The sequence below is a fragment of the Phyllobates terribilis genome, unplaced genomic scaffold (genome assembly GCF_046119375.1).
Source record: "Phyllobates terribilis strain yellow unplaced genomic scaffold, ASM4611937v1 Scaffold_13__5_contigs__length_258822181, whole genome shotgun sequence".
NCBI lineage: Eukaryota > Metazoa > Chordata > Amphibia > Anura > Dendrobatidae > Phyllobates > Phyllobates terribilis.
This window is the reverse complement of record NW_027362773.1, coordinates 115,221,789-115,339,356: the sequence shown is the minus strand read 5'-3', so window position 1 is coordinate 115,339,356 and position 117,568 is coordinate 115,221,789. Positions and strand designations below refer to the sequence as shown.

Here is a 117,568-nt window from a genome sequence, read left to right as displayed (position 1 = left end):
ACTTGCGGCTTTATTTTGCCCCTTCCGATGATGTAGCCCAAGTATTTCGCCTCTTCTTTTCCCATAGCGCATTTTTTCGGGTTTATGGTAAAGCTGGCCTTCCTCAGCGCATTCAGTACCACCTGGACCTTCTGTAGGTGACTTCCCCAATCCAGGCTGAAGATCACGATGTCGTCCAGGTAAGCGGCGGCGTACTTCTTGTGCGAGGCTAGGATCCGGTCCATGGCCCTCTGGAAGGTAGCTGGGGCACCCTGCAGACTGAACGGCATCCTGGTGTACTGAAAGCGCCCGTTGAGTGTAGAGAAAGCTGTCTTCTCCTTGGCACTTGGAGACAGGAGGATTTGCCAATATCCTTTTGTTAGGTCCAGGATAGTGATGTACCTGGCAGGCTCCAGCCTTTCAGCAAGTTCATCAACCCGGGGCATCGGATAGGCATCAAACTTAGACACTTCGTTTAGTTTTCTGTAATCGTTACAAAAGCGCCATTCTCTGTCCGGCTTCTGTACAAGAACAATGGGGCTGGACCAGTCGCTCTTAGACTCCTCGACGCCCAGGCTCAGCATTCTCCGCACCTCCTTGGAGATCACCTCTTGGCGGGCTTCGGGGATTCGATATGGCCTCTGGTTCATCCGTACATGCCGTTCCGTCAAGATCTCATGCTCCACAACCTGCGTACATCCGGGCAACTCTGAGAACAGGTCTCGGTTTTTCTGCAGCAGTTCTCAGCACTGCGGTTTTTGAACTGGTGATAGTGTCTCGGCCACTGTGACATCCTCGACCCAGGCTTCAGGATTGGCCCACAGACACATAGCTTCCACCGGTTCCCTGTCCCGCCAAGGCTTAAGCAAGTTGTGTGGTTGATCTGATACGGCTTTCTTCTTCCTGGCTGGTGGATTTTATAATTGACTTCACTCAACTTCTCGACCACCTCGTACGGCCCATGCCACTTGGCCAGAAATGTACTTTCGACCGTGAGTACTAATACTAATACCAGGTCTCCAGGGCTGAATTGTCTCAGCCTTGCGGCCCAATTGTAGACCATCGCCTGGGCTTCTTGTGCCTGTAGAAGGCTCGCCTTCACAATTGGCATCACCCTTGCGATCTGGTCCTGCATTTGGGTCACATGCTCGATGATGTTCCGGTGGAGTGTAACCTCTGCTTCCGAGGTCTCCTTTGCTATGTCCAGAAGTCCCCGAGGGTACCGTCCGTATAGCAGCTCAAATGATGAGAATCCCGTAGAGCTCTGGGGAACTTCCTTAAAGGAGAACAGCAAGTATCGCAATAGGCAATCCCAGTCTCGCCTATCCTTCTCCACAACCTTCTTCAGCATAGACTTCAAGGTCTTGTTGAATCTCTCCACCAGGCCATCCGTCTGCAGATGGTATACAGAGGTTCAGAGCTGTGTAATCTAGAGAGCCTTACACAACTCTCTCATCACCTTAGACATAAAAGGAGTTCCCTGGTCTGTCAGGATCTCTTTTGGCAGGCCTGTCCGGGAGAAAATATGCACAAGCTCTCTGGCGATACTCCTAGCGAAGGAGTTTCTCAATGGTACCGCCTCCGGATACCGAGTTGCATAGTCCAACACTATCAGGATGTATTGGTGCCCCCTGGCGTACTTGACCAGGTGCCCAACAAGGTCCATGGCAATCCAGTCAAATGTGACCTCTATAATAGGCAATGGCACTAGAGGGCTTCGGAAGTGGGACACGGGTACAGTTAGCTGACAGGTGGGGCAGGACCGGCAGTAATTAACAATCTCTCTGTGACATCCAGGCAAGTAGAACCTCTGTAGAACCCGCTCTTGGGTTTTTTATACTCCACTCTACGCCTATAGGGATCCGGCACCACCAACTGCTCTACCACTTCACCTCTTGGTTTCGTGACCCGATAAAGTAGTTCTTCATTTAGAGTGAAATATGGGAACCTGATGTCAGCCCCCGGCTCTTGAGCAACCCCATTTATCACAGACACATTATCAAATGCATTTTTCAATGTGGGATCCTGCATCTGAGCAGTACCAAAATTCCCCCCAGAAACCCCAACTCAGAAATCTCAGCCTCTTGGGTCACTGTCTCGTCCTCGTCAATGGCAAGGACACACAGGGGGGAATTTATCCGTCTCAGACTGTGGTGGGGATTCAACATAGTGGAACCGGCTCCTTCCTGAGTCACATGGTACCTCAGCTTTCTGCCATAACTCCCAGAACAGGCTAAAGTCCCGCCCTATTATTACTGGGTGTAGCAGGTTCTTAACTACTCCCACCGAATGGGACTCAGAGCCGCAGTTAGCTTTTACAGTCACTCCGGCTACAGAGTAGTCTTTGGTGTCCCCGTGAATACAGCGGACGCCCACGTTTTTCCCGGGGACCAATTGATGGGGGAGTGTGGCCCTTATCAGAGTCACCGAACTCCCTGAGTCTAAGAGTCCCGTCACCATTATTCCATTTATTGTTGCGGAACATGCCTGCGGCCCCTTACCGGGCTGACAGTCCACACTGCAGGCTGGATGAGCATAATACGAACAGCGCCTCCCCATGCTGCAGTCTATCTGTTTGGAGGACATAGGACAGCAGGCGGCTATGTGCCGGGACCGTGACATCTCCAACAGGTCAAGTCCTTACCAGCAACATTTGGCAACCCCCTCAGCGACCCCTTGGGACCTCAAACTCCCTCCAGCGTTGGCTCTACTACCCCTCTTTTGAGATTCGGGCTCCTTCTGGGTACCCCAGTACGGGGATGCAACAACGCCTGACTTCCTCAGGGACCTCTCAACCACTTGGTACCTTTCTACTAGGCCCACTAGGTCATCTGCATGTCGGGGGTCCCCCTGGGCAACCCAGGTCTGCACCGGTTTGGGGAGGAAGTGGATAAATCTGTCCATTACGACCCGCTCTACCATCTGGGCTGGGGTGGAGGACTCCGGCTGCATCCACTTCTGTACCAGATGCAGCAGGTCGAACATTTGGGAGCGAGGGCGTTTATCATTGCAATACACCCAGTGATGGACCCTTTGAGCTCGGACAGTCATAGTCACCGCTGAGCGTGGAAGTATCTCAGTTTTTAGTTTGGAATATTCCTGGGCATTCTGCAAGGCCAGGTCATAGTAAGCCTTCTGGGGCTCGCCAGTTAAATAAGGGGCCAACACCTCCGCCCACTGCTCCGGCGGCAGCTTCTCCCGCTCTGCTACCCTTTTAAACAGTCAAAAAGGCTTCCACATCATCTCCTGGGGTCATTTTTTGCATTGCTCATCTTACCGCTTTCCGGACGTATGTGTCGTCATCACCTGGACTTGGGAGAGAGGCTGCCGGCCTCCCACGAACCGCCTCTGTGAGCAACTCAATCTGTTGCTGTTGTTGTCTGTACTGATCTTGATGCTGCTGCTGCTGTCGGTACTGGTCTTGTAGCTGCTGCTGCTGTTGTTGGATCTGTTGCATCAGCAACTTACTCATCTGATGTGCCAGTTGTTGCTGCTGTTGGGCCTTCACAAGGTGCTTAATCAGGTCCTCCATGCTGTCTGACTCCGCCTCCTGGCTTACTGCTGCCTTCACCCAGGACATGCAGCTTCTCTTGTAGCAGTCGCACGTGTTCACTGGGAATGCTGCCCGCAATTCTAACACCACCTGTGATAGATCCACTCATTCGGCTGCACGTGGAAGTAGATACCGAACACTGTCTCTTTAAATTTTCAGTTGGTTTATTAAGAGGTATAAACCAATGAGTTCATGAAAATAAAAACTGCCCATTTGGTATAATAGCAAAACAAAATAAGAAAATGTCCAGCAAAGTCCTTGCACCGGCCGGGCTCCGGCCACTCAGGATTGGCAAAAACCCCACAGTTCAGGTTAGCAGAAACAAACACAAGCTCCTCTCTCTGGAGCTGGCCTCCAGATACTGACCCCCACCTGAGTGAAAAGGGTGGCTATTTAAAGCCCCCAGACCACACCATGGGGCGGAGATATGGTGAATGACCTCCCGCCCGCACTTCTGGTCATTCGCCTATAAAACATGCCCTTTTAAATTTAGCTGCTTAAACACTATCTGCATCTACTATGCAGGAGAAGACTTCCTTATTTATATATCTCCCCTCCAGTATTCTGCCAGTGACTTTGTCACAGTATATATACAGTACAGACCAAAAGTTTGGACACACCTTCTCATTTAAACATTTTTCTGTATTTTCATGACTATGAAAATTGTACATTCACACTGAAGGCATCAAAACTATGAATTAACACATGTGGAATTATATACTTAACAAAAAAGTGTGAAACAACTGAAAATATGTCTTATATTCTAGGTTCTTCAAAGTAGCCACCTTTTGCTTTGATGACTGCTTTGCGCATTCTTGGCATTCTCGTAGTCACCGGAAATGGTTTTCACTTCACAGGTGCGCCCTGACAGGTTTAATAACTGGGATTTCTTGCGTTATAAAAGGTTATGAAGGGGCAGATTTATCAAAAAAATCCAGTAATTTTAGATAACATTATGTGGAGTGATGAAGTTTCTTTCAAATTCTCCGGCCATATTAACAGACATAATTGTATTTACTGGTATAATGAGAGCATGCATTTAACATTAGAGCAACAACTAAATGAGCCTGGTGTCAATGTTTGGGGTGGTATTTCAAGTTTTGGTGTTTTAGGACCAATATTTTTTGATGGAACAGTCACAGGAGATAAGTATCTCCAAATTCTAATGAATCAAGTTGTTCCCTAGTTACAGCAACAGCCTAATTCACATGACCTTTATTTCCAACAAGATGGGGCCCCTCCACATTATTCAAGAGTGGTCCGTGAGTATCTTGATGAAACATTTCCTAATAAATGGATTGGGCGAAGAGGCCCACTTGATTGGCCGACACGTTCACCAGACTTGACCCCAATGGATTTTTTCTTTTGGGGAGTACTCAAGGACAAAGTTTATAGTCGAAAACCAAAAAGTGTCAGTGATTTGAAAAATTACATAAGAGATGCATTTCAAGAAATTAATACCCAAAGAGACTCATGCAAAAAAGTTTGTCGAATGGTAAGAGGCGACTTCAAAGCTGTGCAAATTGTAATGGAAAACAGTTTGAGCACCTGCGCTGATAAAATTTAAGGGCTTTTGCATTATTGTTCAGAATAACATTTAATTGTCAATGTTATGCTTGTGTTAGTAAATATAATTTTATATATAAATCAAAATAAATGTTATTATTTTCTGCCCACCTATATATATATACAGTACAGACCAAAAGTTTGGACACACCTTCTGATTTAAAGATTTTTCTGTATTTTCATGACTATGAAAATTGTACATTCACACTGAAGGCATCAAAACTATGAATTAACACATGTGGAATTATATACTTAACAAAAAAGTGTGAAACAACTGAAAATATGTCTTATATTCTAGGCCCTTCAAAGTAGCCACCTTTTGCTTTGATGACTGCTTTGCACACTCTTGGTATTTTCTTGATGAGCTTCAAGAGGTAGTCACCGGAAATGGTTTTCACTTCACAGGTGTGCCCTGTCAGGTTTAATAAGTGGGATTTCTTGCCTTATAAATGGGGTGGGGACCATCAGTTGTGTTGTGCAGAAGTCTGGTGGATACACAGCTGAATAGACTGTTAGAATTTGTATTATGGCAAGAAAAAAGCAGCTAAGTAAAGAAAAACGAGTGGCCATCATTACTTTAAGAAATGAAGGTCAGTCAGTGCGAAAAATTGGGAAGACTTTGAAAATGTCCTCAAGTGCAGTTGCAAAAATCATCAAGCGCTACAAAGAAACTGGCTCACATGAGGACCGCCCAGGAAAGGAAGACCAAGAGTCACCTCTGCTTCTGAGGATAAGTTTATCCGAGTCACCAGCCTCAGAAATCGCAGGTTAACAGCAGCTCAGATTAGAGACCAGGTCAATGCCACACAGAGTTCTAGCAGCAGACACATCTCTTCAACAACTGTTAAGAGGAGACTTTGTGCAGCAGGCCTTCATGGTAAAATAGCTGCTAGGAAACCACTGCTAAGGACAGGCAACAAGCAGAAGAGACTTGTTTGGGCTAAAGAACACAAGGAATGGACATTAGACCAGTGGAAATCTGTGCTTTGGTCTGATGAGTCCAAATTTGAGATCTTTGGTTGCAACCACCGTGTCTTTGTGCGACGCAGAAAAGGTGAACGGATGGACTCTACATGCCTGGTTACCACCGTGAAGCATGGAGGAGGAGGTGTGATGGTGTGGGGGTGCTTTGCTGGTGACACTGCTGGGGATTTATTCAAAATTGAAGGCATACTGGACCAGCATGGCTACCACAGCATCTTGCAGCGGCATGCTATTCCATCCAGTTTGCGTTTAGTTGGACCATCATTTATTTTTCAACAGGACAATGACCCCAAACACACCTCCAGGCTGTGTAAGGGCTATTTGACCAAGAAGGAGAGTGATGGGGTGCTACGCCAGATGACCTGACCTCCACAGTCACCAGACCTGAACCCAATCGAGATGGTTTGGGGTGAGCTGGACCGCAGAGTGAAGGCAAAAGGGCCAACAAGTGCTAAGCATCTCTGGGAACTCCTTCAAGATTGTTGGAAGACCATTTCCGGTGACTACCTCTTGAAGCTCATCAAGAGAATGCCAAGAGTGTGCAAAGCAGTCATCAAAGCAAAAGGTGGCTACTTTGAAGAACCTAGAATATAAGACATATTTTCAGTTGTTTCACACTTTTTTGTTAAGTATATAATTCCACATGTGTTAATTCATAGTTTTGATGCCTTCAGTGTGAATGTACAATTTTCATAGTCATGAAAATACAGAAAAATCTTTAAATGAGAAGGTGTGTCCAAACTTTTGGTCTGTACTGTATATATACATGTATATATATATATATATATATATACATATACATGTATATATATATATATATATATATATATATACATACACATATAGTGCTTGATCTACTGTTCATGTCACGATTATACAGTCATTTTGTTAGAAATTTTCAAAGTAAGTACACCAGCCTCACCAGGTCTGAGAAATCTATTTAGTAATGCATGCAGTTTGTATTGCAAATCCTATCAATAAATGCACTTTAAAATGAACTATATATGTGTATAACTTTCAGAGTTTGATGTTATGTTTGGAACTGATCCATTTATCAGCAGTGATAATCTGATAGTATAAGATGGCAACAACCGATCATTAGAAACTCTCTACGGGGAGTTTTTCTGCTGAAAATATGTCTGCGGATTCTGTCTTTACCAATTCCCTTGATTATTATTAGTAGTTTATCTGTGATACTGTAGGACACAGAAGATCTGATTTATTATTGCATTTGCTCCTATTTTTTGTCTAGTTTTTCCTGTTTCAAGGATGTTTTTTTTTTATTCTTATGTGCCAAATTCTATCTTTTACTAATGTTTGCTTGTTTAAAGGATCGTGCACCTGTAAGTTCTAAAAAGGCACACAAAAAAAGTTAAGAGACAAAAGTAAAGAGCATTTTTTATTTTGTGGAAAATTCATTAATTTGCATGCGCCATTTTGCAGAACTTGGAGAGAAAAAACTGCAACGAATACTGCAAGAAAAAAAAAAAGAAAAAGAAAAGTGACTTTAAAAAAAAAGCAAATGATGAATCGGACTCAGAAACTTTCTTCTCTGTCGGAAAACGGTTTCTCTGTGAAGGGAGGTTGACATACTTGCGTAAACCACTAGGTGGCGCTCTGCGTGCATAACTCCAACAACTAATGGACAAGTGTAAAAAATAAAAGTTAAAAAATAGGAGAAAACAATAAAAACGATGATTAATGCATTTTCATTTTTTGATGCCTAAATGGGTATTCCAGTTTCTGAAAACCCCTGTTCCCCAGCTGCAGTTTATTAAAAACAAAGTAAATTGTGCTTTACTCACCCTCCCTGGGTCCAGCACTGAGTCTCCACTGCTGCTCCCGGTATCTGATCTCACTGTCGAATCAGGTAGAGCCGCTGAGCTCACTTATTGGCTGCAGAGCTGTCGACATGACGTCAGCGCTGCAGACAATAATACAAATCAGGAGCAATGACTGAAACACTGCAACAAAAAAGAGAATTGTTTGATGTCACCATTTTCTGGCACCCATAACTTCTTTATAACTTTTCCATCTTTGGAGGAGGTCATGTGGGGGGGCTTTTTTTTTTGCACGCTGAGCTGTAGTTTTTATTGATATCGTTTTGGTGTAGATGAGGTTTTTCTGATCAATTTTCATAGTATTTTTTTTTTGAGGAGGCATTGAAAAATGACAATTTTTGATATTTGCGCGTTTACCTTATGGGTTAAATCACTTTATATTTAAATGGGTTGGACTTTTTTATTTTAATTTCTTTATTCTTAAAAGGAGAAAAGTGGGTTGAGTCACTTGTTTTTACTTTTTTTACATGAGTTTTTAGTCCCTATAGGGGACATTAATCTGCAAATGTTTGATTATTTGTACTATATATTGCAATGGTTAGTGAAAATCACTTTCTCCTGTGGAGCCATGTCAAACGGAAGGGTTAAAGGGGTTGCCCAAGACTTAATCATTGATCACTAGGATAGGTCATCAATGTTTGATCAGTGGGGGTGTGACACTCTGCACCCCACCGATCACCTGTTATCGGTGTTGGCGGCGGCCGGAACTACTCAGTTGCGGAGCTGCACAACTCCATTGACAGTATATTGGCCGCGGCCGGGTACTGCGCATCCGCCACATATTCAAATCAATAGGGCGTGTATGTGCAGTACACGGCCACGGCCACTATTCAGTCGATGGAGCTGTGCAGCTCCACAATTGAGCTATTTAATGCAGATACTGTATATCAGCATGTAGGCCCAAACTCATTTTTGGGGCAAATTAAACGGGGGTGAGAGAAACACTAATGAAATTTGAGTAAAATTTCCCAGTAAAGACACTTTTAAAGCAGATCTGTTACCAATTTTCGCAATACAAACTGAATACGTTATTGAATCAATGTATAGGACCTGATGAAGCAGGTGTGCTTACTTTGAAAATGCATGTCAAGATCTCAAATTAAAGTGAGTATTTCAGAAATGCTCATTTTAACTTTAGACTTTCACAAAAAAAAAAAAAAAAGATTATACAGCCACCTCCTCATGTTTTTACTTTGTATTGTGAAATTTGGTGACAGAGCCACATTTAATGCTTCCACAATAAGTTATTGAATAGAGTTCAACGGTTTCAATATTTAACGTTCATTGGAGAAAGTGAAGTAATGTGATTATTTATCAAAAATTGCACATTACATTAAAACATCGGATTTATTAATGGAAGTAAAACTATTTCAAAGTTTGCAGACTCCAATACAGATTTTTTTTAAAAGATTCAGTAAAACTTGTATTTTATTCATTGAATCCCTAGTATGTTTGTATGTATAGGAGTCCGGTGGGCGGTACTACTAGTGATTGACAGCTCTCTCTGCATGCACAGTATAGGGAAGACTGTCAATCACTAATAGCACCGCCCACCGGACTACTATACATACAAACACCAGGGATTCAATGAATAAAATGCAAGTTTTACTGAAACTTTTCCCACCAATATATATATACTAGCTATTGAGCCCGTTCTACGCCTGGGTGGCGAGCATTTTTATTGGTATATGGTCTCCCATGCTGGTATTTGTGCTGCCCCCATCCTGGTATTTGTGCTGCCCCCATCCTGGTGTTTGTGCTCTCCAATCCTGTTCCCCCATCCTGTTATGTGCTGCCCTCATCCCTATCCTGGTATGCATGGCGCCTCTCACCCCCAATCCTGGTATGCATGGCACCCTCATCCCCAATCCTGGTATGCATGGCACCCTCATCCCCAATCCTGGTATGCATGGCACCTCTCATCCCCTATCCTGGGATGCATGGCACCCTCATCCCCAATCCTGGGATGCATGGCACCCTCATCCCCAATCCTGGTATGCATGGCACCCTCATCCCCAATCCTGGTATGCATGGCACCCTCATCCCCAATCCTGGCATGCATGGGACCCTCATCCCCTATCCTGGTATGCATGGAACCCCTCACCCTCAATCCTGGTATGCATGGCACCCCTCTTCCCCAATCCTGGTATGCATGTCACCTCTCACCCCCAATCCTGGTATGCATGGCACCCCTCACCCTCAATCCTGGTATGCATGGAACCCCTCACCCTCAATCCTGGTATGCATGGCACCTCTTATATGGTCTCCCATGCTGGCATGTGCTGCCCCCCTCCTGGCATTTGTGCTGCCCCCATCCTGTCCCCACCATCCTATCCTGGTATGCATGGCACCCCTCATCCCTATCTTGGTATGCATGGCACCCCTCATCCCTGTCCTGGTATGCATGTCACCCTCATCCCCATCCTGGTATGTATGGCACCCCTCATCCCTATCCTGGTATGCATGTCACCCTCATCCCCATCCTGGTATGCATGGCACCCCTCATCCCCAATCCTGGTATGCATGGCACCCTTCACCCCAATCCTGGAATGCATGGCACCCCTCACCCCCAATCCTGGTATGCATGGCACCCCTCACCCCTAATCCTGGTATGCATGGCAACCCTCACCCCCATTCCTGATATGCATGGCACCCCTCACCCCAATCCTGGTATGCATGGCACCCCTCATCCTGGTATGCATGGCTCCCTCATACCCAATCCTGGTATACATGGGCTCCTCACCCCCACCCTGGTAATTATGCATGGCACTCCTCATCCCTATCCTGGTATGCATGGTACCCCATCCCTCATCTCTATCCTGGTATGTATGGTACCCCTCATCCTGGTATGGATGGTACCCCTCATCCCTATCCTGGTATGCATGGCACCCCATCCCTCATCCTGCTATACATGGTACCCCTCATCCCTATCCTCGTATGCATGGCCCCTCATCCGAATCCTGGTATGCATGGCACCCCCACATCTCTATCCTGGTATGCATGGCACCCCTCATCCCCAATCCTGGTATGCATGGCACCCCTCATCCCCAATCTTGGTATGCATGGCACCCCTCACCCGCAATCCTGGTATGCATGGTCCCCTCACCCCCCAATCCTGGTATGCATGTCACCCTCATCCCCATCCTGGTATGCATGGCACCCCTCATCCTGGTATGCATGGTCCCCTCACCCCCCAATCCTGGTATGCATGGTCCCCTCACCCCCCAATCCTGGTATGTGTGGTACCCCTCATCCTGGTATGCATGGTCCCCTCACCCCCCAATCCTGGTATGTGTGGTACCCCTCATCCTGGTATGCATGGTCCCCTCACCCCCTAATCCTGGTATGCATGGTCCCCTCACCACCAATCCTGGTATGTGTGGTACCCCTCATCCTGGTATGCATGGCATCCCATTCCTCATCCTGGTATGCATGGTCCCCTCACCCCACAATCCTGGTATGCATGGTACCCCTCATCCCCCAATCCTGGTATGCTTGGTACCCTTCATCCCCCAATCCTGGTATGTGTGGCCCCCTCATCTCCCAATCCTGGTATGTATGGCACCCCTCATCCCCAATCCTGGTATGCATTGTCCCCTCACCCCACAATCCTGGTAAGCATGGTACCCCTCATCCCCCAAACCTGGTATGTATGGCACCCCTCATCCTCAATCCTGGTATGCATGGTACCCCTCATCCCCCAATCCTGGTATGTGTGGCCCCCTCATCCCCCAATCCTGGTATGTATGGCACCCCTCATCCCTTTCACGCTGCACACATACAAAAAAATAAACACTTATACTCACCTTCCTTCCCTGTGCTCCAGCACTGCTGTGTCCTGTTCTCCCGGAGGCCGGGGGAGAAGTGTAGCGCCGGAGTATGCGCGTGCCCATATTGCGCTGTCCGGCGCCATTTTGCTGAAGACACACTGCAAATGTGTCTTCAGTAAAATGGCACCGGATAGCACTATGCGCATGCGCAGATTCTGACGCCTTCACTCCTGCCCCGGTGTCCGGTGAAGGGAGGCGCCGCGGCAACACTCCTCCCGGTCAGGTAAGTATGTAAGTATGGCGCCGGAGATTGCGGTATGCGTTCAGTGTCTACGCATACCGTGATCTCCGGCGCCATACACTCCTCTTATCTGTAACGGCTGGATGCGGTCTTCTGTCTGGAGCCAGACTGCGCGTCACGCATGCGCACTCTATAAAGGCTTCAGACAGAGATGCGCATCTCCCGTTATATTATAGATCAATCTGATCAGCTCCACCTGCAGGTCAGATACCATTTTCACATGACAGATTATCCTTAAAGGGATAATTAAAAATAAAAATAATTTAGTCCTGGATAATCCCTTTAAATGTCATATCAATCAGCTTTCTATTTTACCTACAAAAAAAGTAGAGGGGTCACAGCTCTTATTAGGATGTCGACAATCATTATTGATCCTCGAGGCAGATTTCTGATTTTATTGGGAACTTTAAATGATGAAATGATCGGATTAAATCTTATGTCATCTCATCCCCTCCTTTTTTCATTTGATAAAATTTAAAATTACTGAATTATGTGAAAGTTGCATCATTAGGGTTAGGGTTGCTTGCTTTTCTTTTAGATTCTACATCAGGGTCATCTCATGCACTGTCCAAATCACAAGCTCAAGCTGGCAATTATCCCTTACCTGTCACATGGAGAGAACACAATCCATTGTCTGATGTCATCACTATACAGTAGATTGGATTCTGGTTAACGCTACACATTCTCTGTGTGTGGTCGAACCTGCATGAAAGCTCAAAAAGATTGTGAAGGCAACGTGTCACCTGAAAATGACCATCTGTTTAAATCTTATTTCTTTATGTATTTTTAAACAATTTTTGGCAATGTTTTTTCCTCATATCATAATTTGTATTAAAAATATATTAAAAAATAAAGAAAATATATAAGGCTATGTGCCCACGATGCAGAAATGCTCAGGATTTTTTCCTGAGTGTTTCTGCATCTCCCTGGCAGAAAAAAACGCATGCGGATTGTACATGCGGATTGTACATGCGTTTTCCTGCCAGGGACATGCGGAAATGGAGCGTTATTCACTGACATTTCCGCATGCGGATTGACAAGCGCTTTCTAAGCGATTAGCATCACTTGGAAAGTGCTTGTGACAACTAGGTCACACTATATAAATCCATGCAAACAGCATGGATTTATATAGTGTGACCGAAAGAATGGTAAAAAATAAAAAAATATATATATACTTACCCTCCGATGGCCCGCGCTGGCTTGTTTCGCTCGGTGCCGGCAGCAGTGGATTGAAAGACCTGCCGACGTCAGCGTCGCGTGACCCGTCACATGACTCTGACGTCAGCGCAGGTCCTTCAATCCACTGCAAAGTGCCGGGAAGCAAGTAGGAGTGCAGCACGGGCCGCCAGAAGGTAAATATACATTTATTTTTTATTTTATTATTTTTTTAATGGTACCTGGGTGTGGATGAGACTCTCCTCTCCTCTACACCCGGGTACCATCCGCACATTAGAACGCGCCAATTACTCAAGTACAGATGCAGTCTTGCGGAATTGGCGCGTTCTAATGCAAGTCAATGGCGGCGAAAACGCAGCATTTCCGCAAAATAATTGGTAGTGCTGCGTTTTTTTCCGCAATGATAATCCGCAGCGGAAATTTCCGCAGCATGTGCACAGCACATGCGGATTATCATTGTGGAACATTGCTGCCCTTCTTCCATGCGTTTTTAATGCGTTTCCGCAGCTGCAAAAACGCTGCAGAAGCGCATTAAAAACGCATCGTGGGCACACAGCCTCAATGTTGCAGTTTTCACTTTGGCCACTAGGGCTTTTTTAAGCTCCAACTTTTTGCTATTTCAGGAAATCCACAATTGTGCTTGAAAGTTTGTGAACCATCCCTTTAAAAAATTCCATATTTCTGTATAAATTTGACCTAAAGCAACACCAAATTTTAACACAAGTCCTAAAAGTTGATAAAGAGAACTATATCAAACAAAGGAGTCAAGAATAGTAGACTTCGTCACCTTTTTAAACGAGGAAAATGATCCAATATCAGTGACAAAAGTATGTGAACCTTTGGGATCAGCATATAATTTGAAGGTGAAATTAGAGTCTGGTACTTTGAATCGATGGGATCACAATCAGGCAGGCCCGGACTGCTAATCTGCCATATCGGGCATATGCCTGGTGGGCTGGTCTGTTAGGTCATAAAATGGGCTGCCTGGCTACTGCTGTCAGTGTAACAATGTGCATCAAATGACTGGACAACTCAGACTTCTAAAGGCCCGGTCACACATACCGAGATCTCTAGCGAGATCGTTATTACGTCACGGTTTTGGGATCGCTGGAGAGTCATTTCGTGATCGCTGGGGAGCTGTCAAACATGCAGAACTTCCCAACGATTTCGGCTGCCCCAACGATCTAACTAACGATCTCGGCGGTCGTTGGGACGCTTTCACACAGCAGCTATTTCAACGATCCACACCTTGATAGGGACTGTACTGTGTCACAAAGGCATGCATAAAATTATTTTTCCGCGCCCCCTCATCTCTGCAAAATCAGGACTCAGTCGAATGAACGGATATCAACAGCCCGGAGAATTCTGCTAGGATGTGCAATCCAGCACGAGGTCAGAAACAAAGGATGGAATCGCTATTCTGTTGCCTTCTTTATGCACGGCGGAAAATGAGAACGCTGTAGCGACCACCAATCGGGGACGAGGGGCGCGGAAAAGTCCAATTCATGCACGCCTACGTGTCTCAGTTCTGAATCGCTAACGAGGTCGTTGATAAGGTGTCAAATACAGCGATGCACACTGCCCAGCGGGAGCGCAATGACCCAGGAATGGTCCAATGGTCCAGGAAGCTTTGTAATGATCAGCAATCTCACAGCAGGGGCCTGATCATTGCTACCTGTCAGACATAACGAGATCGCTAGCGAGATCGCTATTGCGTCACAAAAACCGTGACGTATCAACGATCTCGCTAGCGATCTCGTTATGTGTGACGGGGCCTTAAGAGTTTAGGATGGGCAATCCAGACACAGATTTGACTTTGAAAAGCTGGTCTTGAATATTGTTCACTAATTAATAGTTTCTAATGCCTCTAACTGCAGAGTTTGCTCTGAAGAGTTTGTCATTGTCAGAACAGTCATTCACACAGGTACCATTCCTCCAGTATTCACTGGGAAAATACTAATGTGGTTACAAAATGAGAGTGTTCATGAAGTAGAGCTGGGCTATGTTAAGGTGGCAAGGGTTCCAGAAGTGACAGGAGCCGGGCTGAGACCTTGCAAATCTAAGTATCTGTATATACACACACTGCACAGTACCACTCCTCCTGTCCTGTATATATACACTACACAGTACCACTTCTCCTGTCCTGTATCTATATACTGCACAGTACCACTTCTCCTGTCCTGTATATATACACTGCACATTACCACTCCTCCTGTCCTGTATATATATCCTGCACAGTACCATTCCTCCTGTCCTGTATATATACACTGCATAGCACCACTCCTCCTGTCCTGTATATATACACTACACAGTACCACTTCTCCTGTCCTGTATATATACAGTGCACAGTACCACTTCTCCTGTCCTGTATATATACACTGCATAGCACCACTCCTCCTGTCCTGTATAGATACACTACACAGTACCACTTCTCCTGTCCTGTATATATACAGTGCACAGTACCACTTCTCCTGTCCTGTATATATACACTGCACAGTACCACTTCTCCTGTCCTGTATATATACACTGCACAGTACCACTTCTCCTGTCCTGTATATATACACTGCACAGTACCATCCTCCTGTCCTGTATATATACACTGCATAGTACCACTCCTCCTGTCCTGTATATATACACTACACAGTACCACTTCTCCTGTCCTGTATATATACAGTGCACAGTACCACTTCTCCTGTCCTGTATATATACACTGCACAGTACCACTTCTCCTGTCCTGTATATATACACTGCACAGTACCACTTCTCCTGTCCTGTATATATACACTGCATAGTACCACTCCTCCTGTCCTGTATATATACGCTGCACAGTACCACTCATCCTGTCCTGTATATACGCTGCACAGTACCACTTCTCCTGTCCTGTATATGTACACTGCACAGTATCACTCCTCCTGTCCTGTATATACACTGCACAGTACCACTCCTCCTGTCCTGTATATATACACTGCACAGTACCACTTCTCCTGTCCTGTATATACGCTGCACAGTACCACTTCTCCTGTCCTGTATATACACTGCACAGTACCACTTCTCCTGTCCTGTATATATATTGCACAGTACCACTCCTCCTGTCCTGTATATACACTGCACAGTACCACTCCTCCTGTCCTCTGTATATACACTGCACAGTACCACTCCTCCTGTCCTGTATATATACACTGCACAGTACCACTTCTCCTGTCCTGTATATACGCTGCACAGTACCACTTCTCCTGTCCTGTATATACACTGCACAGTACCACTTCTCCTGTCCTGTATATACACTGCACAGTACCCCTTCTCCTGTCCTGTATATATATTGCACAGTACCACTCCTCCTGTCCTGTATATACACTGCACAGTACCACTGCTCCTGTCCTGTATATATACACTGCACAGTACCACTCCTCCTGTCCTCTATATACACTGCACAGTACCACTTTTCCTGTCCTGTATATATACACTGCACAGTACCACTTCTTCAGTCCTGTTGTCGGAGAGGCGTCAATATTGGTTTAGTATTTTCAATATTACTATGGCCAAATAAAAATAAATATTGGAAAACCTGTTTAAATTAATTATCCCCAGTAATCCCTTCTCCTCTGGATAGATGGTAACTGTCCAATCGCTGGAGATCTGACTGTTGGGACCCCCATGATCCTGAGAATCAGAGCTCTGTAGAGCACCATGTAAATGGAGCTGTAGCCGATCATACGCACTGTGGCGCCATTCACATGCGGCTCTTCAAATAACTCCTTTTAGGAGAGTGAGGGGCACGACAAAGTAAAGCAAAATTCACTGATCGGGGGTAATGAGTGTTAGGGTACGTGCACACGATCAGTAATTGCTGCGGATTGCACGCAGCGAACTTGCGCTGCGTGCAATCGGCAGCGGCCAGATGTTACAGCATAGTGGATGGGATTTGTAGAAATCCCATGTCCACTATGTGTCTCTGTGCACCTGTGGACACGGATATGTGGCGCATCTTTCCAGACCGCAGCATGTCAATTTCTCTTGCAGAGATGCTAGTCTCCACAAGAGAAATTATATCAGTGTTGTTACGGATCCAGGTGGTGGAACCTCTGTGCTTCGGTGCAAGGAGGGACCTGAGGGGCGTAACTAAGAGCCTACTCGGAACGACCCTGGTCGCACGCCGGCTCAGTCGATTCCGTGAACCAGGGAGGGACCGGGCAGGAGAACCAGGTGCCACTCTAGGACCGACCTTGTGTGAGAGCAGGCGACTCCCATGGGTCAGGTGGCTGAAGCTGACAGGTACAGCGGGAGAGCACGTTAGGTAGCCTGATGGGTGATCCGGGTTGGCAAGCAGGTGAGCACGGCAGGTAGCCTGGTGGGTGATCCGGGTAGGCAAGCAGGCAGACACGGCAGGTGGCCTGACAGGTGATCCGGGTAGACAGGCAGGCGGTCACGGCTGACAGACAGGCAGGCGGTCATGGCTGACAGACAGGCTGGCGGGCACGGCTGACAGACAGACTGACGGTCACGGCTGACAGACAGGCTGGCGGGCACAGTTGACAGACAGGCTGGTGGGCACGGCTGATAGGCTGGCGGGCACGGCTAACAGACAGACTGGCGGGCACTGGAACCTGAGGGCTGAGGAGAGTGTTGGCACACAAACAACAACCTTGCACAGGCACCTCCATTTTGGAGGAGGTGCTTTATATAGGAGTGGTCCTCTGGCCATTGGCCAGGGACTCTTTAGGATGGCGCGCGTGGCCCCTTCAAGAGGGAGGGAACGCGCGCACGCGTGCCCTAAGCACAGTGCCCGTGAAGCTGAACGCGATGCGTGCAACAGCAGTAGCGGGAGAGCTGGAGGACGCCGGACCGGGACTGCAGCGGTGAGGGGAACGGCGTCTCTGCCTGGCAGGAGGCAGAGACACCGACGCTACAAGTGTAATGTATAGGATGCAGTGAATGGTTCAATGAACATATGCGGATTCACCTGCGTGCAGAGCTTTGGACGCAGCATAAAGTATACTGCGTTCAAAGTGCTGCCAATACCGACCGTGTGCACATACCCCTATAGTATGTGGGTTGGTGGGGTTTGTGTGGGAGGGCAGCTTTTTTGACCCAGTCCGGCCCTGCAATCAGGTGTAAGTGGGTAACCTGTTTATATTTAAAATTCAGGAATCCATCAACATCTGATCTTCACAACTCATGTTTGTGGAAGTGTATCATGGCCAGTCGTGTACTGCCAATGGCGTCATGCCATGCGGCTGCTATAGGGCCCGTGAGCTGAGGGGGCCGATGCCAGCGCAAGTGTCGGGTCTCCCCGGCCTGTCATCGCACATTCAATTGTATCGGTATCCTAGACGGCAATACAGTTGAAAGCAATGATGGAAGAGGGAGAAGTCAGTTGACGATTCCTCCTTCATTATTCTCCCTCAGCGGCTGACTGTATGGAGGACTATGGGGAGTGCATTATACTGTATGGAGGACTATGGGGAATGCATTATGCTGTATGGAGGACTATGGGGGTGCATTATACTGTATGGAGGACTATAGGGGGTGCATTATACTGTATGGAGGACTATCAGCCATCTTGTTGTGGTTTGCTGGCTTCTAGTCTTTTCCTCTGGTGCTGGGTTTCTTGGTCATGTGATCTCTGCACTCTTTATTACTCAGCACCTGGCTCCCATTCCCCGCTGGACATCAGTGTTGTTACGCTTGTGCTCTGGCTAAGTAGCCTTGTTTAGTTCTTTGTGCTTTGGTCAATTGTAATCCTGGGACTTCCTGTTCCACCACTTTTGTTTCCTTTAATCTTCGTTTCTGCAACTTACTTTTCTGTTAGGAGGTCTCCAGATTTTTGCTCCCAGTCCTTAGATCTTTTAGGGAGGAGGTCTCCTGCTTTTTGCTCCCAGTCCTTAGATCTTTTAGGGACCCCTTTCCCCTTCCTACAGGTCTTCGTTTGAGTTCAGTGTAGGAGTTTCGGTGAGGCTATTCATAAGGAATAGGGCACCCACCCCAGCGTAGGGTTAAGCTGAGTCTCAGTGCAGGGACAGCCTTTCCCTCCTATTCCTTAGTTCTAAGTTGCAGAACATAACAATGGGGAGTGCATTATATTATATGGAGGACTATGGGGGTGCATTATACTGTATGGAGGACTATAGGGGGGCATTATACTGTATGGAGGACTATGGGGTGTGCATTATATTATATGGAGGACTATGGGGAGTGCATTATACTGTATGGAGGACTATGGGGGTGCATTATACTGTATGGAGGACTATAGGGGGTGCATTATACTGTATGGAGGACTATAGGGGGCATTATACTGTATGGAGGACTATGGGGAGTGCATTATATTAAATGGAGGACTATGGGGGTGCATTATACTGTATGGAGGACTATGGGGGGTGCACTATACTATATGGAGGGCTATAGGGTGCATTATACTGTATGGAGGACTATGGGGAGTGCATTATATTATATGGAGGACTATAGGGAGTGCATTATACTGTATGGAGGACTATGGGGGTGCATTATACTGTATGGAGGACTATGGGGGGTGCACTATACTATATGGAGGGCTATAGGGTGCATTATACTGTATGGAGGACTATGGGGGGCACATTATACTATATTGAGGACTATCCAAAGAACAAAAAATCCAGAGTGAAAAACTTCTAAAATTTAATTTTAATGTAAATCTTTTAAAATGGATATATATCCAGAGACTAAGATTGTAGTGACACAAGAGGATAATTTAGAAACAGAAACGTTTCGGAAAACCTTCCTTAATCATTGTCAGCAAGTATCCCAGGCCCTCCAACGTTTACATCATATCCTGAGGAGGTGCGTGGTTACCGACAGCCAATGAAAAAAAGAGCTCACAAATCGTGAGATGATTGATGTAAAAGTAGAAACAGAAATTAAAATTCACGCAGTGACAGTTCAGTGCAGACAGCTGTCAGTAACAACTGAGCAACGATTACAAAAATTGGCAAGCACACAGCTATAGGGTGAGGTGCAGGTGGAAGGGAGTTGCAGACTCCACAAACACTAGAGTATAGAAATTTTCACCGCACACTCAGGAGATTCAATGCAAAAGTTTTAACGATATATAGAAAAATTGCACGTTTTTCTATATATCATTAAAACTTTTACATTGAATCTCCTGAGTGTGCGGTGAAAATTTCTATACTCTAGTAACAACTGAGCAGCAGGGGAAGAGGAGCAGGGACCTTATCAACTTTACCGCACGCAGAACGGCATAAAAAAAAAAAAACAATTCCTGAATTGTTGGTTTTTGCTTATTCTGCATCCCAAAAATCGGATTACACAGGGATCAAAAAGTGTCACGTGCCTGAAAATGGTACCAATAAAAACGTCAACTTGTCCCGCGTAGATAAAAGCGCGGTCAGACACTGTTTTGTGAACCTCTGAAAAGGACAATGCTGAACAGAGGACAGACGGAGTCCAGAGTAACTCTGCTGTCTCATCTTATTATAGTGAATAGATCCCTCAGGGGTTTCATCTGAATCACATCATTCGGAGATTTAGATGGAAACCCCAAAGTAAGTGCTCAGCACAGGATAAATGTGATCCAAAATGTTATGTAAAATGTTCCCAATAAAAGCTTCACATAAAAAGCCCCCACTCAGGTCTGTCATGTGTTAATGGAAATATAGGGGACTTCCACGTTACTGGTAGTACAAAGGCTATGGAAAAGTGAAATGGCTCCTCGCCCCCCCCCCCAAAAAAGATATCCAGCAAATTCTGCGTTCCCCCCTCCCTTCTGAGACCCACAGTGTGCCTAAACCACATTTAGCATCCACATGTTAGGCAGGGGTATGATTTCCAAAATGGGGTCACTTGAGGGGGTATTCTGCTCTTCTAGCACTTAGGGGCTCTGTATATGGAGTCCGCAAACTATTTTAGGAAAATCTGCGCTCCAGCAGGCAAATAGTGCTCCGTCCCTCCCGAGTCTCGCCGTGTGGCTAAGCAGTACTTCACAGCCACATATGAGGTATTGCCACATTCAACAGAAATTGTGTGACACATTTTGGTGCCTTTTTTTTTTTTTTTTACCAATTTCCCTATGTGAAAATGTAAAATCTGGGGCTAAAACAAAATATTTGTGGTAAAAATGTAATATTTTTTCTTCACTGCCCGATGGTATAAAATTCTGTGACACACCTGTGGTGTCAATATGCTGACTGCACCCTTAGATGAATTCATTGAGAGGTGTAGTTTGTAAAATGGGGTCACTTATGGGGGATTCTGCTGTTTTGGCACCTCAGGGGCTCTGCCACTGTGACATGGCACACTCAAACCAGTCCAGCTAAATTCTTCTCTTCTGAGCTTTGCACTGTGCCTCAAAAGTAGTTTTCGACCACACATTGTGTATTGGCGTACTCAGGAGAAATTGCACAACAACTTTTGAGGTCCATTTTCTCCTGCTACCCTTGTAAAAATAAAAAAATTGGGACTAAAAGATAATTTTTGTGGGGAAAAAAAAGATTTTTATTTTCACATCTCTACGTTATACACTTCTGTGAAGCACCTGGGGGTTCAAGATGTTCACCACACATCTAAATATGTTCCTTGAGGGGTCTAGTTTCCAAAATGGGGTCACTTGTGGTAAGTTTCCACTGTTTAAGCACATCAGGGGCTCTCCAAATGCAACATGGCATCCGCTCTCGATTCCAGACGATTTTGCGCAAACAATGGTATTCCCCCACATATGGGGTATTGGCGTACTCAGGAGAAATTGCACAACAAATTTTGAGGTCCATTTTCTCCTGATACCCTTGTGAAACAAAGTTAAATGTTCATTTTTTCCTTCCATATTGCTTCAGTTCCTGTGAAGCACCTGAAGGGTTAATAAAGTTCTTGAATGTGGTTTTGAGCACCTTGAGGGTTGCAGTTTTTAGAATGGTGTCACTTTTGGGTATTTTCTGTATAAAGGCCCCTCAAAGTCACTTCAAATGTGATTTGGTCCCTAAAAAATTGTAACCAATTCCAGGGCCCCACTTTTCAACTAGAAGCAAATGTGACATTATCCACAATCTTAAGTATATAGAACAAGGAACTGGGTAGATTGTTAAATAAATAAGATGCTGCTTCTGTCTGTATATAGAGAGGGGGCTCCCCTGAGGAAGTGCCAACAAAATGCGTCGTTGTTGAAGGACACATGCGTACCCGGCTCAGAGATCCACCGCAAATCTTAGGTAATCGAACCTAGTGTCAATTGATATCTCCACATGTGATTTAGCGCTTTAACTTAATTACAGGCCTTTTTATCATGCACTATATTAATATCTTGATAATTTATTGAGTGCACTTTCATTCCAGATTTTGAAATCCCACATTACTGGGGGGCAGAGGCACTGTCACTTTACCTTAGATATACAGTTATATGAAAAAGTTTGGGCACCCCTATTAATCTTAAGCTTAATGTTTTATAAAAATTGGTGTTTTTGCAACAGCTATTTCAGTTTGATATATGTAATAACTGTTGGATACAGTAATGTTTCTGCCTTGAAATGAGGTTTATTGTACTAACAGAAAATGTGCAATCTGCATTCAAACAAAATTTGACAGGTGCATAAGTATGGGCACTTCACCAGAAAAGTGACATTAATATTTAGTAGATCCTCCTTTTGCAAAAATAACAGCCTCTAGTCGCTTCCTGTAGCTTTTAATGAGTTCCTGGATCCTGGATGAAGGTATTTTTGACCATTCCTCTTTACAAAACAATTCCAGTTCAGTTAAGTTTGATGGTCACCGAGCATGGACAGCCCTCTTCAAATGATCCCACAGATGTTCAATGATATTCAGGTCTGGGGACTAGGATGGCCATTCCAGAACATTGTAATTGTTCCTCTGCATGAATGCCTGAGTAGATTTGGAGCGGTATTTTGGATCATTGTCTTGCTGAAAGATCCATCCCCTGCGTAACTTCAACTTTATCACTGATTCTTGAACATTATTGTCAAGAATCTGCTGATACTGAGTGGAATCCATGCGTCCCTCAACTTTAACAAGATTCCCGGTGCCGGCATTGGCCACACAGCCCCAAAGCATGATGGAACCTCCACCAAATTTTACTGTGGGTAGCAAGTGTTTTTCTTGGAATGCTGTGTTTTTTTTGCCGCCATGCATAACGCCTTTTTGTATAACCAAACAACTCAATCTTGGTTTCATCAGTCCACAGGACCTTCTTCCAAAAAGAAATTGGCTTCTCCAAATGTGCTTTTGCATACCTCAGCCGACTCTGTTTGTGGCGTGCTTGCAGAAATGGCTTCTTTCGCATCACTCACCCATACAGCTTCTCCTTGTGCAAAGTGCGTTGTATAGTTGACCGATGCACAGTGACACCATCTGCAGCAAGTTGATGCTGCAGCTCTCTGGAGGTGGTCTGAGGATTGTCCTTGACTGATCTCACCATTCTTCTTCTCTGCCTTTCTGATGTTTTTCTTGGCCTGCCACTTCTGGCCTTAACAAGAACTGTCCCTGTGTTCTTCCATTTCCTTACTATGTTCCTCACAGTGGAAACTGACAGGTTAAATCTCTGAGACAGCTTTTTGTATCCTTCCCCTGAACAACTATGTTGAATAATCTTTGTTTTCAGATCATTTGACAGTTGTTTTGAGGAGCCCATGATGCCACTCTTCAGAGGAGATTCAAACAGGAGAACAACTTGCAAGTGGCCACTTTAAGTAGCTTTTCTCATGATTGCATACACCTGGCTATGAAGTTCAAAGCTCAATGAGGTTACAAAACCAAAAAAAGTGCTTTAGTAAGTCAGTAAAAAGTAGGTAGGAGTATTTAAAACAAGAAAATGATAAGGGTGCCCATACTTATGCACCTGTCAAATTTTGTTTGAATGCAGATTGCACATTTTCTGTTAGTACAATAAACCTCATTTCAAGGCAGAAACATTACTGTGTCCAACAGTTATTACATATATCAAACTGAAATAGCTGTTGCAAAAACACCAATTTTAAGAAAACATTAAGCTTAAGATTAATAGGGGTGCCCAAACTTTTTCATATAACTGTAGCTCATTACAAGTACATTGGAAATAGTTGTTGAATTTTTAGCATATGCAATTCCTTTCTTTTCATGATTGTGACATGAGCTGTTATTTATGATAGAATTCATTTGCTATGCATGTGTATACTTAGAATATGTACTTTTATTAGAGCTTCTATTGGTGCTCTGCAGTTAGCAGTGATATAGGGTATTGCCTTTTGTCGTCCCTCGCATCTGACGTGCCTTGTTTTTATTATTGTTATTTGTTAATAATTTTTACTATCTAATAAATTAAATTGATAATTATTATTTTGTGGTCATGCTTTTGATTACCCCACCATGGTTCTGGTTGAGGGTTATCATTTTTTGATTTGATGGTTCTTCTATGACACTGTATTTATTATGGATCTGTATTGATTGAGATAATATCACCCTGCAACAAGACAGACACTCGGTCTGGGCGGAACTACAAGTCCCACCCAGACTAATGTAGCACAGGACTGCACCTACATCCCCCAACACGGTATCTGACAATCACTAGGCTCAGTGGTGATGCCGAGTATAGACAGCAAGACACTGCTACAGTGTGTACGGAGAGTATTCAGACCCCTTTAAATTTTTCACTCCTTCTTTCATTGCAGCCATTTGGTAAATTCTAAAAAGTTCATTTTTTTCTCATTAATGTACTCTCTGCACCCCATCTTGACTGAAAAAAACCCCCAGAAATGTAGAAATGTTTGCAAATTTATTAAAAACAGAAAAACTGAAATATCACATGGTCATAAGTATTCAGACCCTTTGATCAGACACTCATATTTAAGTCACATGCTGTCCATTTCCTTGTGATCCTCCTGAGATGGTCCTACTCCTTCATTGGAGTCCAGCTGTGTTTAACTGATAGGACTTGATTTGGAAAGGCACACACCTGTCTATATAAGACCTCACAGCTCACAGTGCATGTCAGACCAAATGAGAATCATGAGCTCAAAGGAACTGCCCAAGGAGCTCAGAGACAGAATTGTGGCAAGGCACAGATCTGGCCAAGGTTACAAAATAATTTCTGCATTACTCTAGGTTCCTAAGAGCACAGAGGCCTCCATAATCCTTAAATGAAGGAAGTTTGGGATCACCAGAAGTCTTCCTTGACCTGCCCGTCCAGCCAAACTGAGCAATCGTGGGAGAAGAGCCTTGGTGAGAGAGGTAAAGAAGACCCCCAAGATCACTGTGGCTGAGCTCCAGAGATGCAGTAGGAAGATGGGAGAAAGTTACACAAAGTCAACTATCACTGCAGCCCTCCACCTGTCGGGCCTTTATGGCAGAGTGGCCTGACGGAAGCCTCTCCTCAGTGCAAGACATATGAAAGCCCACAAAGAGTTTGCTCAAAAACACATGAAGGACTCCCAGACTATGAGAAACAAGATTCTCTGGTCTGATGAGACAAAGATAGAACTTTTTGGTGATAATTCTAAGCGGTATGTGTGGAGAAAACCAGGCACTGCTCATCACCTGCCCAATACAATCCCAACAGTGAAACATGGTGGTGGCAGCATCATGCTATGGGGGTGTTTTTCAGCTGCAGGGACAGGACGACTGGTTACAATTGAAGGAAACATGAATGCGGCCAAGTACAGAGATATCCTGGATGAAAACCTTGTCTAGAGAGCTCTGGACCTCAGACTTGGCCGAAGGTTCACCTTCCAACAAGACAATGACCCTAAGCACACAGCTAAAATAACAAAGGAGTGGCTTCAGAACAACTCTGTGACCATTCTTGACTGGCCCAGCCAGAGCCCTGACCTAAACCCAATTGAGCATCTCTGGAGAGACCTGAAAATGGCTGTCCACCAACGTTCACCATCCAACCTGACGGAACTGGAGAGGATCTGCAAGGAAGAATGGCAGAGGATCCCCAAATCCAGGTGCGAAAAACCTGTTGCATCATTCCCAAGAAGACTCATGGCTGTACTAGCTCAAAAGGGTGCTTCTACTCAATGCTGAGCAAAGGGTCTGAATACTTATGACCATGTGATATTTCAGTTTTTCTTTTTTAATAAATTTGCAAAAATTTCCACATTTGTTTTTTTTCAGTCAAGATGGGGTTCAGAGTGTACTTTAATGAGAAAAAAATGAACTTTTTAGAATTTACCAAATGGCTGCAATGAAACAAAGAGTGAAAAATTTAAAGGGGTCTGAATACTTTCCGTACCCACTGTAAGTCTGGTGATCGGCTGCAGAGGTCACATGATGTAGATGGGATGTCACTGATGCGTTTTGACAACAAAGACTGCCAGGGAGCCGAGGAGCGGCAGGGGGTAAGAAATGCTGATTTATTTTCAATCCTTTGTGACATTTTTCTGTAAAACCGGAGTATTGTCTATAAAGGATGTATATAAATGGCATCGTCCATCTGTGAGAACGGGGGTCCCGTCTGTCCATGTCTCTGCACATCCATCCAATCTTGTGCCTGGTAGGGATCCCAGCACTGAGACCCCCATGAGTTCGGACACTTTAAAAGGGTCATCTGGTACCGCTCACTTCTGCCTTGTGGGATGACGTCTAAGCGCACACCAGCCAGGGGGACTACACCTGCTGGGGGGAGCAGACCTGCTGGCGGGGCCTACACCTGCTGGGGGGCGCAGACCTGCTGGGGGGCACACACCTGTCGTGGGGCGCCCATGACTGCCGGGTATGGGGCACATGGTCTAGTCTACAACCGAAGTGAGAGATGATAGACATCCCCTTTAAGGAGCCCCACGGCCCCCATCGCCTTGCTGTCATCACATCATGTGACCACGACACCCAATCACTGGACTGGGATGACTAAAACTGCACCAAATGTTATATTGGCAATCACGTTACAAGGTTCCTAGCGGTAGGAAGCCTGCTACAATGAAATGCCGCCCAATTATTAGATTAAGGCTGATTTATGATAACTATATGATGTTGAAGCCATAAAAGCAAAAAAGAAAAAAAAGTTACCCTCCTCCCGCCAAAAAACAGAAACACAAAATGAAAAGCAAAAAAAAAAAAAAAAAAAAAAAAAGAAAAGCATGGACGGAACTATTACAGCATCAAGCAACGGGGAAGTCGCGTCGCCCCCTGCGCTGCGCGGCGCTTGGCTCAGTCCACCCTCTCCAGTGCACAGACCATGTGACCGCTCTGCTGCACCTCCCGCCCACACGCCTGCGCTGCCTGCGTCACTTCCTGTGGGGAGACGGGCTAGTTGCTACGGTGATTCGCGGAGAGCTGGAGGCGGACTCCTTCAAGGGGGAAGTGACGAAAGGTCGGAGCCCGAGTTCGAGCGAGCTAGAGATGGCGGATGGCGGCCGGTCCTATATTGGTAAGTTTATTGGACGTGAGTTTCGTGCGCCGGACTGAGGCGATTAATCTGGAGATTAATATCGGCCGATGTACAAGTCGGAGCAGAGGTTTGTTTCATAGAGAGTGTGTGTGTGGGCGCAGGTGCGGGGCTTCCCTGGACTAGAGCTGGGATACATGGCGGGAGCAGGGGTCACCGAGTACAGGTGTGGTATCATAGGGAGGTGACTGAGAAGGATGCTGGCTCATAACGGCGAGCAGGAGGATGCGCGCGGGGTGGTTGGGGAGTGAGATGGGCTTGTCGGGGTGAGGTGGGGGGGCGCCCGCGGAATGGTTGGGGGGTGAGGCGGGAGTGAGATGGGCTTGTAGGGGGTCAGGTGGGGGCTGAGGCGGGAGTGAGATGGGCTTGTAGGGGGTCAGGTGGGGGCTGAGGCGGGAGTGAGATGGGCTTGTAGGGGGTCAGGTGGGGGCTGAGGCAGGAGTGAGATGGGCTTGTAGGGGGTCAGGTGGGGGCTGAGGCGGGAGTGAGATGGGCTTGTAGGGGGTCAGGTGGGGGCTGAGGCGGGAGTGAGATGGGCTTGTAGGGGGTCAGGTGGGGGCCGAGGCGGGAGTGAGATGGGCTTGTAGGGGGTCAGGTGGGGGCCGAGGCGGGAGTGAGATGGGCTTGTAGGGGGTCAGGTGGGGGCCGAGGCGGGAGTGAGATGGGCTTGTAGGGGGTCAGGTGGGGGCCGAGGCGGGAGTGAGATGGGCTTGTAGGGGGTCAGGTGGGGGCCGAGGCGGGAGTGAGATGGGCTTGTAGGGGGTCAGGTGGGGGCCGAGGCGGGAGTGAGATGGGCTTGTAGGGGGTCAGGTGGGGGCCGAGGCGGGAGTGAGATGGGCTTGCAGGGGGTCAGGTGGGGGCGCACGGGGAATGGTTGGGGGGGGGGGTGAGGTGGGCATGTGGGGCTTGTCAGGGATGAGGCAGGGCTTTTATACATTCTGTTCTCTCCCCCCCCTATACATTCTGCTCATTTATATAAGACATACCCCAACCAGTATTAAGTGAATTACAAATAATACATATGACCTCACTCTTTGCCACCAAAAGAAGACTCCAGACTCATAGGCTGTGTGCCCACGATGCGTTTTTAATGCGTTTCTGCAGCTGCGGAAACGCATTAAAAACGCTTGGTAGAAGGCCTGCCATGTTCCCCAATGATAATCAGCATGTGCTGTGCACATGCTGCGGAAATTTCCGCTGCGGATTATCATTGCGGAAAAAAACGCAGCACTACCAATTATTTTGCGGAAGTGCTGCGTTTTGGTCGCCATTGACTTGCATTAGAACGCGCCAATTCCACAAGACTGCATCTGTACTTGCGTAATTGGCGCGTTCTAATGTGCGGATGGTACCCGGGTGTAGAGGAGAGGAGAGTCTCATCCACACCCGGGTACCATTAAAAAAGTTGTAAAAAAAGAATAAAATAAAAAATAAATATATACTTGCCTTCCAGCGGCCCTCGCTGTGCTCCTCCTTGCTTCCCGGCACTTCGTGATGGAATGAAGGACCTTCACTGACGTCAGAGTCATGTGACGTGTCACGCGAAGCTGACGTCGGCAGGTCCTTCAATCCACCGCTGCCAGCAGCCGGGATGGTGAAGCAAGACAGCGCGGGCCATCGGAGGGTAAGTATACTTTTATTTTTTGACATTCTCTCGGTCACACTATATAAATCCATGCCGGTTGCATGGATTTATATAGTGTGACCAAGTTGACAAGCACTTTCCAAGTGATGCTAAAATCGCTTGGAAAGCGCTTGTCAATCCGCATGCGGAAATGCATGTGAAGAACGCTTCACATCCGCATGTCCCTGGCAGGAAAACGCATGTACAATCCACATGCGTTTTTTCTGCCAGGGAGATGCAGAAATGCTCAAAAAAAATCCTGAGCATTTCTGCATCGTGGGCACATAGCCTTAAAGAGTAAACACAATATAAAAGGGGTGTCCACTAATAGACAATCCACTTTCTATTAGCTCCAGTCTGCTGTACAAAATAATAAAAGAATCTGCATAATTGCCTCTGAGTCCAGTGCCGATCTCGCCAAGGCGTCTCCCAGCAGTCATAAACAATGTCACGTGAGCGATGCAGCCGATGAGAGGCCGATCGGCTGCAGCCTTCCATTGCTATACTGCATCTTCAGGTAAAGGATCTTTTGATACCAGGCTATATCTGGTCACCTAATGTGGGTGGAGAGCATCCCCTCCTTTTCGGTGTGCACTCCTCCTGCTGTGCCCAAATATTGTGTGGTTTTTGACAGTATTTTGGCTGTTACCACCTGCAATTCGCCTTCATGCTGACATCATTAGTAGTAGCTGAGAAAATGGGTAATGTAATGAAGAAAAATTATCTAATGATTCTCAGGTGAATAATTTGACCTTGAAAATTAAATTTAAATGACCATTCCCCTTTGAAGCTGTGGTTTGTTGGATGCTGTGGACTATGGACAGGGCACACGGTCAGTAAGAGACAATAGTTGCCCTCCAAGGATTGTGTCATAAAGAGTGTATGTCACCTACCCACGGAATAAATGTATGATCGCCAATAACATGTAGGTGGAACCACCAATCATCAAGGCCAAGTGGGTCCCAAGGTCCCCTGTGTGGATTAGGTAGCTTCATTCACACTCAGGATTTTATAACTCTTGAGGTCCCAATGGTTTAACCTTTAAGGATCAAGGTTGACAGTAGTTTATGGGACAGCCCCTCTCTCTTTCAGCTATGACAATTAGCTCTGCATATTGAATGTTTTGAGCAGCTGCAGACTTTACATTTGGGCTCTGGTGTCATGGCTTATGAGCTCTACATAAAATCCATTTTCCAAAAAATAGTCATAAATCCTATTGACTTATATTGGGGTCTGTTGGATCCAGTATGTTTCACTGCAAGAATATTGCACCCCACTGTACTTTTCTTCTTGTCACCCTTGGATAAGGCCTAACTATCTTCCCATGAGTTATGAGTCTTTTTTTGCACAGCGTTCACGGACAGGCTAGGACTTGTATGGGACTGCTGCAAATAAATGAAATATGAGGTCAGTAGAGTGGGTGTTTTTTGTAATGAGACAGATAATTGCACTTTTTAGAATAAACCATGTACCGATGACTGCTTGTGATTAGCTCCCTTGGGAATATATTATGCATGTCATTAATTGGCACTGGGGTACAGTATCTCTTAAGGGTCCTTTATTCAGTGGGGACATTGTTGTTTACTTAGTGCTAAACTGAATATATAATGATACAGTAAAATAAAACAAGGGTGTAGCGGTGGGTTGATACGGTTTGCGGAAAACCTATTGCTACATTTTTATCTGTTTTAAAGTAAACCCAAGAGAGTTGATAAGGGGATAAAATAGCGATTTCCATGCCCTAACCTCTTATCATGATTTTGATCAGTACATTAGTGGCAATGTGAAAATCTAAGATAGAAACAAAATTAACATATACCCTGCTATAAGTAAGTAAAAAGCAATAGTGCATATAAATAACATGGCACTTAGTAATCAAAAGTGTAAAAGCCACCCCACCAGAGCCAAGGTGTACTCAGTCGGGACGGTCCTAACCTCTAGTATTAAAATTAGTGGCAATGTGGTTTGCGGCTTTGAGTTATGTCTTAGGGACCCCTTACACATTAGACTATAATCAGCGACTGTGTAATGTGTATGGGGCTTCCTAACTCTTCACTGACAGCTGATGTTGGGAGAGAGAAGAATCCGGCACATTGGATTTCCAATTGCTGATGTTTGTCCTATGGGAGGTGAACCATTGCCAGAGGAGTCTTGCTGTGGCTCTGTCATGGAGAGCACAGGAGTGCTCGGCCCAGCCGCTTCTTGTGTATTTGGGCACATGGGAGAGATAACGGTCTGTTCGGAGAACAGCTATCTTATTTGCATGGTGGCCAGCAGGCAGTGTTTCACTAATAGTTTATTAATGGTGGTGTCTGTTGGGACTAGAAACCAGATTTTTTTGGGATGGCAGCTATTGGCATAGTTGCTACAGAACTAAGGTAGAGAAACACAGAACTTGCTCGGATTGGAAGACCTGTCTCCTGACCTGCGATACCTGATCCAAATGAATATCTGCAGTAATTTGCTCAAGCCTGGAGATCCAGTGGTCAGTCCGTGGCTTCCGATCCAACCATGATCCATGTTTCACAGATGTGAAACCAGCCTTTAAGGGGTTGTCCAGGTTTGAGACAAAAGTTTGCAGTGACTCTGACTTCAGTCTGCTGAATCAAAAACAGCCTGCGGTGCACACGCTATCATGATTCCTCGTTATTTCCTGGGAAAGTGGACCATAATTTGAACGCATGTATGTGATTTGCATACCTGCAGTTAATCGCTAAATATGCTCATCTGGCTTCTTTCAATTCACTTCTAATGAGAGAAGCCAAATTTGTTTAGTTGGCGAGTGACTGCATGTATTCAAATCCCATACATGCATTCACATTTTCGCCTGCCAATCACACCGGCAATATAATAATAATAATAATAATTTTTATTTTTATAGCGCCAACATATTCCGCAGCACTTTACAAATTTTAGGGGGGACTTATACAAACAATACAGAATAAACATAACTCATATCGAAAGGAGTGAGGGCCCTGCTCACAAGCTTACAGTCTGAGGAAATGGGGGAGACACAAAAGGTAGAATGTACATATATTGTATAATGCAGCCTTGATATACTATATAGGATAAATGATACATGGACTGGTCGCCTGCCAGTATGTGTGCAGTCCTGACCGAGGCTATTATGTGCATGATTGGTATGAACCTTAAATTGAAGAAGATTTAATATGAGGGAAAACTGGGACGGACAACTGGGATGGACAGATAGTAGTGTGTGGAGGCGATACGCCAGTCTAAAGAAATGGGTTTTTAGGGTCCGCTTGAAACTGTGGGTATTGGGAATTAATTGAACTGTCCTGGGTAGTGCATTCCAAAGAATTGGCGCTGCACGCGAGAAATCTTGGGAGACGGGAGTGGGAAGTTCGGATTATGGAGGATTTTAGTTTTAAGTCACTGGAAGAACGGAGGGCACGTGTAGGGTGGTAGACTGAGACAAGGGAGGAGATGTAGGGGGGTACTGAAGCATGGAGCGCTTTATGGGTAAGCGTGATAAGTTTAAATTGAACTCTATATTGGATGGGTAACCAATACAATGACTGGCACAGGGAAGAGGCTTCGGTGTAGTGGTTGGCGAGGAATATGATCCTGCTGCATTAAGGACGGATTGTAGAGGGGAGAGTTTAGTAAGAGGGAGCCCGATCAGTAGAGAGTTGCAGTAGTCCAGACGAGAATGAATAAGAGCGACAGTAAGAGTTTTTGCTGAGTCAAAGGTGAGAAAAGTCCTGATTCTTGAGATGTTTTTGAGGTGTAGATGACATGAACGAGCGAGTGATTTGATGTGAGGAGTGAAGGAAAGAGCTGAGTCAAAAATTACCCCAAGACAGCGGGCATGTTGCTGGGGAGTAATGGTTGAGCCACAAACGGAAATGGCAATATTGGGCACAGGTAGGTTAGTGGAGGGAGGAAAGACGAGTAGTTCAGTTTTTGACAGATTCAGTTTTAGGTAGAGGGAGGACATAATGTTAGACACAGCAGAAAGACAATCACTGGTCTTTTGCAGTAATGCAGGGGTGATGTCCGTAGCAGAGGTGTATAATTGGGTGTCATCAGCATAGAGATGGTACTGAAAACCGAATCTGCTGATTGTTTGTCCAATGGGAGCGGTGTATAAGGAGAAAAGAAGGGGGCCTAGGACTGGTCCTTGAGGAACCCCTACAGTAAGGGGAAGGAGAGAGGAGGAGGAGCTGGCGAAAAACAGAGATAGGAGGAGAATTAGGAGAGAACAGTGTCCTTGAGGCCAACAGTGCGGAGCATAGAGAGGAGGAGCTGGTGATCCACAGTGTCAAATGCTGCAGAGAGATCCAGGAGAATCAGCAGGGAGCAGTGACCATTAGATTTAGCTGTTAGTAGATCATTAGAGACTTTAGTGAGGGCAGTTTCAGTAGAATGTAAAGAGCGGAAACCAGATTTTAAAGTGTCAAGAAGAGAGTTGTCTGAGAGCTAGTGGATTAGATGGGAATGGACCAGGCGTTCCAAGAGTTTAGGGATAAAGGGAAGATTGGAAACAGGTCTGTAGTTGGCCATGCAGTTCAGGTCAAGAGATGTTTTTTTAAGTAATGGATGTATGCTGGCGTGTTTTAAAAGAAGAGGGAAAGATACCAGATGAGAGAGAGAGAGGTTGAAATTTTTAGTTAGGTGAGTGTTGACAGCTGGAGCAAGGGACTGAAGGAGATGTGAGGGAATAGGGTCACTGGTGCCGGTGGTAGGGCGAGAAGATGCAAGGAGTCTGATCACTTCATCTTCCGTGACTGGTTCGAAATCAGAAAGTGAGCAAGATACAATGTGGCGGGGGAGAGCATGCAAAACGTTTGGGGATTGGGAGAAAATTTGCTGACGGATATGGTCAATTTTTTTCTTTGAAATAATTGGCCAGATAGTCAGCGTTGAGGTCGGTGATCGGGGCCTGTGCTGTTTGATTGAGGAGAGAATGAAACGTGTCAAAGAGTTGTTTAGGATTATTGGAAAGTGAGATTATGAGGTTGTTAAAGTAGGTTTGTTTGGAGAGGTGAAGCGCAGAGTTATATGTTTTCAGCATAAATTTATAATGGAGGAAATCTTCGGGCAGATTTGATTTTCTCCACAACCGTTCAGCGCACCTGGAACACCGCTGGAGAAGACGTGTTTGAGGCGTGTGCCAGGGTTGTCGCCGTCTATGCCGAATTGTTTGTGTAGGAGGTGCGGCTTCATCCAGGGCGCATAGGATTATTTTGTTATAATGCTTCAATGCAGAGTCGGGACATGAGAGGGAGGAGATTGGGGCCAATGATGGTTGCAACTTTTTCATAAATTTCTGGGTGTTAATGGCGCATATATTTCTATAAGTGTGGAAAGTGGGGGGGTCTTGAGTAGAGTCACAGTTCTTGACCGAGAATGAAAGAAGATTATGGTCAGAGAGTGGAAGGGGAGAGTTAGTAAAGTCATGTACTGAGCAAAGCCGGGAGAAGATCAGGTCCAATGTGTTCCCGTCCTCATGTGTAGGAGAATTAGCAAGCTGTGAAAGGCTGAAGGAGGAGGTTAGTGATAAAAGGTGAGCCGCAGATGGGGAAAGAGGATCGCCAATAGGGATGTTAAAATCTCCCATGATTATCGTGGGGATGTCGCAGGATAGAAAATTTGGAAGCCAGGCAGCAAAGGGAATCATGACATCAGTGACTACAGACTTTTGTCCCAAGCCTGTGAGCCCCTTTATTGGGTTTCTCCAGCCATAGACATCAAGATTGTGAATCCTCACATTGCACATGCTGTGAGGATTCTCCAGTGCTGGCATGTGACTGCAAGTATGCACTGTGTATGCATGCGGTCACGTGCAAACTAGACGTGCGCTCAATGCAAGTGGTGGGCACGTCTAGTTGGAATGTGGCTGGAGGTAAGAAAAACACATGACCGCCTGCTCCTAGCACCATAGAATCTTTAAAGTGCCTGCAATGTGAGGATTCATAAGTCAGCAGTCACATAGGGTGATTGCAGACTTGTACCCCAAGTCTGGACAGCCCCTTTAAGTCAGAGATGAGGCTGCAATCGGATCAGACCTTTATTGCTCTGTTAAAGGGGTTCTTTACTGCTCCTCACTGTCTCATTGGTGGTGACCAGTGCTCAAGATGTTAATAGTCTATAAGCTGCCGAGACAAATGCACTGTATTGTTAGAATAAGATGCGTAACTTGATAGTGCACAGGTTGCGGGAGAAGTGTAGGTTTTTAATGTTATCAACACCACTCGCCTCCAATGCAGAAGTGAGTGCCATCGGAAAGCCATCTTAATGGATTAAATCCTTTTGAAAGTACGCCAGCCTCATCAGGTCTAACAGATTTGTACTGTAAAATTTGATAAATCTGCTTGAAAAAGTTCACTTTATTGTTCTCTATAGGGCCGACAGGACATGCCTATGCCTATACTGTTTGGGCAGATGTTAGCTGTAGTCATCCTAGAAACATGACACCCTTTTAGTGTAGTCTGGGAATCTAATGATGGGTCTGTTAGAATTTGCATAAGAAAACTGTTCAATCTGGCCTGACCATGGCAGGGTGAGAAGCCATCTAGTCCAGAAGCGATTAATTTGTGCCAGCATACCGATCCTCGTGTGTATAATCTGCATGCGCATTACAAGTATTAGTAAACCCTTTTATGTAACTCAGCCTACTTACTGATAAAACCGGGAGCTGAGTCAGTGCCCATTATACCTAGCTGCACATTACTGGTTCTAGCTCGTCCACCCCATCCGGTCATGACTGAACCATAATTATAGAGTTTGCTGATTGAAGATATTACTCATCTAAATACCTATCGATTCACAGGAACTTATTTTATCACTAGCTGTACCTGGCCACGCGTTGCTGTGGCTGTCTGGTTAAATGGAAAAGAAAGAAAATAGAAAGTGCACGTAAATATTTAATTTCACTCTGCTTGTGGGTATACAATATTTTTTGTTTCATTGTCTGTGTAGATATAGAGATTGTCTGGTTTGCCGACTCTAGAACACGCAACATATAATTGTCCATGTGAGAAGCAATCCGTGTCTAGATTTAAACCGCACAATTCTAAGGATTGGCCCTGAGCTTTGTTGATGGTGATTGCAAACGCCAATCGAATCTGTTGCTTTTACGTCCAACAGATATACAGTACAGACCAAAAGTTTGGACACACCTTCTCTTTTAACCCCTTCAGGACCCAGCCTATTTTGACCCTAAAGACCTTGGCATTTTTGTCAATTCTGACCAGTGTCCCTTTATGAATTAAAAACTCTGGAACACTTCAACGGATCCTAGCGATTCTGAGATTGTTTTTTCGTGACATATTGGGCTTCATGTTAGTATTAAATTTAGGTCGATAATATTTGCGTTTATTTGTGAAAAAATCAAAAATATGGGAAAAATTTTGAAAATTTTGCAATTTTCAAATTTTGAATTTTTATTCTGCTAAACTAGAGAGTGATGTGACACAAAATAGTTAATAAATAACATTTCCCACATGTCTACTTTACATCAGCACAATTTTGAAAAAAAAAAAAAAATTTTGTAGGAAGTTAGAAGGGTTCAAAGTTCATCAGCAAATTTTCTTTTTTCCAGCAAAATTTGCAAAGCCATTTTTTTTAGTGACCACATCACATTTGAAGTCCCTTTGAGGGGTGTACATGACAGAAAACACCCAAAAGTGACACCATTCCAAAAACTGCACCCCTCAAGCTACTCAAAACTACATTCATGAAGATTATTAACCCTTCAGGTGCATCACAGGAACTAAAGCAAAATGGAAGAAAAAAATGAACATTTTAATTTTTCTAACAAAATTTTTTTTCTAGCCTAAATTTTTTAATTTTCACATGGGTAACAGGGTAAAATACATCCTAAAATTTGTTGGCCATTTTCTCCTGAGTAAACCAATACCTCATATGTGGTCATAAACCACTGTTTGGGCACACGACAGGGCTCAGAAGGGAAGGAGCGCCATTTCACTTTTTGATTGGAAAATTAGCTCCAAAAGTCAAATTGCGCTCCTTCCCTTCTGAGCCCTGCCATGCGCCCAAACAGTGGTTTATGACCACATATGAGGTATCGGTGTACTCAGGAGAAATTGCCCAACAAATTTTAGGATGCATTTTATCCTGTTACCTATGTGAAAATTAAAAAAAATAGGCTAAAAGAATTTTTTTGTAAAAAAAAAAAAAGTATTTTTAATTTTTACGGATTAATTTGTGAAGCACCTGGGGGTTCCAAGTGCTCACTATGCATCTAGATAGGTGCCTTGGGGGGTCTAGTTTCCAAAATGGGGTCACTTGTGGGGGAGCTCCAATGTTTAGGCACACAGGGCCTCTCCAAACGCAACATGGTGTCCGCTAACAATTTGAGCCGAAATTGTTAGCGGACACCATGTTGCGTTTAAAGAGCTCCTGTGTGCCTAAACATTGGAGCTCCCCCATAAGTGACCCCATTTTGGAAACTAGACCCCCCAAGGCACCTATCTAGATGCATAGTGAGCACTTGGAACCCCCAGGTGCTTCACAAATTGATTCGTAAAAATGAAAAAGTGGAAAAAAAAATACTTTTTCATTTTTACGGATTAATTTGTGAAGCACCTGGGGGTTCCAAGTGCTCACTATGCATCTAGATAGGTGCCTTGGGGGGTCTAGTTTCCAAAATGGGGTCACTTGTGGGGGAGCTCCAATGTTTTGGCACACAGGGCCTCTCCAAACGCAACATGGTGTCCGCTAACAATTTCGGCTCAAATTGTTAGCGGACACCATGTTGCGTTTAAAGAGCTCCTGTGTGCCTAAACATTGGAGCTCCCCCATAAGTGACCCCATTTTGGAAACTAGACCCCCCAAGGCACCTATCTAGATGCATAGTGAGCACTTGGAACCCCCAGGTGCTTCACAAATTGATTCGTAAAAATGAAAAAGTGGAAAAAAAAATACTTTTTCATTTTTACGGATTAATTTGTGAAGCACCTGGGGGTTCCAAGTGCTCACTATGCATCTAGATAGGTGCCTTGGGGGGTCTAGTTTCCAAAATGGGGTCACTTGTGGGGGAGCTCCAATGTTTTGGCACACAGGGCCTCTCCAAACGCAACATGGTGTCCGCTAACAATTTCGGCTCAAATTGTTAGCGGACACCATGTTGCGTTTAAAGAGCTCCTGTGTGCCTAAACATTGGAGCTCCCCCATAAGTGACCCCATTTTGGAAACTAGACCCCCCAAGGCACCTATCTAGATGCATAGTGAGCACTTGGAACCCCCAGGTGCTTCACAAATTGATTCGTAAAAATGAAAAAGTGGAAAAAAAAATACTTTTTCATTTTTACGGATTAATTTGTGAAGCACCTGGGGGTTCCAAGTGCTCACTATGCATCTAGATAGGTGCCTTGGGGGTTCTAGTTTCCAAAATGGGGTGACTTGTGGGGGAGCTCCAATGTTTCGGCACACAGGGGCTGTCCAAACACGACATGGTGTCCGCTAACAAATTGGAACCATGTTGCGTTTGGAGAGCACCTGTGTGTGTAAACATTGGAGCTCCCCCATAAGTGACCCCATTTTGGAAACTAGATCCCCCAAGGCACCTATCTAGATGCATAGTGAGCAGTTGGAACCCCCAGGTGCTTCACAAATTGATTCGTAAAAATGAAAAAGTGGAAAAAAAATACTTTTTCATTTTTACGAATCAATTTGTGAAGCACTTGGGGGTTCCAAGTGCTCACTATGCATCTAGATAGGTGCCTTGGGGGTTCTAGTTTCCAAAATGGGGTGACTTGTGGGGGAGCTCCAATGTTTCGGCACACAGGGGCTGTCCAAACACGACATGGTGTCCGCTAACAAATTGGAACCATGTTGCGTTTGGAGAGCCCCTGTGTGTAAACATTGAAGCTCCCCCACAAGTGACCCTATTTTGGAAACTAGACCCCCCAGGGAACTTATCTAGATGTAGTGTATGTGAGTTTGGTGTGTGGTGTGGTGTATACACCACACAAACAACCTCACATACACTACAACACACACACCAACCTGACATAGGTTGGTGTGTGTTGTAGTGTACGTGAGGTTGTTGTGTGTGTGCGTGATGTTTTGTATGTCATGCTAGTGTGGGTGAGTTCTGTAGGGAAGGTCAGGATGTGTTTAGTCCGGGGACATGTGATGAATTTTGAAACATTCATTCAAGTCCCGGTTTATCAGGACACGTTTCACATTGGAAACGGGTGACCTTTCTTATCCCCCTTTTATGGCAGACCCGGCACCTTTTTCTTACCGTGACCTCACCAGGAAAATGTTGCCCTGGTACCACACGGGAGACTCGAGTTCCAGGGGTGCTGGGGCCCGCTTCTTCTTCGCTTCTAAAAATCAGGGCCTTTATCACTGCCTCCTGGAAGTTGAGGAAGGTGTTGGTGGTCTGGCCTGCACATCGTGACAGCACGTATGCATTATACAGTGCCATTTGAACGATGTGCACGGCCAGTTTTTTATACCAGACTTTCGCCTTCCTCATCGCACTGTAGGGCTGGAGGACTTGATCAGAAAGATCAACTCCCCCCATGTGCTTGTTGTACCCCAGGGCACAGTCCGGTTTGCGGACCGGTGCTGGGGTACCTCTAACGTTGGTGGCCGTGGTGCCGGGACCATGGATTGTGGTCAAGAAAAAGACGTCCCTTTTGTCTTTGTACTTCACCACAACCATGTTGCCGCTACATTGAGCTCGGCTCTCACCCTTTGGGAAAACCTGCTCAATTAGCGTCAAAGGGAGACCCCTCTTGGTTCTGCGCACAGTACCGCAAGCGGCGGTAGCTCTGGCAGAGAGGGACTGAAATAGGGGAATGCTTGTATAAAAGTTATCAACGTATAGATGGTAACCTTTATCAAGCAGTGGGCGGATCAAATCCCACACTATTTTCCCACTTACCTTCAGAGCAGGTGGACATTCTGGGGGCTGAATCCTCGAATCCTTTCCTTCGTAAACTCTAAAGCTGTGAGTGTACCCTGAGGCACTCTCGCACAGCTTGTAGAGCTTTATTCCGTACCTGGCCCTCTTACTGGGCAGGTATTGTCGGAATTGAAGCCTCCCTTTGAAGTGGATGAGGAATTCATCCACAGAAATTTCCCTTTGGGGAACGTACACTTCAGCAAACTTGTTGCTGAAGTGTTCTATGACCGGACGAATTTTGAACAGTCTGTCAAAATTCGGGTCATCGCGGGGAAGGCTGTCCGTGTTATCCCTGAAATGCAAAAATTTGTGAATGACCTCAAATCTTTTGCGGGTCATCACCATTCCGAACACTGGAGTTTGATATAAAATATCGGTACTCCAGTATTGACGGATTTCTGGTTTCTTCACAATCCCCATGTGAAGTACCAGTCCCCAATATTTTAACATTTCTACTGAGTCAACGGGACTCCAAGTAGAAAACATTGAATTTGGGTTTGCAGACAAAAATTGTTGGGCGTAAATGTTAGTCTGCTCCACCATGAGACTGACAATGGCCTCAGAGAAATAGACTTTGAAAAAGTCTATTTCCCTGAGGTTTGCTGTCTCGAACTGGATTCCTGATTGGGGAAGGAAATCAGGAATCCGCGGAGCGTAATTTTCAGGGACGGGGGTCCACACCGGGGCACTGGTGCTAGGTTGGGCTTGACTAGCACCAGGTTGAGGGTTACTTACAGATGGCTGTGGGTCTTCTTCCACGGCCTCCGGACGATGCCTTGACCTCTGACGTCGTCTTGGTGCCGGCTCGGTGTCACTGGAGGAGGAAGAATGAGAGGAATAGAGGAATGTGGGGTCCTCTCCCTCACTATCAGCTTCGGAGGCAATAAATGAATATGCCTCCTCAGCTGAGTACGCCCTAGGGCGGGACGGGCGGGACATTTTGTGTGCTGTGGGGAAAAAAAAAATCTAAACTTTATTATTAGTATGAGTGTACGTGTGTATGTGTGAGTGCTTGGTGTAAATCACGTGTGGAGGCGTACGGGGCGCAGGAGGGGGCGCGCTCAGGCGTACGGGGCGCAGGAGGGGGCGCGCTCAGGCGTACGGGGCGCAGGAGGGGGCGCGCTCAGGCGTACGGGGCGCAGGAGGGGGCGCGCTCAGGCGTACGGGGCGCAGGAGGGGGCGCGCTCAGGCGTACGGGGCGCAGGAGGGGGCGCGCTCAGGCGCACGGGGCGCAGGAGGGGGCGCGCTCAGGCGCACGGGGCGCAGGAGGGGGCGCGCTCAGGCGCACGGGGCGCAGGAGGGGGCGCGCTCAGGCGCACGGGGCGCAGGGGGGGGCTGAGGAGATAGAAGAGCCAACAGCAGCAGGGGGGGTATCACAGGGGCAGAAAGGGGGGCAGGAGCCGGCAGCAGCAAGGGGGGTAGGGGCCGGCAGGCAGTAGCTGGCAGCAGCAGGGGGGGTGATCACTCGGACGGGGGAGGGGGCGGGTGATCACTGGGGGGGTGAGATCACTAGGACTGGGGGATGGTGGGTGAGATCACTAGGACTGGGGGATGATGGTGTGATCCCTGGGACTGGGGGATGGTGGTGTGATCACAGGCACAGGAGATTTACACTGAGTCTGCTGCTGCCTGTGATCACAGTCCACCGGCTGTCAGAAGGAGAGCAGCAGCCGGTGGATGAAGACGTGGGAGAGGGAGGGAGCGGAGGTCGGGGTACAGGTGAGAAATTGGGACTGGGGTGGAAGGGGGGTGGAAGGGGGGTGGGGGGGGAAGTGGGGGCTGGAAATCTGATAAGGGGGGGGATACTACCGGCAGCGGATCAGCAGCGGAGGCAGCAGCGGGTGCAGGGGGTCGGCGGCAGATCAGCAGCGGTGGCAGCGGCGGGTGCAGAGGATCGGTGGCGGCGATGGAGGTGGCAGACGATCGGCGGCGGGGCAGATGATCTGTGGCAGCAGCGGATCGGCGTGACCAAACTCCTCTGGCTCCACGGAAGGGATGGATCTGGAAAGTTTGGTCAGCCATAGTAAATACACCGCTCGACATCTGATTGGAGCTAGTGTCCATGTGACGCTAGCCCCCAATCAGATCTGGGGGGGTGACACAGAGGTGACACTCCCCCCCAGCCAATGGCTGATGCTATAAGCATCAGGCCATGCCCAGAAAGTAAATATTTCACCAATTTCCATTGGTGAAATATTTCATTCATTCCGATTGGCAGTTTCACTAAAAGTGAAAGTGAAACTGCCAATCGGAGGGGTTTTAGGCACGGGGGGGTTAATCCACCCCCTGTGGGGTCAACTACAGGTTGTCTAGTTGCAGTAGCAACTGTGACACCTGAGCGACCCCGCTCGCGGGCGCTGCAGGGGCTCTTTCCCTCCATGTCACACACGCTGTGACATGGGTCGGGAACGAACTGTTTTCCATGTCACAAACGGTGTGACACGGGTCGGGAAGGGGTTAAAGATTTTTCTGTATTTTCATGACTATTAAAATTGTACATTCACACTGAAGGCATCAAAACTATGAATTAACACATGTGGAATTATATACTTAACAAAAAAGTGTGAAACAACTGAAAATACGTCTTATACTCTAGGTTCTTCAAAGTAGCCCCCTTTTGCTTTGATGACTGCTTTGCACACTCTTGGCATTCTCTTGATGACATATTTTCAGTTGTTTCACACTTTTTTGTTATGTCATCAAGAGAATGCCAAGAGTGTGCATATATCTCTATATATCTCTAATATAATGCAGGCGTGGTGGCAGCCTGCACACTCACAGGTCAGGATGTTGGTACTTGCTGTCAGGTGTCATAATGGAGCTGGTCATGTCATGGATTGATAGTTATGCAATTCCCTAGTACAGAGGGAATGTGACAGGAGGGGGTGCAGAGATGCAGGCAGCAGAGAAGGAGGGGGGGGGTCCGCTTGACCTGTTCTGGGCCAGTACCGGCCAGATCACAGCGCCACTCCTGTCGGTGGCGCAGTGGGATTTGCACTCTCTCGCTGTCCGCCCACTGCTGCGAGGCTTGGGCCCAGCTCTGCACCCAGAGCGGAGGCCGCAGCCTGCGCCTCTCCTTGCAGCCTTCCTCTCTCCCCCCTTGTTGCGCAGTTGGAAATAAGACTCACCTGCCGGAGTAGAAGCCACAGCAGCAGCGGTGCCGGAGAGCAGAGGCGGATGGTGATGAGCAGCACTGTCTTTCGGCCTCGACCAGACTGTCTTGTGATTTCCCCCCCCCCCCCCTCCCCCTCCCCCCACAGGGGACACGAAAGGAGCAGAGCACAGGCAGCGGCTGGGGCAAATGAAGGAGAGGGAGACGGGTTTGTGAATGAGATGTCACTAAGGGGAGGAGAATGCCGGGCGGCCAGGGAGAGTCCGTCTGGGACTGACTGAGCTCGTAACACCCCCTTCTTGCTGTTGCTTTTATGTCCAACAGCTGGTATATAAAAACATGCGTGTATTCAAATGCAACTTTGTGTCAAAATTTCAAAGCAATCGGTGAAGAACTTTCGGAGATTTAAGATTTTGAACAAATGAACATTTACATTTTTATTTATATAGATTATAGTGATTTCAGATTTATATCTCAAGTCATACAGGGACCATACACTTAGACTGTGTGCCCACGATGCGTTTTTTAAGCGTTTCCGCAGCAGCAAAAATGCTGCAGAAACGCTTAAAAAAACGCATGGTAGAAGGTCTGCCATGTTCCCCAATGATATTCCGCATGTGCTGTTATCATTGCGGAAAAAAACGCAGCACTACCAATTATTTTGCGGAAGCGCTACGTTTTTGCCGCCATTGTCTTGCATTGGAGCGCATGGAATCCGCATCACTGCATCTGTACATGCGGATTACATGCGTTTCAATGTGCGGATGGTACCCGGGTCTAGAGGACAGGAGACTCTCCTCCGGACCCGGGTACCATAGAACCTGTAAAAAAAAAGAATGAAATAAAAAATAAATATTATACTTACCTTCTGATGGCCCCCGGTCTCCTTGTCTTCGCTTGCCGGCAGATCGCGGTGGACTGAAGGACCTGCAGTGACGTCATTTAGTCATGTGACGGGTCACGCGACGCTGACGTCGGCAGGTCCTTCAGTGTACCGCGAGCTGCCGGCAAGCCAGGACAGAGCGAAGCAAGACTCCGGGGGCCATTAAGTATAGATTTATTTTTTTTATTTTTTGACATTCTTTGGGGTCACACTATATAAATCCATGCCGGTTGCATGGATTTATATAGTGTGACCAAATTGTCAAGCACTTTCCAAGTGATGCTAAAATCGATTGGAAAGCGCTTGTCAACCCTCATGCGGAAATGCATGTGAAGAACGCTTCACATCCGCATGTCCCTGGCAGGAAAACGCATGTGCAATCTGCATGTGCAATGTGCAATCTGCATGCGTTTTTTCTGCCAGGGAGATGCAGAAACGCTCAGGAAAAATCCGGAGCATTTCTGCATCGTGGGCACATAGCCTTATTCTAGAGCCATCATTGTAAATTGAAACCTTTTAGAAAACCATTGCCAAACTAGAAAAATAACTACAAGCTATAAGCTGTGATCTAGAAATACAACCTGTATTATTAGAATGCTGTGCAAACTACTATCTTCAATTTTCAATCCTTTGAAGGGGTGCCCAATGCCATACAACTAAGGCCTCATTCAGATGTCTGTTGTTTTTTTCTATTTTTTTTTCCTCTTAATTTAAGAAAATGGACCGATTTCCATCAAGGTACTGGATCAGATTTTTATCAGTTTTTGGTCAGAATTCCGGCGTAAATTGCTTTGAAATGTCGGTACATTTTTTGCGCAACTTGTAATTGTGCAAACATTTTGCAACATAGGGCGTTTTCACCCCAGTTCTGCTAAAATAGGCAGAGCTGGGGCGAGATGTCACCACTAGGGTTGAGTGAGTATGTTCTGTCCGAGTATGCACACGGGAGCGATTTAACCTTATCACCGAGCAACTGTAAATACTCGGAGCTCGGCCCGAGCATACTCGGCAAAAGGGTTAATGGAACACACTCGCTCAACACTAGTCACCACTGTCTAATTCAGTGGGGGGGGGGGGGGGTGGAATGGAATAACATGCTGTCAGCAGCTTCTCTCCCACAGAAACAAGGGACATCTGACATCAGTGGAGAGTTGGGGAAAGCACTATACAAATTAGATATTTGGCTGGTCTCGCCCAAATCAGCAGGTTTGTCTAGTCTGTGTATGAGCTACCTAAAGCCATGCTCACACATACTTTTTTTTTTTTTTTTTGCAGAAAATCTAGTGCATTTAACGGGTCAAGCAAAATGGATGTGATTTTATGAAAACTCCTACCCACTGTGTTTAAAAACACTGTTGAAATCCGTTTTTTATGCTTTTATGAGGAGCCTTTAAAAATGCATAAAAAAGCACAATTGAATCTGTGTTGCTCTGCTAAATGCATTAAAGAACACTGTCAAATCTACACTAGAAACTTAAAAAAAAAACAACAACTATTAATTAGTGTAGATTGACATTGCACATTTTGGTGGAGAGATTGCTGAATATTGCAGCTGCCAAGAAAGCAACGTTTCCACAAATCACAGTATGGCCTACTGGGTTTTTCCCAGAAACGTAGGATTTGTTTGATTGCTGAGGGTCCGACTAGTTTCTGTGGTGGTACTTCAGAGTTTTTATGGAGTCACTACATTATAGAGATATTCTCTTACGTAACATTGCATACAGAGGGGCAGTTGGGCAACCACATTTGCAATGTAATGACTCTTTACATCTCACAATTTTTTTACATTGTGTTCATATCTTGGCTTTGCCTATCTGTATCTATGTAGCCATACACATTAGATGGCTGTCGACTGAACAATGCTGTGGCTGACTCTCCCATACACACGAGCGCTCGCTGCGCCGAGCTCCTTTGCGCTCTATAAGAAAGCTGCCGGCTGACACTTGACTGGCTGCTTATCTCTGGGAGAACAATGCGTTCAGCAGTCTGAAATCGGACGTGTTCAATCGACATTGTTCCCATCAGTCGGCCGGCGCCCTCATAAATATTAGACCATTGGCCGAACCCATCAGTATCAGCGGGTTCAGCAGACGTTAGCCTAATGTGTACACGTAGTCCTTTACTTGACTTCTCTTTTAGAACAATCATTGATGTTATTGACTCACTGAAGACATCCGGAATCGATGAATACTCAGCTGTATCTGAAGATCTATTTATTAGTAAATGTAACTATTTTCCATTCTAAATCTATTGACCTATATACATTTTATTTTAAAATACTGGATTCATTTTAAGATCTTGAAAAGTAATAAACCAAATGATCAAAAATTTCAGTTCAGAAACATGTGTCTTCAGTAAATAAATTGCATTTATTTGCTACTATGAGGCTAAGCACTCATTTGGTAAGTGCTGTGGAGGTCATGGTAATCGGCCTCCATTGTGTTTAGTTGCTATAGTGATGAGTGGAAGGAAGCCATGGGGATACAAGTAGCAAGGGATGGTGACGTGAAAAGGTTAGCTTGTTCAGTGTGTGCTTTGTTGTGTTTAAAAAAAAAAAAAAAAAACTGGGTTTATAACGTCTCTATATTTCTGCTTCTGTTGATGAAGCTTACATATCCACTGCAGTGACACTTCTAGCAGGAAAGAAACCCTTGGACCAGCTTTGGAAATTATCTGCAGATTTGTGCATTTATATCCCAAGTTGTAGTATATGTGATATATTGGTGTTTAGAAATCATGCTATATAAACTAGAGCTTGGGTTCTGTTCACACATCTTTTTTTTTTTTTATAACCTCAACAAATGCCATGCTGGAAACCATTTATTTTTATCTTACTCTCTTATGTAGCTCCATCATATTCCGCAGCACTTTACAGGTGACATAATCGCTGTCCCCATTGGGGCTCACAATGTAAATTCCCTGTCAGTATGTCTTTTGAAGTGTGGGAGGAAACCCATGCAAACACTGTGTATTATAAACTGTGGTTTGCGATACAGCACTGGAAACAGTCTCCTTGCTGATTTTTAGTATGGACATTAGCTTTAGCGCTTTTAGACCAGCTGACCTAGGCCTTTTAATGACTGCCAATCCGCTACATACAAGCAGCTTGCTTGTCCAGACAATCCAACCAGAATAATATACTCACAGAACGATGGATAACATGCTTATTCTGTGCACTTAATATCATCGTTCTCGGCAGCACGTCACCTTTTTTACACAGGTCGATGTGCTGCCAAGAACGATTATTTTAATGGTGGCATGAACGTTCCAATCGCCCTTTGTATGATGATATCCAGTGACTTTACCGAAGATGACAATCTGCAAATAAATGCTCTAACGAATGCTCGATCCCCATTGTATGCTCACCTAAATGAGCTAGGCTACCTTCCCACCAGGAGTCTGAGTTTATGTTGCAGCATTCTTGTACCTGTTAGGTATGTGCACAAAGTGCTTATTTGCTGCGGTTTTGACGCTGCAGAATTTCTGCACCATTTCTGCGCCTAATATGGAAATTAGGTTTATTGCAGTTTTTGGTGCGGTTTTTACATGCAGTTTTGCCGCATGCTTTTTTTTTATACGTTTTTCATGTCTTAATGTTGAAATTTGCAGAGTTTCAGAGAATAGTTTTTTTTTTTTTTTTAAACAAACTTTATTGATCATCATGTAGAGTTTTTGTGTGCGTTTCTGCTGCGGAAACGCTATTGAAACACACATGCGTTTTTTACCCATGCAGATTTTCCTTATCTAATGCAAGTCTATGGGGAAAATCCGCAAGAGAAATTGACATGCTGCGGTCTGGAGAGACCGAGCCTCATGTCAGTTTCCGCGGGGTGCACAAAAACACATAGTGGGCATGGGATTTCTAGAAATCCCATCCACTATGCTGTAACATCTGGCCGCTGTGGTTTTCATGCTGCATAAAAATGCAGCACCAAAACTGCGGCAAATCCGCACCGTGTGCACATACCCTTAGGTTGCACACCTTTTTGATGCAGCAGAAATGCACAAGGTTTTTTATTTGCGGATTTTCTGCGTCTAATGCAATACTATCTGAAAGATTGACACTTCGCACATTTAAAAAAAAAAATGTTCATGCAGTGTAATTTTTTTTTTTTTTTTTTTTTTACCAAAATGGCTGAGGTTTTTATAAAAACCCATCCTCCTTGGTGGAACTGTAAGATGCTGTGTTTTTTTTGCACAGAAAAAAATATGCAGTGTTAAAAACTCATCCAGGTAACTTAGAGTCCATAGGCTAGGGCATCAATGTATGATTGGCCGGGGTCCCGCACGTGGCACCCCCGCCGATCAATAGATATCGGTGGCGGTGGCCCCCGGCCAGAAGTCCTTACCTGCGGTGCTTGGCCTTCCAAGTTGTAGTGGCCGGTGCTTTTTTAATGCACATCCGCCAACCATTCAATTCAATGGGAGGCAGATGTGTAGTACCCCGCGGCGGTCACTACAGATAGACGGCCAAGCACGCAGGTAAGGACTTCCAGCCTGCAGCCGCTGACACAATAACTGCTGATCGGCGGGGGTGCCATGAGCGGAACCTCGGCCGATCATGCATTGATGCCCTATCCTATGGATAGGGCATCAATGTGAAAGTAGTGGACAACTCCTTTAACCTAAGGGTATGTTCACATGTTGCGTTTTTGCAATATTTACTTATTTTTTTTCTGCACACAAAACCAGAGTGGTGGCAGGAAAAACGCTGCTTTTTTGCTGGTTTTTTTTTTTCCCCCACATTCATTTGGGTGCAAAACTCAGAAAAAGTGAGAGAACACCAAGCAGCTCAAAAATTGCAGTGTGTGAATGAGATTTTTGAAATCTTTCGCTTTTCTGGTACTGTAAAAAGCTGAATTTTTTTTTTTCCGCAGGGAGAAACTCTGCAAAAACGCTATGTGCAAACAGTTTTTTGGAGAGGAAACTCTCCAAATCCTCCTACGAAAATGTAAAGATTCTGCTCTGAAAACCCTGCAGAAAAACATTGTATATATCCTTGGGCTACTTTCACGAGCTTAGATTTTCTCAGGCTCGAGAATTGTAAAGATTATGTTTAATGATACTCTGATCAAACTGTTAGTGCTTAGTGTGATCTGAGTCTCTCGGATGAGAAGATGAAGAAAAATTTCTCCATCTTCTCCATTCTGTGAATCTACGAAAATCAGATTGCAGTTAGATGTCATCCAAGTGCAGTCCGATGATTTCCACCCACCCATAGACTTGAATTGGTGTGTGCCATCTGACTTGCATGGCAAATCGTAGCATGCTGCAATTTTTTTCACTGATTGTCAGTGAAAAAAATCTGGCCCCTTTGAATAACATTGGTCCAAGTGCTATCCAGTAAAACATCAGATAGCACTTGTCCGATGTGTATGCTCGTGTGTGTGTGAGCCCTTAAAAGGGTTTTCTGAAATCACAGATCAACCAAATCCATTTTCTGCAGCTCTTGGGCACCGGACTATGGGTTTTCTTGTCTCCTGCTCTGTCCTGTGCAGGATATGAGGAGTCTATTGATGATCACCTTCCTAGTTATCTATATGGATGAACAAATATGTGCATCATGCCAAAAAATATTCGATAAAGCAAAGCAGGAGAGGCTATTAGTGTGCTTGTCCTTACGCTCCTCTAACAATATAATTGTGCGTGCAGATGTTGCTATGTATCAGTGGCAATTTATTCCTTGACCTTTGAAACGCTGTCTGCTCCGCTGTGTACACGGTCTGTTATTAATATTTGCAAGGTAAACTTTGGAACAGCTGCTGCTGCTTTTCTGGATGCTGCCAGTGATGTGGGTGCGCGTGTTGGGGAGGTATAATCGATAACAGCAAGTGGAGAGTGTGAATCATATATGCAGCCTCCTGCCGTGTCCTATACATTATATTAAAAGGGTATAACGTCCTGTTAACCCAGCAGAGATCATCACCATCAGCCTCCTTAGGATTTTGAGAATGTTTTTTTGCTTTTAGGGTCTGTTCGCATGAGCATTTTTTTTTTTTTTTTGAGAGAGACAGAATATTGTGTGTATGAGAGTAGTCATCTGGCTATTTGATATTTCGGGGGTCTTGAATGTTTTGTAGGCACAGTACCTGTAGCACTTACAGCTCGGATGCCGTGTTGAAGGTTTATTCAGCCAACAGAGATCTGTTTTTTTCCTCTTCCAAGCTGTGACTTTCCAATGTCTATGGTTAAGTTACACTTTGTTTAACCAAACTAGAGCCCATTCCGCTCTGACAGCGGGATTTGTTGACCTAAGTGCTTTGGTTTATTTCAAGTTTGTTTAGTTACACATGCAAACTTGGTTTTCAAATTTTCTTTTTCCAAGCAGTCCCATGTAATGTCTGCTCTTTTTTTTGCAACCGTGACTAAAGCAAACATTGCATAGGTTTCAAAAAGAAGCCGTAAAGTTCTATCATCAAATATTGCAATTTGTAAATGTACGAACAGTCGGTGTACCATGGGTCTGCTCTTCATTGGCAGGATGTGGGCTGCCATAATGTACTAATGACCTATTACCAAGTTTTTTTAAAAAACTGAAAGTTACTTGAATGGGGCAGTGTTCAGTCTGGGAGCTGCACATTACAGGTAAAAATGCTGTGCTCTTGTGATCACTTTGGGGGCTTTATTCAGACCCTCACTGATAGCATATGGCTAAGCAATGCCATCAATTTATTGCCAAGAGTGGAAAACATTTTAAAGGGAATTTGTCACCTCCAATAAATTCTAATTAAACCAATTGTACAGGTGTGTAGGGGACGTGATTTGTATGAAAATCATACCTGTAGTATAGATTTTAGTTGTCAGACAAAAATTATTTTGTATGCAAATAAGGGGGCCTTGGTGCACCTTTGCCATTGCCAAAGGCTCAGTGCATCGTTGCGCCCCCTCAATTTGAGAGCTGTCAATCAAGATATAACAAAGTCCTCAGTATGCATACAGTGGCTCCGCACCTGTAAATGGGCACAGCAGGAGCCCAGCCGTGCTCATTGTCAGTGTATGCTTTCTATAGGAGCTAAAGGCCCCGTCACACTAAGCGATGCAGCAGCGATCCCGACAACGATACGACCTGTCAGGGATCGTTGCTGCATCGCTAATACATCGCTGGTGAGCTGTCAAACAGGCAGGCTCACCAGCGATGAGGGGAGCAGCGATATCATGGAAAGAATCGTTCCACGATGTCCTGCTCCCGTTCTCAGCCTGCTGCTTAAGCAGGAGCAGGCTGGTAACTATGGTAAATATCAGGTTACTAAGTGCGCGTGTGCCCCTAGTAACCCGCTGTTTACCATGGATACCACTCTGCTACGGTGCGCTGGAGCCTCCGCTCACCGTAGCAGAGTGGTATCTATGGTAAACAGCGGGTTACTAAGTGCGCGCGTGCCCCTAGTAACCCGATATTTACCATGGTTACCAGCCAGATCGTTGGTCCCGCTGGTCACACACAGCGATGTGTGCTGGCCAGCGGGAGGCCAACGACCAAAAAATGGTCCAGGACACTTTGCAACGATCAGTGACCTCACAGCAGGGGCCTGATCGTTGCAAAGTGTCACACATAGCGACATCGCTGGTGAGGTCGCTGGTGAGTCACCAAAACCGTGACACAGCAGCGATCTCGCTAGCGATATCGCTTAGTGTGACGGGGCCTTAAGTCCCCTATTTACTTGTGAGATTTTTTGTTGGGGGGGGGGGGTGACAGACTCGCTTTTATTTTAGTATTTTTAGGAAAAATTATCAAAAGATTGGTTTGGATCTGGCTACTGCAAACCCCCCCCCCCCCCCCCCCCCAACCCACTGCTTATCATTTCTATTTGCCTCTGGTGCCAGTTGCAAGTAAACATTATATGGAGTAGGATTGGAAAAAACAATGTACTTATGGATCCAAGGCCGGTCTGCTGCTGAACACAGAATCTTCCTGTCAAGGATGACGTCTGCCAAAGCAGGTGAGAACCATGTAGAACTGGAGAAGGTAAGGACCAAGACCAGGAGCAGCCTGGCAGCTATAAAGCTGCGGCCTGATGGTGAACAGCCCAAGAAACCCCCACTGCACATGAGGAGTGAGCAGTGACCCCGAGCAGGAGTGGACCTTTCTTAACTTGGTACGCTTTCTTGACGACCTGGAGAGAGGGAGGAGTAAAGACGGTGGCATGACCTGTTTGGTCTCGTACCAGCAAAAAAACAAGACCTTCCAATTTGCGATGGTATATGCGGTAGAAGACTTGCTTCAATCATGGTTTGATTAATCTGGTCGGAGAAATCAGCACGCTACAGGACTGCGACTTCAGCAGCCATGCTGTAAATTGAGAGCGTGTGAATTCTTGTGGAAGAGGGGGCCCCTGGGAACCTCCAAGAGATATTTCCAGGCTCTTCTGGGCCAGAACTTTAATGATTTCGCTGGGATGAAGACTGCGGAGAGCCATTATGCAGGATGGATACCTTTTGACAAGACTGCCCTGTTCAGTGTTCTGCCCTGGTGATGTTAGCCGCAGCTGTGCCATTGTCTAGGTAAATTGTCCTGATGTTCAGCAGATTGATGGAGCGGATTCCTGGTGTTTCCAGCAGCGTTGGTACACAAGTTCCTGGAAGACAGCTCCCAAACCCAGGAGACTGGACTCTCATCACGACCTTCCACCTTTTGGCAGAAAGGGAGTACATTACCGGTGGGGAAGGGGAACTTCATCTAGCCAGGAAAGCGTTATCCGAGTGGGGGAGGATTATGGGCCAATCTAGGAATGTGACCGTTCTGCCGCTCCTTCCTTCACAGTTGGTCTGACTAGGAATATATATCTGAACTAAGGGACATGTTGATAACTACACATTAGTCATTATTACTGTGTGATGTTTTTTGGCTATCTATACCTATTATTGAATAAATATAATTTATCTATAGTTCACAAACCTAGAGACGGTGTGTGGTAGATGAATATATCTATATTTTTGTGCTAAGGATATCTGAAGTGATTTGCCAGTATGGTATATGTGACTTACAAGGAAATATAAATCTACTAGATAGTGGCCCGATTCTAACGCATCGGGTACTCTAGAATATGTATGCGGCCGACCGGGCACAATTAGCAGAGCAGTGTTTCAATTTGGCGCCAATCTCGCTGATTGGTCGCGGCCGGCGGTCGCGACCAATCAGCAAAGCGGTGTTTAAATTTGGGGCCAATAATGCTGATTGGTCGCGGACTGCGACCGCGACCAATCAGCAGAGCGGCGTTTAAATTTTCCTTCCATATCGCTGATTGGTCGCGGGCGTCGACCGCGACCAATCAGCGTCGTATTAGTGAGGACCGGGGAGCGGCGCTGCCTGTGCGGCTACTTCTGCTGCGAGAAGCCGAGAGATGAGTGGCTGCTCGCAGCAGAAGCATCCCGACCGGCGGTCCCGGTCCTCTGTTCACATTTGCCGTCCGGAGATCAGCGGCCCCAGCCGCTGATCTCCCGACGTTAGCCGCATGGAGGTCAGTGGCGCCGGTCGGGGTAGTTCTGCTGCTAGCGCCGCTCATCTCCCGTCTGCATCGCCGCTGACCTCCGTGCAGCAGATGAGCCGCTAACGGCCGCCATCTTTTTTCTGAAATCCCGCGTCGCTGATTGGCCACGGCCGAACCAATGAGCGACGCGGGATTTCCTGGGCAGACGGACGGGATAAGACAATTATATAGATAGATAGATAGATTGTACCATAGGCTGTATGCTGAATCTTTGGTGACATATGTTTTTTTGTTTATTATTTTCTTCACATATTGGTGATGAGATATATTTTTTTTAGGGTCAATAAGAGTGAGAGGAGGCGCCACATTGCTAAATTAGGGTGTCAACCTTCATGTTTAGGCAGGGTAAGATATAGGCCCTTAACAGGAGTAGTACTTTTGCCGCACCTGTGATCCCCTTATAATAAGCATGTATAGTTCCCTCCTTTTTATCTAACTAATAAAGTTCTTGTATATATTTAGGAGGGTGGTTTTATTCGGTCAGTGGGTGCAGCCAGCGGGGGGAGGAGTTGACTTTTTTTTTTTGCCTAGTGGCATACACCCATGGTTTCCGGTGTCCCCCAATAAAGCGATATAGAAATGAGGTCATCTGAACGAGGCCACAATTGTAATTTGAATGACCCCCTGCTCATTGTGGTCTTGGCAGTATAGTGGGTGGTCTCGCTCAAAAACTGATAGTTTCCTTGTATGAGCATGCATATGGAGAGAGCTGTCACTCACTAATAAGATCGTTACAATGAGCAGGGATTTCGATCAGTAAGTTTCAAGTTAGAACTGATAATTTCCAAAAAAACCTGTTGATCGGTTCAGGTCTTCTAGCTCTGTACAGATAAGAAAACTTGTTCAGTGCTACAGTACTTATAATACAAGCAAACATCAGGCCATAATGCTGTGTCCATCCATGTTCTGTCTTATGGTTTTTGCTAACCTTTTTTTTTTTCCTCTTGCCCCTCCAGACCATGATGATCGGTTTACCAGAGGTCATTTCATGAAGAAGAGGAAAGGACGTGGCCCTTTTCGGGCCAAAATGTACAGCGAAGGTCCTCCTAAGTATCAGAATCGTGGTAATTACCCACCAAATCCTCGCTCCAGATTGGACGATGATGGAGATATTGCCATGAGTGAAACCCATGAAACTGTCCGCTCAAGATTGTGAGTATGCAAACAGCTATGTGAGGCTATAACAATGGATTTATTTGTTAGATACCAGATAAGTTATCGTATGGTATCTAAGGTAACAAAAAGCAACTAAGAAACATATCACTACTGAACAAAATCACAATCCATCCTTAGGCCATATAGCATTTGATAATTAAACTTTGCTTGTCATGGATGTTCCCCAGCAAAAATAGCTGCATGCTGGAAATGGGACCCATATCTTACCGGATTGTGGAAGGCTGTCAGAATCCAAACCAAATTCTTTAGTTGTCAGTAAAGGTGTAAATCCATGAGGTTAAAAAATGTGTTTATGCTGTATTATAAACCCCCCCCCCCCCCAACCCATCTTTTATTGCACCTCCAGCAATCCTTACAGTCGTGGAGGGAGAAAAAGGGATGACAGACAAGGAAGAGACAGAGGAGGCTTGCATGGGAACACTTCTAGGGACAATCCCCATTATCAAAGAAATGATCAAAGAGATGAAAAAAGCTGGTTCAAGGTCACGGTGAGTCTGTCTTACACATTATGCAGTGATTGTTGAAAAACATTAATTGTTCATACCTGCTGTATATTCTACACTTCTCAACATTAAAATTGCAGCGCTAAGAAGGAAAAGTTGTGGAATTATGGAAATCACCGGATCTATAGACAAGTTCAATAAATGCAAATGATGGAAAAATGGCAACAACATTTTCAAAACATTACAATTTATTCAGTATGGAGAATGAGCTTCATGCACGGTAATCCCGGCATTTAGTCTCTGCTGCTAACAATGAAGTTATTAATGGTTGTCTGAGGGATGTTCTGCCCCGCTGAATGCACTTGGGAAAATCATCAAGATCCACTGCTGGCAGCTCCTGTGTAAACACTGACTAATGATGTGCTCGATGGGAAACAAGTCTGGAGATGCCGCAGGCAATGGTAGCATGGATAGGCCAGGAGCAACATGAGCCTGGCGTTGTCATGTCGAGTAAATGGATTGTGAATCAGTTTTTCATTCCCTTGTGAAGGCTTTTTCATGACATTGCCCTCATGGTCTGCCAGCTGCGGATCTTGATGATTTGCCCAAGTGCATTAAGCGCAGCAGAATAGTCCACAGACAACCACTAATTACCTCACTGGTGGCAGCCAAGGCATCGAAGTACAGGTATTCCAGTGCCTGGCACTCATACTCGATACTGACGTGTATCCATGCTGAAATTTCCATAACTCCACAATGGAACTATGTAAAAATCTGTTGTTGATGTTGCAATTTTAATGTTGAGAAGTTGCATAGTAAATGTAGGTGTTGACAAGTGCACATTGCTAAGTGTTTGATAGTCGAAAATGTTGTTTTTAGTTAATCGAAAAATATACATGTTTTCTCATTGTGCACTACTACAATAATTTTTTTTTCCCCCCCCTAAACCAGATTCCTCATGGAAAAAAATATGATAAGGGTTGGTTACTAGGTCTTTTGCAAAGTGCCTGCTCCCTCCCGTTCACTCCTGTAGGGGTAAGTTGTCTTCTGTTTTTAGATATTATGAAAAAAAATAAAATAAAATAAATTATATATATATATAAAATTTATTTATTTTATTAATTTTTTTTCTTTCTAGTATTATTGTGATCATTCTCGGGCTCACTTCTTCGTGGAAGATTCTGCAGTTGCAAAAGCATTAAGACAGATATCGCGGACGTTCACGGACCGAGAAAACTTCAAGGTATTAATAATGTAATAAACCCACACAGCACGGAGCCCCTTAAGGTGTTTTTGAGTGAGATGGATGAAAGGATAGATTGCTGTGATGTCCTGTAGGCCTAAAGATTGCTTACATGACTTCATAGGTACAGTTATATGAAAAAGTTTGGGCACCCCTATTAATCTTAAGCTTAATGTTTTATAAAAATTGGTCTTTTTCAACAGCTATTTCAGTTTGATATATGTAATAACTGTTGGACACAGTAATGTTTCTGCCTTGAAATGAGGTTTATTGTACTAACAGAAAATGTGCAATCTGCATTCAAACTAAAATTGACAGGTGCATAAGTATGGGCACCTCACCAGAAAAGTGACATTAATATTTAGTAGATCCTCCTTTTGCAAAAATAACAGCCTCTAGTCGCTTCCTGTAGCTTTTAATGAGTTCCTGGATGAAGGTATTTTTGACCATTCCTCTTTACAAAACAATTCCAGTTCAGTTAAGTTTGATGGTCGCCGAGCATGGACAGCCCTCTTCAAATGATCCCACAGATGTTCAATGATATTCAGGTCTGGGGACTGGGATGGGCATTCCAGAACATTGTAATTGTTCCTCTGCATGAGTGCCTGAGTAGATTTGGAGCGGTGTTTTGGATCATTGTCTTGCTGAAAGATCCATCCCCTGCGTAACTTCAACTTTGTCACTGATTCTTGAACATTATTGTCAAGAATCTGCTGATACTGAATGGAATCCATGTGTCCCTCAACTTTAACAAGATTCCCGGTGCCGGCATTGGCCACACAGCCCCAAAGCATGATGGAACCTCCACCAAATTTTACTGTGGGTAGCAAGTGTTTTTCTTGGAATGCTGTGTTTTTTTGCCGCCATGCATAACGCCTTTTTGTATGACCAAACAACTGAATCTTGGTTTCATCAGTCCACTGGATCTTCTTCCAAAAAGAAATTGGCTTCTCCAAATGTGCTTTTGCATACCTCAGCCGACTCGGTTTGTGGTGTGCTTGCAGAAACGGCTTCTTTCGCATCACTCTCCCATACAGCTTCTCCTTGTGCAAAGTGCGTTGTATAGTTGACCGATGCACAGTGACACCATCTGCAGCAAGTTGATGCTGCAGCTCTCTGGAGGTGGTCTGAGGATTGTCCTTGACTGATCTCACCATTCTTCTTCTCTGCCTTTCTGATGTTTTTCTTGGCCTGCCACTTCTGGCCTTAACAAGAACTGTCCCTGTGTTCTTCCATTTCCTTACTATGTTCCTCACAGTGGAAACTGACAGGTTAAATCTCTGAGCCAGCTTTTTGTATCCTTCCCCTGAACAACTATGTTGAATAATCTTTGTTTTCATATCATTTGACAGTTGTTTTGAGGAGCCCATGATGCCACTCTTCAGAGGAGATTCAAACAGGAGAACAACTTGCAAGTGGCCACTTTAAGTAGCTTTTCTCATGATTGCATACACCTGGCTCTGAAGTTCAAAGCTCAATGAGGTTACAAAACCAAAAAAAGTGCTTTAGTAAGTCAGTAAAAATTAGGTAGGAGTATTTAAAACAAGAAAATGATAAGGGTGCCCATACTTATGCACCTGTCAAATTTTGTTTGAATGCAGATTGCACATTTTCTGTTAGTACAATAAACCTCATTTCAAGGCAGAAACATTACTGTGTCCAACAGTTATTACATATATCAAACTGAAATAGCTTTTGCAAAAACACCAATTTTTAGAAAACATTAAGCTTAAGATTAATAGGGGTGCCCAAACTTTTTCATATAACTGTATCTATACATAGTTTCCAAGCCCTGGAGTTCATGGGACGTACTCGGGAGTATAGAGATATGACCCTGTTCTAGTGAGTCTCCTATTAATTTAGGACGTTCACAAGCCTATCATTAGATGAGTTACCTTATCTGTTTTGCTAGGATTGGTTCCTTCACTTGATGAAAATATATGTATGGCATTTACTATCAGGGTGTCTTTCTATTTCAGATTACCATTCTTGCAAATCGATGTTCTACCCCAGATGGGCCAAAGGAAATGCCAGAAGAAGAAATTGTACATTTAAAGGTATGTTGCATTTTTGCTATCATTACTTATTAGCTGAATTGTGTGAACAAATAACATTAGGACATCGGGCTGTCTTTGTGCCCATACGAGGTTTACCAGGTTTCGTTTGTTTTTTTCCCCTGTAGACCTGTATGCAGAAACGATATGATGGAGTTCAACAAGCTCTTAACATGAGGTCCATACGTACTGATCCAGGTAAAAATACAAACCGGTTTCTTCTTCCATTTTTCATTCTTCTTCAAATATTTTGAAGTCTCCCTCCATTTCTCTTGGTATAGATCTAATAGAAAATAAGGTAGACCTTATTCTGAACCGGAAGACTTGTATGAATGCTTTGCTGCAAATTATAGAAGAAAACGTACCAGAGGTGAGAACCTTTTATCAATTTCAAAAATTGCTGTGGTGGGGTTGTGTTTTTTTGTCATTTCATCCCCTCCACACCCACCATCCCTGTTTATAAAAAAAAAAAAAAATAAGATATCAGTTGTATGGACTCCAAAATTGCACCGAAAATAAAAACAGCTTCTCCTGCATCAAACTAGGCCTCATGGAACTCAATCAACTTAAAAATAAAAAGTTCATGGCTCTCAGAATATGGCAAGTAAAGGCCAAGTTTTTTTTTTTTAAGTAGTAACATTGCAAATGTATATGTCGCTTCATTGGGGGACACAGGAAACCATGGGTGTATGCTGCTGCCACACAGGTCATTAGTACGTTAGTGAACATTGTAAAAACAAAACCCAAAAAACAATGGTTGAATTTGAGTTGTGTTTTGTTTTTTTTTTTAAACATTTTTGAGTACATTAGTGTCAGTCAAAAGTACAACTCATCCATACAAAAACAAGCCAGAGAAATAGTTCTGATTTTTTGGAAAAGGCAATTTAATGTACAAAGAAAAAAAAACCATGAGTGATAAACAAGAAATGTTTTAATTCAGATACTTTGTTTTTTATAAAGCATTACAGTATGATTGTCATTATCTGAAAACTGTATGTCAGTTCACATTGTGGATCAGTTACGTTTCTTTCCCTATATCTATACAGCTGCTGTCCTTGGATCTTGGTAACAACAAACTCTATAAACTTGACCATTTGTCAGAAATTCATCTTAAAGCTCCAAATCTGAAGATTCTGAACTTGTCTGAAAACTTGGTGAGTGCTTTAATCACTCTCAAGACTGTAGGGTCAGGTTTATATGATGTCTTTATTGTTACTGTAGCTGTAGACAAGCTACACAACCAGAATGTGATTACGCGACACTTTATATTATGTTAGATGCAAAAAGTTGAACAAAGAAAACCAAACTCTAAGAAATGGTGGCACTCTGCACTGTTTGTTTTTTTGTTTTTTTTTGAGGGAAGGGGTGAAGATGCTACTTGGAAGCAAGCATTGTTATCTGTGCATGCCTATTAATATATCACAGCAAATTATTTAAGGAGGCATTTGTTTCGCACCAATGCAAAAATTACCTGTGCCATTTTTTTTTGTCTTCTATGTTCAGTTGAAGAGTGAAAAGGATCTGGATAATTTAAAAGGACTTAAACTGGAAATGCTGTGGCTAGATGGGAATCCGCTCTGCAAATCCTTCAAAGACCAAACTGTATACATCAGGTCAGTCTGGAACTTTGCCCCAACTTGACGTTAGTTAAATCTGGGCAAAAAGTTTTTATATATTACATGTGCTGCTGATTGGTGTGAGTCCAGGTCTGGAGGCCCCCCTCCCCCACTCATTGCTCAGAACACTGTTCTGAAGTGCGCAGCTCCGGCAACAGTGCACGGCCTAATTAGAAACTCTATAGCTCAGTACACTGTTCTTTCTGAGACTCCTGGACATACTATTCAGCCCATACACCACTCTGTATTTGGCTCCTGCGTCAGCTGCACATTTATGAGCATTTTTTTAGCATGTTTTGGGGGCTGTCAGGACCTTGCCCCCCCCCCCATTGATCAGCATGAGTTTTCAGTCCTTAGAATAAAATTATTTTGCAAATGATAAGCAGAATTGTGCATAAGATTATGTCCCAAAACCACATGTGCAGAAAGTAAAAAAAAAGTGCTTTATAGGGCAAATACTTATGGACACTGTATGTGCTCACTTTGCAAGGTAGTGCTCGGAGCACAACACCCATTATTGTGTGTCATCGCACTACATTGGGCAGCTGTACAACCTAGTGATAAGCATTGCACAAAAGGCGAGATGGGGCTTGTCAGACTTTTTATTCATTTTTCATTTTAGTCCAACTGGTCCATTAAGGATTAGGTGAGCCGATTAAGAAAATAAAAATATCTTCTAACACTGATTTAGACCGACACACCGGTATTTTTACATGTACCTTTTATTGTGAAGAAAATGAGCTGCTTATTAAAATGCTAAAATGTCCGCTTTCTAAAGGAGCTAAAAGCTAGCGTGGCTTCATATTGATGAGAATCCGGCAGAGGAACGCACCCTTACCGACAGGCGTTATTCCCACATGTGTGGCCTCTAGGGCTGTTGTGTAATTATTCTCTTGAGGCATAACAGTAAATTCCCAATTCTCCATCATTGGTTCTATATAAAGAACTGATCAATTAGCAGCCCGATCTAGTAATTGTGATGAAGCGAATTCAGAGCTACCCAATAATTTTCTAATTAGCAGTATACATATATTGTACATTTCCATACACACTTGCAACACTCATTTGTATCGTTTTTTCCTTGTTTTCCTTTATTGTTCTTTCTCCTTTACACGTTAACTTTACCTGACATTTTCTTACCTTTTTTCCATGATACATTTCATTCCTTACTCGTGCCATGCGGTAAGGCCTATATCAGCGCTTCCATGATTCCCTGCCGTTCACTCTCCATATCTTCCTCTGGCTCCTCCTGATGCTTTGGGTTTGGAGGACTCAATTATTGCCTTTCGATCAAGATCACGTGTTGCCATTTCCTTACTGAACTTGCACGCGCCTCCCTCTTTTATTTTTTTTTGTGTCGCATTGTGGTTGTTTTGGTCTATGACGGGTAAGTTTCCCCAGGCGGGAGCAACCTAAGGCAGACCTCACAACAGCCACGAGAAGATGAAGACAGAGGGAGGTTGGCTGAAACGTTACGTCTAAAGCATTGCCCATCTGTGTAACTCTCGGGTGTCTGGAGCCCTCCTTGCCAGGAGGGTGGGCTGTGTGCCCTTAAGGACTACTTATGAGCCTCTTAGCCCAGGCAGTAGCGCTCCCATGCTGAGGAGTGGTTAAATGAGTGTGGTAACCCGGCCTGGACCCTGCCTAGAATCGTGGAGCAATGAGGATTTAATGCGGAGGAGCTGGAGGTTGATGGACATCAGATGTCGCATACGGCTTTTCAGTGCTGTCATAGGCTTGTACCCGTGGTTGTCATTGCTTTTCTACTCTCTTCTGGCGGTTTTGCCACGTTTGTTTCCCCTCTGCTTACCGTACCTCTCCACACAATGCCATGTGCACCTACATCATCATTCATTGTCATCTTTTCTACTGCTTTTCCTTTTAATTTCTCATCACATTGTTTTGGTTTTATTTTTTATCAATCACTGACCATTTATGTTGCCTCAAGGGTATTTTACCATTAAAAAAACTAAATCCGACCTTCTATAACCAGTGTCCATAAATGACCGTACTAGAAGGATTGATATGTCCGGTGGTGCAGTGACTCCCACCCAGTCAGTCTATATAGTCTAAGCTCACTGGCCTTGCTCTGTATTTGTGCACCACCTCTGTCTTGTACTCATCATACGACCACGTGGAGAACGAAGCCTTGATCTGACGTCATGGCTGAGCCTGATGTTAGCTGACCTTCTTAGTATTATAAAGAGTAGTCATTTCTTTGCAAGTTGTCACTTTAGCCTATTGCTATTCGTGACCGGACCAAGCATTTGACGACTAAAGAAACCTTAAGAATCCAGGTCTCGTCTGTAAGCGGACCAGTTTTCATTCTCCCGTGCATGTAAGTGTATTCCTCTGCAGAGATATGGCAGAGGGCAAGGCGGCAGCTCCTCATCCCCCTTTAGCAGAGATCATTGCTTCATCAGTTCCTGCCATCAGGGTATTGTAGAAGCTCGGCCATGGCGAATCTGCTCTTACTATTTTGCCGGAACTAATATTCTCTGTGTTCCTGTTTATTTGTCCGTCGAACCTGCGGATCTTGCCCTGGATGACAGTGCCATGCGAGAACGCTTTCCCAAACTCCTGCAGCTGGTGAGATCACAGTGTGTTGTCTGTGTGGGCTCTTGGTGGATGATTTGTGAGTGGCATCTCATTGAGTAAAATTAACATTATCTTCTTTATCCATTCTTGACTCCTCTACTATTCTTCAACTACAATTTTCCTCTATTTTCTATTCCTCCTTCCTTCCTTTTTTTTTCCTTCTGCCTTTTCCACTTTATAATGCTTTAATAGGATGGACATGACCTTCCTCCACCGATCACATTTGATGTAGAGACCCCCACGACACTCCCGCCTTCCAAGGTAACTTCTGTCTTGAATTTTTTTCTTGGGCCCATTGCTTTGTGATCAGTGTCCAATTATTGATCCTTTTTTTTTCTTTTTCTTCTTTTAGGGCAGTTATCTTGCAGGAGATGATATTAAAGCACTTGTTTTACGATTTCTCCAACAGTGAGTAGATCTAGACTTCTTTTTTAACATGTCCCCCCACCTATGTTTTGTCTATTGACCATTTAGATGACTTGGTTGGAGACGAGGTAGGAACAATTCCTGCATTTGTCATATTCAGTTCTGGATTTTGCACTTGTAGTAAAGTGTTACCGGACCTGAATGTTATGTTATCGCAAATGGGATTTTATACTGTTCACACTTTAAAAGGATGAGGCCTTTTTTTTGGCTTTTCACTGTGTCCCTATCCTAGTGCATATTCAGTGAAGATGAGATTTCTGAACATTTATAGAGATTCTCTTCTTTTCCATAATGAAATGTTAAAGGAATTGTCCACTACTCTTATATTGCTTACCTATTCATAGGATAGATCATCAGTATAGGATCAGTGGAGGTCTGAAGCCCCCACAATCAGCTGGTATCGCCTCCAGTGATGGCTGGATGTAAACAGTCTACGGAGTATAACCCCGCAGCATCATGTACTGTTCAGCAGTACCCAACAGCAGCTACTAATCAGCTCCTATTGAAAACACTAGGAGCTGATCTGACTTAAGAATGGTTAGTGCAGTGCATGGGATGATTGTGATCGGAAGAGGAGGCAGATCTACAGAGCACTGCAGGAAGCTGGAAACAATACAAAGAAGATCAGTTTTCATTTTTGGATAGGATAGACTGACGGTAAGCTGTTCCCTTTTCTTCTTGTAATCGTGTGTGGCCTGTTCTTTGCCTTTTCCAGATATTATGCATGTTACGATAGTGAAGATCGGCAAGGCCTCCTTAATGTGTACCACGATGAAGCTTGCTGTTCGCTCAGTATTCCCAGTCAAATAGGACAGAATCCCTCCAGGTCAGTGATTCTCTTTCCTCCTTTTCTCCAACTCTAGCTTTTGTCTTTTCTCTAATGTAGCTTTTTCTCTCTTGATTATAGGAGCAGCCTTGGGGACTATTTCAACTACAGCAGAAATATAAAAAGATTACGTGATCCAAGTAAGAACAGGGTTTTCTATCTGTAATGTGCGGGGTGTGGGGGGGGGGGGGGTGAATGTCGAAATAGTTCTAGTGTAAAGCAAAGTTAATCTTTACTTTTTTTCGTTTTAGCACTCCGCTTTAAACTGCTGAAATACAAGCGCCTTAATGTTGTCAGCCTTCTGAACGAGCTCCCCCGTACGCAGCATGACCTCAACTCCTTTGTAGTAGACGTCACTGCCCAGTCTGTGAGTATGCCGGGATCCCAGGGGGTTTTGGTTGTGTGTTTGTTTTTTTAATACAATGACATGTCGTCGATTAATCTTTATAAGTATCATCTACTGCCAGATTTAGGTTTTTTTTTTTTGTTTTTTTTTTCAAACTGGCCTGTAGCATTTCACTTGCTTGTGCACCCTTCTTCAGGATTGCTGAGAACTCTGGAAATATCCCGTTATAGCTCAATCATGATGGTTTTTCTTCTTACAGAACACACTACTGTGCTTTGTTGTGAACGGTGTATTTAAAGGTGCGTATCTTTTTGTTTCTTTAGCTTTTCCTTTTTCTTAATATGCAGTTAGTAGTGAAGTTATAAATGAGGCCGACCACTTTTTATAGGAAAGGTTAAAGGGGTTATTCATCACTAACTTCTGCAGCCGATTGAGCGGTGTCAATGACGTTACGACCCCCACACACCTGCCGAGAAGCGAGCTGGATTGTCAGGTATATTGCAGGTGTCCTGTTCATTAGTGTGTGATACCTACCGATCGTGCACGCTTCTCATCATGTTTGTGGGGTCGTAACATCATGTGGAAGGGAGCGGTGCCGTATATCCCCTTATAACAATGGGTTTTAAAGATAATTTTACCGCTCTATATATTTTTCTGGTGTGTCACTTTTTCTTTCAGTAAGGCACCTCCTATTCATTTGAGTAGTCTTTATCCTGTCCATAAAATGACCGCAGATGGAGGAGGATGTGACCTTTTGTCATTCATGCTACTTTACGGCGCAGGCAGTGTATAGTCACATCTGTAGTCATTATTGATGGGGGTGATGTGCTCCGTTAATAAAGAATAATAAAGACTGTACATAACTAAAATACCAATTTTTAATGTTGAAAAAATGCATCTTTAAAACCCACATTAGCCATCAGGGATCCAAAGTGCTCATCCGATTGCAAAGTCACAAATCCAATTGTCAGCAGTGTCTATGGAGGGGAGCGCATTACCGACTTTTACACTGCATAGGAAACCATGTGAATGCCTGATGAGCAGGTTTCCCCGTTGACTGACCCATCAGGTTTCATTTGCCAGCCATGATTTTCTTGCCCCTCTAGTGACTGATTTGTCCAACCCTGTAACTTAATGCTAAGGAATAGTGTTGATCGAGCGTGTATTGTTAACCATTTCGGCGAGTACGCTCTGTGTTAAAGTCGTCGCCGCCGCTGCATGTGTCTCGGCTGTTAGACAGCTATGACACATGTAGGGATTGCCTAACAGGCAATCCCTGCACGCGTCACAGCTGTCTAACAGCCGTGACACATGCAGCCGCGGCGACGCTAACATAGATGCCGAGCACGCCGCAAATACTCGGCGAGCACCCGAGCGTGCTCGCCGAAAGGGTTAACAATACATGCTCAATCAACACTAATAAGGAAGCATCATAAGTGAAGAACTTGCTCTTTCGGTTCTCACTTGTGAAAAATGTACCTGCTGTAATTCATCAGGAATTTCCCTTCTAAAATAAAAATATGTACTGATCACTTTACTTTTCTTACTCCTTTAGTTGAGGGGCAGTCGAATGATCCTGTACGAGCTTTCACTCGGGTGTTCATCGCTGTGCCAGGTTCTGATGGAGGGTAAGAATCACATTTTTTGGACCAAAAGACGCCTCAAAAACAAAATTTCAGCCTAATTAGCAGTTGCTTTGGGACCTGGTCCGGGCTGGGTATCTGAAATTAATATTCACATCACATTTCCTTCTTACCAAACTATGGTAATATAGATCAGTGCTCTGCCGGGGCTGAGAGGTCACTGAGGCACAGATGTCTATAATCGGGCAGATTGATTTCTGATTTGTGTCCTGTTACTCCACAATATAAAGCTGAGACTTTTTAGCAAGCTTGAAGTAAAGTGATTCCCTGTAGGGTATGTATAAAAAAAATAAACATGCGGCGCCAATCTCAGCATGTTACCAATGTAACTCTCTGCCCTCTTGATGAAGTTTTATGCACTTACCTCTTGCCATAAAAACTTCAAGCACATGGTTCCTCCTCACGCTTCGGGGTTTAGTCCGGGTCTGCTGCTCTCCTTGAATTGATCCTGTGTTGTATCCTGCCACGGATTCCCACAGGTATAAAGGTTCAATAGAAAATGATCCAATTCTATAGCGGCCGCGCTCCCCGTGGTAATGATTTTAAAAACTTCTTGTCCACAAATAAAATTTATTGCTCAAGCATACGAATGTAAAAAACGGATACAACGCATATCGGCGGAAACAACCGCCTTCCTCAGGTATCTGTATAAAAATACATAGGACTCTTTGCTTTATAGGAAAAAAAAAAAAAGCAGAGAGTCCTATGTATTTTTATTCAGATACCCGAGGAAGGCGGTTGTATCCGTTTTTTACATTCGTATGCTTGAGCAATAAATTTTATTTGTGGACAAGAAGTTTTTAAAATCATTACCACGGGGAGCGCGGCCGCTATAGAATTGGATCATTTTCTATTGAATTTTTAGCAAGCTTGTTATTTTGTGCATGCTTTGTTGAGATTCATTTCTTTTAAATATTGTAAGAAAACAAAATGTTTGTACCCCTCAGGCTCCTTTTAGTGAATGACGAACAGTTCATAAGGAATGCCACCACAGAGGAGATTCGGAAAGCCTTTGCCACTCCAGCTCCTACCCCTTCCAGCAGCCCAGTACCGGTCCTCGCAGCAGTGCCGCAAGATTTGGTGCAAGCATTCTCACTGTTTTCTTCAATGAATGCTGAATGGTCTCAAAAGTAAGAACTTTCATGCAGATTTCACTTTTTTTTTTTTTTTTTTTTTTTTGTCATGTTTGAAAAAAAAGCCCCTCAAATATATGGGAGTAAAGGCGGACCCGACAATACATATGGGAGCCTCCCAAATTTTCCCAGACAGTATTCGGGAGAAGAGTATCTAGCACATCATATTTACTACGGCCAGGGCTTTTATTCCTGAGAGATAAGCCGCTGCTGAGGAGTCTGGCATCGTTCTCCTTTGAAGAACACTGGAGCATTCGGCTGAATCCAGCAGCCCCTGTGTATGGAGTCAGGATAGCGCTGACGGATCAACAGGCGTTCATCTGGCAGCTATCCAATGTGTACAGGAGCTAACAGGATTAAACTGCCAGAGAAAAGCAGGAAAATCCTTCCTAAATGAAACCTTTTGGGGGGAATTCGGCTTTTTTTTCTTGGCACCAAATTATACCGCGCCTGTAAAGAGCCGTGTTTCAGCTGCGCGTGCCCTAAAGTTTGTTTCACTCTATAACTGTAGAACTTTCCCCCACAGATGTCTTCAGGACAATGGCTGGGACTTTGAACAGGCAGCTCAGATTTTTATGAAACTCAAGGTAAGGACTGAGCGAGACTGCATTGTATTTTACTTTTAGTTTTGCCCATATGGTAAATTCTTAGTCACGAGTATAGATTTATAGGTTTCCAACTCTTTTCATGACTTTTACTGGCCATTGTGTTTTATAAGTGTGCAATAAAATGGACAACAGCTGAAATCAGTAAGGAAATGTTTGCTCACTAAGGGTGTGTGCACAAAGCGTCTCTTTCCACCTGAAAAGAATGCACATATGCACTGCAATGTCAGAATGATTTGCTGTGCACATGTTCAGGCTTTTTGAGCTTCTTTAAGTGCATCAGTGCTGAGCCGCTTGTCAGTCAGTGCCGGGCATTGGCCGCACCTCTGACTGAAAGCCAGAATAAAATTAATTTCCTCCCGGCAGCCAGGCTTTCAGTGCAGCGGGAGCGCTGCTTTAGATTGCTATTAACTTGTAGATTAACCTCATGATAATTTTTTGGAACATGACCGGTTCCCTTTAAGGATCTATCATGTATAATGCCTTCTAAAGGGGTATTCACATCATAGAATGTTATGACATTATTACGTCATGCCATATAAATCTGACTTATGAGGGTCTGGCCATTGAGGGCACTCGGCAGGAATTGTAAGACTGCTCCATTAAAGTGCAGTTTTCTGTGCGGAGTGACACTGAGAAGACAACACTCGCATAGTGCTGCAGCCCCTCCATTATTCAGATTGGTAAAGGTCTGATATCCTGGAACGTCCCGGACATTAACCGGTGTAATTGTGGCTACATCTGCTTGCGCCGTACAAATGCTTGTGCACTTGTGGCCACCTCTCCATTGAAATAAGTAAAACTAACAGAAACCTCCTAATTGTTAGCAGTGGATGAGGGGCCACATATGTGCTATCATCCACCCCCCCCCCCCTCTATAAATCCACTAGTAAACGTATAAAAGTTTCTGCTTCTTGGTGGCATCTGAGTAAGTTACAGGTTGCAGCGTTACTCTCCACGAAGGAAGAAAGGATTTGTGCCCAAGTAATTTACAAGGCGAAATGAGGGACTGCTCCCCCGAGCGAGGTGAATACCCCGATATGCTGACACCTCTGTGGCCAGAATGTAGTGACACGAGTTACATGATCCAGATGTTTTACAGAATTTCAAAAAAGTCTCAATTTTCCATCTTATACTATACCTTTCTCCATGTACTGATTAGCATCTTCACCCTAAGGCCTCTGAAGATTATATTTTTTGGTACTTTCCTACCATCAATAAAAGGGAGTTATATTCTTTGTGAAATATATACAGACTGAAGTCTCTAGTTTATCTTTGTCTATTGCAGTTTATTAAATCTATGTTGTCTTCTTTGCTTTGTTTTTTTCCTTGCAGGCGGAGGGTAAAATCCCAGAAATTGCGTTCATGAAGTGACGTCCACATTAATATTTCCTACATGCTCCTTTTAAAGTTCAACATAAAGACTCTTTATACTGAACCATACAGGTACTTGTGGATACAAGGACCCACTGTTTAATGCCCATGTCACTGGGCACTACTAATATCCCGTTTTATCGGTAAACCACATCCCACTACAGGACGGTCCACATATAGTTCCGTAAAAAGAAAAATCTCTATTGTTTTCCTGGAAAGCCTGAGTGGCTGCCTACTCCCTAGACTCCTCTATATGTTTTAAGGATCAGATGAAACATACATTTTTCTTCCATGTGAGTGATTGTCTCATATGGGTTACAAGGTTTCTCCTTCATCTTCCTCGCTGCATCATGGACATTTCCGGTCTACGAAGTACTTTTTAATTTTTGGCAAACGCCTGGGTAATATAAAAGCACAAGATGGCAAATGGGGGGACGAGTTTGCAAGTTGAAGAAAAGCCCACTTTTCTCTCCACACTTCTGGGTAGATAGTAACTTGATGTAAAATGAAACCTGCATTTTATTTTATATGTTTTGTTTTTTTACTGTATGAGAAAAACGGCCTTGATATTTCAGCCATAAGAGAACATTGGCATTATGATCTGTTCATAGTCCACGTTTACTGACCTGCGTGATGTCAGTAAAGATCTGCAATTAATGCCAATAGATAATGAAGCATAAGTTGTCTTAAACCTTGTGCCGGTGGATATCAGGAGTCAGGACACAATTGGCAAAACTAGTGCAAAGGAAAAATCAATAGCCACACATCAGAGTGCAGCTGAGCCTCTGGAAGTTGCACGCTGATCTCTGTGCAGATCTCCTTTTCTTTGCACCAGCTTTGATGATTTGTGATTTACCTGCTGATTTAACGATCTTCTCAATCAGCAGACTGATACAAGGCCGGCAAGACTTGAGGTCTCCCCTGTGTATAGTAACATGAAGAGCATTGATGCACAGCGTTCTGCAAACACAATTCCACAGATTTAAGTTTTCGTTTCTCTTTTTTGTGCTTTTTTTTTTAATTACAATAAAGTTGTTTATTTATGTTGAGAAATGTAACATAAAATGTATTTAATATCTGAGTGTTAAGGTTAAGCCTTTAAGAGGAAAAAAAATAATTGTAGACGTCATTACGGTGATGTTCTGCCTCTAGCCTCCAGGATGGTTTTGTGTGGTTATTTTTCTTTTTCTGATCCCATTACTTGTGCTGAACAGTCGCATGACATCTATGTTAGTTTTTAATAGCCTGTATCTTTTATTTTTTTTATTGTAACAAGTAGCAATGGCAAAATAGTTAAATCTGTTTGTACGATTCACAAACCCGGGTCTTTTTTGATGTGAAAATTATAAACCTGAAATGAAGGTGTGAGTGTGGGGGGGGAGGGAGGTAGTGTGTGTGCGGGGGTGGTATGTGTGCGGGGGTGGTATCACATGGGTGGGCTTGTGTGTACATGCGCTCATTGAAGAGGTTAAATCTCTTTGGTTTTTATGTGTGTGTATAAGTTCTGCTTCCCTTGTGTTAGAGTAAGGGCTCATCCAAGTTTTAATCATTGATTTTCATCACTGTTATCCGCTTTTTCTCCAATAAGAAGAATAAAAAAAAAAAGTTTCTCCACCTTCTCATATCTATATGTCTATTATGGCATCCGAGATTTGTCAGATTTTCTCTCAGACCCATAGACTCACATTGTGAAGTTTGATCCAACATTCAGATCAACATAGGACACATCACTGCGATTTTGCACGGACCCACTCGGTCCGCAAAAAAAAAAAAAACGGACGTGCAAATGACCCCATAGACTATTATATATACGAGTGCTATCTGTGGAAAACTGAAGTATGAATGAGCCCTGTGTGTGTCTTTCTAAATTACTAGGGTTTACATGTATTTAATATAGCTATGATCTGATATGATATATGATAGGTATGAACAAAATTACAATTTTTTTTTTTTTTTTTTTTAAGTGTTAGATGAGTGTGTATATGTATGTATACATATATATGGGTCAGGACACAATTGGCAAAACTAGTGCAAAGGAAAAAAATCTATAGCAACACTCGTATATACTCATCTGGCACGTAAAAATTTTTAATTTTGTTAATCACTAAAATAGTAATTTGTAGATCTACCTATTAAACAAGAACCCCATAGAGCGGGAATAAATTTAGTTTGACGATCATTTTGGCCGGATCGGAACCGATGTCCCAGCGCTTGTTGGGATAATCTTCTGACATGGACCATAATCTCTACATGTAAGCATTAGACAGGGGTCAGCCGGATGATTGTGCTGCCAGCGTCTCTCTCCCCCATACACAGAGCGCTCCAGTGATCTCTACGAGACTGCAGACACCAGACCCCTCTAGTAACGGATGATCTGCCTTTGGAAACCCAACGTGCCGGATCCATCTGTCGGAGGGGAGTCAGGAGACCCTGTACATAGATATCGTCCGGTTCAGCCCATTTTAGTATAATGTACATAGGGGCCTTAAGTGTGAATGCTGCTGTCCTATATAACATCCTAGGGGAGTTTAGGTTTCAACAAAAGTCAATGCAAATGCATATAATTTACCCCCTGTTGCTAAAATCTCCTGTTAATTATTTTTCAGAATAGGTAACAATGATTGTATTTCCCAGATTTGGTGTGAGTGGCAAGGAATAGTAGGGTTTGGGTTGGGTGTCACTTGCGGTATAGGGTGCAGTGTGTGGCGGTGTGCTTGCATGGATGAGTGGTATGGGGGGATGGTTATATGGGAGGTTGTATGGTAACTGCGTTGGTACAGATGGGGACTAATAGCTATTTAGTAGGGTTGCATTTCTGTGAGTGTGTGTGTGATGGCGGTAATGGTTTCATGCCCGTCATTCCAGTCCCATTGACACTAGAGATAATATAAATCCATTCTATTTACTTGATTTACATAGGACTGACCGTGACATTTTACTAAATGAAGACTGCAGATAGGATGCTTGGGGAATCATTCCAGTGAAGGGTGATATCTTATTACAATACAAAGCTTGGACTTGAGCCTCCTTTAGCTTCATGCCTACAGTGGATATACTACGGTGCCGGTAGCATCGCAGACTCGCTACCTGTCCACCGTGACTTGTACCATTTTTAGAGAGACTGTGTATTTGCATGCTATATACATATATATAAACTTTAACTCAGAATAGTAGCGTTGACCATAGCAACGTTTTTGTTTTTTTATTTATTTTCAGTTGCAGTTTAATAAGGAGTTCTACTTTTGGGTAAATTTTGGCAATACATATTAGATGATTTTTTTTCGGCTGGACCTGGCAAGCATCTAATATGTAAGGCAGTATCCCGACTATTCTTCCTTTGACTATTATGGGGAGGGTGGATCACGCATGTTGGATTTCAACATGTCTGACCTTTTTTGTTTTTAAGGGCCTCAACTTACACCCTGATTACACATGCATGCTAGGCTGAGCTTAGCATACATGTGTATGATGGGGCGGTCAGGATGAATAGCTGCCGGCGAAACAAGGGTTCAGCCCTACTCTATCTAGGATAGGGCTCAGCAACCCGTGGCACTCTACAGCCACCAGAGAGCGCTGCTGTCAGGCCTACCTGGCTATTGTAGTGTCACAGCAGGTGGAGTGCCACAGGTTGCTGACCCCTGATCTACAGTGTCACAAGCTCAAGAATTGCATATTTTTCCTTGAAAGCCTTTTGTATATTGAATCTTTTCTTGAGCAGTTGTTATCAGATTGTGTATTGATCGCACTAATAGAAATGTTCAGTCATTTACTGCAAACAGCAGGATGGTTTACACCAGATCTGCCGTCTCACATCATAGCAATTCTGATTATTTGTATTTCTACATTGGCCTGTACAAAGTAACTGTCACTGTGAAAAAGTTCATTAAATGTTTGTTTTCCTTTTGGTAAGAAATGTGGTGTGGTTGTTTGTTTTTGTTTTTTTTTATATACATACCAACTAAAACACAATTTTATTTTATTTTTTTTTAATGTTTCTGTATGAAATAAAGAAAATGAACCCTCTACATGGTGCAAAATATTTATTACAGCACTGTAAAATTGGTCCAAAAATATTTAAAAATTAGCATTTTGATGGCAACCTTCTTTAAGGTGAGTTTTTAAGAAGGGTCGAGCTGCGCTCAGTAACAGGTGAATTGTGTGTTTCTCTTGGAGATACAGTGGCTTGTGAAAATATTCACCCGCCTCCCTCCCCTCCTTATCTTTTTACCTATTTTGTTACATTACAACCTGTGTTTAAATATTTTTGTAATCCTAATTGTGTGAGATGCGTCAGCACTAAATAGTCTAAGTTGGTGAAGTGAGAAAAATATAGGCATCAATTAACATTTTTAGTTATTTTATCCCATAAATTTATGTTCATATCCCTTTTGCTATGAAGCCCCTAGAAATTTCTGGTGCAAGCAATTCCCTTCAGAAGTAACATGATTAGTGACAGGACGTCCACCTGTGTGCAATCTAAGTGTCCCATGTCTGTCACTATATACACTTTACTTTTTCTGAAAGGCTACAGGGACTGCAACACCATTAAGAAAGAGCCACCACTTACCAAACAACACCATGAAGACCAAGGAGATCTCCAAACAAGTCAGGGACAAAGTTGTTGAGAAGTAGAAGTCAGGGTTGGGTAATTAAAAAAAATATATATATATATCCCAATCTGATGATCCCCCGGAGCACCATCAAATCCATTATCAAAAGGAAAAAAAATAGTACCACAACAAACTTGCCAAGAGAGGGCTGCCCACCAAAACTCTCAGCCCGAGCAAGGAGGGCATCAAAAAGAGATGCATCACAGAGACCAAAGGTAACCTTGAAAGAGCTGCAGAGTTCCCAAGCAGAGACAGGAGTATGTCCATCCATGCAACCACAATATGCTGTACACTCCATATACGTGGCCTTTATGGAAGAATGGGCAGAAAAACCCTTTACTTGCACATAAAAATTGTAAGGCTCGTTTTGAGTTTGCCAAAAGACATGTGGGAGACTCTCCAAATGTATGGAGGGGAAGGTGCTGTGGTCAGATGAGACCAAAATGGAACTTTTTGGCCACCAAGGTAAAGGCTGCATCTGGTGCCAAACCAGCACAGCTCATCACCCTAAGAACACCATCCCCACAGTGAAACATGGTGGCAGCATCATGCTGGGGGATGTTTATCGGCAGCAGGGACAGGGAAAATGGTCCAAGTTGAAGGGAAGATGTATGGTGCGAAATACAGGGATATTTTTGAGCAAAGCCTGGTTGTCAGTGATTTGAGACTGGGCTGGGCTTCAACAAGACAATGACCCAAAGCATACTGCTAAAGGAATACTCGAGTGGTTTAAGGGCAAATGTGTAAATGTTTTGAAGTGGCCTACTGAAAGCCCAGACATTAATCCAATTGAGAATCTGTAGTGAGACTTGAAGATTGCTGTTCACCAGAGGAAACCATTTAGCTTGAAGGAGCTGGAGCAGTTTTGCCTGGAGGAATGGGCAAAAATGACAATGGCAAGATATGGAAAGCTCCTAGAGACTTATCCAAAGCGACTTTCAGCTGTAATTGTCGCAAAAGGAGGCTCTACAAAGTACTGACTTTAGGGGCGTTAGTTAAGCACACTGAAGTTTTCAGTTATTTTGTCCTATTTGGGCAGCACAGTGGCTCAGTGGTCAGCACTGCAGCCTTGCAGCACTGGGGTCCTGGGTTAAAATCCCACCAAGAGCAACATCTGCAAGGAGTTTGAATGGTCTCCCTGTATTTGCGTGGGTTTCCTCCCACACTCCAAAGACATACTGATAGGGAATGCAGATTGTGAGCCCCAATGGGGACAGTGCCAATAATGTCTAAATTGTCTGCATTGTAAAGCGCTGCAGAATATGTTGGCACTATATAAATAAAAAGGTTATTATAACGATTATTTGTTGTTTGCTTCAAGAAAAAAAAGCAAATGTTCACAGTTGTAGGCATGTTCTTTACATGAACTGATGCAAACTGAAATTCCAGGTTGTGAAGTAGCAAAACATGAAAACTGTTAAATGGGGTGAATACTTTTCGTGCCAGACATCATTGATGCAACCTTCGGCCCAAGAGGAAAGAGGGCGACTACCACCTCCAAAGCAGGTGGGATTGTGCATTGTGAGGAGCTATTGGATGGCAAAGGGCCCATATACTACTGTTCGTGTGCAGGGGGCTCTTCTATGTCCGTCAGTAGTTGAAGCTTATATAAATTTTCATGTTTAAATGTATTTATTTTTTGTATTTTGGAATTTTTTTTTCTATAATCACAATCTCTTAAACTTTAAAATCTTGCAATTTTCACTTTTTTTTTTTTTTATACTCTAATTTTCTGTTTCAGGAAGCACGTATACATTAGCTACAATGCACAGGCTCTTGACCCCATTTTTGTATTGAAGCATCTAATGAACGTGTGCAAAGGTCATTGGGAAGGGAGAGGGAGCAGGTCAGCTGTGACATCGCCTGTTGTGATTGGTGGATCCTGTGTTATCAGCTGTGTATAGAGACGTTGCCTATCATTGTAATCTGCCTCTGATGCTAATGAGCCTGCTGAAAACTCTTCCTAAAAAAAACAGGAAGTATAAGTCATAAAGAAAAAAATAAACCCAACAGCCAGTGTGAAAACTGTAAAATTTCTCATTTTGTTTTCCAATATTTTTATACAAATCTTGAAATGGGAAAAAATAGGCGGTGTTCCGCAGTACACTGCAGTGGGGGCTACACACTGAATGAAGCTACATTACACTCATTGCATTCAAGCCACACTACACTCTGAAGACAGTGAAGCATGGTGGTGCCAGCATCATGATATGGGCATGTTTCTCTTACTATGGTGCCGGACCGATTTACCGCATACCGGGGATCATGGACCAGTTTGCACATATTAAAATACTTGAAGAGGTCATGTTGCCTTAAACTGAAGAGAATATGCCCTTGAAATGGGTGTTTCAACAAGACAACGACCCAAAACACACCAGTAAGCGAGCAAAATCTTGGTTCCAGTCCGACAAGATTGAGGTTATGGAGTGGCCAGCCCAATCCCTGGACCTTAATCCGATAGGACACTTGTGGGGTGACATCAAAAATGTTGTTTCTGAGGCAAAGCCAACAAATGCCCAAAAAATTGTGAGATGTAGTCAAAGAATCCTGGGCTGGAATAACCGGTAACAGGTGCCAGAAGTTGGTTGACTCTATGCAACATAGATGTGAAGCAGTTCTAAAAAACTGTGGGTATACAACTAAATATTAGGCTAGCGATTCACAGGAATGCGAAATCCTTAAAAAAAAAAAAAAAAAAAGTACATATTGTGAGTTTGTAAAGACAAATGCAGACACTGCTATTTTTTAGAACAGCTCAATGTTAATTTTTAACTACTTTACAGAAAACAAAACAAGAAAAAATCTACATTTCTCTTCATGTTTTGATTTAGAAAACAGTGTGCAATGTTCCCAATGCATGGAAATAAGCACAAAATCTCATGTTTTTGAACACACCGCTATAATTTTGAGCACTACGGTATGTCTGCAAGGGACTTCGAGGCCTGTTTCCATTAAATTTTGCACCAACCACTAGAATTATATACTCTTGAAATTATCACAGAATTGTGGACTAAAAAAAGTGACAAATATATAAGAAAAATTCATGATAAAAAAAAATGGATCAGGTATAGATGGGTTAGAATTCCTGAAATAGATAAGCATCCAGACGAGAGGACAAGCTATAGACATTAGGTGTATAATGTTTCTTCACTCCACCAGTCCATATTTCTTTATAAGAGTTTGTCCACCTCTGTTCTGTCCATATGGAAATCGTTTGTTTTTTATGCACAGAACAACATAAAAAAAAACATTTTTGACTCTCCAGCATTAATCTCCATCAGTTACTAAAAAGCCCTCATGCTCCTGGCTGTGCATACCATAAGGTGACCAAAAAAGGAGGGCAACGTTTTGAAGTCTTTTCGTCCACGTTTTCTGTCACTGCTCCAGGGCACATGGGTCGTATACAAAATTCTGCTGCATTTTGTGTATTTTGGAATGGTAACGTCACATCAAATCTCAGCCCACATCGCGGGTTCAAGAGCTTGTGGTCATCGATGTCTGGGTTCAGCTGCTGCTCGTCCGAGCCACGAGGGTTAAGAATGATGATTTGGCAAAATAGGAGACCGGCATCTACCATCACAAAAGCCATTTCAAGCTTTTCATTATCCTGGCACTGTTGCGTCAAGAACCAGCAATAATGTTGTTCTGAACCTGTCATAGAAAATCCAAGAAATTATATTAGTTACAGTGTATATGGCCATTACCATTATTTGTGCAAATATTTTACTAATTCTTTATTTCTAAGTGGGTAGTCAAGAGTATTGGAGAGGTGCACTGCTCAAAAAAATAAAGGGAACACTTAAACAACAGAATATAACTCCAAGTAAATCAAACTTCTGTGAAATCAAACTGTCCACTTAGGAAGCAACACTGACTGACAATCAATTTCACATGCTGTTGTGCAAATGGAATAGACAATAGATGGAAATTATTGGCAATTATCAGACACCCTCAATAAAGGAGTGGTTCTGCAGGTGGGGACCACAGACCACATCTCAGTACCAATGCTTTCTGGCTGATGTTTTGGTCACTTTTGAATGTTGGTTGTGCTTTCACACTCGTGGTAGCATGAGACGGACTCTACAACCCACAGAAGTTGCTCAGGTAGTGCAGCTCATGCAGGATGGCACATCAATGCGAGCTGTGGCAAGAAGGTTTGCTGTGTCTGTCAGGGTAGTGTCCAGGGGCTGGAGGCCCTACCAGGAGACGTGGAGGGGGTCGTAGGAGGGCAACAACCCAGCAGCAGGACCGCTACCTTCGCCTTTGTGCAAGGAGGAACAGGAGGAGCACTGCCAGAGCCCTGCAAAATGACCTCCAGCAGGCCACAAATGTGCATGTCTCTGCATAAACGATTAGAAACGACTCCATGAGGGTGGTATGAGGGCCTGACGTCTACAGATGGGGGTTGGGCTCACAGACCAATACTGTGCAGGATGCTTGGCATTTGCCACAGAACACCAGGATTGGCAAAGTTGCCACTGGCGCCCTGTGCTCTTCACAGATGAAAGCAGGTTTACACTGAGCACATGTGACAGACGTGACAGAGTCTGGAGACGCCGTGGAGAGCGATCTGCCTGCAACATCTTTCAGCATGACCAGTTTGGCAGTGGGTCAGTAATGGTGTGGGGTGGCATTTCTTTGGAGGGCTGCACAGCCCTCCATGTGCTCGCCAGAGGTAGCCTGACTGCCATTAGGTACAGAGGCGAGATCCTCAGACCCCTTGTGAGACCATATGCTGGTGCGGTTTGTCCTGGGTTCCTCCTAATGCAGGACAGAGCCAGACCTCATGTGGCTGGAGTGTGTCAGCAGTTCCTGCAAGATGAAAGCATTGAAGCTATGGACTGGCTCGCCCGTTCCCCAGACCTGAATCCGATTGAGCACATCTGGGACATCATGTCTCGCTCCATCCACCGTCACGTTGCACCACAGACTGTCCAGGAGTTGGCGGATGCTTTAGTCCAGGTCTGGGAGGAGATCCCACAGGAGACCATCCGCAACCTCATCAGGAGCATGCTCAGGCGTTGTAGGGAGGTCATACAGGCACGTGGAGGCCACACACAATACTGAGCCTCATTGTGACTTGTTTTAAGGACATTACATCAAAGTTGGATCAGCCTGTAGTGTGTTTTTCCACTTTAATTTTGGGGGTGACTCCAAATCCAGGCCTCCATTGGTCAATAAATTTGATTTCCATTGATGATTTTTGTGTGATTTTGTTGTCAGCACATTCAACTTTGTACAGAACAAAGTATTCAATGAGAATATTTCATTCATTCAGATCTAGGATGTGTTATTTGAGTGTTCCCTTTATTTTTTTTGAGCAGTGTATTGGAACCCTGCATGTGGAGATGGGGGAGAAACTCAGTGATCACTAGAGCTAAGCCCTGGACAAGCACTGAAATCACGCAGCTTTAAAGTGGATCTATCACCAAATTTCAAAAATATGTACATTATTGAATAGATCTTTTAACCCTAATGAGACTTGTGTACTTATTTTGAAAACCCACGTCAGAATGGCTGTGTAAGCCGCCTTGAAATAGTTTTCTTCCTTGGTATTAAAATGAGCTTATTGAGTCCTGTCCAGCAGGTACATATGGGAATATACAGTGGCATGTAAAAGTTTGGGCACCATTGGTCAAAATTACTGTTATTGTGAACAGTTAAGCAAGTTGACGATGAAATGATCTCTAAAAGGCCTAAAGTTAAAGATGACACATTTCCTTTGTATTTAAGGCAAAACAAAACACGTATATTACTTACCGGTAATGTGTTTTTTCGGAACCATGACAACACCATACAACGAGAGAGGGGATCTGCCCTTCAAGGACAGGAAACCTTCAAGATAAAAGGGCGGCGCCTCTCTCCAGCCCTCAGTGGATTCCTGTCCTTGAATGGGGAAGCCTTCAGATATGCGTCAAGAAGAAAGAAGAACAAGTTTTCCCAGACCTGGGCTGTCTTGGTTCCGGCAGGGCACAGTCTGTCGCGGGAGCTCCCGGGAAGACTGGAGAGGCCACGCGGGGCCCGATGGGGTGCTCTCCGGTGGTCGATGTGTGACTTGCAGCGCCTTCACAGCAAGGCGGCTGGCAGCCGCGCGTCCCGGTATTTGAGTCATGGAGCGTGAAACCGGATGTCACATCTGCAAACCGGAAGTCGCGCTCTGATGACGCGCACTGGGACCGGTCACCTGACCGGAAGGGTGAATATTTTTTAGAAAAGGGAGGAAATCCAAGGGTGTTGTCATGGTTCTGAAAAAAGCACATTACTGGTAAGTAATATACATGTTTTTCTGTCACCATGACAACACCATACAACGAGAGAATTACAGAAACTGTACATGCATTAGGGAGGGACCACAGCCTGTTGAACCCTTATACCAAACGTGAGATCAGAGGAAGCAGATAGATCCAACCTGTAGTGATTATAAAAAGTAGAGGGGGGCGACTAAGTCACAGCCTTACATATCTGCTCGATGGAAACTCCTGATCTTTCTGCCCAGGATGTCGCCATTGCTCTTGTAGAGTGGGCTGTTAGATTTTCTGCAGCCACCTCACCTGCCTCTAGGTAGGCCATCCCGATAGCTTCTCTTATCCACCTAGACAAAGTGCTTTTTGAAACTTTTAACCCTTTCCTAGAGCTCTGGAAGGAGATTAATAGTGCCCCATCTTTCCTCCAGGATTCTGTGGACTTTAGATACTGTACAAGGCACTTTCTAACATCTAGAGTGTGGAATTTTTGCTCTTTTTATTCTTAGGGTTAGGACAGAAAGATGGTAAGGAAATTTCTTGAGACCTATGAAATTTAGTCACTACCTTTGGATAAAAGGCTGGGTCTGTTTTAAGGATTACTCTATCCTCCAGTATTCTAGTAAAGGGGAGATCTGCTGAAAGGGCCTGTATCCCTCCTACTCTACGGGCAGACGTCAGAGCTATCAGAAGCACGGTTTTAAGGGTGATGATTTTTATCGTCCCTGCAGAAAGGGGCTCAAAGTGAGCTTCTGTTAGAGTGTTTAACACTAGGTTTAAATCCCAGGGGGGAGTTCTTACAACCGGGATAGGTTTAGCTCTAACACATGCCTTGATGAACCTTGCCACCCACATACCCACATATTCACAGCTAGGTTGCAGTTATAAAGAGCCACAAGGGGCGATACCTGAACTTTCAGTGTACTAACTGAAAGCCCTTGATCCTTACCTTTCTGAAGGAACTCTAGCAATGTTTTAAGGGGCACATTTCCTAACGGAGAAAACCCTGTGGATGACAGAAATTTTCTCCAGGTTCCACCGTATATTTTTGTAGTTACTGGTTTCCTACTACCTAACAGGGTGGAAACCAAACTTGAAGAGAATCCCTTACCTTCTAACAAGGACCTCTCAAGTTCCAGGCTGTCAGATGTAAGCCTATCACTTGGGGATAGAAAATGGGTCCCTGTGACAGAAGGTCCAGGATGTCTGGGAGGATCCAGGGGTCCGTGACAGACATCCTCCTTAGCCAGAAGAACCAAGGTCTCCTGGGCCAGAAGGGGGCTATGAGGAGGACTCTTGCTCTGTCCTGCCTGATTTTCCTCAACACTGCTGGTATTAGGCAAACTGGAGGGAAGGCATATGCAAGATGGAAGTCCCAGCTGATCAGGAACTCGTCTACTGCCTGGGGATCTTCCCTCGGGTTGAGAGAGCAAAATCTTCTCAGCTTCCTGTTCTGCTTGGTGGCGAAAAGGTCTATGTCTGGACGGCCCCATCTGTCCACAATCTGTTGGAATACTGACATTTTCAGGGACCATTCCCCCTGTAGAAGCTGTCTACAGCTCAGGCAGTCGGCTTTGGTATTGTACTTCCCTTTGATGTGTAAGTCAGATAGGGAGAAAATTCGACTTGCAATCTGCATCAGGGATTTGGAACGAGTCCCCCCTGGTGATTCATGTAAGCCACCGTAACTTGGTTTTCGGAGTGCACCATCACGTGGTGACCCCGCAGGAGTGGTAGAAACCTGTTCAGTGCATGTTCCACCACCATAAGTTCCCACGAATTGGAGGAAGCCATACTCTCCTCTTTTGACCATGTGCCCTGAATTACGTGGTCGTCCAGATGGGCCCCCCACCCTCTGGAACTGGCGTCCGTGGTGACTATTCTGGTGACATTGGAAACCCACGGTACTCCCTCCTGGTTTGAGGCTGCCGCTAACCACCATTGGAGAGAGAGAACTACCTCCTGTGTGAGACTGAGATAGCCCTCTAGATTCCCATGTAGGATTTCCTCCTGTCTTAGAATGTCCCACTGTAATTGCCGTGTATGGACTTGGGCCCACTTTACCGCCGGAATACAAGAGGTGAGGGAGCCGAGCAGGGACACTGCATTTCTTAGGGTCATAAGGGGTTTCCGTATTGCCCCTGAAACCAGACTTATTAACTTTTCTTTTTTCTGATCCGGCAATCAACACTTTTGCCGTTCTGAATCTAGTACAAGTCCCAAGAATATTTGGGATTTTTGAGGGTCTAATTTTGATTTTTCCAGGTTTAAACACCAGCTCAAAGTTCTTTAGTATGGTGCAAACCTTCTTTACCTGATTCTGGCAGTGACTGTATGAACTTCCAACTATGAGGAATATTCAGATATGTGTTCAGACGCTTTAGATTTATAATAGTCCTTTTTTTTTTTACTAGAAACAGGGGAGAATAGAATCCTTTCCCTTCTTGTTCTGGTGGTACTTCCAGAAGGATGTTCTTCTCCAGGAGACTTAGGATTTCTGCCTCTAGTGCCAGCTGTTATGACTGAACTTTCCTCAGTGTCGTTATCATAAACTTGCCCAGGGTTGGTCTTAGGAACTGCAGGGTCAATCCTGATCTTACTAGTCCGAGTATCCAAGCACTGGAGGATATCTGTTCCCAGGCTGGGAGGAAAAGGGAGAGCCTTCCCCCCACCCGGGATATCAAGTCATTTGAGGGGTCTTTTTCTCTCCTGGGAGGGACCACCAAAGAGGAACCCTCTCTGCTTCCTTAGTCAATCTTCCCATTTGTCCTGCTCCTTAAACATCCTCTTTCTACTGAATTTCTTTTTCCAAAATGGCTGTCTGAAGGAAGAAAAGGGTGCTTTCGGAAAGTCTTTTTTCTTATCCCCTATTCCCCTGCATTTTCTAGGATGTTATCCAGGGCAGAGCCGAACAAATATTCCCCTTCGTATGGAAGGGAACATAATTTTGCCTTTGCTTGCGAATCTCCCGGGCAACACTTTAACCTGACCGCCCTGCGCCCAGAGTTGGATAAGGCTGCTGATCTGGCCGCCAGCCTCGCTGAATCTGCTGAGGCATCTGTCAGGAAAGCAGCTGCGCCCTTCATTACCGGCATCGCCTCTAGTATGGACTTCCGGGGCGTCTCACTTTTCAACTGATCTTCTATTTTACTTAACTGTGCATGTCACTGCTATGGCAGATTTCAACGCTCCGGCTGCTGCTTCCCATGTTCCTTTCAGGAAGGTATCAATCTTCCTATCTAGGGGATCTTTTAACACCCCTGAATCCTCAAAGAGAAGGGCTGACCTTCTTGAGGATTTTGATATGGCCACATCTACCTTGGGTGCTTTACCCCAAGAAGTTGTTGCCTCCTCCTTAATGGGGTACGTCCTCTTGAAGGCAGAAGGAAGGGGACCTTTTTTCTTCGGCTTCTCCCATTCTTTACTGATAAGTTTCTGAACCCTTTCATTAACAGGAAAGTTTTTATGTTTCTTTTGATCTAAAGTCCCAAACATGACATCTTGCATGGATTTTTTAGTTTTACGTTCGACAAGCCCCATAGTAGGAGGGAGTGGAATCTAAACGTGTTCTCTATTTCCTTTTTTATAAGGGACCTCAGACTAGAAGAGAGATTAACATTCTCCTCGGCTATTGTTTACTCAATACAGTCTTGACATAGCCTCTTAAGCTGGTCTTTATCAAGTTCCTTATGACACAAGGCACAGGCCTTGTGATTTGATTTGGACACACATTTCTTAGGGGCCTCCTAACATAGGGGAGCCAGTAGAAAGGGAGATAGACAGGAATAAAATAGCAAAGGGAACAACATTAATAAATCATACTTTCACGTGGATCACTCACCACTCAGAAGATATAAGGAGCTACCGGAACAGGAGGCAGAATATCATCCGAAATCTTTTCCCTTGAGACTGCGGAAATCCTCAATTCTGCTAGAGCTGTGGCGACCTCGGGACTCCTTGGTCCTGCGACCCCCGCAACCTCGTGGCTGATCTTCTTGCAGGCGTGACTATCGTCATCTGGTCTCAGGCTGGGATCACTGCTGTAGCTGCTCCGGCTCCTGCTGCTGTATTACCAGCTGCTCCTGCGGCTGTGTGAGGGAGGGCTGTAGCGACTCCATTAAGAGCCATCAGCCCCTACCTGGCCGGTGATATGCCCTTAAGTAGGATTCCCCTTAGAGAATCAGCCGGCCGGCGTACCCTTCCGGTCAGGTGACGGGTCACAGCACGCGTCATCAGAGCGCGACTTCCGGTTTGCAGATGTGACTTCCGGTTTCACGCTCCATGACTCACACGCCGGGACACGCGGCTGCCAGCTTCCTTGCTGTGAAGGCGCTGCAAGTCACGTATCGACCACTGAACAGCTCCCCATTGGGCCCCGCGTGGCGCCTCCAGTCTTCCCCGGAGCTCCAAAACAGACTGTGCCCTGCCGGAACCACGACAGCCCAAGTCTGTGAAAACTTGTGCCGCGTATCTGAAGGCTTCCCCACTCAAGGACAGGAATCCACTGAGGGCTGGAGAGAGGCGCCGCCCTTTTATCTTGAAGGTTTCCTGTCCTTGAAGGGCGGATCCCCCCTCTCGTTGTATGGTGTCATGGTGACAGAAAAATATATATCTTCATCTTTTACATTTTAAAAATTTCAAAAAGGAAAATGGGCCAATGCAAAAGTTTGTGCACCCTGCATGGTTAATATCTAGTAGCACCCCCTTTTGAAAGTATCACAGCTTGTAAACGCTTTTTGTAGCCAGACAAAAGTCTTTCAGTTCTTGTTTGAGAGATTGTCATCCATTGTTCCTTGGAGAATTCTTCCAGTTCTGTGAGATTCCTGGGGCGTCTTGCATGCACTGCTCTTTTGAGGTCTAGCCACAGATTTTCAATGCTGTTCAGATCAGGGGACTGTGAGGGCCATTGTAAAACCTTCAGCTTGCGCCTTTTGAGGTAGTCTATTGTGGATTTTGACGTGTCTTTAGGATCATTATCCATTTGTAGAAGCTATCCTCTTTTCAACTTCAGCTTTTTTACAGATGAAACTTCAACAAGAATTTGTTGAAGTTTCATTGAATCCAGGACTTGTTTCCAAACTGCATCAGGCTTGTTTAGATGTTATTTTGCATACGTCTGACACTGAATTTTATGGTGAGGATGCAGGAGAGGTTTTCTTCTGATGACTCTTCCATGAAGGACATATTTGTGCAGGTGTCTCTGAACAGTAGAACAATGTACCACAACTCCAGAGTCTGCTATACAGGGCCGGCTCCAGGTTTTCGTGGGCCCCAAGCAAAAGAGTCTCAGTGGGCCCCTTTAATACATACCATGATTAATAATGTACAGATACCTATAGAAATATAGGTATAGTACAATGCCAAATATTTCACTTACTTCTTACATTACATGAGTGATATACATTGTAAATTATACAATAGCTCAGAAACCGGTGAATCCTCACAGCGCACAGTGTGTGCCCTGGGGGGATTCAAAAGTTTTCATTTTAGACCGGACAGTATAGTCCTCCATATAGTATTATGAGCCTCACATACTGTAGTCCTCCATACAGTGTAATGAGCCACATATAAAGCTCAATACGAAATATTGGACCCCATATAATGCTACATACAGAATAATGGGCCCCATATAATGCTCCATACAGAATATTGGACCCCATATCATGCTCCATACAGAATAATGTTCTGCATGTCTGGACTCCTCAGCAAATATTCTGCATACAGAATAATGGGCCCCATATAATGCTCCATAAAGAATAATGAACCCCATATAATGCTCCATACAGAATATTGGACCCCATATCATGCTCCATACAGAATAATGTTCTGCATGTCTGGACTCCTCAGCAAATATTCTGCATACAGAATAATGGGCCCCATATAATGCTCCATAAAGAATAATGAACCCCATATAATGCTCCATACAGAATATTGGACCCCATATGCATACAGAATAATGTTCTGCAGGTCTGGACTCCTCAGCAAATATTCTCCATACAGAATAATGGGCCCCATATATTGCTCTATACAGTATGAGCCCCATATAATGCTCCATACATAATGGGCCCCATATAATGCTCCATACATAAAAAAAAATCAAATACTCACCTCGCCTTGCTGACGGCAAGTCCAGACTCCTCAGCGTCTTCCAGCTCTCTGCACTGTCAGAGCAGAGGGCGCGCTATAGTGAAGTCATCGCGCCCTCTGCCCTGACACGTCAGAGTCCGAGGATATGGAAGATGCCAGAGCTGTGAAGGATCGAGGAGAGGTAAGTACTGCAGGTGCTGGGGCCCTGAGCAAGCGGGGGGGGCCCACTCACAGGCGCTGGCATCGGATTCCCACGACTCATGAGCCCCATAGTGTGCTGGGGTGCCCAACGGCGAGAGGGCCCCGCTGCTTGCTCATGGCCCGGGCACTTGCCTGGGTGGTGGCGCCAGCCCTGCTGCTAAATATTTCTGAAGGTCTTTTGCAGTCAAGCGAGGGGTTCTGATTTGCCTGTCTAGCAATCCTACAATCATCTCTCACTGAAGTTTTGCTTGGTCTTCCAGAACTTATCTTTACCTCCACTGTTCCTGGTAACTGCCATTTCTTAATTACTAGTGATGAGCGAGCATGCTCGCTACTGCTCGGTGCTCGCCCGAGCATCTCACTGCTCGAGATGCTCGGCGCTCGCCGAGTATTTCCGGGGTTGCTCGGCGGGAGCTTGGGTCCCCTCCCTGCATGTTTGGCGCTCTTTACAGAGCCAATGAACATGCAGGGATTGCCTGCCACTCACTGTAATGCTGCAGCCATCAGGTCTATATCAGACCTGGCGCCGCCATGCTCGTCACAGTCACTCCGGAATCAGACAGTGTAGGGAGAGGTGCAGCTGAGCTAGGGAGAGATTCGCTTGTTTATTAGGTAGTGTAGGTAGAACAGAAGTATATTACACATATCCATCTCAACAAACAGTCCTTCTGAGGACTAATCCATCTGCAGAGATATCAGGCAGGAAGTGTATATAGCAGACTGCAGTGCATATAGCACAAGAGGCTCCATTTCAGTTTTGCTGCTGTTAGATATTTCTAGACATAGGCCCAGGTCTCAGGGGCCAGGAATAATTTTTTTTTAATCTTAATCCTCATTATTTGCTTAAAAAGGAATCCAGAGAACACAGTTTTTCTGCACCATTTGCTTGTTGGCACTGCAGAATACAGCCAGGTCCTTTCCATATTACAGCGCTAAAAATCCAGCTATTTAAAACTGTGGTTTGTCCGTCATACGGATCACATATAATTGCACTGAAAATATTACCATTTCTGGCCTCCATTTAAATTTTGTTTCAGTGTGTCAGTGAAGCTATTGACACCAGTTTGCTGTTCAAAATAGTTACCAACAGGCCAGGTATTTAAAACTGTGTTTTCTCTGTCACACGGTTCACCTATAGTACGTTTTCAGAAAATGCTGCCATTTCTGGCCTCCATTAAAAATTTGTTTCAGTGTGTCAGTGAAGCTATGGACACCAGTTTGCTGTTAAAAACAGTTACCTACAGGCCAGCTATTTAAAACTGTGGTTTGTCCGTCACACGGATCAAATATAATTGCGCTGAAAATATTGCCATTTCTGGCCTCCATTGAAATTTTGTTTCACTAGTGACACCAGTTTTCTGTTAAAAATAGTTACCTGCAGGCCAGGTATCTAAAACTGTGTTTTCTCCGTCACACGGATCATATATACGTTTTCAGAAAATACTGCATTTTTTTTGGCCTCCATTATAAATTTGTTTCAGTGTGTCAGTGAAGCTATTGACACCAGTTTGCTGTTCAAAATAGTTACCTATAGGCCAGGTATTTAAAACTGTGGTTTGCCCATCACACGGATCACATATAAGCCACTTAGCCACCACCACCACCACCACCCTGTCTTCCACACGGTTAAGTCTCAGTAGCCATGAGTCTGGACCGCATATTCCTCACTCTGAACCTCCTTCCTCCCACCATGCCGAGTGCCCAGAGACAACTGATCCCACACTTGGGCACTCCGAAGAGCTGTTCACTTTTCCATTTATAGATTTGGGCCTCTCGCCCGGTCCACTTGAAGTGGGGCAAGAGGAGATCGCATGTAGCGATGCACAAATATTTGAACAGCCACGGTCACACGAAGGCGACGGTGGGAAAGTGTCACAAGAGGTGGATGATGATGAGACACAATTGCCAGAAAGTCAGGAGGAAGACCAGGGTGCGGAAGTGGAAGACAAGGTGGTGGATGATATAGTAACTGACCCAACCTGGCAGGAGGACATGCAGAGCGAGGACAGCAGCACAGAAGGGGAGGGAGGCAGAGCACCCCAACAGGCAGGAAGAAGCAGTGTGGTGGCCGCAGACAGAAGGCAAGCAACCGTTCCCCGTAACACCAACACGAAGGAAGTTGCCAGTACAACTGTTAGGTCTTCCCGAGTCTGGTTGTTTTTTAAAGACTCTGTGCCGATAACCCCAAAAAGGCCATTTGCAAGACCTGCCAGGCCAGCATCAGCAGGGGTGGCAAAACTACCAGCCTGACCACCACCAGCATGATCAGGCCCATGGCAGCAAAGCACCCGACTTTGTGTGCCGAACCCCAGGGTCCAGGAACAGTGTCTGCGGGTGACACCACTGCTTCTTCCGCTGTTGTGCATGCAAGCCAATCCTCTGTCCATGGTGCATGCGAAGATGCCTCCTGCCCTGCACCTGACGTTGCACACTCTTAAGTAGCAGCATCAGGAAACACGTCCAAGTCCTTGTCCCAGTGCAGCGTTCAGTTGTCCATACCCCAGTCCTTGGAATGCAAGGGCAAATACGCAGCCAACGCCCCACAGGCCACACTACTAAATTCACACATTTTGCTCGTGGAGACGGAAGCATTCCGCAACCTGATGGCGGTGGCCGTCCCTCGGTACTCAGTCCCCAGCCACCACTATTTCTTCCGGTGTGCTGTCCCCGCATTACACAAGTACGTGTCCCAAAACATTAGCCATGCCCTTAACAACGCAGTTACCGGGAAAGGCCACCTAACCACGGACACGTGGACAAGTGCTTGTGGGCAGGGACGGTACATCTCGCTGATGGCACACTGGGTTAACATAGTGGAAGGCGGGACCCAGTCGGCCCTTGGGACGGAACACGTCATCCCGAAGCCAAGGATTGCGGGCCCTAGGTCAAACAGGTTTGCCTCCACAGTCTATAGCTCCTGCACCTCATCCTCCTTGGCCTCCTCCTCCTCTTCAGCCTGCATCTCCGAAATGACCATATCAGTCACAAGCTGGAAGCACTGCCTTGGCCAAGCAGCAACAGGCTGTGCTGAAGCTAATATGCTTAGGTGACAAACTGCACAATGCTGAAGAGTTGTGGACAGCTCTGAAAGAGCAGGCAGAAATGTGGCTCACACCGCTGAACCTACAGCCAGGCATGTGTTAGAACGCTCCTGTTTGTTTGTTTTTCCATGTTGTGTTTTGCGGTCACGTGGCCATCAGCCTTTATATTCCAGCTCCGCCCTTTTGGCTGTGCTGGACTTCAGTGTTTTACTGTTCCTCTAGCCAGGTGCTTGTGTGCCTTTCTCTGTCAGTTCGCTTGGTCCTTCTGGGACCTCTAGTACCTATTTGTCAGTTTGTCTTTTTGTGTTCTGCAACAACTTCTCTGTTTAGGAGGTGTCCCATTTTTTGTCCCAGTCCTTAGTTCTTTTAGGGACCACTCCCCTTATGCTATAGATCTTCGTTCAGACTAGCCGAGGACAAAGGCGGGTCTGTTCGCTAGGAACAGGCAGCCCGCTACATCGTAGGGATTCAGCTTAGTCTTACTGTAGGGACAGCTTTCCCCTATCTTTCCTTAGTACTTGTTGTAGATCATAACAGTAAGTCCAGCCCAAAAAAAAAACTAAAAGGAAATAAATTCGGGGATTAGTATGGTTTCCGTCCAAGAGTTGGCTCAATGCCTGCAGGAATTGTCTTTGGAGGTGGCCAAGCTCCAGCAACACGTGAGTAGCTGTTCTGAAGCGTATTTTGTGGAACCCAAGGTAGGACTGCCTGATGTTTTTTTTATGGTAAACAGCAAGATTTTTTTTCCTTTAAAAATGCTTGTTTGTTATATTTACGTTTGAGACCAAGGGCCTCTGGGAATGAATCACAGCGCATTGGTTTTATTATGTCACTTTTGCGCAAAGAACCACAGGGGTGGGCCTTTTCTCTCCAACCTAATGATCCATGTTTAAGGTCTGTAGAAGAATTTTTTTCTGCTATGGGGCTATTATATGCCGATTCTGATCGAATCTCATCTGCTGAGGCAGAACTCAGGCGTTTGAATCAGGGGTCAGGTGATGTTGAAAATTATTGCACACACTTCAGAAGATGGGCCTCAGAAGTTAAATGGAATGATCCAGCGCTGAAATGTCTATTTCTTGCTGGTCTGAGTGAAAGGGTTAAGGATTTGCTAATTGCATTCCCCGCACCTGAGACTCTGCAGGATGCCATGCAATTAGCTGTTCCTGTGGATAGGAGACTGAGATTTAGACAGAATGAGGTAAAGACTCCTGTAATGCCAGGTCCTAGTCCCCAGAAAATCTGCTCTGATGGTGGAGAACCAATAGAGGTTGGGGCGAAGTCGCTCCCCTCTCAGGAAAGAGACCGGAGGTTTGCCGAGGGATTGTGTCTTTATTGTGGTAAAGCTGACCATTTGATTAAGTATTGTGAGCTTTGTTTAAGTAAAGAAAAAAAAGTCAGGTACGCCCGTATTGCTTGTTTACGCTCTGCAGGAGTATTTCTTTCTGGGAGTACTACTTTGCAGGAAAATTTTATTGAATTTCAGGTATTTGTGGATTGTGGTTCAACGCTTAATGTGATTGATAAAGGGTTTTTGGAAAACCTTAAATTGAAATCCAAACCTTTGTCATCACCTATTTCTGTGATTGCAATTGATAACATTCCCTTGAAATGTATTACTCACAAGGTTGCTGCATTTTCCCTCACTATCAATGGAGTTCACCAAGAAATTTTGGACTTGGTTGTTTTGGATAATTTGCCCTCTCCAATTGTTCTAGGATTGCCTTGGTTAAAATTGCACAATCCTTTGTTGGACTGGTCTACTAATGTGATTAAGTCTTGGAGTCCGAAGTGCTATGATAAATGTTGTAATGGTCGCATTGCGGCTGTGGAAAAAGGGGAATTACCTGTACCTATTCAAGATTTTTGGAGGGTTTTTTCAGAGGAGGAGTCGCAAGTTTTACCTCCTCATAGGGATTTTGATTGCGCCATTGAGTTTGTTCCGGGAGCTACTCTTCCCAAGAGTCGCTTGTTTAATCTAACTATCCCTGAAAGAAAGGCCTTGGAGGAGTACATACAGACTAGCCTTGCTGCTGGTCACATTAGACCTTCTAAGTCGCCTGTGGCAGTTGGATTTTTCTTTGTTAAAAAAAAGGATGGGGGTTTACGTCCATGTCTGGATTTTCGTGAAATTAATAAGATTACCGTACGCAATTCCTACCCATTGCCGTTAATTCCTGACTTAACCAGTTGGTGGGGGCCAAGTGGTTCTCTAAAATTGATCTCAGGGGGGCATACAATTTGTTACGAGTGAAGGAGGGTGATGAATGGAAAACTGTTGTAACACTCCGGTAGGTCATTTTGAGAATCTGGTGATGCCTTTTGGTCTTACCAATGCACCTGCATTTTTTCAGAACCTTATTAATGACATCCTGAGACCTTTGATTGGTAAGAATGTGGTTGTGTATTTTGATGACATTTTGATTTATTCACCAGATCTGGAGTCCCATTGGCAGAGTGTACGTGAAGTTTTGCATTTATTGAGTGATAATTCACTCTTTGCTAAGCTGGAGAAATGTGAGTTCGCTGTGCAGAAAATTAGTTTTTTGGGCTACATTGTCTCCAGCGAGGGCTTTGAGATGGACCCGGTGAAGGTTCAGGCTGTGCAGGAATGGCCTAGGCCTATTGGTTTGAAATCTATGCAGAGGTTTTTGGGTTTTGCCAATTATTGCAGTTTGCCAATTATTACAGGAAATTCATTAAGAATTTTTCTGTAATTGTTAAGCCTCTGATCAATCTCACCAGGAAAGGTGCGAATACGGTCCAGTGGACTACTGAAGCCATTGAAGCGTTTGAGTATCTCAAAGAGAGGTTCAGTTCTGCCCCTATCCTTATGCAGCCTGATGAGACCAAGCCTTTTTTGGTCGAGGTCGATGCTTCATCGGTGGGGGTCGGAGCAGTTTTGTCTCAGGAGAACAAGGGTGGAGTACATTCTTCTGCCTTCTTTTCGAAAAAAATTTCGGAAACCGAACTGAATTATGATGTTGGAAATCGGGAGCTGCTGGCTATTAAACTCGCGTTTGAACATTGGCGTCATTTTTTGGAAGGCGCTAGATTTCCTATTCAGGTTTTCACAGATCATAAGAATTTGGTCTATCTGGATGCTGCCAAGCGCTTGAATGCCCGTCAAGCTAGGTGGGCACTTTTTTTTTTTCTCAGTTTCATTTTTCTGTTACCTATATCCCTGGTACTAAGAATGTTAAAGCCGATGCTTTATCTCACAGCTTCTCTCCTACGGTCAGTGCCGAGGAGGAGGAGAACATTTTACAGAAAGGAGTTGTGGTGGCGGCGGCATTGGACTCCATTTTGGAGAATGGGATTCTGAAAGCTCAAGATGATGCTCCATCTAACACTCCCCATGGGAGGTTGTTCGTGCCTAGAGCCTTTAGGAGAGATTTGTTTGTGGAGTGTCATGAGTCTCGGTTGGCAGGTCATCCAGGAATTTTGGAGACTAAGAGACTTATCAGTCGCAGTTTTTGGTGGCCTGGATGGCAGAAGGAAGTTATCAAGTGGGTGCGTCAATGTACTGTGTGTGCTAGGTCAAAGGCTTCACATACTCCTGCTACGGGGTTGCTTTGCCCTCTCGAGGTTCCTAGTGCGCCTTGGACGCATCTCACAATGGATTTTATTACTGATGTTCCTGTGTCCGAGGGTTTTACTGTCATCTGGGTGGTCGTGGACCGTTTTAGTAAGATGTGTCATTTGGTTCCATTCATTAAGTTGCCTTGCGCCAAGACACTCGCTAAGGCGTTTGTTAAGGAGATTGTCAAGCTCCATGGCGTTCCCACGGATATTGTTTCTGATAGAGGACCTCAGTTTGTGGCTCGCTTTTGGCGTGCTTTTTGTGACAGGTTGGGAGTCCATTTGTCATTTTCATCTGGGTATCATCCGGAGTCTAATGGACAGACTGAAAGAAAGAACCAGGATGTTGAACAGTTTTTGCGTTGTTTGGTGGCAGACAATCAAGAGGTGTGGTCTGAGTTTCTGCCTCTCGCAGAATTTGCCCTTAGCAATCATACATCCTCCTCTGCTGGGTGTTCTCCTTTTTTTTGTTGTACTGGGAGACATCTGTCTTTTGGTTCGTTCTCCAAATTGGGGTCGGCGGTGCCGGAGGAGAATTTTTCCGGTGATTTGGAGAGAGTTTGGACTAATGTACGTTGCAACCTTCAAGAGGCTAACAAGAAGTCCAAGAACTATTTTGACAGGAAACGTAAGAAGGTTTTGTTTACTATGGGTGACATGGTTTGGTTGTCCTCAAAGAACCTGTGGTTGAGGATTCCCTCTAAAAAACTGGGTCCTAAGTTTGTGGGTCCATTTTAGGTGCTTCAGGTTGTTAACTCGTCTGCTGTTAGGTTGGATGTCCCTACTTCTTGGAAGATTAATCCTGTGTTTCATGTTTCCTTGTTGAAAAAGGCTGATGTGTCAGATAGGGATGCCACTGTCACAGTTCCTCCTGTGGTGGAAGACGGCGAATATGAAATTTCTTGCATCTTGAATTCTAGATGGCATAGAGGGAGATTACAATATTGTCTCCTGGAAGAGTTTCGGTCCCGAAGACAACTCCTGGGTAAGGATAGATGATGTCTCTGCTCCTAGGCTTGTTAAAGCTTTCCACAAGAGGTTTCCGGATAGGCCTGGGCCTGGAGGATCCTCATAAAACAGGGGGTACTGTTAGAACCCTCCTGTTTGTTTGTTTTTTCCATCTTGTGTTTTGCGGTCACGTGACCATCTGCCTTTATATTCCAGCTCCACCCTTTTGGCTGTGCTGGACTTCAGTGTTTTACTGTTTCTCTAGCCAGGTGCTTCTGTGCCTTTCTCTATCAGTTCGCTTGGTCCTTCTGGGACCTCTAGTACCTTTTTGTCAGTTTATTTTTTTGTGTTCTGCAACAACTTCTCTGTTTAGGAGGTGTCCCATTTTTTGTCCCAGTCCTTATTTCTTTTAGGGACCCCTCCCCTTATGCTATAGGTCTTCGTTCAGACTAGCCGAGGACTAAGGCGGGTCTGTTCGCTAGGAACAGGCAGCCCGCTACATCGCAGGGACTCAGCTTAGTCTTACTGTAGGGACAGCTTTCCCTTATCTTTCCTTAGTACTTGTTGCAGATCATAACAGCATGGTCGTGAGTGACAATGGCCGGAACCTGGTGGCGGTTCTGAGGCGAGGCAAGCTCACACACGTACCATGCCTGGTCCATGTGCTTAACCTCGTGGTTCAGCGGTTTCTCAAATCCTACCCGGAGCTGCCGGATCTGCTTGTTAAAGTACGCCGCCTGTGTGCCCATTTTCGAAAGTCAGCTACAGCTTCCGCCGCCCTTGCCGTGTTTCAGCAGCATTTGCAGCTTCCGGCTCAGACTGGTGTGTGATGTCCCCATGCGTTGGAACTCTACACTGCAGATGTTGGGAAGGATTTGTGAGCAGAAGAGGGCAGTTGTTGAGTACCAGCATCAACAAGGCCGTCGGTATTCAGTTCAGATTCCACACATAAGACTTCAGGAGTGGACATGGATGTCAGACATATGTACCATCTTCCAAAACTTTGAGGACTCCACCAAGATGGTGAGCGGCGATGAGGCCATAATTAGCGTCACCATCCCGCTTCTCTGTCTTCTGAAACGCTCTCTGCTCACAATCATAGAGGATGCATTGCAGGCGGAGCATGATGAAATGGAGCAAGGAACCATACAGGGTGATTACACACAGCCAAGCCTCATCTCATCCCAATGTGGATTGGGTGACAATGAGGAAGAAGAGGAGGAGGAAGAACAGGAGCTAGTTTCATGCGCTACAGACGGTAGTACCTGCATGACTGTCATACCGTCTGTTCAGCGTGGATGGCCTGAGGACAGAGAGGAGGAGGAGAGCATGGTCAGTCATCCTCTTGGTGAGGACACGGAAGTCTTGTCTGTTAGCAGTCTGGCACGCATGGCTGAGTTTATTTTACGCTGCCTTTCCCATGACCCTCGTGTTCTCAAAATTTTGGGTGACAGTCATTACTGGTTGGTGACACTTCTAGACCCCCGCTACAAGGAGAACTTTATATCTCTTATTCCTGAGGCGGACAGGTCTACAAAATGGGGCAGTACCAGAAGGCCCTTGTTGCGGAACTATTAAAAAAAATTCCCATCTGAAAACGCTGGCGGCAGAGGTCACAGTTCGTTGGAAAACCAAGGACTACAGGCGAGAGAGACAACTCCAATCCAGCAGCAGCAGGGGAACACTGTCAAAGTTCTGGGAGAATTTTCTCAGCCCCTTCATCGCACAGCCCTGAGGCGCGGGATACTCTCACAAGGAGTGCAACGTTTGGGAAGATGCTGAGGGAGTACCTTGCCGACCGTATCAACGTCCTCCGTGATTCCTCTGTGCCTTATAACTATTGGGTATCCAAGCTGGATACGTGAAATGAACTGGCTCTCTATGCCTCGGAGGTCCTGGCCTGCCCTGCCGCTAGCGTTTTATCAGAGCGGGTTTTTAGTGCCGCTGGTGGAATTATAACTGATAAGCGCATCCGCCTGTCAACTGAAAATGCTGACAGGCTGACTCTTATAAAAATGAACAAGGGCTGGATTGGGCCAGACTTCTCAACACCACCGAATGATAGCAGCGTAACAAACTCAAATCCAGTGTCTTTTTTTGGGAGGAGTATTCCCATGCACCTTTTGACACCCACACATGGGTATACGCTTCCTGATTTTGGCTATTTGCTCTTGTCCTCCTCCTTCTCCTCATCCTCATCCTCCACCACCATATCACCAGGGTGACCGTGGTCCGTGATGCAACACCCACATAATTTTTTTAAAGGGTGTTTATGATGCCAGTAAAAAAAAAAAAATGTATACAGTATGTTCATGTATACCCCCCAGGGGTAAATGTTTGTCAGCCCATACACTTAGTGCATGAGCAATACAAGTATAGGAGACCCGCTCCTTTCTAATGGAAACATTTTTTTATGAGGCCCTCCTCCACGTCTCTTCCAAGGGGCATTGGAGTGCCTCCCAATTTTTGGCAGCCCTTGCATTCACTGCATGGGCCAACACTATGGGAGACCCACTTCCTAATAATGGGAACATTTTTTTTCAGGAGGCCCTCCTCTACGTCTCTTCCAAGGGGCATTTGAGTAGGTCCAAATTTTTGGCAGCCCTTGCATTCACTGCATAGGCCAACACTATGGGAGACCCACTTCCTAATAATGGGAACATTGCTTTCAGGAGGCCCTCTGACCTCCACATCTCTTCCAAGGGGCATTGGCGTGCCTACAAATTTTTGGCAACCCTTGCATTCACTGCATAGGCCAACACTATGGGAGACTCACTTCCTAATAATGGGAACATTGTTTTCAGGAGGCCCTCCTCTAAGTCTCTTCAAAGGGGTAGTGGGGTGCATCCAAATTTTCAAAGGGGTATTGGGGTGCGTCCAAATTTTCAGCAGCCCTGCCACTCACTGCATACACAATAACAGTATAGGAGACCCACTCTTTAGTAATGGGAACAACAAAGCATAGCCGGCTGATGGCTCTCTAAGAATAGTGAGGGCCAACTGCTGGCACTTTAGGAATAGTAAAGGCTGCCTGATGGCCCTATAAAAATAGACTTTGTGACTTTCAGAGTCCCTTCTTCATAAATGAAACAGGATGTGACTGATCATGTCTCACACACCACATGGCCAGATAAGGTTGTAAAATGTTAAAATGACATTTCCCGGTGAATGCATTTGTCACGGTTGAAAGCAGTGCAAAAACGCATCAAAAACGCTACATGTGAACATAGCCCAAGGTGTGGAGGAGTATTTTTGGTTTTGGTTATTTATTTTGCCTTATATACAACTCATTACCCTGGAAAGGATGTTCCTTAACATATTTTCCAGGAAAATCCATTTTGGTTTAGTTTTTGTATGTTTTATTGTGAATCCATAAAAGTGGCGTAATACCTCTGACAACATTGTTGACAGCAGTGATCTGGGAGTCAGAAATGCTTCCAGGGGTCTTCCCCATGCTGTTCCTATACCATTTAAGCACTGTTCCCATGGATTTGGGCAATTTTTAGGCCCTCTGCAGACCACTGGGGGGAGCCGCCTGAAAAATGCTCGAGTTTCCCATAGACTTACATTGGGCTCGTTGCTCGGGTCGAGCACCCGAGTATTCCAATGTGCTCGACCCGAGCAATGAGCACCCGAGCATTTTAGTGCTCGCGCATCACTATTAATTACATTTCGAACTGAGGAGTGGACAACTTGATAACTCTTTGCTATTTTTTTATAGCCTTCTGCTTTGTGGGCCTCCACCATTTTCATTTTCAGAGTGCTAGGCAGCTGCTCGGAAGAACCCATGGCTGCTGTTTTTTGGCACAAGGATAGAGGAGGCTGGGTTTTATAAAGCTGGGAAATTTGCATCACCTGGCCTTTCCTAACAATGATGGTGAACAATCCATAACCCTAGCAGGTAGCTAATGTCTGAAACCTTGGTCAAAGCTATCTGAGCACACAAACCTCCAAGGGTGCCCAAACTTTTGCATCGGCCCATTTTCCTCTTTGTAATTTATTTAAAAAATAATTTTTTTGTTTGCACAAAATACAAAGGAAATGTGTCATCTTTAAATTTAGGCCTTTTAGAGATAATTTCTTCTTCAACTTGCTTAACGGTTCACAGATTGCTCTCAGTGGGAAAACCAAAACAAGATAATCCTGTAGTTATGATACCTTTTAATGGCTAACAAAAATAAAATAAATAATGTTACAAGGCAAGCTTTCGAGACATATTAGACCAAAGATGTCTTGAAAGCTTGCCTTGTAACATCATTTATTTTATTTTTGTTAGCCATTAAAAGGTATCATAACTACAGGATTATCTTGTTTTTCCCCACTGAGAGTAATCTTTTTTCAACTGGCTAACACGGTACCAGACACTTTTTTCTTTTTAACTGTTTATAATAACAGTAATTTTGACCAGGGGTGCCCAAACTTTTACATGCCACGGTATAGTCTTCAGCATGCTGGGTTAAGAACATTGTAACGCTCTATGAGGGACTAAACATACTGCGTTATTTCCATCCTAAAACGTTTCTTTCAGATATAGGTTTTGAGATAAACTTCCCCAGGTCTAGTAAACATCTAGAACTTACTGTTCTCTTTGACTACCTTCAAGCCTTGAGAGAAGCTTTGAGAAGGATTTAGGTCTGCAGGAAACAGAATATGTGATAGTGATACGTTGGGTTATAGCCCATGGATTTTAAACTAAGTTTCCCCACCGAGAAACAAAAAAAAGTCATGCCTGCATCCTAAAGGTACAGTGCCTACAAGTAGTATTCAACCCCCTGCAGATTTAGCTGGTTGACACATGCGGAATTAACTTGGCATTGTGACATTTGTACTGTAGATCAGCCTGGAAGTGGGAAATGCACTGCAGCAATTTTTTTTTTTTTTTTTTTTTTTTTTTAAACGTTAAAAGTTAATTCAGAGTGTCATTTATTATTCAACCCCTCAAACCACAAGAATTCTGTTTGGTCCCCCTAAAGTATTAAGAAGTAGTTCAGGCACCAAGAATAATGAGCTTCACATGTGTGGATTAAAGATCTCTTTTGCCAGCCTTTTCTGACTATTTAAGACCCTCCCCAAACTTGTGAACATCACTCAGACATGGTCAACATGGGAAAGACAAAGGAGCATTCCAAGGCCATCAGAGACAAGATCGTGGAGGGTCACAAGGCTGGCAAGGGGTACAAAACCCTTTCCAAGGAGTTGGGCCTACCTGTCTCCACTGTTGGGAGCATCATCCGTAAGTGGAAGGCTTATGGAACTACTGTTAGCCTTCCACGGCCTGGACAGCCTTTGAAAGTGTCCTCCCATGCCGAGGCCAGGCTTGTCCGAAGAGTCAAGGCTAACCCAAGGACAACAAGGAAGGAGCTCCGGGAAGATCTCATGGCAGTGGGGACATTGGTTTCAGTCAATACCATAAGTAACGTACTCCACCGCAATGGTCTCCGTTCCAGACGAGCCTGTATGGTACCTTTACTTTCAAAGCGTTATGTCAAGGCTCGTCTACAGTTTGCTCATGATCACTTGGAGGACTCTGAGACAGACTGGTTCAAGGTTCTATGGTCTGATGAGACCAAGATCGAGATCTTTGGTGCCAACCACACACGTGACGTTTGGAGACTGGATGGCACTGCATACGACCCCAAGAATACCATCCCTACAGTCAAGCATGGTGGTGGCAGCATCATGCTGTGGGGCTGTTTCTCAGCAAAGGGGCCTGGCCATCTGGTCCGCATCCATGGGAAGATGGATAGCACGGCCTACCTGGAGATTTTGGCCAAGAACCTCCGCTCCTCCATCAAGAATCTTAAGATGGGTCATAATTTCATCTTCCAATAAGACAACGACCCAAAGCACACAGCCAAGAAAACCAAGGCCTGGTTCAAGAGGGAAAAAGTCAAGGTGTTGCAGTGGCCTAGTCAGTCTCCTGACCTTAACCCAATTGAAAACTTGTGGAAGGAGCTCAAGAATAAAGTCCACATGAGACACCCAAAGAACCTAGATAACTTGGAGAAGATCTGCATGGAGGAGTGGGCCAAGATAACTCCACAGACCTGTGCCGGCCTGATCAGGTCTTATAAAAGACGATTATTAGCTGTAATTGCAAACAAGGGTTATTCCCCAAAATATTAAACATAGGGGTTGTATAATAATTGACCCACACTTTTATGTTTAAAATTTAATAAAATTCAACTGAGCAACATAACTTTTTGGTTTGTAAGATTTATGCTTCTGTTCATAAAACCTACTCTCGTTTGCAGTTTGAAGGCTCTAACTTATTTGCATCTTATCAAACCAGCTAAATCTGCAGGGGGTTGAATACTACTTGTAGGCACTGTATGTCAGTGTCATCACAAATTAAGATGCTTCACCCCTGGGGCCACTGTTTGACACTGACAGTAGAAGGCCTTTATGCAAGAACAATATATGGGCCATTTGAAGTCCAATAACTCATCATGATGCACAATTCCAGCTGCATTGGGTTTGGAAGTGGCCCCCTGACCTCTTGGGCCCCTGTGGTTGCACCAATGATATGTACAGTACACCCCTGCCTAGGGCTGAGAAAAAGGTTTTCCTCTTTTATGAATTGTCTGCACTAGTCTTAGAGATGAGCGGACTCAAACTTTAAAGTTTGGCGTTCATACCAGACAGTTACTGTCCGGTGATGTACGCCGAATACGAACTGTTCGATGCAATGTTTGGAGTTCCAGGGGAAGAGAGAGAAGATAGAGAGAGTGAGAGAGTTCCGGGGGGGGAATAGAAACTTTCGAGAGAAGAGAGAGAGAGTTCCGAGAGAAGAGAGAGAGAGAGTTCCGGGGGAAGAGAAAAAGAAAGAGTTCCAAGAGAGAGAGAGAGTGTTTCGGGGGAAGAGAGAGAATATGTTCCAGGGGAACAGAGAGAGAGTTCTGAGGGAAGAGAAAGAGAGAGTTCCGGAAGAAGAGAAAGCGAGGGCTCCTGGAGAAGAGAGAGAGAATTCCAGGGGAATAGAGAAAAAGAGTTCCGGGAGAAAAGAGAAAAAGAGTTCCGGGGGAAGAAGGAGAGAGAGCGCTAGAACTTCCATAGGTCCGCTCATCCCTACCTAAGACGTAAAGCTCAAACTTGCATAGCTAATAAAACAGGATATTTGGTTACTCACCATAAAATCTGTTTCTCTGAGCTTTCATTGGGGGACACAGAAAACCATGGGTGTATGCTGCTGCCACTAGGAGGCTGACACTATGCACAAAAAAAGTTAGCTACTCCCCAGCAGTGTACGCCCCACCGACTGGCATTATGTTAATCAGTTAGTGTACAAGCAGTAGGAGAAGAAACATTAAACAGAGATAAATATGAAAATTCAAACTGCAACATAACAATAAAAGTTAGTAAAGCGGTCAAAATGGGAGGGTGCTGTGTTCCCCAATGAAGGCTCCGAGAAACAGATTTTACGGTGAGTAACCAAAAATCCTGTTTTCTCTATAGCTTCATTGGAGGACACAAGAAACCATGGGACATCCTAAAGCAGTCCCTGGGAGGGAAACAGCCATAAAAAGCTCGGAGAACTCACCACTGCCGCTTGTAGGATTCTCCTACCTAGGCTGGCATCTGCTGAAGCGTAGTTATGAGCCCTGTAAAACTTGGTGAACGTGTGAATGGATGACTAGGTTGCTGCCTTACAAAGCTGTAGGGGGGATGCCCTATGACGAACCACCCAGGAGGCGCCCACTGCTCTGGTAGAGTGGGCCTTAATCCCGGGTGGAGGAATCCTGTTCTTACTTCGGTACGCCTCCAGAATTACCATCCGGATCCAGCGAGCAATTGTACCCTTGGAAGCCGGGAGGCCTCATCACGCTCCCTCAGGGATAACAAAGAGGGAATCCGTCCTCCAGAAGGAAGCGGTCCTAGCCAGGTAAACTCGAACTGCTCTGACAAGATCCAACTTACTCAGAGAACGTTCCAGCGGATGAGACGGATTGGGACAAAAGGAAGGGAGGACTTTGTCCTCATTGAGGTGAAAGGTGGAAAGGTGGAGACCTCCTTGGGAAGAGAAGGCAGCATCGGTCTCGAGACCACCTTGTCCTGGTGGAAGATGAGAAAAGGAGATCGACAGGAGAGAGCAGTCAGCTCCGACATGTGCCGGATGGAAGTTATTGCCAAAATAAAAAACACTTTCCAAGAAAGAAGGGACAGACACACTTCTCGCAAATTCTCAAAGGGGGAGCTCCTAAGAGCCTCCAGAACCAGGTTGAGGTCCCAGGGATCAATTGGCGTTCGGTACGGAGGGACTGCATGAGCCACTCCCTGAAGAAAGGTTTTAACCTGAGCACAAGAAGCCAAATTTTCTGGAAATTAATAGAAAGCGCAGAGACTTAGCCCTTCAGAAAACTGAGAGCAAGTCCCGCATCAAGTCCGGCCTGAGGAAAGGCCAAAATCGATGGAAGGGAGAATCTCATAGGCACGGTGTGAGTACTGTCACTCCAACAGAAAAAGGCCTTCCAGGTCTGGTAGTATACTCGAGATGATGAAGGCTTCCGAGCCCGGATCATCGTCTGAATCACTCGTTCTGAAAAACCAGACACTCTCAGTACTGTGGCATCAACTGCTACTCCGTTAAATTGATAAACAAAGCAGCACACTGTAACGCTAAGCATACGAACATGAATTTATGAAATTTGAATAGCATTACTGCTGTAGAAAATAGAAATAAATGAGAAATCTTAGCGCAATTGTTATGTTCTGCTACCAAAGCTAAGGAAAGAGAGGAGATCTGTCCCTACTATAAGACTCAGCTGAATCCCTACGATGTAACAGGGAACCTGATCCTGCGATCAGACCTGCTAAAGTCCTAATCTAGTCTGTACGGAGACCTATAGATTTGGGGAGGGAATCCCTACAAGTACTAAGGACTGGGAGGAATATGGGACACCTCCTAACAGAAATAGCAGCAGACAGACGAACAAACAAAATAGATAGAACCTAGAGGTCCGTAGACCAAGCAAACTAACAGAGTTAGATACAGAGCACAGGCTAGCTAGAAAGTAGATATACAATGAAGTCCAGCAAAGCCAGAAGGGCGGAGCAGGATTAAATAGGCCAACAAGGTCATGTGACCAGCAAAGGAAAAAAAACCTAACAGCAAGGTTCTAACAGTACCCCCCCTTCTAAGAGGATCCTCCGGATCCCCTAGGACCAGGCTTATCAGGAAATCTCCTGTGAAACGCTCTGATAAGTCTGGACGCGGAAACATCATCTGACCTCACCCAAGAGTTATCCTCGGGTCCGAAACCTTTCCAGGCCACAAGATACTGCAAACTACCTCTATACCGTCTAGAGTCAAGGATGCGAGAAATTTCATATTCCCCGTCCTCCACCACCGGAGGAACAGAGGCAGAGGCGTCACCATCCGACACAACAGCTTTTTTTAACAGAGAGACATGAAAGACCGGATTAATTCTCCAGGAGGTAGGAACCTCCAACCTAACAGCAGATTGGTTGACAACCTGAAGCACCTTAAAGGGCCCTACAAACTTGGGACCCAATTTCTTAGAAGGAATCCTCAACCGCAGATTCCTAGAGGACAACCAAACCATGTCACCAACAGCGAACAAAACCTCCTGTCGTTTCCTATCAAAGTAGTCTTTAGATTTTCTGTTGGCCTCCTGAAGATTACCACGCACATCCGTCCAAACTCTTTCCAAATCACCGGAAAAATTCTCCTCCTCAGGCACGGCAGATCCCAACTTGGAGAACGACCCAAACGACGGATGTCTCCCAGAACAACAAAAAAAAGGCGAACAACCAGCAGAAGAAGATGTATGATTGTTCAGAGCAAATTCGGCAAGTGGCAGAAACTCAGACCACCCCTCTTGATTGTCTGCTACAAAACAACGCAAGAACTGCTCAACATCCTGGTTTTTCCTTTCTGTCTGGCCATTAGATTCAGGATGATATCCGGACGAAAACGACAAATGAATTCCCAACCTGTCACAAAAGGCACGCCAAAAACGAGCCACGAACTGAGGACCCCTATCAGAAACAATGTCAGTAGGAACGCCATGAAGTCTGACAATTTCCTTGACAAAGGCCTTAGCGAGAGTTTTAGCGCAGGGCAGTTTGACGAAGGGAACCAAGTGACACATCTTGCTAAAACGGTCCACGACCACCCAGATGACAGTAAAACCCTCAGAGGGGGGAAGGTCAGTTATAAAGTCCATAGCCAAATGTGTCCAAGGAGCACTGGGGACCTCCAAAGGACAAAGCAACCCCGCAGCAGGAGTATGTGAGGACTTAGATCTAGCACATATAGTACATTGGCGCACCCACTTAATGACTTCCTTCTGCCATCCAGGCCACCAAAAACTGCGACCCACCAGTCTCTTGGTCTCAGAGATTCCGGGATGACCTGCCAACCGAGATTCGTGACACTCAACAAACAAATCTCTCCTAAAGGTCCCAGGCACAAACAACCTCCCATGAGGAGTGTTAGATGGGGCATTCTCCTGAGCTTTAAGAATCTCATCTTCCAAAACGGAGTCTAAAGCAGCTATCACAACACCTTCTTGTAAAATGTTTTCCTCTTTCTCAGCACCGACTATGGGAGAAAAACTGCGAGACAAGGCATCCGCCTTAACATTCTTAGTACCAGGGATGTAAGTAACGGAGAAATTAAACCGCGAGAAAAACAGTGCCCACCTAGCCTGACGGGCATTCAGGCGCTTGGCAGCGTCAAGATATATCAGATTTTTATGATCCGTAAGAACCTGAACGGGAAATTCCGCACCTTCCAAGAAGTGGCGCCAGTGTTCAAATGCGAGTTTAATAGCCAATAATTCCCGATTACCAATATCGTAATTCAATTCAGTCTCCGAAAATTTTTTTGAAAAAAATGCACAGGGATGTAATCCATCCCCGTTATCCTGAGACAATACTGCGCCAACCCCCACAGAGGAAGCATCAACCTCAACCAAAAACGGCCTAGTAACATCAGGCTGCATAAGGATGGGAGCAGAGGTGAACCTCTCCTTGAGATACACAAAAGCTTCAATGGCCTCAGAAGACCACTGAACCGCATCAGCACCTTTCCTGGTGAGATCAGTCAGAGGTTTGACAATACTAGAAAAATTTTTTATGAATTTTCTATAGTAATTGGCGAAACCCAAAAACCTCTGTATTGATTTCAAACCAATAGGCCTAGGCCATTCCTGCACAGCCTGAACCTTAACCGGATCCATCTCAAAACCTTTGCTGGAGATAATGTAGCCCAAAAAACTAATTCTCTGTACAGCGAACTCACATTTCTCCAGCTTAGCAAAAAGCGAATTGTCCATTAATAACTGTAATACCTCACGCACGCTCCGCCAATGAGACTCCAGATCTGGCGAATAAATCAAAATGTCATCCAAATACACAACCACATTTTTACCGATCAAAGGTCTAAGGATGTCATTAATCAGATTCTGAAAAAATGCAGGAGCATTAGTAAGACCAAAAGGCATAACCAGATTCTCAAAATGACCCACAGGAGTGTTAAAAGCAGTCTTCCATTCATCACCCTCCTTCATGCGCAACAGATTGTATGCCCCCTTAAGGTCAATTTTAGAGAACCACTTGGCCCCCAATAACTGGTTAAACAGATCAGGAATCAATGGCAGTGGGTAAGGATTGCGTACCGTAATTTTGTTAATCTCACGAAAATCCAGACAAGGACGTAAACCGCCGTCCTTTTTTTTTACAAAAAAAAATCCAACCGCCACAGGAGACTTAGAGGGCCTAATGTGACCGGCGGCCAAACTTGTCTGTATGTATTCCTCCAAAGCCTTCCTCTCAGGAATAGTAAGGTTAAATAAACGACTTTTAGGAAGAGTCGCTCCAGGGACAAATTCAATAGAACAATCATAGTCTCTATGGGGAGGCAAAACCTGCGATTCTTTCTCAGAAAAAACTCTCCAAAAATCCTGAATAGGAACAGGCAATTCTCCCCTATCCAAAGCTGCAATACGCCCGTTACAACACTTGTCATAACATTTATGGCTCCAGGATTTAATTTCACTGGTAGACCAATCCAGTACAGGATTGTGAAATTTTAACCAGGGCAAACCCAATATTACTGGAGAAGGCAAGTTATTCAACACTACCAAATCCAATTTCTCATGGTGAACACCATTAATAGTGAGAGGAAATTCACTGACCTTGAGAGTAATATTCTTCAAAGGGGAGCCATCCACAGAAACCACAGCAATGGGGGATGATAAAGGTTCAGGTTTTAAATTGAGTTTTTCCACGAATCCCCCATCAATAACATTCAGTGTAGACCCGCAATCAACAAACACCCGAAATTCCATTAATTTTTCCTGAGCAATCGTGGAAGCAGCTAAAAATATACCCTTGGAATTTAAACAGGCAATACGGGCGTGACTGACCATTTTTTTTTCTTTCTTCATACGAAGCTCACAGCCTTTAATCAAATGACCAGATTTTCCACAATAGAAACACAAGCCTTCTGAAAAACGACGGTGTTTTTCTTGAGAGCGAGGTGCCACAGATCCAATCTCCATCGGTTCACCACTGTTAGTACACACATTATCATAACCAGAAACTGACATAGCAGAGGATTTGCTCTCATTAACCCTAGCACGCAGTCTTCTGTCCACCCGTATAGCTAATTGCATAGCCTGTTGCAAATCTTCAGGTGTAGGATAAGCAATTAGCAGGTCTTTAACCTTTTCACTGAGCCCAGCAAGAAATAGACTTTTCAGAGCAGAATCGTTCCACCCTGTTTGAGTGGACCAACGACGAAAATGTGTACAATATTTTTCCATATTACCTGATCCTTGTTTTAAACGTCTCAACTCAGTCTCAGCTGATGCCACACGGTCAGGATCATCATATAATAGTCCTAAAGCAGAAAAAAAACTATCCACTGATCTGAAGCATGTATCACTAGGTTGCAAAGAAAAGGCCCACTCCTGAGGCTCTTTGCGCAAAAGTGACATTATGAACCCTACGCGCTGGGATTCATCCCCAGAGGACTTGGGTCTCAAACGAAAATACAATAAGCAAGCATTTTTAAATGAAAAAAATTCTCGATGTTCACCAAAAAATAAATCCGGCAAACATACCTTAGGCTCCAAGAAATATGCTCCAGGACAGTTACTCACGTGCTGACGGAGCTCGGCCACTTCCAGAGAGAGTCCCTGCAGGTGTTTAGCCAAATCCTGAACCGACACCATGATGGAACAAAAAAAAATCTTTCCTTAGAGAATTTACAGGCTGGACTTACTGTTATGTTCTGCTACCAAAGCTAAGGAAAGAGAGGAGATCTGTCCCTACTATAAGACTCAGCTGAATCCCTACGATGTAACAGGGAACCTGATCCTGCGATCAGACCTGCTAAAGTCCTAATCTAGTCTGTACGGAGACCTATAGATTTGGGGAGGGAATCCCTACAAGTACTAAGGACTGGGAGGAATATGGGACACCTCCTAACAGAAATAGCAGCAGACAGACGAACAAACAAAATAGATAGAACCTAGAGGTCCGTAGACCAAGCAAACTAACAGAGTTAGATACAGAGCACAGGCTAGCTAGAAAGTAGATATACAATGAAGTCCAGCAAAGCCAGAAGGGCGGAGCAGGATTAAATAGGCCAACAAGGTCATGTGACCAGCAAAGGAAAAAAAACCTAACAGCAAGGTTCTAACAGCAATAAATTCAAATTTCATATATTTCATGTTCACATACTTAGCGTTACAGTGTGCTGCTTTGTTTGTTAGTTGTATATGGGGGTAGCTGCTCCTAGTAAGCACCTGTTCACACCTATTTCTTGTTTTGGAAGTGCTGGTCATTTTTTTCTGTTTCTATGTATAAGCTTTGACTGAGCACTCCACCTCTATGCCACAGGTGGTTTTAATTGCAGCAGGATCTTATTATCCCACGCACAAGCAGACATAGTCTCTTAGAAAGGAGTTCACATTGATAGGGTCCTGGTATTTTGAGAGACGCCTTAACGTGGCTACCAGGTACACATGAATTGGCCAATTTATGCGCTAAGATTTCTCATTTATTTCTATTTTCTACAGCAGTAATGCTATTCAAATTTCATATATTTCATGTTCGCATACTTAGCGTTACAGTGTGCTTCTTTGTTTGTTAGTTGTATATGGAAGTAGCTGCTCATAGTAAGCACCTGTTCACACCTATTTCTTGTTTTGGAAGTGCCGGTCAGTTTTTTCTGTTACGCCGTTAAATTACGTGACTAAATACCGGTGGAAGATGGGGCCCTGAGAAAGCAGATCTGGCCTGTCTGGGAGTTTCCAAAGGGTGTCTGCGAGATGATTGACGACCACTGCATATCAGGGCCTCCTGGGCCAATCCGGGGCGATCAGGATGACCGGCACCCCCTCTGCTTTGATCTTCTTCAGCAGCCGGGGAAGAAGTGGAATGGGTGGGAACAGATAAAGTAGCGCAAACTGTGACCAGGGTATCGCCGAGGCATCGATTCCCACCGTGAGGGGGTCACGGGATCTGAAGACGAACGGCGTCACCTTCTTGTTCAACCGGGATGCCATGAGATCCACATCCGGAGTTCCCCACCTCAGACAAATCTGAAGGAAGACATCGTGATGCAGAGACAATTCCCCTGTCGCGAGACCCTCGTGACTGAGAAAGTCGGCGGCCCAGTTCTCTACGCCGGCGATATGCACTGCGGATATTGCCGGAACCCTGCTCTCAGCCCAGAGAAGGATTTTGGAGACTTCGGTAATGCTAAGGGACTCTTGGTCCCTCCCTGGTGGTTGACATATGCCACCGCCATGGCTTTGTCTGGATTTGGACTGGTAAGCCCCTGAGAAGGTTCTGCCAGTGACGAAGGGACAGGAGAATGGCCCTAATCTCTAGGACGTTGATCGGCAGAGAGGACTCCTCCTGTGACAAACAACCTTGGACTGTAAGGTTGCGGAACACAGCTCCCCAGCCAAGGAGTCTGGAGTCCGTCGTCACCACCTGCCAGTGAATCAGGAGAAAGGATCGACCCTGAAGAATGAGAGGGGATGACAGCCACCAGATTAGGGATGCCCTGACCCGCTGTGAGATCCAAACTGGACGGTCCAGAGAGAGGACAGATCTGTTCCACTGGGATAGGATGGTTTGTTGAAGCGGCCTGGTGTGAAATTACGTGAAGGGAATCGCCTCCAATGCCGCAACCATCCTTCCCAGGACCACCATAGCCGAGCGGAGGGATGAAGGTCGAGGGGCCTGAAGAGAGCTAACCAGACGCTGGAGGGTTGTCCTCTTCTCCCTGGGAAGAAAGACCCTGGTCTGAAGGGTGTTGAATAAAATGTTAAGGAAGATGACACTGGGTAGGAACAAGACAAGATTTCTTCCTGTTGACTAGCCAGCCGAGTCGAGACAGAGTATTGAGAGTGATGGCAAGACTTTCCTGGGCGAGGGAGAAGGATGGAGCCTTGACGAGAATGTCGTCGAGATAGGGAATGACTACTAAGCCCCTGACTCGAAGAAGGGCCATTACTGCTGCCATTATCTTTGTGAAGACTCTGGGAGCGTTAGAAAGGCCGAACAGCAGGGTGACAAACTGGAAGTGGTCCTGATGTACCGCAAATCGCAGGTACCTCTGGTGCCCTAGGAAGGTAGGGATATGGAGGAAGGCATCTTGGATGTCTATAGAGCACAGGAACTCTTGCAACTGCATGGAAGCCATTACTGAACAAAAGGATTCCATTCTGAAATGGCGAAGACGGACCCTTCTGTTTAGTAATTTTAAGTCCAGGATGGGTCGAACGGACCCGTCCGTCCTTTTTTGGAACCACAAATAGGTTTGAATAGAAGCCTGTGAAATGTTCTTGTGGAGGGACAGGAACGATGACGCCTGTTTTGAGGAGAGAAGCAATGGCCGCAAGAAAACCCGAGATCAGGGAAGGTTTCAGGGCCGTGAAACAAAATCTATTTTGTATCCTGAAGATTCAACTTCTCTGACCCAGGTGTCCTCGACAGAAGCCAGACAGACGTCCTTGAAATACAGAAGAAGACCACCCAGCTTGGGGGAGTCTCTGGGTGGTAGCGACTCATGTGGAAGAGAACCTGCCAGATCGGGCCCTGGAGGATCTGCCTTGCATATTGCGGGGACGCCAAGACGGTGTTGGCTTAAAGGAAGCCCTTTTCCGGACCTGGCGTGTCGGTGGCCTCTCCCGATATGTGGGTTCAGCCGCAAATGAAAAACGGTGAAAGGGCCAAAAGGAACGAAATCTACGTTTTGGGAGAGGGCGACAAGGTTTTTCCTGTGGAAGGAGAGAGCTCGTTCCTCCTGTGGCCTCCTTAATAATTTGGTCCAGCTTGGTCCCAAAGAGTCTTGATTCCTGTCAAGGCAGATTAGTGAGGGACTTCTTAGAGGACAAGTCCACCTGCTATACCTTTAGTCAGATGGTTCTTCCTATGGCCACCATATTACTGGCCATTTGGGCGGCACATGAAGCGGCGTCCAAAGGGGCCGACACTACATACTTTCCCGCATGAGAGATCTGGTCTGCCAAATCAGCTAACGCCTGAGGCTGAGCTCCGGAGAGGATGCCTTGATGGACTTGCTTAGCCCATGCAGAGATAGACTTTGACACCCATGTGGTGGCAAAGGCAGGGCACAACGTGGAAGAAGACACTTCAAAGGCTGATTTGGCAAATTACTCAATGAGCCTGTCATTAGAGTCTTTAAGGGGAGCCCCGTCCGTAGGGGGAAGTACAGTGTTGGTAGATAGCCTAGAGACTGGAGGGTCCACCGTAGGGGATGTGGTCCAGTTCTCAGTAAGGTCAGAGGCAAAGGGATACAGGATGCCGAGACGTTTTCCTCTCTGAAAGCATCTGGTCGGGTATTCTTGCTCCCTGGAAAGGACCTCTTCAAATTCCTTATGGGCAGCGAATACCTTGGGAGTTGGTCTAGACCGTCTAAATGAAACCACCTGTTCTGCGGGTTCCGTAGCTGAATCCTTAATGTTAAAGGTCTGGTTGACCGCTGCAATAAGACTATGTCCCGCATGTTAGAGGCCTGGTCGGAATCCATGTCAGAGTCAGGTTCGGTAACTGTATCAGAGTCTGACTCAGCAGGTAAGTCAGGGGATGAGGACAGAGAAGAAGAAGCTGGCTGCCGGGAAGGACTGGGAGGACTGAGGGAGCGAGAGGAGGACCTGGAACTGTCTTCTTACCTAGATTTCTTACAGCCAAATTTAGTAGGCTGAGCCAGGGGTGATCCGCTGGTGGTGGCGGAAGCAAAAGTAGGTAGTCTGCTAGTGCAGCTATCAGGGTCTGAGATACCCTGGTAAGGTCTGCGACCGACTGGGACAGGGAAGTCGCCCACCCTGGGTTAGGGGGAACACTCTCTCCAGACACAGTGGGAGCCTCCTGGGTAGCGGGAGTGAGAGGATTGCTGCAGTCCTGACAGAGGGAAGAAGTCTGACCTGAAGGGAGTCTGTATTTACATGAAGAACAGACAAAGTGCTTTACCAGAGTAGTAGAGGCCGGAGGGCGAGAGATCTCTCCTTTAGACTTAGACATCATAAGCAAGGAGACAAAGCCACTAACTAACGCCAGAGGTTAGGGGACAGGAAAAGAGTTGCTGAGGAGAGTGTCAGGCTGCAGTGCAGAGCTTACTCTCTACTTAATTGTAAAGTGCTGCGGAATATGTTGGCGCTATATAAATAAAAATTGTTATTATTATTATTATTACCCACAGGAACCGATGAGAGGCTGAAGATCTGGTGCCAGTAGTCCTTGGGAACGCTGCTGGAGATGCTCTTGGGAGAGCTCAAGGCGACCGCAGGGCTCAGGGAGACTGCAGACTGTCCGGGTGCCGGTAAATGGCGGTGGAAAGAGGAAGAGGAAAGCCGCATACAGTGAAAAGGGCGTGCAGAGTTCGCGGCACTGAAAGGAGGCAGCGGGGAGGTAAGAAGCCCACACGATGAGGCTGGAGGAAGGGGGCGGAACACAACGCCGACAGAAGAGAAGGAGGGAGGCATGGCTACAGCGGGTGGGAGAAGAGCCCACGTGATGAGGACACGCCAGGGGGCCTAAATTAGAAGGTGAGGCCGCCGGAGGGGAAAGGTGCGGCGCGGAGGCCTGAAAAAAATGCTCCGGGCGGGACCAATATCCAAAGCCATCATGCCCAGGAATAGACATGCTGCGGAGAAGCACAGGAAAGAGGGCCCCTGTAGAGAAGAAAAAACACACACACACCATCCGGAACATTGCTCCACACAAACAATAAAAAAGCAGCCCCAACATGATATCCTTGAATCTTCTGTCTTCTTTCTTCTTCATTTCCTCTATCTTAGTCTTCTCCTCGTCGCCTCTGCACTGGGAACCTTGATGGAGAGAAGGAAGAAGACGTTTGGGCCTCTTCAGGTGATGGACGTCCATCCCTCCTGAAACCGTCAGGCTCTGGTGGGCGAGCGGGCAGGAAAGTGGGGTGAGGACTGACAATTGGATCACTTTAACACTCTTCATGTGTTAGGGGCTGGGGGTCATAGGCATATGAGGATATGGGGTGTTAGTACACGCCATACTCATAGCCTCTACTTGGGAGTACAGTGTGACCATCGCAGACTGTATCCCTCCAGAGGTAATCCGGGAGAAGCACCTTCTGAAGAAGAAAAGAAGGAGACATTACAAGAAAACACCAAAAACCGAGGTAGATCTGGGTCTAGTAAAAGACCTGTGTCCACGTCCTACTGATACGAAGCTAAACTGATTAACTTAATGCCAGTCGGTGGGGTGTACACTACTGAGGAGGAGCTAACTTTTTTTGGCATAGTGTCAGCCGCCTAGTGGCAGCAGCACACACCCCATGGTTTCCTGTGTCCCCCAATGAAGCGATAGAGAAAACTCTGTTAGTGCAAACCCAACGCGAAGGAATAACATAATACATAGGAAAAGGAGCAGCCACCCATCCATAGTAAAGAGATTAATCTCCATGTAAATGTGCTACTATCCAGGAATGTTCATTTACTATCAGGAATTTTTTTTTTTTTTTAAGGATTATACATTTTCTGTGACATGGATTTCCAAAGTGAGCACTCTAGCCTCACTAGTCTAAGATCTTTTTAATAATGTATGCACTTTATATTGTATAATCTGGTAACCGATCCACTTTGTGTCTTTTTTTGCACTCCCCATGCAGAATTATACTGTAGGACCATGTTAACCATAGTAAACAACAGAGCACGGCCAAGTAGAAATTGAGAAAACTGATAATTCTACAATTTAATGCTGAAATAATTACATCCTAGATGGATTTTAAGATCAAAACCGATTACATGCTACAAATTATGTAACTGAAGGATGTGAAAATATTTAGAAAATATCATAATTCATTGTATGAACAGTTATAGATGAATGTTGCAAAACTACGATATGGAAAATCCAGGGATAAATGAAAACTTCATCCTGGAAACAGCTGCAGCTTTTGCAACAAGTTTTAATGCTTTCTCCAAGCTAAAGTGCAAATGCAAAGAAATCATGCAGACCAGACATATGCTCCGCTGACGGTACGGAAGCAAAGCCGCACAAGAGAATTGTATCACATGCAGTTTAAAGAGTATAAACACATGCGTAGCACATGTCCTACTTCTGGTGGCTTCAGTAAACAGCACGCTGCCTCTTCGTTCTCCAGCAAGCAGTCTGTAGTAAGTCAGGGTGGCACAACGCAGGGAACATGCGCTTGGCCTTGGTGGATTAAAACCTCTGGGGCCCAAAAGAGGGTTCCCACACATTTCTCTCCCTTGTACTCCATTATCCAGGGCCCACATTGTTATTAGGGCCCACCGCAACCAGCTTGCTATCATTCTTTAAAATGCCCCCCCAAGTGTGCCTTCACTCGGAGGCACCATATTAATAACCGTGGCACAGCGCCAAGTAAAAACTGGCAGGCGGTACACGGACTATGCCAGAAGTCGTATTAACCCTTGCTGTAAAAAATGCGTTTATAATTTAATGACCGTAGAAAGAGACAAAAACACCAGCTTGGAAATGACCTACCTGATCTTCACTTGCAAGAGCTGCTGGTCTGCACTAGATTGTGCAAGGCATTATTCAATCTGTAAAATGCATTCATATAAAATAAGGACCTGCTTACTTTATATTGTGTATTAGGAGTTTTCTGTATTAAAGAAGTTGTCCACTAGTTGGTCAACTCCTGTTCATGCCCCACGCTTGGCCCCGGGCCCGCGAGTGCTACACCACGGGAATGGTGCAGGCACGGGAGGTGAGAATAGGCTTTCTTAGTTTATTGGGTCCAAACATTTAGATCAAGAAGCGGTTATCCTAGTAGTGGAGAACCCCTTTAATTTCTGACACTTTGGGTAACAGTTCCATCTCCAAAGACTAAGTCAATCTTGGAGACAACAGTGTTTGGATTATTCACTTTTTTGGGGGTGGGGAATGTCAATACAGACCTTGGTTCAGTTAATCAGCATAACTTTATTTTTACCATTCAAAGCAAAAAAAAACTTTGTAAAACTCATATCAACTCTAGTCTCTAGTAATGCAGGCTTAAAACAGCTACCTATAAAACTTTAATATTTGGTTGATTTTTTTTATTCCATAGGTTTTGGTTTTTTAACTTTGAATATTACGCTGCTAGGAAAACTGATTTATAGACTATTTGGCCACTCTGGTTATTAAGTCAACAAGCTTCGGTCTAAAAGCCCATTTTCACAGCCAATTTCTGGCCATAAATGAGTTCCAATCCACTATATAAGTGAATGTCGCTCGTTTCTGGTCCCGTTCATGTGGGTCCATAAAACTGTATGGTGACAGAACGATTGCTCATTCCCCATACATGTTGTCGGCAGTATCGTCCTTGCTTACACAATGCGATATGCAGGCAACAAACATGATATTTACCCCAAGAAAATTGATCTGATCAGTCATCAAATAAGTGTTGCGTCATGGCATTTTTACCTGTGGGCCAGTGATCAGGAGTGTCGTAGATACCCATCTTTCTACATGTATAAAATAACTTGAATCCTTTACTCATATCTACCTAGGAGCTGGTCATAAGCATCAAATTGAACTATATCTATGATTAAGAGACAGCCAGGCTCAAAACGCATCAGATATTTTTTATGCCCATGCTCCTATTTTAATGAAGTCACATTTTTGCTTTTAACTTTTAACTCACTTTGCTGGATTGAAAAACCTTTTTTCATCAATTCGTTATATCACCATGTTTGAGCTCCACCATACCGAGCCTCAGCAGCATGGGGTGCTGAAGTAAGGAGAGGCTGCTCACACTGCTGGGAGATACCAGGGGTACTGAGGTAAGAAGAAGCTGCTCATGCTACAGTCCACCCCATCTGATCTAATACTGGGATATACCAGGGATACTGAGGTAAGAAGAGTCTGCTCACAATGCTGTCTACCCTGTCTGTCTGATCTAATAAGGAGCTATCAGGGGTACTGAGGTAAGAAGAGGCTGCTCACACTGCTGTCCACCCTGTCTATCTGATCTAATAGGGAGATATCAGGGATACTGAGGTAAGAAGAGTCTGTTCACAATGCCGTCCACCTTGTCTATCTGATCTAATACTGGAGATACCAAGGGTGCTGAAGTCAGAAGAGGCTGCTCACGCTGTTGTCCATATTGTCTTGAATGCCGAGCGGCTGCAGGGAGCTGGAGATACCAGAGGTTCTGAGGTAAGACGAGGCTGCTCACACTGCTGTCCACCCTATCTATCTAATCTAATACGGGAGATATCAAGGGTACTGAGGAAAGAAGAGGCCACTCACACTGCTGTCCATCCTATCTATCTAATCTAATACGGGAGATATCAAGGGTACTGAGGTAAGAAGAGGCCACTCACACTGCTGTCCATCCTGTCTATCTGATCTAATATTGGAGATACCAGGGGTACTGAGCTATGAAGAGTCTGCTCACAATGCTGTCCACCCTGCCTATCTGATCTAATACTGGAGATAGCAGGGGTGCTGAGGTAAGAAGAGGCTTCTCACACTGCTGTCCACACTGTGTATCTGATGTAATACTGTAGATACCAGAGGTACAGATTTAAGAAGAGGCTGCTCACACTGCTATCAACCCTGTCTTTTTGAATTCTGCGAGGCTGCAGGGAGCTTAACAATACAGTAGTGTTCAAAATAATAGCTGTCCAGTATGACTAACCAGATTACTCACTGTTTTTGGTAGAAATGATATTACCACGTCAAAAATTTACCAGTTGGTGCAATAGATTCTAAGGAAACCACCATGCTCAGCATTCACGATCTGCATGGTTTTGAGTCTGTGTATTTGAATAATTATTTGAAAGGGGGTGTGTTCAAATTAATAGCAGTGTGCAGTTCAATTAGCGAGGTCAATCATTCTGTGAAGAAACAGGTGTGAATCAGGTGGCTCTTATTTAAGGGTGAAGCCAGCACATGTTGTACATGCATTTCTCCTTGAAAGCCTGAGAAATATGGGTCGTTCAAGACATTGTTCAGAAGAACAGCGTACTTTGATTAAAAAGTTGATTGGAGAGGGTAAAACTTATAAAGAAGTGCAGACAATGATAGGATGTTCAGCTAAAATTATCACCAATGCTTTAAAATGGAAAACAAAACCAGAGAAAAAAATGGAAGACTACAATTCAAATGGATCAAAGAATAGCCAGAATGGCAAAGGAACAGCCAATTATCAGCTCCAGGATGATCTAAGACAGTCTCAAGTTACCTGTGACAGTTAGAAGACGCCTGTGTGAAGCTAATCTCTTAGCAAGAAATCCCCACAAACTTCTGTTAAAAAAACACATGTACTGAAGCAGATACAATTTGCCAAAGAACAGATCAACTGGCCTAAAGAGATATCGAGAAACAGTTTGTGGGCTGATGAAAGTAAAATTGTTCTTTTTGGGTCCAAGATCCACAGACAGTTCGTCAGACGACCCCCAAACTCTGCATTCAAGCCACAGTACACTCTGAAGACAGTGAAGCATGGTGGTGCCAGCATCATGATATGGGCATGCTTCTCTTACTATGGTGCCGGACCTATTTACAGGATACCAGGGATCATGGACCAGTTTGCACATATTAAAATACTTGAAGATGTCATGTTGCCTTACGCTGAAGAGGATATGCCTTTGAAATGGGTGTTTCAACAAGACAATGACCCTAAATACCAGTAAACAAGCAAAATATTGGTTCCAGTCCAACAAAATTGAGGTTATGAAGTGGCCAGCCCAATCCCCAGACCTTAATCCGATAGAACACTTGTGGGGGGCCATCAAAAATGCCGTTTGAGGCAAAGCCAACAAATGCCAATAAAATGGGGGATGTAGTCAAAGCATCTTGGGCTGGAATAACAGATGACAGGTGCCAGAAGTTGGTTGACTCTATGCAACATAGATGTGAAGCAGTTCTAAAAAAAATTGTGGGTATACAACTAAATATTAGGTTAGCGATTCACAGGAATGCGAAATCCAAAAAAAAAAAAGAAAAAAAAAAAAAAGTATATATTGTGAGTTTATAAAGACAAACGCAGACACTGTTATTTTTTTAGAACAGCCCAATGTTCATTTTTTGTTATTTTCTGTAAAGTAGTTAAAAATTATATACATTTCTCTTCATGTTTTGAATTAGAAAACAATGTGCAATGTTCCCAATGCATGGAAATAAAAACTAGTATAAAGATCTTGTGCTTAACTCATGTTTTTGAAGACATGAAGTATATGGTAAAGGTATTTCTAGTTCACAGCAGTGATGCGTCCTAATGTTAATATTCATAAAGCACTTATCCTAACGTTCTAGGACAGGTACCTGTCACCACCCACAGTGGACATTTTAATTGCGTAGTAATTACCTCCCTAGACAAAAGGA

General features: G+C 44.8%; 1 protein-coding gene and 1 long non-coding RNA gene across 2 annotated transcripts; one reads left to right on the top strand and one right to left on the bottom strand.

Annotated features, from left to right (window-relative positions):
* The first annotated feature begins 27,353 nt into the window (after positions 1 to 27,353).
* NXF1 (nuclear RNA export factor 1) lies at positions 27,354 to 70,392 on the top strand. Its single transcript, XM_073658481.1, has 21 exons — positions 27,354 to 27,508; positions 54,493 to 54,688; positions 55,059 to 55,200; positions 56,107 to 56,190; positions 56,294 to 56,398; positions 58,378 to 58,455; positions 58,581 to 58,650; positions 58,734 to 58,822; positions 59,499 to 59,606; positions 59,956 to 60,065; positions 62,621 to 62,657; positions 62,859 to 62,927; positions 63,019 to 63,074; positions 63,808 to 63,918; positions 64,000 to 64,058; positions 64,170 to 64,285; positions 64,524 to 64,563; positions 65,820 to 65,892; positions 66,855 to 67,037; positions 67,567 to 67,627; positions 68,981 to 70,392. The coding sequence occupies exons 1-21, from the start codon at positions 27,481 to 27,483 to the stop codon at positions 69,017 to 69,019; spliced, it is 1,854 nt and encodes a 617-aa protein (XP_073514582.1). The 5' UTR covers positions 27,354 to 27,480; the 3' UTR covers positions 69,020 to 70,392.
* Positions 70,393 to 73,046: 2,654 nt separating this feature from the next.
* LOC141173937 (uncharacterized) lies at positions 73,047 to 113,611 on the bottom strand. Its single transcript, XR_012252722.1, has 2 exons — positions 113,328 to 113,611; positions 73,047 to 77,280 (listed from the first exon to the last, which is right to left on the bottom strand). It is a non-coding gene; the product is annotated as an uncharacterized lncRNA (long non-coding RNA).
* Positions 113,612 to 117,568: the final 3,957 nt, after the last annotated feature.

What these genes read in the sequence shown, in the direction of transcription:
- NXF1 (XM_073658481.1), top strand. Translation starts at nt 27,481, where the DNA reads ATGGCGGATGGCGGCCGGTCCTATATTG. An exon ending in TGAACTTGTCTGAAAACTTG is followed by an intron (nt 59,607 to 59,955) that starts GTGAGTGCTTTA and finishes TTCTATGTTCAG; the next exon opens with TTGAAGAGTGAAAAGGATCT. An exon ending in TGTGAACGGTGTATTTAAAG is followed by an intron (nt 64,564 to 65,819) that starts GTGCGTATCTTT and finishes TTACTCCTTTAG; the next exon opens with TTGAGGGGCAGTCGAATGAT.